This window comes from Mytilus californianus, unplaced genomic scaffold, assembly GCF_021869535.1.
Source record: "Mytilus californianus isolate M0D057914Y unplaced genomic scaffold, xbMytCali1.0.p SCAF_2, whole genome shotgun sequence".
NCBI lineage: Eukaryota > Metazoa > Mollusca > Bivalvia > Mytilida > Mytilidae > Mytilus > Mytilus californianus.
In genome coordinates this window covers 53,242,889-53,346,800 of record NW_026262668.1, presented here as the reverse complement: position 1 = coordinate 53,346,800, position 103,912 = coordinate 53,242,889, and the positions used below count along the sequence as shown (strand labels likewise).

The following is a 103,912-nucleotide window of genomic DNA, read 5'->3' as shown; positions in this document are numbered from 1 at the left end:
AGGGTCAGAGATAAAGTAACGAATGTCTTTTCTAGAGACTGAGTGATGATAGATACAGTCAGAGACAAGATGATTGATTTCTATTTATAGTAATTAAGGCTCTAGAGTTTAATCAAAATATAAATAAGGAAACAAATTAAAAGCAATAATAAAAGACAACTTGATGACAGTTAGTTTTCTCGTATGAATTGTTTTACATTTGTCATTTCGCAACATTTTATAGCTTACTATAGGGTATGATTTTTGCTCATTTTTGAAGGCCGTATTGTGACATATAGTTGTTAACCTCAGTTCTACGGTCATTTGGTCTCTGGCGGAGAGTTGTCTCATTGGCAATCATACCACGTCTTCCTTTTTTATATAAAGAAATTATACTTGTAATCGTATCAAATAATACACGTTAACCCTGGAAATTACGACGAAATATTAAAGGCACCTTTTATGTGTGTTAAATGCAGAAGTTATATGTCATATCGAAACAGTTCATAAATGAATATGCGTTTGGGTCCTTAAAATAATTCTATTGATATGAAAAGATTTACAGACACACTGAGTGATATTCTTTGTGGGATGTGACCCCCCCCCCCCCCCGCCCACACACACACACACACAAAATCAGACCGAAAACGTTGAAGTAGCAGGTGAACAACTTCATCCCACCTAAAGAAGAATCAGTGCAAGTTTCTTGGAATTCCGTAAATTTGTTTTCAAGGAGTTGAGGCAATCTATTCATATGCGAATTTAGATAATCTAGTTGATAAACCATGCATCTTTATATTACAATTATCTGATCTTATATACCAAACAGGCATTTAGGTTCACGATTGCCTTTCTTTTTTTAAAGAAAGCAACTTTTTGTTTTACTGCATAACTAATCATGTAATCGATTTTGTAAATTTATAAAATATTTGATATAAATAAAATGAAAAATTAGTTACAACCTACCAACTCCAGATTCACATTACAAATGTAATGAACAAAAGTTAAATGAAATATTCGTGAATAAGAGAGCAAATTCTAATTACAAATAAACATGCACCATTAAAATCAAGACATTAGAGAAATGACTGCTTCCATGTATGTATATACAGATTTCAGAAAATCAATATACCGAACTGATTGACTAGGATTATCAGTTTTTCCTACCGAAGGTCTGTGGTTCCCTCTGGCTTCATCCATCAATAATAAAGAGCTGCGCCATGAAATTTATAAAAAAAAATTAAAGCTAGGGAACTTATTTTAATAGATATAAACCAGTCACTAAAGTTTCATGAAAACTGGTCAAATCATTTTTGAGTTATTGTTCGAAAACTATAACCCCCCCTTCCCCTTTTCAGTATGAATAAAATCCCATAACTTAGAAACGTAAAATCTAAAATTATTAAAAATCGAAAGGGAGCTTACGTCAATAGATATATACAATTCACCAAAGTTACATGAAAATTGGTTAAGCGTTTTTGAGTTATTGTCCGACATGTTGACGACGGACGGACAACGGTATACCATAATACGTTAAACGGGCGTATAAAAACCACTAAATAGCACTATAGAGCTGAAAGTGGCGTTAAACAGCAAACAATCAATCTAAACATTTTGGGTTCTTTTCTAAACAGACCAAATAAACAAACTATTCCATTCTTTTATACTGAGTATTTTTATTATTTTATATGGTCCCGCTCCAAAGGAGGGGTATACTGTTTTAACTCTGTCTGTCCGTCCTTCCGTCCCATGAAATCCCGTCGCAATTTTCTCAGGAACTACAAATCAGATCTTCCTGAAACTTGTTTTCAGTCTTCATATGAACATGCTATACCGTGTGATGCGCACGGTTTCAGATTCATCGATCGTCAACTTTCTGTTTACCGAATACTTATATATATTGGAACATATACTGGCATGTATGAAAAGTTTCGTCGCATATTTTTATTGAACTACAAATAAGAGCTTCCTGAAACTTGCTATCAGGTTTCATGTCATCTTACTATACCGTGTAATGTGTTTTCAGATTCATTGCTCATCATAGTCACTTTCCTCAAATCAAAAGCATGTCACAAATCATTCACATAAGATCCTATATTTACCGATTATTTATCTATTCTAACACATAATCGCCATGTATGAAATTTTTGTCGCATTTTCCTAGGGAACTACAAATAAGAGTTTCCGGAAATTTTTGCCAGTCTAAATGAGATAACGTTTGACTGTCACGTGTGTCAGGAAATGTTTCAGATTCATCGCTCATCAACTTCCTGCGTACCGAATTCGTAACGGATGGAGGTATAATTAGTGAGCAGTAGCTCAAAGTTTCACTTGTTCCCTCTGCATGGCTTATTTGTAAGTAAAAAAAATAAAAATAAAAAAAATAAAAGTGCAGGTAGGAGCTAGTACTTCGTTTTTGTCTACGATGACTTTATCAATTCATACGAAGATCTTCTGAATATAGCTAACATATAAACAAGAAGATGTGGTATGAGTGCAAATGAGACAACTCTCCATCCAAGTCACAATGTATAAAAAGTAAACAATTATAGGTCAAAGTATGGCCTTCAACACGGAACCTTGGCTTACACCTAACAGCAAGCTATAAAGGGCCCAAAAATGACTAGTGTAAAACAATTCAAACAGGAAAACCAACGGTCTAATCTATATAAAAAACGAGAAACGAGAAACACTTATTATAAACCACACCAACAAACGACAACCACTGAACAACATGCTCCTGACTTAGGACAGGTGCATACAAATGCAGCGGATTTAAACGTTTTAACAGGCGCCAACCTCCATCCTAACCTGAAACAGTAGTGTAACATTAGAACATAAAAAGACACACTATAAAATATCAATAGAAATGGCTCAACTCGATCAAAAAGACATATAAACAAAAACAAGTAAACATACACTGAACGAATAAGTTTGATCTATGACACAATATAGATACAATATTAATAAAAAAAAATACGTAGGAACAGAACAATGTCAAAAAGACAACTCTCACCTGGGACAGAATGGCGTCAAATAAAACAACGTGTACACGACAGGTAAATTTATATATAATAATTTTGTTGTTAGTACGGAAGCATTTTTACCAAAATATAATTTGTCGTTCACAGTACAGAAGTGAAAACTTATCGTCATACTAAATACTTATCAAAGGTGGTACACATTAAAAATAGTGAGAAGAGATATAACACAAATTAAGTAAACATTGAATAACAGAAATGCATTAAAAATTGTGTCAACAGGTCAAATTAACAAGAAAGTGCGATTTGAGAGTACTCGCATTCATTGAAAGCTAGTTAAAAGCCAAAAACAATTAATAAGAAAAAATCATGCATCAGAGACTAAAATCAATTAAAACACATACCAGGGATTTAGTGTTTTAACGCCATGAACAGTCAAAGAAGACATGACTTGTGCAATGCCAAAATAAAAGTATCGATAGGCAGTAGGATAGTTAGGATTTAATCTTACAATAAATATCTCTAAATAGAAAATAAACGTGGATGTGTATTTATACATCCCAAAACCATTCGAAAAGAAAACACATTTAGTTTTGTTTTAATTTGTTGGTGACAAATTCCATGCCTTCTTTGTAGTTCAAAAGAATAAGAACTATGGCACTGGGGATATTTAAGATAATAAATAGAATAACTCCTGTATGTTTACATGACTTGGTAAATTAAAATACTAAAAATCTAAAATTATTTTTTTCATGTATTCAAATATATTTGATGCACCTCATGTTAAAACCCCAAGTTACGGTATGGAAAAAACCCTTAAAGAATGCGACAGCTACACTGTGGAACAGATTTTCATATAATTTCAGGAATGAAACAGCTTTTCACCTTTTAAGGGTCTTATGCAGTCCCGGAATGGCCGGATGTGTCGCTGTTCTTCGTGTGCGATTTTTTTAATGCTTTGAATTTGTTGTTTTTAATTATTTCTTTTAAATACCCAAATGTTAACTGCATAAGTATATCACTTATAAGACCAAAGACATATATATTGTAGTATATATGTCTCTGTCAAATATATAGTCGTCTCAATGTTACGTGATTTGAGTTATGTATTTCTACCTTGTATTTTTTTTTTGTTTATGTTCAGCATGCGCGCTTTTTTTTCTTTCCTCTTTTTTTTTTTTTATTTATCAGTTTAATGCATGTGTTGTCACTGTTGCTATGCTTTACATGTAATGCAAAACCGTGAGCTGCTAATCAATAATCATTGTTTTTTGGAAATTTTAGTTGTTGGCATTTGCCTGGGAACTGTATATCTAACGGGAAATGAATCTGATAGGCTTTTCAGTATAAAATTGATAAAGTGTCGGACTGCACGAGACTTGGCGAGATTTATGGATTTTGGTGACGTCTGACTGAAAAACTATTGGAACTGCTCAATAAATTAACCACATAATTTTGCATACATGTTTTAATGTGAGTTATATGTTTTAATCAACAAAATTGTGTTTTATTGTTCAATTCATTCCGAATCAAAATAAAGTATTCTTCTCTACTCTTATGACCTCTTATCTAATTTCGGAATCATTTTTGGAATCACGTGTGTGCGTTGTTGTTTAAACTTCAATTGAGTTTCACGCAATACTTTAAATGGTGCGGTCTAGTAACAATCTGACGTAAACTATTATTGATTAGAGATTATTTTCAAGATGTCTGCGCCCATGTTGAGTTTCACGGCAAGAATTTGCTCAAATTGGTTGACAAGACCGCAAATAAGACGACATGGCTTGTTGTATCAATTGGACAGAGGCAAAAATACCATTGAAAAAGGGATATCGAAATCAAAAGAAAATCGTGGTAAATTATTTACTGTATCCCCATTTTGGCAAGGACCCTTTTGACCTTTCCGCAGGTTGGAGATAAATTATCTCCCAAAAGGGTTATAATATCCCGTTTTGGATATAACATCCCAAATCGGATATGAATTAACTGTGCAAAACAGAGATTTTTGGTTTTTTTATTGAACTGTTATTGCAAAGTTCAATGATTACTCAAACGTGTTAAAAGGCAACAACTTTTTGTTATCAACTGTTCTGAATACCTGGTTGTTTTTTAGCTTGATCTCTTGGAAGATGCTGTTTTTCAGAGGAATCAATCTAGCAACTTATTCATTTGCTGGAAAAGTTGCTAAACAAAAGTTGCTACTAATAGTACTATTGACATAGCCCAAATAATTATTTATGACATCTTGAAAGGCAATTTTGCTTTTTTGCTGTGATGCCTTCCTACATTTACATGTATGAAAGTGCATGATTTTGAGCGAATTTAGAAAAATTATATCTATTAAAATTAGAAGATGTGTTATGATTGCCATTGAGACAACTCTCCACCATAGACCAAATGACATAGAAGTTAACAGCTATAGGTCACTGTACAGCCTTCAACAATGAGCAAAACCTATAATTCACAGTAAGTTACAAAAGGCCACGAAATAACAAATTTAATACAATTCAAACGAGAAGGCTAACGATTTGATTTATATATTAACCAATGAAAGAAATACAAATATGATATACAGCAACAAACGACAACCACTGAATTACAGGCTCCTGACTTGGGACAGGCACATACAGAATGTGGCGGGGTTAAACATGTTTGCTGGCACGCTAAACCCTCTTCCTAACCTTGGACAGTGGTGTAACAGTACAACATAAATACAAACTTTAAAAATCAGTTGAAAAAGGCTTAACTCATCAGACGATTCAATGCAGAAAAATAACTGACAAAAATGCGGACCAGATGTGGCAGGGAATTTATACAACCCCACTACAGAAAAGACACTAAGTGCAGATCTGAGAGTACTTGACAGCTAGTTTAAAGCCAATAACAACTAATAAAAAATCATGTATCTAAGACTGAAAAATCAATCAGTACACATCCAACATCCAATGGATTTAGTGTAATGACATCATATATTTTTTTTATCTCTAGTCATTTGAAGTTTTGTACATTAGATCTTTGAATTGCTTTCAGCAGACAAGCCGTTTTAAATAAAGATATTTTTTTATTTATGACAGATCCAGAATCTTTTGTGCATGAATCAGTACCAGATGGAGTTACAACAGAAATTACCAGCAGTTTCCAACAGGAAGAGAGATCTAAAACTGTCCCTCAGGGTGCATGTTCTACTAATATTGCAAATTAAGAAATTAATGTGTTCACAAACTTCAATTATTATTGTAAATCCCTGTAGTTTGTATTGATATTTATCTATTACACTTAAAGTAAACCAATATTGTAGCGGAAATTGAATACTGAATTTATATTAAAAGAACTTTCTATAAATATTAATCCTGCATGTCCCGTCATATATATATGTTTTACATTAATAAAATCAATTTTTTCTGAATCTACCATATCATTTTGTGAAGGATTATATACAGTCAGGGGACTTATTGAAATGAGTGATTTTTAAATCACTTATTTAAGTAGCAAATTTGAAGTTTTGTCACAAATTGTGATTTTGTAGTTTTACCAAAATTTTAAACACATAGGTTTAGATAATATCTTTTCATTAGTAAAATTGAAAAAAATGAACTTTTTGCTTCTTTTAAGCATCAAGGTTTATGCCTTTGATGCAATCATTTAGCTGCAAATTCTATTTTAGTTGAAAAATGCTATAAAAATGGCTTTACATAATGAACTGATACTTCTTAACAGATTTTTCCCAGCAGTGGGAGTATTTTTCCTGTAAAATTCAAGGTTTCATCTTATAGATTGTGTAACAAAATTCTACTGTTCGCGATCAAAATTTCACTGTTCGGGGTCGTTGAAATTAGTGGGGGTTATTAAAATAATGATACTTAAAGAAGTGATTTTTTGGAAGGAAATTGAGGTATGATACTTAAACAAGTGATTTTTATGTCATTATCCTAGATTTAGTACAAGGTCATCACCTGACATGACCCGGTCATCCTATCAACACAGATTTTGGTTCTGATAATTTTAGCAACATAATTAGTCCCTGGATCATTAGTATTCTATATTTAGTGGTACATTAAATTTAAATCACTTTGTACTACTTAAATAGGTGATTATTAAAGAAAGACAACTCTTACTTCCAACCTTTATGGACATAATGTTACTTGAATCAGTGATTTAGAAAATCACTCATTTAAGTAAGTCCCCTGACTGATATATTTTTCAGTTTCTATTTCAATATCATAAGTTATTCTTCTTACAAATGTATTTCAACATGTTCAAAGGTATGTGTAATTTTACAATACATAGATATGTACCTGTACAAATACATCATGTACATTTAGTACTTTACCTTCTATCAGTTAATAGGTAAATTTATTAAATTTTTTTAATTCCCTTTTTTACATAAATTAAAAAAAAGAACAAGAGAAGTTTTTAGTTCAGGTTTTTCCTTTTTGAACAAGTCAACATAAACCTCTGATTATCTTGATTTAAAATATTTTTTATTTACAATCTGTTAGCTGAATATTCAATTAAAATTTTGAGAATTTTTCTTCATTTCTAGTAGAGTTTTAGAAGTGAATGCATACATATAGAAATATCCCTGTAAGATCTTCTCCTTCTTGGCAAATGATTGTTGATTTATAAAAGGAGTAAGTGCGTTGGGAGCCATATTTGGTCCAAATGAAAATTCCTTTAACATTTGGAGAGATGCATTGGTAATAAATATCTGTTGGCCTAACTGTAGATGAGTAGTAGAGGAATTTAACATCATAGAACAGTCAATTTGGAGTCGGACAAAGACTTTTCCGAGCACAAAATAAATTTTTTGCAAAGAAAAAACCTTTTAAATCAAGAATACCACCTTTGAAATAATGCACAAATACATGAATAAACTGAACTATACTTTCCATTCTATCACAGATACTGAAAACAAGCTCTTATGCCTTAGAGACGTACCAATTATCAGGTTGTCTGCATGTTGATATTGAAAATATCAGCTGCGAGTCACAATATGAAGCTTTTTGTTGAGTAAGCTCAGTGAACGATTTCAAAAAGGCTTCATATTGTTTCAAGCAGCTGATATTTTACAATATAAATATGCAGACAACCAGATAATCGATTTACATGATAGAAACAAGTGTTTTCTTTGTTTCACCAGCAAACTGGAAGATGATGTGATAAGCTTGGGTCAAACTTTTACAAGGACGGTTTATTCATTATGACGTTTGTGATATGTCTGGGTCAAAGTTATTAAGGCCGGTTCAAAGTTATTAAGGCTTGGTCAACATATTTGACATCACAAAGCCATGAAAATTTTATTAAGAGCTGATACTGACAGTGGGATGACCGATAAAAGGTCTTATTACACACTTATGTTTGCACGGTACTTTTTATTATTTATTATTAAAGTTATTGAAAGCACATTTTTTGTTTGCTTTCCATGGACACTTTTACCATTGTCATGATTGTAATGAATTTACAAATATACAAATAATTCATTATTTTTTTAGCAGGCACAACTGAAGTACAGAAAGTTCTACAAATTTGGAGAGTTTTAAATAATGTTTCAAAAGAAAAATTGATGAAGATATTCCCTTTTGCAGCTGATATCCATTTTCAACCTTTAGATGTTGAAGGGAAAATGTAAGTATTTCAAATGAATTTTATTCAGTTGCTAGCGGAAAAAAAACATAAGCTTAAAGATATAAATCTTTTAGCACTCAGATTTCTCAACTCCACTTTAACGATGTTTAATCACGTTAAACTATTATCAAGTATTCGGCTGTGTGACACTTCAATGATATTCATCAGTGTTCCAGCTTGATCATTTTAACAGGGCGGTCCATCTGCCCTTTCCTGACTGACGCCCTGCCCTTTTTCGCAAGTCCATACCTTTATTGTCGTATTATTTTAATGAAAATACTATAATTCTACCTGTCTTCATGTTTCTGACAAGTTTATGACCCTCAGCTAATAAACATTTACAGCAGGTGTTATAAGTTGTGATTACAGGTAATCCCATTATCGCCATAGGATGGGTCACTAATCTGCTAATTAATAAACCTCATTATTGACCATTATAATTATTTTCCCCAGTAAAAGCAGTCAGTCGGGATTTCAATTTCAATATTTCTTAAACGACCACAATTTGCAGTTTGTTTATCCATAGATGTTTTCATGCAATGTAGTTTAATCAATTAAAAAAAAATGTTTTTTCCCCCGGACAGTTCACATTTTAATTTCAAAATTTCTCAAACTATCACTATTTGCAGATTGTTTGAATTAGTTTCATCACATTTTATATAACTTTTCATCAAAATCTTTCGACAATTTCGATTAAAAAGATAAAACTTTATTCCAAACCTTCAAAAACATTTTCAAGAGTCAAGCAGGTGCTTTCTTTATCATGTACTGAGCATGTGTGAAAGTGTTCTTATAACATGTATAAATTTGATAGACACTAAAACGTAAAATACGAAATCATTTAGTACATGTAGTATCAAAGTAAATGAGACAAATATATTTCTAACTGAGCAACTTAATTTAAAAAATGATAATTTCCTGCCTTTTTGTTAAAAACGAACCAATCCATAGATGAATCTGGATTAATTCTGAATTTATTATCCTCTTGTCACTTGCTGTTTTCATTTCGTATAAATAAAGTAAGGAAATGTGATCTATTCTTGATAAATTTAAAATATACAGTCATTATAATCATTCCAAGTTTATAAAATGAATGCCAAACATCAATTGAAACATTTTTACAGGGATAATGATTATGCAGTGAAATAGTCATTACAATTCATTTATGCTGTGATTCCTGATTTAAAAAAAAAGAGGAACCCAACTTTTTTTATCAGGAATGTCCCTTGATAATAACTGAAGTGAAATTGTGAACTAGATTTTCAGGTCCTTGTGCTAATCTTCATATTTAAGCATCACATCAGTCAAATCATGCAATAACTGCCTACATTTGTAGCATGCCTAAGGCCTTTAAAGATCCTGGTCCTTGAAGGACTTAGGCATATGTATAGCTAGTAATGTACGTCCTGGGTCCCTTGCTGTTACCCAAAATAAGGTTGATTTTCATTTCCTCAAAAGTTACTTAAGCCCTCAAAATTATAGCTGAAACCCTGCTGTTAACATAATAAAAGACAATGTTTGACATGCCATTTTTGAATTATCAATCAGCGTGCTAAAGTGCCCTTTTCATGATTGGCCCCCTGCCATTTTGAAATCCTAGCTGGAACACTGTTCATGTAGAATATTTTCATTATAAACAGTCAGGGATATAACTCTATAGGGTTATTACAGAAAAATAACATGCATTTGTTATTGTGGACTAAAAAATCAAAGAACTGCGATAACACATGTATGTTACATGTTTCAAAGGGACAATATACATCATTAGTTTAGTTAAAATGTGCACAAATTCTATTGATATTACTATTGTCTTTATGTATACTTAACTATAGAAAGATATAACAGTTCATAGTTTGTCAATTTTGCATAGTACACCTATGTTATTACAGAAAAATTTGCCTGTAATAACTAAAGGGTGTTATCACAGCTTCTCTATATCACTCCAAAGCATTTGCTCAGACATACATCATGCTTGATTACAATGTATTTTAATTTATTGTAAGAAATAATGATCAGAGCATGTAAAGAGGTTCTGCGCAAGCTTCCCAGTAATTCCCAAGTGTATCATAGTTTAAGTTAAATTCCTTTAATAACTAAGCCTTGTTATTACAGCTAAGTTTATCCCTTAAAAGCCTCGTCTCATTGATTAACCATGGTTAATAAAAATGTAATTAATTTAATTAAAGAATTAGTTATCAAGGCTATGCATTTAGTTTCTGCGCAAAGTCTCAGGAGTTCCCTAGAGCCCACTATAAATTGATTTATTTTACTAATAACAAACATATGTTATTACAGATTAAGAAAATTTAAGGAATAAAGAGTAGACAACTCATGAAAGTATCTGTAATAACACACACAAGTTATTTTCTGTAATAACCCTATAGAGTTATATCTCTGACTGATAAAGTATTGAGTAGGCCAAAAAAATTTTACTAAAAAATGAAAATCTTGGCTTAATGTACAAGTGTTAAGGTACCATTGGTTTTATACATTCACAACTGAAATTTTATCATTTTAAATGATTTTCTTGAAAGCTGTCAATTCTATGTTAATTCTATTAATAATTGTCTTAAAAAAGTTTTTTTTTTTTTTTTTTTTAAATGATCAGGGAGAGCTCAGCCAAATCTATTGTACAGTCAGATAAAGGAAGTTGTTTTACCTGAGTAAAATTTATTTCAATATGGAGCAAACATTTTATAATTCCTGGAAAACTTCAAACAGAACTGACCACTTTCAAAGAACTTATTTACCACTTGTATGAGTAATCTTAAGTTGTAAAAGAACTTTTTCTTCTTATTGATTTTTATATGACCGCAAAAAAATTTTGCGGTTGTATATTGGTATGACGTTGGCGTCGTCGTCGTGGTCGTCTGAAGACACATTGGTTTTCGCACTCTAACTTTAGTTTTAGTGAATGGATCTCTATGAAATTTAACCATAAGGTTCAATACCACAAAGTAAGGTTGGGATTGATTTTGGGGGTTATGGTACCAACAGTTAAGGAATTAGGGGCCAAAAATAAGCATTTTTGTAACTTCCAGACATAACTTGTGTGTTAGTGTATGGATCTCTCTGACATTATACCACAAGGTTCCATATTACAAAGGGAATGCTGGGATTGATTTTTTGGGTAATTGCCTCATGGAGGAATTAGGGGCTAAAAAAGGGGCAAAAAACAAGCATTTTTCTAGTTTAATGACAATAACTTGTGTGTAAGTGTATGGATCTTTCTGAAATTGTACTACAAGGTTCCATATCACAAAGGGACAGTTGGAATTGAGTTTGGGGATAATTACCCTAAACGTTTAGGAATAAGGGCCAAAAAGGGGCCAAAAAACAAGCATTTTTCTAGTTTCCAGACAATAACTTGTATTCAAGTGTATAGATCTCTCTGAAATTGTACTGTAAGGTACCATACCACAAAGGGAAGGCTGGGATTGATTTTGGGGGTAATTGCCCCAAAATTTTAGGAATTAGGGGCCAAAAAGGGCCAAAAAAAAAGCATTTTTCTAGTGTCAGGACAATAACTTGTGTGTAAGTGTATGGATCTTTCTGAAATTTTACTACAAGGTTCCATATCACAAAGGGAAAGCTGGGTTTGAGTTTAGGGGTAATTGCCATAAACGTTAAGGATTTGGGACCAAAAAGGGGCCAAAAAACAAGCATTTTTCTAGTTTCCAGACAATAACTTGTGTTCAAGTGTATGGATCTCTCTGAAATTGTACTGTAAAGTACCATACCACAAAGGGAAGGCTGGGATTGAGTTTGGGGGTGATGAATCATAAGGGGGTTCAAAAAATTTGGGGGGGGGGATTTTTTTCCTTTTTTTTTTTCTTAATTTTCCATTTTAAGTTGGTTATTTCTGATTTATATATAAAAGCAAATAATAACGATATGGTTTGAATAGGTAAATCATAAATTTTTAAGTTCTTAGACCACAATCATTCTGTGGCAGAAACCTATGCTGTGTCAAATATTTAATCACAATCCAAATTTAGAGCTGTATCAAGCTTGAATGTTGTGTCCATATTTGCCCCAACTGTTCAGGGTTTGACCTCTGCGGTCGTATCAAGCTGCGCCCAGCGGAGCATTTTATTTAATGTTACCTGTCTTCATTTTCAAAACATTTCAAATAATATTGCTTGATTTTTTAGCACGCCTGGCCCGAAGGGCGAAGTGAGCTTTTCTCATCACTTCGCGTCCGTCGTCGTTAGCTTTTTACAAAAATCTTCTCCTCTGAAACCACTGGGCCAAATTTAACCAAAATTGGCCACAATCATCATTAGGGTATCTAGTTTATAAAATGTGTCCGATGACCCCGCCAACCAACCAAGATGGCCTCCATGGCTAAACATAGAACATAGGGGTAAAATGTAGATTTTGGCTTATATCTCTGAAACCAAAGCATTTAGAGTAAATCTGACATGGGTAAAACTGATTATCAGGTCAAGATCTATCTGCCCTGAAATTTTCAGACAAATCTGACAACCTGTTGTTGGGTTGCTGCCCCTGAATTGGTAATTTTAAGGAAATTTTGCAGTTTTTATACGACCGCAAAAATTATGACGTTGGCGTCGTCGTCGTCGTCGTTGTCTGGCGTCGTCCGGCGTTGTCCGAAGACACATTGGTTTTCGCACTCTAACTTTAGTTTAAGTGAATGGATCTCTATGAAATTTTACCACAAGGTTCAATATCACAAAAGGAAGGTTTGATTTTGGGGGTTATGGTACCAACAGTAAAGGAAAAAGGGGCCAAAAATAAGCATTTTTGTAACTTCCAGACATAACTTGTGTGTTAGTGTATGGATATCTCTGACATTGTACCACAAGGTTCCATATCACAAAAGGAATGCTGGGATTGATTTTGGGGGTAATTGTCTCAAAATTTTAGGAATTAGGGGCCAAAAAAGGGGCAAAAAACAAGCATTTTCCTAGTTTCATGACAATAACTTGTGTGTAAGTGTTTGGATATTTCTGAAATTGTACTACAAGGTTCCATATCACAAAGGGAAAGCTGGAATTGAGTTTGGGGGTAATTGCCTGAAACGTTTAGGAATTGGGGGCCAAAAAGGGGCCAAAAATAAGCATTTTTCTAGTTTCCAGACAATAACTTGTGTTCAAATGTATGGATCTCTCTGAAATTGTACTGCAAGGTACCATACCACAAAGGGAAGGCTGGGATTGAGTTTGGGGGTGATGAATCATAAGGGGGTTCAAAAAATTTGGGGGGGGGATTTTTTTCTTTTTCTTTTTTTTTCTGTTTTTCCTTCTTTTTTTTCTTTTAAAATTTTCCATTTTAAGTTGGTTATTACTGATTTATATTTAAAAGCAAATAATAATGATATGGTAGGAGATACACACCAAACAGGATGTGTAAGTTATTATATAATAAGTATTGTGCAATAGCAAGAAATTTTCAATTGCACAGTATTGCACAATAGCAAGAAATCTTCAATTGCACAGTATTGCGCAATAGCAAGAATCTTCAATTGCACAGTATTGCGCAATAGCAAGAAATATCCAATAGCACAATATTGCACAATAGCAAGAAATTGTCAATTGTACAGTATGGCGCAATAGCAAGAAATATTCAATTGCACAGTATTGTGCAAAAGAAGATACTTCGTATAAATTGCTTATAACTTGATCAATTTCAATGGGGTTTTATTCTTGAATTCTTGGGGTTCTTTAATATGCTGAATCTAACCGTGTATTAAGTTTTTGGATTTTGGGCCCCGTTTTTAAATTGGTCCACATTGAGGTCCAAAGGGTCCAAAATTTAACTTTGTTTGATTTCGTCAAAAATTGAATTATTGGGGTTCTTTGATATGCCGAATCTAACCGTGTGTTTAGATTCTTAATTTTTGGTTCCGTTTTCAAATTGGTCTACATTAAGGTCCAAAGGGTCCAAAATTAAACTTAGTTTGATTTTAACAAAAATTGAAATTTTAGGGTTCTTTGATATTCTGAATCTAAACATGTATTTAGATTTTTGATTATGGGCCCAGTTTTCAAGTTGGTCCAAATCGGGGTCCAAAATTAAACTTTGTTTGATTTCAACAAAAATTGAATATAAGGGGTTCTTTGATATGCTGAATCTAACCATGTATTTAGATTTTTGATTTTTGGGCCCCGTTATCAACTTTGTCCACATTGAGGTCAAAAGGGTCCAAAATTAAACTTTGTTTGATTTCATCAAAAATTGAATTCTTAGGGTTCTTTGATATGCTGAATCTAACCATGTATTTAGATTTTGGATATTGGACCATAATAGGTGAATGTCCAATTGAAAATTTTTAAGTTCTTAGACCACATTCATTCTGTGTCAGAAACCTATGCTGTGTCAAATATTTAATCACAATCCAAATTCAGAGCTGTATCAAGCTTGAATGTTGTGTCCATACTTGCCCCAACTGTTCAGGGTTCGACCTCTGCGGTCGTATCAAGCTGCGCCCTGCGGAGCATTTTATTGGTTATTATCTTAAATATTATTATAGATAGAGATAAACTGTAAACAGCAATAATGTTCAGCAAAGTAAGATCTACAAATAAGTTGTCATGACCAAAATTGTCAGTCGACCCCTTTAGGAGTTATTGCCCTTAATAGTCAATTTTTAACAATTTTTTGTAAATTTTTGTAATCTTTTACAAAAATCTTCTTCTCTGAAACTACTGAGACAAATTTAACCATACTTAGCCATAATCATTATAAGGGTATCTAGTTTAAAAAATTTGTCCGATGACCCCGCCTTCCAACCATCATGGCCGACTTGGTTAAAAATAGAACATAGGGGTAAAATGCAGTTTTTGGTTTATATCTCTGAAACTAAAGCATTTAGAGCAAATCTGACAGGTGGCAAAAATGTTCATCAGATTTAGATTTATCTGCCCTGAAATTTTCAGACGAATCCGACAACCCGTTGTTGGGTTGCTGCCCCTGAGTTAGTAATTTTACACAAATTTTGCAGTTTTTTGTTATTATCTTAGATATCATTATAATATCTAATATCTAATACTATTAATTATGATTTTAACCTTATTTTACATGATTTCCAAAGCATCAGTAAATACAGGTGAGCGACACAGGCTCTTGAGAGCCTCTAGTTTAATGTCATTTATGGTTGATTTCTGTCTTTATTGTAATTTCAAACTAGAAGTGACCACCTGGGTGTTCTAATAGTGGCATGTGCTCACTAGAGATTTGGGGAGTCATAGACGATATCCCACTAGGTCAAACTGAAGATTTTAAAATTGATATTTGCCGCTTCTCTGTTAAACATACAACATTTAGTTAGTGCAAAGACTGGTCTGCCTAGAGTCAGTTTAATGTTAACATTTGTCCAGGTATAGTGCCATGTCTCAAAAACACTTTCACCAATTAGCAAGAAACTTTTGTGAATTGTTTACATATATTGCCATGAGCTCCCTTTCGATTTTTATAAATTTTAGATTTTACGTTTCCGAGTTATGGGGTTTTATTGTCTTGCCTTGGCAGAGTCAAAAAGCGAGACAAAGGTATGATGTTTCCGGTGTTGGCGACGGCGGCAGTGGCTGACGGCGGCAGTGGCTAACTGTGGCGTCAACAATGTATTAGTTTGTGATTAGGTCTAGTTCATGGTGAACCACTAGTGGTAGGTCAATGATATTTGGTATGCAGTTGTATTAGCATTGGCACATCTTATTACCATGGAGATTATTTGGCCCCGCCCCCTCAGTCAAGGTCTATTGACTTTGAAACTTTGCTTAGTTTACATGTATTAGTTTGTGATTAGGTCAGTTTATGGGGAACCACTAGTGGTAGGTCAATGATATTTGGTATGCAGTTGTATAAGCATTGGCATATCTCATTTCCATGGAGATTATTTGGCCCCGCTTCCTCATTCATGATCTATTGACACTAAAAACTTTTGCTTAGTTTACATGTATTAGTTTGTGATTAGGTCAGTTTAAGGGTAACTGTTAGTAGTAGGTCAATGATAATTGGTATGCAGTTGTAGAAGCATTAGCACATCTTATTTCCATGGAGAATATTTGGTCCTTACCCCTCAGTCATGGTCTATTGACTTTGAAACTTTTGCTTAGTTTACATGTATTACACAATGTATTAGTTTGTGATAAGGTCAGTTTAAGATGAACCACTAATGTTAAGTGAATGATATGCGGTCATTTGCAAGTTTCATTTCCATATAGATTATATAACCCCATCCCCTAATTATGGTTCATTGACTTTAAAACTTTTACATAGTTTACAAGTTAATGTTTGTGTTTAGGTTTTTTTAAAGTAACGACTTATGAAAGTCAATGGTATTTGGTTAACAGTTGTATTAGCATTGGCACATTTCATTTCCATGGAGATTGTTTAGCCCTGTACATTCAGTCATGGTTCATTGACTTTGAATATTTGCATAACTTACATGTTAAAGTATTGTAATTTTAATTTCAACATTTGCATTATCAAAATAACAAATAGGCGAGACATATCTCTGTGTTAACAGTTTATATATTCATTAAAAAAAGTTTTTTTTTTCCAGTTTTCGGACAATAACTCAAAAATGCTTTCAGCAGTTTTCATGAAACTTTGGTGAATTGTTTATATCTATTGACGTAAGCTCCCTTTCGATTTTTATAAATGTTAGATTTTACGTTTCGGAGTTATGTGATTGTATTCATAAATAAAGGGGGTATTTTTCAGTTTTTGGTCAATGCTTTGAGCAGTTATCATGAAACTTTGGTGACGGGTTTATATCTATTAAGATAACCTCCCTTTAAGTTTTTCATGAATTTCTGATATGACATTGAGAAGTTATTGAACTTTATTCTTTGAAAAAGCGACAGGCACATCATATTTATTTTTATATTTTAATTCATGTTTATTAATCATATCACATCTCTTTTTTTATATATTTAAACAAGTTTTCAGTTTAATACACAGAGGTCTGACCAGATAGGTGTCACTTTTAAGTTTATATTTATTTGTATCTGTAGGTTAAAAACTGCTTTTGTAAAGTTTGATACTGAATCACAATTACAAGAAGCTCAGAAGATACAAAAAAGACATGGTAAAATCACTATTAATGGTTTTCATTCCAATATGAAAATTGTAGACTTAAGCCAGCATCAAACAGAATCTCTGCTGCAAGCAGGTAGTTTATCTATTGGTAATCCTGAATTTGTCCAGACTTAATCTGTACTTTTTCCTCTCACTTCAACAGCAATACTGCCTAGTATTTCACAGCCTTGACCAAGACATTACTGGTTGAAATTTGCATTTTTTTTGTGTTTGTTTAGTTATAAAATTGAGAATGGAAATGGGGAATGTGTCAAAGAGACAACAACCCAACCAAAGATTAAAAAACATCCCAAGGCCACCAATGGGTCTTCAACACAGCGAGAAAATCCCACACCCAGAGGCGGGCTTCAGCTGGCCCCTAAACAAAAATGTGTACATGTACTAGTTCAGTGAAAAAGTATGTCACAATAACTCCGAAACATATAAATGAACTAAAATTAAAAAAACATACAAGACTAACAATGGCCAGAGGCTCCGGAATTGGGACAGGCGCAAAAATGCGGCGGGGTTAAACATGTTTTGTGAGATCTCAACCCTCCCTCTATACCTCCAGCCAATGTAGAATAAACGAACACACAGCAATACGCACAGTAAAACTCAGTTTAAAAGAAGTCCGATGTCAGAATAGGTAACAGAAGAAACTAAGTTATGACAATGATACATGAATTAACAACAGACTACTAGCAGTTACTGACATGCCAGCTCGAGACCTCAATTAAACTGATTGAAAGATTATGTCTTCATCATATGAAAATCAAGCACAATCCCTCCCGTTATGGGTTTAGTATCATACCATCTTAAAATATATGAGAAGAACATAACCCGTATCATGCCAACAACTGGTTTAAGAATATGTGTTTATTTCTGATGCAAAAAACCTATGAGTGAATCAATATTAGTACATAAATATGCCATCTTTAATGACCTGACAACAGTATGGTAACTACATGTGTATATCCCTTCTGAATAAGTCTGTTTATAGGTTTGGTTAGCTTTTGAGGTGAATAACGACATTTTTGTGCTTTGTATAGAATATTACCATAAAAGATTGGATGTGAAATACCTGAACATATAAGATGTCTGCATGTTGATTTATATTTACGAATGATGTCCTTGTACTGATGATAAAATTTAGTAAGTGTTTTGACTAGTTTCACTTCAAACTGCTCAGAGTCCGAAAAGACCAGTTTTTGTGACGACATCATACCATTATACGATCCCAAAAAATTTTTTGCGGTCGTATAAAAATTTAATAACACTTTTAGATATTTGGATGATAATATTAGATCTCAATAATGACGACTTCAGTATGTATACTAAAGAGATTTATCCTGCTGAACTGACTTTAAATAAATCTTATACTAACAATGAACACTGCCCTTTCCTGGATCTTGATATCTATATCTTTAACAGGAAGATTAATACCAAAATTTACGATAAAAGAGATGATTTTTCATTTCCTATTGTTAACTATCCATTTTTGTCGAGCCTTCGACTTTTGTCGAAAAAGCGAGACATAGCGAACCTACATTCCGTCGGCGTCGATGTCGGCGGCGGCGTCCACAAATATTCACTCTGTGGTTAAAGTTTTTGAAATTTTAATAACTTTCTTAAACTATCCTGGATTTCTACCAAACTTTGACAGAAGCTTGTTTATGATCATAAGATAATATTCAAAAGTAAATTTTGTAAAAAAAAATTCCATTTTTTCCATATTTTACTTATAAATGGACTTAGTTTTTCTGCCAAGAAACATTACATTCACTCTGTGGTTAAAGTTTTTGAAATTTTAATAACTTTCTTAAACTATCCTGGATTTCTACCAAACTTGGAAAGAAGCTTGTTTATGATCATAAGATAGTATCCAGAAGTAAATTTTGTAAAAAAAAAAAATCCATTTTTTCCGTATTTTACTTATAAATGGACTTAGTTTTTCTGCCAAGAAACATTACATTCACTCTGTGGTTGAAGTTTTTGAAATTTTAATAACTTTCTTAAACTTTCCTGGATTTCTACCAAACATGGAAAGAAGCTTGTTTATGATCATAAGATAGTATCCAGAAGTAAATTTTGTAAAAAAAAAAATCCATTTTTTCCATATTTTACTTATAAATGGAATTAGTTTTTCTGCCAGTTAACATTACATTCACTCAGTGGTTAAAGTTTTTAAAATTTTAACAACTTTCTTAAACTATCCTGGATTTGTACCAAACTTGGACAGAAGCTTGTTTATAATTAAAAACTAGTATCTAGAAGAAAATTTTGTTAAAATTTTGTTTGATTTTTTCCGTATTTTACTTATAAATGGACTTTGTTTTTCTTCCAGTTAACATTACATACAGTCTGCAGTTTAAGTTTTTAAAACATTTATTAGATTTATAAACTATCCTGGATTTTTACCAAACTTGGACAGAAGCTACTAACAATCAAAAGATAGTATAGAGAGGAATATTTTTATTTATTTTTTTCCTCATTTTTGTTGAGCCTGCGATTAACAGCAAAAGTAGGCGAGACACTGGGTTCCGCGGAACCCTTACGAATTTTTAGATGGTGACGTTCCCTTGTCACCATCTTATGGTGTTTAAATATCTCAACTTGTTCAATTGGCTCGTGTATGTAACAACGTATTTGATTTTAACGAAAGAAATCTCTGTATTACTGAAAAATTGTTTTGTGAGATACCACATTTATTTTGTGTCAGAAACCTATATTATGTCAAAAATTTGATCACAATCAAAATTCAGACAGTATCAAGCTTGAATATTATATCCAAATTTGCCCCAACTGTTCAGGATTCGACCTCTGCGATCGTATCAGGCTGCGCTCAGTGAAGCATTTTATTGTATCAGATGTTGTTTCGATGAGTCTTTGCTTATTTTAGTCATAAATTGTAACTCATAACAATAGAATACAGAAACAGGTCCGCAATAAGAGGTGCACAGTTAGTCCCCATTGGAATTCCCATATACATTTAAGAAGGCCTTAATTTAAACATCGTCATGTTACACATATTTGTGTCTGAGTGTTGCTTTACAATAAATAGTTAAATAGTAATTTTCCAGTTTTTATTTGTCAAACGTGCAAAAAAACCTATTTCAATAGGAACAATGTTGAAAATATTGTCAGAAATCAACTTTTAATCATGTTTAAATCAGTGTTTACATTGAACAGATTGAAAATATATTATTGATATTGAATAAATACAACATCACATGCAGTTTTGTGTGTTGATACATGTATTTTTATCTACTTAGAAGATAATGATTTTATCCAGGTAAATTAGCCAATCAGTGATGGATTTCTCTTAGAAGAAATTTTAAAGTCCCAGTGAATAAACTACACAGAGAACAATAGCTATTGTATTTATTCAATGGGACAATAGAACTGACAAAAGTTTAAATACCTTTACCAAGAGGAGATGACTCTATGGAAAAGTTTTATTTGGTTCGCAATAACAGTTCACCCATACTTGCTTTTCAATGACAGTTCACTGGGTGATATTCAGAAGGGCTATTTATGCTTCTTGGAGCTTCTTGTTGAATATATTCTGTCTTATGTTATTTTAATTATCCACATATTTTCTAGTGGAATTAGAGAGGAAAAAGGGAGAGAAAATCAGCAGTGAGAAAAAATATGGCAGAAAAGGGAATTTATCACTGTTTGAACAAATCCAGAAAAGCAGATCTGATGAAGCTAGCCGTTCAGTTCTAATAAAGGTCAAAGGAAAATCTGATGTCTCTTACTTGTTAGATGAGTTCAAGTCCAAAAATGTTCCAGTCAAGTGTGCATGTTACTCAGAACCAGTAAGGATTAATTTTCCTGTATATTGTTGTATATATTGAAGGATTTTTTGTTTAAATAATTCAAAGCATGTAATGATGTTTATATTATATAATTTGAATACATTTAATGATTGTATTGTTATGTGGCATGAAAATCTTGAATAATGGTTTTATAATAAAAAGAAAATATGTAGTTCTAGGCGACACAAAAATATAATAAGAAATAACTCTGACAATAGATTCATAAAACTACAAAACTTTTGATACACGCGTCCAACCCTCCCCTTAACCTGAGACAGTGGTGTAACAGCACAATTAATGAACAAAGGTCAACAAACTATAAAAATCAGTTGAAAAGGGCTTAACTCATCAGATCAATATATACAAGCACTTACCTGTCAACTGTCACTATTTGTGGGGGATTTCCCCCATGGAGTCTCAATTGGAAATTTAAAAAGAGCAATTTTGTCCACAATTTAAAACAAAACAATCAATTTTACCATGGGTATATGATTGTAAAAGTTTGAAGAAGCAAATAAACATCATTAAAATAAATTTGAAGGGCCCTTTAAAGGTTTTGTGGGACAATGAGAGCCATCTTGCATGCTAAACCCCCATGGGCATTTTGAAATGTTGGCAGGTATGAAAGCAGAAAACAATTGCAAGTAACAAAAACACAAATTGGAAGTGGCAGGTATTTATACATCCCCACAACAAAAAAAACACTAAGTACAGATCTGAGAGTAATCACAGTTACTGACAGCTAGTTCAAAGTTAATAACAACTAATAAAAAAATTATGTATCTAAGACTAAAAGCATGTGCAGGTAAAAGTCAGAATAATTTCACCATTTTACTGAATTAAATGTCATTTCATTGCTGCATCATTCATGGAAAGGGTATATTTTAACCAAAACAGTATTGTTTTATGAAAGTACATACATTCAACATTTAATTCTAATAATCTGAGATAGTTTGAAATATATATTTGATTTTTGGGCCAATTTGGTCCCAAATCATACCTTCTCCTTTCCAAGTTGATGAAAATTAATGCTACCATTTTCTTTATTCTGTTTATTTCCTCTAATGCAGAAATTTTTCAGAAAATTAACTACATGAAATCTTTTGAAATTTAAAGTTTTTTAGCTTTATTTTACTTTTTGAAACATATCATTTAATGAAAAAAAAAGATATGGACAGGTGTATCAATTCATGAGATAAAATCACTACACACATTCAAAAACATAAGCAAAGGAATAGGAATTGCTGTTCTTCATCTCAAAGTCACAGTGAGGACTTAAACATGGAGTATAATCTCTCATCTCACTGCAATGTGATTTTATATTTGTATTATGTGTGCCCAAGTCTGAGAGAATACTGTCTGAAACATGATGACATCTTTGGTATGGTCATTCGCTAAGAAAAAAAGGAAAGGAAAGAGTTCTACAAGATCAGTGGCAAACAATGAAAATAAACAGATAAAAACCATCACACAATAGTATCTTCTTATATAAACAGGACATCATGCATATCCTCTTGGGTACTCCTGCTTCCTCCCTAATAAAAAATGGCTGCCACGATAAAGAGAAGTGTGATGAAAGTGGCGTTAATCAATCAGTCAATCAATCTCTTCGGAATGTCTTAAAAACCAATGCTATAGATGATAGTCCATGATTTGCCTTGTGAGTTTCGTTGATGCATAATTTAATCAAAAAAGTTCTTAAAACTCTGATTTATGTCCATTTTAGGATCATTTGTTAGTAGAATTCAAAGATGTAGATTGTATAGAAAAGTTATTCAGAGGTGTTGGACATTTCCGTGGCAATGCATTCAGTAAAATCCCAGTTAGAGTTCGAACAAGATATTTATTCAAAGAAGATCATGGAAAAACGACATTGATGGATGAAAACAGATTAGACAGTAAATCAGTGAAAATTTTTAAACCAAACAATTTTGATTTGGGAATATTAAAACAAAATACACAGGTGAGAACTATAATTTGTTGTGAGCCCTTCACATGTTTGTGTATTCAATAACTTTTTCTCTTAAAATTAGTTTTTGATTAGTTGTTAAATGCTTTTTTTCAAATTTGAACAGCTTTCTTTAAGGGACCTATTTTTACGTAAAAAGGACAAAAAAATACAAAATGAAAAAAAAGGTACACAACTTCAGAACAATTACATTTGCAGAAAACACATCTACAGTACTAGTAGACTCTTGTTGTCTTAACCTTGATTGACTTTAAATTCCATATGTGTCGAAATTTGTCTTGGGTCCCCATGTTGAAAACCCAGTAATTTATGTTAATGTACTCTGTTTGAGTCAAATATGTGTTGAAATTTCTCATGACTCAAACTAAATCTTCAGTACGAATGTGTGCTAAACAATACAAATTTTGTTCATTAAGTTGAAATTTTCACATTTTTCAAAAAAGATATTGTCAAAAATACTGGTATTCTAGGATAATTTTCAAAGTTACCTTGTATATTTCATTGCAGCTGTCAGAGGGAATAAATTTATTATGGAATAATGTGAAATTGACAGAATTTGATATTAGGCTCCAATACTTCATTGCATCTACTTTGAAAGAAATGTTGTCCAATATGTTTCCACATTGTAATGCTTCCCTATTTGGATCTTGTGTAAATGGTTTTGGAAATACAGGCTGTGATTTGGATATTGCTTTAGACTTGAAACAGAAGTCAGCTGTAAATGTAAGTACACACTGAATATAGTTTCATTCCTTTAGAGGAATGAGAGGCTATTTGCATGAATTTTTGGTAAAGATGTGGAAATTGTCCCTGCCAAAGAAGATCCTGTTCATTAAAAAGGGTTTTAAACAATCAAACATTGATCATGACAAATCATTTGAATTTGTGTACCCTGTTTGGGTGCATTGCATTTGCGCAAATTTTTACAAAATCCAATCTTTCATTTGCGCCACAAGGTTACCCGATATATTTCATTTATGCCAAAAAATAAAAACTACATTTGCGCCATTTGACAGGTAACATATAACGGTAATATATAAATATTCATTGCTACATCGTGAATAAGAATTTTTTTTAGAGTATTCCCCCTGGGTAACTAAGTAAGTTCATACTCATTTCTAACATAAAACTGAGAGTCACTTAGGTTTAAAACTATATAGTGTTCACATGTTTGAACTAGGTGTCAAGATGGACATTGTCAATTCTGAGACAAACCGGCCGTTAGTTTTCTCAATTGAATTGTTTCATATTTTTCATGTCAGGGCTGTTTCTAGCCGACTATACGGTATAGGTTTTCCTCATTTTTGAAGGCCGTACGTTTGCCTTTAACTGCTTTCATCCACTTCATATGAACTTTGGTGGACAATTGTCTCATTGCCAGTCATACCACATCTCCTTATTTTTATATAGAGGAAATAGGTCTGTATTTTTTTATGACCACGCATATATGTTATCCAGTGTACATAGTACATCCAAGCCGTTGCTTACAAGTCTTGTGTCAGAACAAACTTTTGGTTTTACTCCAGTATATAGTGCTTTCTTTTAGGTTTTATGATCTCGTTAATTTAAAACAAAACTGTGTTTTAACATTATTATGAAAAGTCTTTTATTAAGAATGTATCAGTATATAGTGCTTTCATTATGGTTACGATGACTGATTTCGGAGGAATATGTTTTATTATGCAATCGAAAACTGTGTTTTAAAGTTATTATTAAAAGTCTATTTTGAATAAAACTGTTTTTATATTATTTACCTGTATTTACCTGTATTATTGGCGCAAATTAAATTCTTTATTTTTTGCGCAAATGAAATATGGTTTGTGGTGCAAATGAAAGATTATTTTGGCGCAAATGAAATTCCAATTGGCGCAAAAGCAAAGCACCGCACTGTTTGTTTATCTGGGATGATGATTTTAGAAATTATAACAACAATGTCCTTTTCATGATCAAATATGGAAAAGCCATATCAGCTAAACAGTGTTAGTGGTCTTCATGTTTACCTTATTTTCAATTTATGCAGGCACTGAGCTAATGCAGGGAAATCCTCATTAATTGTCATATAGAAAAACTATAGAACTTACTAAAGTGTTAATATGTAACATTACCAGTACAATTGAAGTAATATTATTCATAGGATATACGATTTTGTGTATAAGAAATTTAAGGCTTAGTGCACGTAAAAGGTGCATATTTCATAATTAAACTTGATATCAAAAAGTCTGAAATCACACATTAGAAAAAAAATACACACAAACATGATTTTTAAAGAATCATGACACAAATGACATTATCATAATTTATTTGCCGTAATTTCAGGAAGAAGCTCATGTATTAAAATTTTTAACTAACCAGCGATTTAACAGTGAACGCGAATGGCAGCAACATCTCCTAGATATAATTGGTAATATGGTATGGGTATTCATACCAGGAAGTGGAAAAATTAATAAAATACTGAATGCACGGGTTCCCATCGTAAAATTTCAGCATAACAACACCAGAAGAGAATGTGACATCTCACTTAATGGAATGTAAGTATATACACTGAAACTTGTCAAATACAACCTTTGAAATTGTGTTCGAAAACAAATAAAATTGTATTGACCAATTTGCTACACATGTAGCATAGGTCCATTGAAGACTGTCCTATTTCAGAATTTCATTATTGTTCTGTCTGTCATGCTGTATCACCATATTATCATATTATGATAATAGATCTTGTATAATAGAAATTATAGCTGTACTATTTAACAGTTTATACATTCATTGTACAAAGTAACAAGAAATATTTGGAAATTTTGAAGTCACCCATGTTTATCATGTATTTTGCATTTCATTCTAAATAAACAAGCAGGAAGTCCCCCCCAATTTAAAAGTGTGGTCCTGGATACCATGTTACAATGAATATTTTGATAGAGTCCTAAAATGGGGATAATGTGCACGGGCAAACCAGAAATGAAATGGCTATTTCACAATGAACAAATTAAAATAAAAAATAGCTTGCATATTGCTTATTCACTAATTTCCACAGGACACAATGAGCTTCAAGCAGAAAAACATGTGAAATAAAAATTGGAAACTCGTTGCACAAAACTAACCCTTACCACCCTCTTACTTCTCTTAATTTTTTTTAATGTATGGTGGCATTATTATAAATAAGATGATTTATGTACACAATATAATTGACTGCTAGGAAAAAAATTATAAATCATAGAAATGCCATATGTATTGCTGTTCTTCATCTTGAAGACAAAAGATATGTATATAATACTTTCAATTAACATTGGCCAAAAGTGCAAATGAATACATATATTGTTTTTATCCTGAAATTTACACCCAACACTTGAAACTTTAGTTGTTAAAATCTAAATCATTGTCTCTAATTTTTCAAAGAAATCCACATAGTTTAAACGCGGACCGCGAAGAGGACCCCAAAATGAACTGGTACGCAAAAAGAAATATCCACATTACCGCTTGCTCAACATGGAAGAGGGGTATCAGAAGCTTTATTTGTACAAGTACAAATAAAGCAAACATTTATTTGTGTACCTGTTATTTGTACAATAGTTGGCTGATTGCAGGATAAATTTATTTATAGGACAGTAAAAAATGAGCCCTTATGAATAGATTGGACTTGGTTTATATGCACATTCTACCTTTAAAGTTATTCTTAAATAAAATATCCAATAAAAATAAGAAGATATGGTAGGATTGCCAATGAGATAACTCTCTACCAGGGACCAAATGAGATAGAATTTTACAACTATAGATCACTGTACGGCCTTCAACAATGAGATAAACCCATACCGCATATATAGTCAGCTATAGCCCTGAAATGACAAATGTAAAACAATTCAAACGAGAAAACTTAACGGCCTGATTTATGTACAAAACAATGAATGAAAAACAAATATGGTTGTCGTTTGTTGCTGATATACAGCAACAAACGACAACCACTGAATTCAAGGCTCCTGACTTAGGACAGGCACATACAGAATGTGGCGGGGTTAAACTAGTTTGTTGGCACCAAACCCTCCTCCTAACTTGGGACGTTAGTGTAACAGTATAACATAAGAACAAACTATAAAATCAGTTGAAAAGGGCTTATCTCATCAGAGAGATACAAAGCAGAAAAATATCTAAAAAAAACACAGACCTGACGTGGCAGGGTATTTATACATCCCGCACAACAAAATAGACACTAAGTACAGATGTATGAATTGTGACGCTTTTTTTTCTAATTATAGGTCTGGTGTAAAAATGGCTGAATTGATGTTCATTTTTGGAGAATTATGTCCAGAAATTAGACAGTTAGTAACAGTGATAAAACAATGGGCTAGTGCAAAAGGTGTGACAAAAGAGACTCAACCTGGCCCTTGGATGTCAAACTTCATGCTTATCATGATGACAGCATTTTATCTGCAGAACAGAAAACTGTTGCCATCTTTTAGACAGATGCAAGAAGTAGCAGGTTTGTTATTCAAGTCTTGAAATATATAAAAGATTAAAAATTCAAAGTAATTTGGGCTTTTATGTAAGTGTTTAGTTTTTAGTGCTCTCAATGTTAATATCTGCTAAGCATTTTCATATTTTGTCTTTTTTGTTTGCAATGATAATGTATTTTAATCTTGAATCAAGGTTCTTTTATGCTGTAAAAAAGAGGCAAAAAGCATCAAATGGACAATAAAAAAATTAAAAGTTGAAGAAAAACCCAACAATGCCGTGACTAAAAAATTAAAAGCTATAAATAGAGTCCGCAAAACACTACATTGAAAACTAAAGACAGAGCAACATGAACCCCACTAAAATGGGGAGGGGGGAGAAATATGTTAAGCTTTTATGATACTATGCTTTTTCATGTTCTCAATTATGCAATATGTTAGAAAATCCTTCTAAAGTTGGATATTTAAAGTTAAAACACTCTTGGTAGTAATTTTTTTGTAGTGTATGCTTGTGATAATGTGTGATTTACTCTAAAACATTTGTTTTTGTATAAGCAGTAGTTTTTTTATTACAGGATCATAAACTAGTCTCACATATAATCACCCTGGCTATCAGTTATTCACTCAACACAAAGAAGACATGTTTTCAACATGCACACTTTGTTTGTATTTATAGATAAAGGCAACAGTAGTATACCTCTGTTTCGAAATTCATAAATCGATTGAGAAAAAAACAAATCCAGGTTACAAACTAAAACTGAGGGAAACACATCAAATATAAGAGGAGAACTACGAAACAACAGAAACACAACATTAAAATGTAACACACACAGAAACGAACTACAATATAACAATGGCCATTTTCCTGACTTGGTACAGGACATTTTAAGAAAAAAATGGTGGGTTGAACCTGGTTTTATGGCATGCCAAACCTCGCACTTTTATGGCAATGTTAAATATAACACTAAAATGACACCATTACATGACATGAATACAGTACAACATTACGGACAGAGAATAACGCAAATAAACAATACAATATAATACATGTAGTACATTTGGACAACGAAACAACAGAAACACTGAAGTGTCTAGAAAAAAGGAAAGAAGATACCAAGGGGGATAATTAAAGACAAAACATACAAGTTGGCGCCTTCAAACTAGTTTAACCCCGCCACATTCTGTATTGTTGAAGGCCGTACGGTGACCTATAGTTGTTAATTTCTGTGTCATTTGGTCTCTTGTGGAGAGTTGTCTCATTGGCAATCATACCTCATTTTCTTATTTTTATAAAAAAAAGAGACGACCAGACAACAGTTCTCAAATCACTACACAGAAAATTAAAGATTGAACAACACAATTACCACATAAAACCGGGGGTGGACTCATGTACTCTGTAGGGTTCAGGATTTCCACCAGTTGCACTCACCAGTAAGAATACTTTGAGGAGTCATTTCAGTTGGTAAGGCATCATACATATACAATAGCTGATTGGTGAACATCTGTTGTCTAAACCCAAGACATCACCATATCCATTATCCATAGGGGCATGTAAATTCTCTAACACTAAAACTTAATTGAATGTGAAAATTTGGAAATGAAAACAAGGTTTTTCAGGACAAAGGAATGAGCTTTTAAAACAAGGATCAGTTCAGAATTATAAATCACAATAATTAATAAAACCATCATAACTGTATTCTTTCTTTCTGAAAAGGAGCTGAATGACAGAGTTGTTGGTTGGAATTTGTTAAGATCCCAAAGCTTTTTTAAAAGCAACTACTCTTCTGACAGTTCTTATCATATTTGCAGGAGATGTAAATAGTTGAGAAATACAATATGTAGCTCAAATTTTGTCCTGTAATAGACGTAAATAAGTAATTTGTTTTTAAAAGATAAGAATTATTGTAATATAAATTATGAAGTGATTAAGCCTGACTGTCAAATTTGGAGACCAGAATTGCATCAAAAACAAAATTAATTTTTATTCACTTTATTCATATTGCAGTTGAGACAGAGAGATACATAGATGATGGAAATGATTATTCCTTTTCTACAAACATAGATCTTTTAAAAAAGAAATACCTATCAATATTGAGTGTAGATCAGACAAGCCCGGAAGGATCTGTTCCTGATGTTGGTAAGCTTTCTCTAATAACAGAGCTGTATTTCATCTTAAGTAACATTTTCAAAAGCTATTAAATGAATCATTTACTTCTTTTTGCAACAACTTTTTTCATAGATTATAAGCAACACTTTTTATTGTATTTTTGTGGTTTCAGTATATCAATATACATATATGTATTCTGGGTGTCCTTGTTTTTTTTCAGGCTTTTACAGATACTGTGCAAGTTTCAAAAATAAGTCCACAAAATACTTTTAAATGTTGCATTTAAAAAAAATAATAGGAATAGATAAAAATTAAAAAGTAACACAAAACCAACATATTAATGCAATAAAACAATTTCCATTCACCTATTTTGCAATTACAACAGCCTCGGGAATGTTCTGATAATGCTGCAAGGCTACAATGATTTTTTTCAGAATGGTTTGAGCTGTAAACTTAACTACATTTATTTTTATGTTTTAGACCAAAAGTGGAGAATCAAATACAGTATATAAAATATTGCACAGCAACAAAATCTGAAAAGGTCTAAACAGAACACTTTTAGGTCAACTTTTTTTCAAAGAGTAATCTGTCAATACAAATAAAAAGAAAGACATCTAGAGATTACCTTAGGGCTATTCCATTAAAATGTATGTAGGAGGGTAGGAAGGGAAGTTTAATTATTGAATGTGGGTCATGGGTCTTTTTTCATTATGCGTCTATTACCATTATGCAAAATTATTTAAATAATGGTTCTTGGTTGTAGGGATATTTTGAAAGTCCCTTCCTACCCTTCCACATACATTTTAATGGAATAGCCCTTATATCTATTTAAGTAAATAGTAAACAATAGAAATGAGAAAATGAGAAGAAGAACACCTGACATTCTAAGAAAATATTTAATACTGTGTTATATCTTTCAGGAACTTTACTCCAAGATTTCTTCAAATTCTATGCAGATTTTGACTTTGAGAAATATTCTATATCAGTCGTGGAAGGAGTTCCGGTGGAGAAGAAAACTTTCAATGCATTATTCATAGAAAATCCTCTCGATGTTGAACATAATGTTAGCAGGAATGTAAATGCTCAAAATGTCAATAAACTTGTAAAAGAAATACAAGAAGGACACAAAATTATTTGTGGTAGCTCACCAATGCTATATGATTTGTTGGAAAAGAGAATAAAAAATGTCAAATCCAATTCCTTTAACATTTCATCACTTTTTAAAGAAAATGACGTTATACAGGAAACAGTAAATCAAGATGATGTGGAAGGGATTATAGACAATATCACATCAACAAAGGTGACTTTGCCAACAGAACCAAGTTAAAAAAAAGAAAGACAATCTGAGGAAGACAAAAAGTTCATCAGCATGCATTCATAATTAAAATCATGTGTTATAATAAATTAGTGAGGTCTTTCAGTTATTCTACAAAGGATTTATTGTTTCAATAAAGCCCTCTCCAACAAATAAAAAACAAATAACACAAAAACCACTTTTTTACATGAGGAGCAATAATTTCTACAAGCCAAATGTTTTCAATTAATTTTGATGAAATTAAATATAACCAACCAATTAGCAAATGAAGATAAATACAGACATTCTCAGAATAACTAGTTACAAAATACAACCATTGAAGATGCATTGTTTTTCTCACTATGAAGATATATTTCATTAAATTTTCAGTAGAACATAGAAATAAGGAGATGTGGTATGAGTGCCAATGAGACAACTCTCCATCCAAGTCACAATGTGTAAAAAGTGAACAATTATAGGTCAAAGTACGGCCTTCAACACAGAGCCTTTGCTCACACCGAACAGTAAGCTATAAAGGGCCCCAAAAATGACTAGTGTAAAATAATTCAAACATGAAAACCAACGGTCTAATCTATATAAAAAACAAGAAACATTTAAGAACCACATCAACAAAGGACAACCACTGAAACAGGTTCCTGACTTAGGACAGGTGCAAACAAATGCTGCAGATTTAAACGTTTTAACAGGCGCCAACCTTCATTCTAACCTGAAATAGTAGTGTAACATTACAACATAGAAAGACACACTATAAAATATCATTTGAAATGGCTTAACTCAATCAAAAAGACATATTAACAAAAACAAGTAAACATACACATAAATTTGATCTACGACACAATGTCAAAAAGATAGCTATAACCTTGGACAAAATGGCGTTAAATAAAATAATGTACACAGGTAAATTTGAATATAATAATTTTGTTGTTAGGAGTACGGAGATATTTTTTACCAAATAAATACATTTTTTGTTCATAGTACGAGAACAGCAGTATACATTTATCATCATACTAAACACTTATCAAAGGTGGTACATATTAAAAATAGTGAGACGAGATATAACACAAAATAAGTAAACATTGAGTAACAAAAATGCATTACAAATTGTGTAACGTCAAATTAACTCGAAAATACGATTTGAGAGTACTTGCAGTTACTGAAAGCTAATTAAAAGCCAAAAACAATAATAAAAAATCATGCATCAGAGACTAAAACACATCCCAGGGATTTAGTGTTTTAATGCCATGGACAGTCAAAGAAGACATGACAGACAAATTCCTGATCGTTTTGCTTTCTCAGTACTACTTTGTTTGTGACTTTTTAGTTCAGGTGGCCTAAAAGGCCATGTGAGCTTTTGCCATCACTTGGCATCCATTGTCGTAAACTTCAGAAAAAAATTTCTTCTATGCAACTACAGGGCCATATGTTACCAAACTTTACCTGAATGTTACTTAGGGTATCTAGTGTAAAAATTGTATCTGGTGATTTTATCCATCAACAAACATGGGCACTGTTGCTAAAAATAGAACATAGGGATAACATGCAAATTTTGGCTTATATCTAAAAAAAACTTAAGCAGACTTGTAGTTAGAGCAAATCTGTCTGGTAAAGACGATGAGCTGATCAAGGTCTATCTCCTGCGGACATCATTTTGAAATTATTTCCCCTGAAATGTAAATGTTTTGCAAATTTCTGAGATTTTGGTTATTTCTTGAAAAGTATAACAGATATAAGGAGAAATTTTTAACCGTTAAAACGACCAGAACAATAAGATCTACAAATAAATCAACTTGGCAGAAATTGTCAAAATGATTTGATTTTTTTGATTTTTGGTGTTTTAACGCCACTTTTAAGCACCGCATTTGGGCTATTTCATGGCGGCCAGTTTTTATTGGTGGAGGAAGCTGGAGTGCCCCGAGAAAACCACCGACCTTCGATAGGAAAACTGACAATCCTAGTCAATTAAGATTGGAGTCTAGTGCACCCGCACGAGCGGGTTTCGAACTCACAACCTCAGTGTTGACTGGCTAGAGATTACAGTAGTAACTACTTAGACCACTCGCGGCCACCGAGTCCCCTTTTGTCAAAATGACCCCTCATGCGAGTTGTTGCCTTTAAGCAATGATTTTAGGTAACTATAGTTGATAGAGAGAATCTTTTAATAGTAAAAATGTTCAAAAAAATATGATCTACAAATAAGTCAAGATGGATGAATCATCAATTGACCCCATATAAGAGTTATTGTCCTTAAAAGACATATTTTTTGCCTTTTTTATTTGAAGAAACTATAATAAAGATAAATTGTAAAAAGAAGAAGTGTTCATCAAAATAAGATCTACAAATAAGTCAACTTGGATGAAATTGTCAATTGATCGCTTATAGAATTTCATAGGTTTCAACAGAGACATATAATACATTGTATTATATGTCTCTGGTTTCAAACAGGAATAGCAAAATGGTGTAAATAAATAGCATTCTGCAGCGAAAATACAAAATGACTATTCAAACTTTATCATTCGGTTCTTTTATACAGATTTCGAATATCATAAAGGCACCCAATTGTTTAATTTTTTGTTTAATTTTCTCTCTCTATTGGGTACTGGTAAAAAAAGAACAACAACCATAAGAGTAAAACACATACACTCTAAACAACTGAAACTCACGAAAAATGGAAAATCAAACAATTTTTAAATTTTAATCGCCTCAACCCGCTTCAACATATCAAAAAAACTTAGAACATGATACAATGTTTATCATGAATGATGCTTCTCTTTTCGAGCAGCATAGGACAACTCTCCAAATGTATTCCAAACACCTGCACATCGGCAAGTCAAGTTCAAAACAACTTTCTATCTGAAAGCCTCTTTTTCCCAGAGATATAATAAGAAAATCTCGAATTTTGTACACATACTTGCTTAAACTGTTTACTGTTCAGGGAAATGTTGTAAACACATGGGAGTTTTCTTTTGAGCGTTCCTGTGCAAAATGAGGCGGTTTAAACAAAAGGGGGACATTCCAAACTCATCAATCGAATAAACTGTCAACACCTTGGAAAAAAACGACAAAAAGACAAACAAGCCCACAAAACACTACGTAGAAAACTTAATAATGAGCAACATGAATCCCCCTCAGGTGATCCAGAAGGGTACAATGTATGCAGATTCTGATCCACTAAAGGCACCCCATGCGTTGTTCATGGTGAGTACTAATTCGGTGATACAAATCTAGGAGAAGATAGCGGGATTGTGGTTTGTACAACTGGAAAAAAAAGAGGCGAAAGATACTAAATAGTTTTATTCTATGAAATCTATGTTTCCTGTAAGATAGATATCAAGAGCTACCTACTGTACACCATGGTTTTTGTTGAACCTGCGACTTCTGTCGCAGAAAGCGAGACATAGGGATAGTGATCCGGCAGCGTTAACAAACTTCTTATAAGCTTAATATTTCAGATGGTAGAAGACCTGGATCATTCATACTTTGTGTATAGATGCCTTATGTTATGAAGTTTCTGTCTGTCATATGTCCATTGTCCTTGACCTCATTTTCATGGTTCAATGACTACTTGAAAAAAATGTTAAGATTTTTAGTATTCTTAATTTCTCTCTTATTATGAGTAATAGGATAACTATATTTGGTATATGCAAGGTCCTCGTGCCTGTAAGACAATTTTCACTTGACCTTGACCTCATTTCTTGGATCAGAGAACAAGGTTAAGTTTTCGTGGTCAAGTCCATATCTCAGATACTATAAGCAATATGTCTACTATATTTGGTGTATGGAATGATTGTAAGGTGTACATGTCAAACTGGCAGGTGGCATCTGACCTTGACCTCATTTTCATGGTTCAGTGGTTAAATTCAAGTTATTGTGTTTTGGTCTGTTTTTCTTATACTGTGTGCAATAGGTTAACTATAATTGGTGTATGAAAATATTTCACGAAGTACATGTCAGTCTGGCAGGTTTTATTTGATCTTGACCTCATTTTTACGGTTCATTGCTCAATGTTAAGTTTTGTGTTTTGGTCTGGTTTTTTTTTTGTCTCGCCTTGACGGAGTTAAAAAAGCGAGACATAGGTATGCTGTTTCCGGCGTCGGCGTCGTCAACAATGTATAAGTTTGTGATTAGGTCTACTTTATGGTGAACCACTAGTGGTAGGTCAATGATATTTGGTATGCAGCTGTATTAGCATTGGCACATCTCATTTTCATGGAAATTATTTGGCCCTGCCCCCTAAGTCATGGTCTATTGACCTTGAAACTTATGCTTAGTTGTCATGTATTTAGTTTGTGATTAGGTCAGTTCAAGGGGAACTACTAGTGGTAGGTCAATGATATTTGGTATGCAGTTGTATTATCATTGGCACACCTCATTGCCATGGAAATTATTTGGCCCTGCCCCCTAAGTCATGGTCTATTGACCTTGAAACTTATGCTTAGTTGTCATGTATTTAGTTTGTGATTAGGTCAGTTCAAGGGGAACTATTAGTGGTCGACTAATGTTAATTGGTATGCAGTTGTATAAGCATTCTTACATCTCATTTCCATGGAGAATATTTGGCCGCGCCCCCTCAGTCATGGTATATTAATTGACTTTGAAACTTTTGCTTAGTTTACAAGTTAATGTTTGTGTTTAGGTTTGTTTAAGGGGAAAGACTTAGGATAATTCAACGGTATTTTGGTATGCAGTTGTATTATCATTGGCACATCTCATTTCTATGGAGATTGTTTGTCCATGTATCTTCAGTCATGGTTCATTGACTTTGAATATTTGCATAACTTAAATGTTAAAGTATTGTTATGTTAATTTCAACATTTTCATTACTAAGATTACAAAAAGGCGAGATATATCTCTGTGTCAACAGCTTATTTAAACTATGAGCAATAGGTCAACTATGTTTGGTGTATGGAATGATTGTAGGATGTATATGTCTGTCTGGCAGGGTTCATTTGACCTTGATCTCATTTTTATGATTCATTGATCAAAATTAAATTTTCCTGGTTAAATCTGTTTCTTAAATACTATGTGCAAAAGGTCAACTATATTTAAAGCATATAATGATAATAAGTGTACATGTCTGTCTGACAGGGTCCATCTGACCTTGACCTTCTCTTTATGTTCAATATGAAGTTTTCATGGTTTGGTTTGTTTTCATTTTCTTTGATCATGTTAACTTTATGTGGACGTACTTGTAGTAACTTTATATTAAGGACTATCAACATAAAAGGCCTTATCAATGGCCAGTAAAGCAGGCGAGACATTTCAGCGTGTGCACTCGTGTGACTATTTCAGAAATAAAATACATTAAGAATAAATATGACTTGTCTCCCTTTAAAAACAGTTTGTGTTGTACTCAAAATTATTTGTAACTACAAATGTATTTTAACTACCTGAACGTGCATGGCCACGGTTTATTCACACAAAAATAGTATACGAACTTGAAAATGGTGCAGTTAATGGTATTTCCGTCATCCAAGTCCCATCCTAATATTTTAAATATACTGTTCCTGTCGCTACCTATACTGCAATCTAATTAAGAAATAACAGGACTATGTCGAGTTTCAAATTGCACAATTGACGGAGGCAACTATTCAAACTCAGTTATGTTTTTCATATTGTAGTTATTAAAACATTTCAACGGGAAATGAAAACAACACTGTTTAAGTATTGTGCGTCCAAAGCACTTTCTGGATAAACCTTCCGGTCATGAAAGCTCAAACCACGAAAAATGAAAGCCAAGGATGTATAGACAATTATTGAGGAGCTTAAGAGAATAATCATAATTATTTAAGGTGACATTGCCTTAAAGAGCAAGAACCGCAGTTTCTTTATAATATCTTATTCTAGCGTCGTAGAATTTGAGAAAATGAATCATCCCAGAAACGTCGACTGCGATTGCCGTACGTTGTTGACAATGACTCCGACCGACAAGCATGTAACTGACGGCAGACGTCATCCAATCCAAAATGGCGTAATATATATCGCATCATATATATTGTTTTTATCAATTCTTTTTTTTTGTATACATGTTGACTTTGTTTGTTTACCTTGTTTTCTCAATGCAATTAAAAGTACTCCATTTAAAAGGCATCTAACCTAGGTTGAGTAAAAGACGGTGAACAGGTCCAACTAATAGTATGATAATTGATGAAACCTTTTATTTGTATTTTTCACATTTATGGGTCAAGCATATACAAAACAGAATTAAATAAAACATAATGGCAGAATAAAGAATTACAACAAATACATATCAAACATGTGACTATCACGAAGGCGGTGAAACTTTGCCAGAGTAATTGCGAACCTAGGTTAGGTAAATATTACATAGTATATAACTAATACCTTGGAATAGTATACTAACCAATATATTATGTCCCAGCTAATACTTATGTGGAGGACACTTATTCTGGAATAAATTTTTTAATGCACACTCAAGTAGAAAATATTTGGAATCCATGTACAAAAATGTTCGTGTCAGATCATCAAAATCAAATTTTTCTTCTCAGTACAACCAAAACCTTCTAAAAGCAAATTTACCTGAGGGAGTTCCAAAAAGCAGCAGATCCCAAGTTGATAATCAAGCCATTAAAATACCGACAACACCATGGCAAAAAATATAAAATAAAAACGAAAAACGAAAAGACATAGAAAAAAAAGACTGACCAACACGCCCCCTACACTCCCCCCCCCCCCCTTCCAAAAAAAAAAGAAAAAAAAGGGTTGACCTTAGGTGCTCCGAAAGGGCAGTCAGATTCTGTTTTACATGTGTCAGGTGTCGTGTTGCACATGGCGAGTACAAATTCGATACAAGAGAGGCAAAAGATACCATAAAGGGACATTCAACCTTTGTTTAGTACAGTTGAAGAACGTTGTTTAACATACTATTTCTCTCTTCACTACTTCCATGACTACATACACAATAAAAAAAAAGTTCATCGTCGTTGGATTGATATATAACTTTTCCAACATGTAAAATACACGACAGGCAATTTTTCTAAAGCGTTATTTTTACAGATACGCTGTGCACTCATACAGTTATCATTTGGACATTCAGTATCACGGATAATGTTGAATATTTGTTCAGTTCAATAACAAGTAATACAAAACTATTCACACAAAAATATGACAAACCGTGTTTCAGAAATAACTCAAAAGATGAAATGTACACGACAATAAGCAAGTTATATGAATGCATATTAAACTGGGAACTAATCCATTTACTCCAGCTCTAATTTCAGACAAGGTCGGATCTATAACTACTTGTCCACCTAAAAAAAGAAAATGTATTAGCAATTAATTTAATTTTGGATGTAACGCGTCTTCCGATTGGCTGACGTTGTTTTGTTTATCAGCTCATAGACATGATTTTGTCATGTGACCTTGACGTCATCAACGTTTTTTCATGATTTACTCCGGTTTAAAATGGAATTAAGGATTAAATTATAAGAAATGACTGTAATTTTTTTTCTGTCTATTCGAAATAACATAAAAAATGTGGTGCACACTTTAAAATAACCCGCTACGCTGGTTATTCAGTGTGCACCACATTTTTGATGTTATTTCTTCATAGACAGAAAAAAATATTACAGTCATTCCTTAATTAGATAGAGGGAGAGGGGGTACACCGGGTGCACAGCCTGATAAAAAACAATGTCAACTGTTGGAACATCTTCATGTCAGAACAAAAATGACGATACTAAGAGGACAACTATTTTTTTTAACTATAGTAGGATTGACAAAACCGTTGACATGAATCATATTTTATTCATACTTGTTTCGTTAATTATAGTGTCCTGAATCATTACAGATAGCTTTATTAAAAAAATATCATATACTAGCTCAATTTTTTTGTGGAATACAGTAACCCGATTTTCATTTTCTTGATTCATTTAGAGTTATGTTTTGTCTCATATTTCTTATTATTCTGGTTTTATAATTTACATTAGCAGACCGTTTTTAGCTGCAGAAATGACCTTCCGATACAGTTCAATTTGTTAAAAAGCATTCTGTTTAAACAAGTGCTGGTATACAATACTTCTAGTGTTTCCTATGACAAGCCCATGTGTCTGTAGCATTATTAAATAGAATCACTACGCTTCCGATCTATTTGCATTCATGTCAGATATTTATAGCAATTGTGGATATCACTTTTTGTACAGTAATTTTAACAACATACTCAACTAGATGCCTTAAAAGGAACATAAAATGCCCACATGCACAAATATGCCTTATTGATATCCCTTTTCACCGTTTTATAGATTAATTTTGTTTAGTACACAAATTATTTATTTCAAAATATATTAAACAGCCTGTTTGAGTACATTGATATAAGATGAGGCGAATAATTGCTTTTAACATAAAAGTCAGAATAAAAGAAATTATATACAATCCAAGTCCACCTTAATACAGTGCTATTGGTTACTATACCGGATGCCAAAGTAGGTCAAGTAAATTGCTTTAGCAGTTTGACACAAAACAAAAATATGTAAGAACTGGGTAAAATAATCACCATATGGCTTCAGTCAAATTGAAATTTTTGCAGATCTTGTATCTTTTATCTATTAAAAAATTCATGATAAGAAGCCAAATGTAAAAATGGGTAAAGAAAATCGTATAACTGCGAAACTCCTTTGATTGGTAAATGAATGGTTGTAGTTATAACATTAACGGTACCAATTTTAATGCACCAGATGCACATTCGACAATTAATGTCTCTTCAGTGATGCTCGGAGCCGAAATATTTGAAAATTCAAAACCTAATAAAAACGTTGGAAGAGTTATATTGGCATTTAAGGATATGGTATTGCTGATAACTTTTCCTGGTCACAGTCACTGTTAATCTATAACAGTTCAAAATTAAAGAACCTTAGTGAGCGCGCTCACATACCCCACGCCCCCACATTATCACTGGGCAAACAAAATCTCACTAGATTCCTTAGTTCATAGACTCATAACTCCTACAAAAGTCAACTGATAAATATTTCTGGGTGATATGCACATAAACATATCATGTCCTTATAATCATCTACAAAGTTTCATAAAATTCTGTTGTTTGTATTCAGAGGAGTTGCGATGACGAAATGTTCAAAGGGATAACTCCTAAAAAAACTGAATCATAATTTCCTGTCGATCTGCACATCTGCATAGTATGTCATAATCATCTACAAAGTTTCATGAAATTCTGTTGTGTGGATTCATAGATGCGATTACAAACTGTTGCAGTAGTATATTTAGGCCAAAATTCTAAGTTAAAATGGACATAACTCCTAGAAAGAAATGAATATCATTTCCTGTCGATATGCACATCTACATAGTATATCCTAATTATCTACAAAGTTTCATGAAATTCTGTTGTGTGGATTCAGAGAAGTTGCAATGACAAACTGTTGCAGTAGTATATTTATACCAAAATGTTTAACGGGGCATAACTTCTAGAATAAAAATTGAAACATAATCTCCTGTCGATATGCACATCCACATAGTATGTCCTTGTTATCTACAAAATTTCAGGAAATTCTGTTGTGTGGTTTCAGAGGAGTTGCGATGACAAGAACAGGACTGACGGACTGACAGACAGACGGACGGACGGACGAATTATCTACTATTCATAGATACAAAGAACACGAAACTTGACTCACCAGCCCAGTAGTCAGCACTTCTGTGTAGACAAGAATTATCATTGGTATGGTCCTAATTATAGATAACTGTTTACAAAACTTTGAATTTTCCGAAAAACTAAGGATTTTTTACAGGAAGAATAGATTACCTTAGCTGTATTTGGCAAAACCTTTCGGAATTTTGGGTCCTCAATGTTTCTCAAACGTCGTACTTTATTAAGCCTTTTTAACTTTTTTGTTTCGAACGTCACTGTAATATTAACCTTGAATTGATTTTATACAGATAATGATTTTTACGACGAATTAAAGTTTAGTTTACTTACACAATAGCTAGTTTCCTAGAAAATAACTATAAGTATCAAAGGCTCAGATAGTTGGAAAAAATAATTGTCTCACATCTATCAACACAAAAGAAAAAAAAATACTGAAGTTAATTTTTCAAAAATCTTTATATTAATTATCATTTCGTGTTTGGATATTTCTTTTTAAATTTGTTGTCTTCTATCATGGACTATAGGATAATTAGATGTTGCGAACTGTTTTGTTTCATATCTAAATGTGATGTCTGCAAGTAAAAACGTGGACGACAACTAAAAGTTACCTAGTGTAAAATGCACAGTGTTTCCGAAGTTTCCATCACCGCCACGATTTGTAGCAGCTAGTCGTAACTGGTAAAGTTCACCTTTACCGATACCATAGATTACAGCATGCGTTTCCATGTCTGTCTTCAACTCCGTGGCTTGCGTTATGTCATCTCCTTGTAACCAATATCTTACCTTAAAATATAAGAGGGCAATAAAAACACATGTCAAAGGAGGACAGAAAATATCATGAACGAATGACAAAAACGAAAAAGGTACGTAGTGCCAATTTTCTGCTCTAAAAGCGTACAACGCTGAATTATATTTGACAGTGTATATTTATATGTTTTTGAACACAACTGTTTTTTTACCTATATTAAAAAAAATTAAATATGTTTAATATACTTGAATGGCTAAGTTTTACTATAAAACAGGTATATGTGGACTTTCTTGTAAAAAAAATCCTTTGACTTATCAAAATCTTCAGAAATGTACTGGTATTGAATTATTGTCTTCCCGTACTCTAATTGGCCGATATTTTTTCCGTATGTGGTGACCTTAACAACGAGACCTCTCGTGAGAACTTCGGCCACCACATAGCGCAATTGCGAGGAAAAGACAGTGACGAAAGAATGTAAACAAACGTGCACTGTAAGGTAAATAGCAATTATTGATTTTCAAAGAACAATCTAATACACTAGATAAATTAACAATTTAACAACCGTTATGGGAAAGATAAATTAACAAATGGGAACACATCGAAAAAAAATTAACATCGCTCTATCAATTCACTTACTTTTCACGTGCTCCACGATTCTGTTTATCAATGTCGCAATCCGGCAACAAACAGGGGCGGATCCAGCCATTTATAAAAAGGGGGGTCCTAACCCAGGATAAAAAGTGGGGGGTCCAACTTTATGTCCCCATTCAAATGCATTGATCGTCAAAAAAAAAGGGGGGTTCCAACCCCCGAGACCCTACCCCCTGGATCCGCCACTAACACACTAGAAAGTTAGTTAGCTTTCGATAAAAAAATCAATGAATGAAAGATTATTTGTTGACAATACGTTACAGATTCGTAATAATTTGTGCCAGAACGTGTATATAGGACTTAGTTTGATTTAAAAGCATGCATTGGTTCAATAATTTTCATAACATTCTAATTACAAGAAACTTGTTTTTTTTATACGACTTTAACACATTATAAACCCAATTGCATGTTCCAAGGTTTACAATACTATCTATAAATACATAATTATAAGAATGGGTTTTATACTCTTATAATATCTGACATTATATGGTACTAATCAATCCTCTTCCTATAGTATTTATGTTCAAAGAACAAGATAAAAAAAATTAAATTGTAATAACGTCAGCAATGTTAAATCATAATTGCTTTGGATAGAAAATATCCGATTAATTTAGCAACTTACTATGTATCCTGTGAGAGATTCCTCTTCGGGTCCTATCAAAATACCTCTCCACGATACCGCCACACTATCAGATCCATGTGAAGCAACAGCTACTTCCGTTGGGTATGATAATGGGGCTATAAAAAGTTTCAATTAAAAGTAAAGATAATGACTATAAATCTAAAATTGAAAAATGAAAGCTTTGTATCAGTGCTTTGCAAAGTACGCTGTTGGTAGACATTGTGACTTGGATGGAGAGTTGTCTCATTGGCACTCATACCACATCTTCTTATTTATATATACATATATCAGTCCCAGAGAATTTTATCTATCCAGTGGGCAGTTTTTTCTGGTATTGGCATGCATTGATTTATACAGTTTGATTACAAATTTTCAAGTTATAAATGTTAGAGCTGTAATAATGCTTATAATTCAATTCTTCAATGTATACATTTGTGGTTTAATTTTTAATCATTTTAAAACAGGTCGTGTGTTTCCCTTTTGAATTGTTTCACAATTTGTCGTGTCTTTTTATGGCTTACTATACGATATGAGTTTTGCTCATTGTTGAAGGCCCTATGGTAAGCTATAGATGTTTACATCCTTGTTCTTTGGTCCCTATTGGATAGTTGTCTGATTGGCAACCATACCACATCTCCATATATTTATATCATTTTAACTCTTTGGCCATGCATATGGTTCATATTGTCTCAGTTTTTTTGTATAGATATCCAAACTTTCAAGTTTGTTGTACATTTAGAAAGTAAGTTCTGTTTTTTAAGGCTTATATATTACTATTGATAGAACATGGATGGTTTCACATACGTGATGCCATTTCCTAACATTTTCATAAAACAAAATTCCCCATTTTCACCGTTTAGTGTTGTTCTTTGAAAGTATACTTCTCCTCTGGAATTAACTCCTGCTGAATTGAAAACTTGTACATCGTACTCATACCATGTGTTTGGTAACAGTCCAATACAAAGTCCATACGTGTCTAGTGTTCTCCAACTTATAGAATCAACAATTGGATCAGGATCGCTTCGTTCCCAATAATTTACCTGAAGAACACCAAAGATTTTTTCGCTTAACTATTAGGATTATGACTTTTCTAATGTTATAATACGTGCGTTATTGTTGATATGTCTCATTGCCATTAAGAAGATCTATCGCTGCTAAATATTTATAATTATGGTGCTTGGATTTGAAAAAAAAAATATTGTATGTTTTTTATGTTTTAATCTATAAATAGGTAATCAGAGGAAATATTCACATTAAACCTTTAATTTTAGTACTTGACCAATAATACTAATACAAGTTCTAAACACCATTCTTGAACTTTCAATCAAAATACTGTTTTTCTAGTTTGCTGCTAGCAGGCATTTACCGATAAATTGATCGATTCAGATTGCTTCGTTGTCATTTTTAAATTTAGCTGTCAGCAAACCAATTATATCTTTTTTTAACAGTATATTATGAATATTTGCTCTTGCTTAAGATATCTGTGTGAATGTTCATATTTTTATTTTTTCTTGTATTTCTATTTCAGCGTTAACTTGTCCTGTAGAATTTCTTCTCGCATTTTCGTACCTTTTGCGCCTCAATATAGGTTTTTATGCGAAAATACCCTTTAACTTAACGTTGTGTACTTACTTGATATCCCATGATTTTCCCTTTCATTACCTCTCGGGTGTTATTAACTGAATCCCATGTTACCAAAATTGCAGTTGCATTATATCTATAAGCGTTGATACCCGTTACTGTTACGATAGGCACTATGAAAACAAAATATTGTTTAACTTTCAATTAGACCCCTGTCGTTATCGCTTGTCTGATATTTTCCCAAATTAACCTTTTTGACATTTCTTATCATTTAATGTAATGAGAAAAATAATCAATTAAGTCTGAGGTGTCTACATATACGAAAGCTACTCCCAAGGCTCTTCATATGAGTAAAGTTTGTTTTGTGACAAATAATAGTGTACACAGGAACATTAAATTTGAAATATATGGTATAACAATAACTACCTTGTGTTATCTATTTAATATAAATTTTATAAGATGAATTTGAAGATGTCTACATAGATATAAGAAGATGTGGTATGAGTGCAAATGAGACAACTCTCCATCCAAGTCAAAATTTATAAAAGTAAACCATTATAGGTCAAAGTGCGGTCTTCAACACGGAGCCTTGGCTCACACCGAACAGCAAGCTATAAAGGACCCCAAAAATTACTGTGTAAAACCATTCAAACGGGAAAACAAACGGTCTAATCTATATAAAAAACGAGAAACGAGAAACACTTATGAACCACATCAACAAACGACAACTACTGAACATCAGATTCCTGACTTAGGACAGGTGCAAACAATTGCAGCGGGTTTAAACCTTTTAATGGTACAAAACCTTCACCCTTATCTGAAACAAATGTGAAACATCACAACATAGAAAGACACACTATAAAATATCAATTGAAATGGCTTAACTCAATCAAAAGACATATTAACACCAGTGAACATACACTGAACAAATAAATTTGATCTATGATACAATGTAGATACAAAATCAACAAAATAAGGGAAGAATTATTAAAGTAACATGTTATACCGCTGTGAAATGTTAAACAATTTAAGAAAAACAATATGCTTGAACAAAAATATCATCCATTGTCCGTTTACTTTGTTTAAGATGAAAGAAACTGTCCAATACCAAACTATGCATGAGGTTAAAACACTTAAACGAGAGATTGCCTGGTCTCTTTGAGTTTTTAAAGAGTAATGTTTGTAAGTTGCACATTTCCCCAATAAAAAATAATAATAAACGAGACGATGAAAAAAAAAACAATCTCGCCAAAAACGTTACGTTCAATTATTAAATTTGTTTGTATGTTTTAAATTTACCATTTTAAGAAGAGGTGCATGTGTCATATGAACATGATGAAACATATCACATAATCAAATGCTATAAAATTTCTATACAAATAATTCACGGCTAACAATCAATATATAGATAAATGATGAAATGAAATATACTGGATATTAAGCAACCAACAATCAATCAATCAATGAAATGAAATAAGAACATATAAAATCACTAGCTGTGTGGAACAAGAACAGCTGTTTTCGTATAAAATTATAATAGAGAATTAAAGGCTGTCCTTCGAAAATTTATACAAAATGAAAGCAAGTGACAATTACATTTTACATGAAGTACGGAAGCGATTCTTACTAAAAATAAATGATCACTTGGTTTCATTTTGTATACATTTTCTAATACACAGTTTTCAATTGTATTTGGATTTTTGAAATAACACAATATATGCTATTCACATTTTGAATCTGAAAGTGAAATTAGTTAAATTTTAAAGACAAAGCTTCGGCAAAAATTGTCCAGCGAGATAAAAGCAATTTCATTCCACGTGAAATCGATTATGATACGGCATACATGGCATATAGCTGCAACTGGTATAGGAATATGACTTTTTTTTTTAAAGTAGATAGCTCGTAAAATATTTATCAGATTTCAATCTTTATTGTACACGTATATAATAAACATTGTTATATATTTTTATGATATGAGTTGTTTTCATACGAAATGGAAGAATATGACGGATTCAAAAAGGAAAACAACACGTTATAAATTTCATGCGTCCGAAGCCCTTTTCTGGATTTACCTTCATCAGGAACGATCAAGGCCGAATATTTGAAAGCCAAGGATGTACAAGAACCTAGATGTTGAAGACCTGTATAACCAAACAGGACATAAAAAATAGCCAAATCCATCTAAGGTCAACTTTGCCTACGGGAGTTGGAACCTTAGTCCTAACAATTTCAAAATTTATTGACGGACAATTTTAGAAAGGTTTGTTACAAATCATTCAGTACCGAAGTACTGACTACTGAGCTGATGATACCCTCGGGGACTGATAGTCCACCAGCAGAGGTATCGACCCAGTGCTGTAAAAATGAAAACAACACGTTATAAATTTCATGCGTCCGAAGCGTTTTTCTGCATTTATCTTCATCAGGAACGCCCAAAGACGAATATTTGAAAGCCAAGGATGTATAAGAACCTAGATTTTGAAGAGCTATATAACCAAATAGTACCTAGAAAATAGCCAAATCCATCTGAGGTCAACTTTGCCTGAGGGAGTTGGAACCTTAGTTTCTAACGATTTTTTCAAAATTTATTGACGGACAATTTTAGAAAGGTTTATTACAAATCATGTATCTGACTACTGAGCTGATGATACCATCGGGACTGATAGTCCACCAGCAGAGGTCAAATGTGTCGTCTTTAAGCCAATAACGGTAAGCATTTGAATATTGTGAACACCTACTGTAAATATATACATATACAATGCATGCATATTGAGGATAGTATCATATAAAATGTAAATATTTACAATCTTCTGCAGAGTAAATAGTAGATATAGTTGAATTGGGTCCTCCTCCTAAATTGTTGAACGGTTGAACCTTGACATCATACTGTAGATAATAGTTGTTCACTCCAATTTGTGTAACAAACACTCCCACATTCCCATTTACAGCCTCCTGAAAACGTAATTTAATTGAACCTTATACACGTATAGAATAGAACGGCATTCAAATTCAGTATTTAAGACTACATCTGCTAATAAATATGTTTATCTTAACTCTAGATCTCTTACTATTGCAAACCGAAATAAAGAAAGCTAATGTTACTTTTATAGCTGACTATATTTTATAGATTTTGCACATTGTTGCAGTTCGTACTGAAACATATAGTTGTTGACATCCTCGTTATTTGGACTCTGTGATAGTTGTATCAGTGGCAATCATTCTTTGGTCTTCATGACCAGACTATCATTATAATTATTATTATATGAGCTGGTCGGATAGAAATCGACCTTGTTCAAGTTCACGTATACATGTACATATAAAAGACTGTATTTGATTTTGGAACATTCAAATACGAACTAAAAGATGAATTTTGGCCTGTTTTGTAGGTTCTTATATCAACAGTTACAGACTTTGCATCGAGAATTTTTCAACCCGAAATAGGTTAACAGATGTATTGATATTCATTTACATAGGTCGATTTCTATCCGACGCAGCTAAATTATTTCACCTCACTTTTTTACGTAGTTCATTAACCAGTGCAATAATTTTTAAGATTGGTAGCGTCAAATAATAAAAAATGCATTATTGTTTAGAACAGGAAGTTTATAACACCATTTTCACAAGAGCATAATAAAAAAAAATCAAACAATTATGTAATCAAACATCTTGACACTGATGCTTGTTTTGTCATGTTCCTTGATGATTGGACATTTACCATGAAATGGGACTTCGGAATTAGATGATCAACGAATAGCACAAAATGATAATTTTCTCGACGCCCTGGACTTACTTCAATTCGATTCCACTAATTATCATTCTTATCATTATTTGTTTGAAGTCCAAACTTGTTAACTTGTTCGACTTGAAATAAACATCGGTATACAACCTTTACGTTTAGTGAAATACAAATAGTTACAGGTCAAAACAGTAATATGTATTATGAATAACTTTAAATAGGTATTAAAACGTTTAAACCCGCTGCAATAGATTGCACCTGTCCTAAGTCAGGAATTTGATGTTCAGTAGTTGTCGTTTGTTGATGTGGTTCATAAGTGTTTCTCGTTTTTTATATAGATTAGACCGTTGGTTTTCCCGTTTGAATGGTTTTACACTAGTAATGTTTGGGGCCCTTTATAGCTTGCTGTTCGGTGTGAGCCAAGGCTCCGTGTTAAAGACCGTACTTTTACCTATAATGGTTTACTTTTATAAATTGTGACTTGGATGGAGAGTTGTCTCATTGGCACTCATACCACATCTTCTTATATCTAATTAATAAACAGTTATTTTTTTTCTTTTTGGTTATAAAAAGTTACCTTTGACCATGTGTCTCCTCCTTTTAATCTCCAGTAAACATAATAGCCAATTCCTGGTCCACCCTGGTGCAAAGGTGGAAGTGTATCCCAGCTTATCGTCAAGTCAGCTACCATCCCACCACCACCTCCGACATTGTCAGGTGCTTTAGGTGGCGGTGCCATCAGGGTTCGATAAATAACTAACAATAACATAAAACATTTTTTTCTATTTTAAGAGAAAAAAGAACTTAATACCATTACCAGATAGAAAAAAACAATAAATGTGATAAATAGACAGCCCGTAATTATTCGGTACATACTGATGCTATGTAATAAAGATTTTTGGAATGTTACATTGAAATTTATTTAGTTATATAAGAGGCCTTGCAAATACAAAATCATACCCCCATTTGTAATTTTTAGCAGATATGGTTAAGTCCATAGCTCGCAATTGACATTCTAAAATACCATTCAGATAAAAAAAAAAGAAATAAAACAAAAGGCGAACCACGGTTACCGAAGAATGTATGAAAGTTTAAAGTCATATTACACTTCAAATTAAAAAAAAAGTTGAATATGTTTTATATACTTGAATGGCTAAGTTTTACTATAAAACCAGTGTAAGTAAAGTTACTTGTTAAAGAAAATCCATTATATTTTCAAAATATTTATAAATGTACTGCTATTGAATCATTGTTTTCCTGTGCACTAATTTGTCAACATTTTCCCGTATGCAGCGACTTTAACGACGAGACCTCTCGTTAGAACTTCGGCCACTGCACAGCGCAAGCTCAACCCTCCCCCTATACCTCTAGTCAATGTAGAAAAGTAAACGCATAACAATACGCACATTAAAATTCAGTTCAAGAGAAGTCCGAGTCTGATGTCAGAAGATGTAACCAAAGAAAATGCATGCATTGATTCAATAATTTTGATAACATTTAATTTACAAGAAACTCGTTTTATATGACTTTAAAGAAAATCAAGTAGATAATACATTGTAACTGGTAAGTGGAACTTATGACCACAATTTCTATGATTAATATACCCTCACCACATTTAGCGAGCAGATTGGGGTGTGATAGAATTTATTTTGTACTCACTTTCACTTTAAACTACAGGCACTGAAGAGCATGTGTCGCTAACACAGGTCTATGTGCATCTGCATTAATGACCACTCTTCAACATTGCAGATTAAAATGCTATTCATGACTAAATCTCTTTTTTTTTGTTGAACTTGTATTGCTGATATTTTTTTCTGTTTACAGTTTCTATCTACCTTCTATAGTTTTTGCAAAAAACACAAAAAGTTAAAAATTATCATTAAAGAGAAAGAACTCCAATAAAGAGTCGACCGACGATTTCGCCCATTTGACTCATTTATAGATCCTTTCTTGTTGATATTTTGCTATTTAAAGTGTCCATCTATCTATTATAGTTTTCAAGATATTAAGCAAAAACACTAAACATGGGTTAACATCGTCATTAAAGAGCAATAACTCTAAAAGCAGTCATCAGACGATTATGGTTATTTGACTTATTTGAATATCTTATCTTGTTGATCATTTTTGATATTTAAAGTGTCTAACTATCTATCTATTATGGTTTTCAAGATAATAGGCAAAAAAAACCCCAACTAAAATGGATATAAACTGTCATTAAAGAGTGAACTCCAATAAGGAGTCGTCCGACAATTTCGGCCTTTTAAGTTATTTGTAGATCTTGTCTTGCTGATCAACTTTAGTATTTCAAGTTTCTCTCTATCGATTATAGGTTACAAAATAATAGGCAAACATGAAAAAAGGGTAAAATTCGCCAATAAAGGGCAATTTCACCTATAAAAATACGGTTTTAATATAATGAACAATAGGTAGATATCAACATTTTGAACATTTTTGCCCTGTAAGATTTATAGCGGTTTTCAAGATTAAAGACAAAACTTGCATTTTATCCCATATTCTATTTTTAAGTATGTTTGCCGTGCTGTTTGGCAAGCGTGGTCAGCGGACACATCTTTGAAACAAGATACCCCAATGATAATTGTGGCACAGTTTGGAATTATTTGGCTCAGTAGTTTCAGAAGTGAACCTTTTCTAAAACTTAACGGACGACAACAGACGACGGAGGCCAAGTGATTAGAAAAGCTCACATTTGTGAAATAATGACATAGCTGCATGGCAGCTTCTAAATGCTGAATAAGCCACGAACTTATATAAATAAATCGAATCCTCAGAAATTTTACATTTTATTTTTCATAATTATGGGAAATCCGTAAAAAATCAAACTGACCAGAACATGATAATATTAAGCGCCAACTATAATTGTAATGAAGATCCTATGAAAATTGATTGAGATCCATTAATTATCTTTAATGTAAGCATTTGTGCGAGTTTGGTTAACGTTGAAAACCCTCCAGAGGTTTCGGAATTCTTTACGTATTAAAAGTGTGACGTCGATATCATAGAACTCTTGACGACGGCTACAGTACATGTAACTGTTACTTCAAACACAAACATTGGTAAAGGAAAAATGAACGATTTTATTTGAAATATTTTATTTTTTTTCCATCCGGATCATATCATGACAATATTCTTTATCATCTCACTCGTTAATAGGGTCTGAGCTCGCTAGCTAGGTTATAACATGTTTTCTTTCTCTAGATTATAAATGACTGACAAGGTTAAGCTTTTCTGGAGGGATATAAAATGTTCTCTTCCTTTAGCATCTCGATGGCTGACAAGGGTTAAGCTTTTCATGATGAAATAGATTATTTCGTTCTTTTTTTCGGTATCATAAGAAAAATATGTTTAAACTAGAATAAAGTGTGACGAGCAGATAAAGCCATGTTCAATATTTTCTTTTTACTTAACTCTAACACTTAAATTCAAATCCATGATTTGGAATAAACCTTCTAAACATTTCGAAAATAAGAATACCCTTTCCTCACTCACAAACATACACTCACATAAAACATTACCCCTCAAAAAACCTACAGATATTTGGCTTTACGTTTATGAGACAAATGTTTTCTATTATTAATTGATTAATTTATATTTTGCATTGTAAATTATCACCTTGAATTGAATTTCAATTTTGTGTCAATAATCACAGTTTTTGGTAGGGTTCGTGTTGCATATTCTTTAGTTTTCTATGTTGTGTCATCTGTACTCTTATTTGTCTGTTTGCCTTTTTTTTGTTTGCCATTGCGTTGTCAGTTTGTTTTCGATCTATGAGTTTGACTGTCCCTCTGGTATCTTTCGTCCCTCTTTTAAAACAAAACATGTATGTATAATCACGTTTCACTGAGCTATTTTAAACATAAACACTATATGTTATGTTTAGATTTATAATACAAAATCATAAATACATGTCTCGTATGCCAATATAAATTTATCAAGAATGCACGCGTTGTCATGCTAAGCTTGACCACCTTGTAAATGCTAGTACCAGAAAACAGGAAGAAGGTGTCTGACAGATCCAAAAGGGTCAACTCGTTACAATTCATCACTGTTGTGTTGCTGAATTAATATGAAGTGATTATGTTCAGTCGTATTGTCGAAATATGTGACGAAAACTTTATGTTCATACAACATATTGGAAATTGAAAGTATCAGCAAACAGAAAGTAAATATCTGACGGATCCTTTAAAAGTTATCACACATTACAACTTATCACTGTCAAGCTGCTGATCAATAATTTTTAAAAGTTTCTGAGGAAAATGTGACGAAAATATTTGTTGTACGAACGAAAGGACAATGTGAGTGCAAAAGAGCTCACACTCCTATTATGGATATACTATATCAATTTATCTTAACAAATTAAACAAACACACACACACACACACATACAAAGAGAGCCAAATATTAGTTACGCATACCTGATGGTCTACTTATAGGTCCGATACCGAAAGCATTGGCGGCTCTTACTCTGAATTTATAAGGAACTCCAGGATTAAGTCCAGTCAATTGATAAAGTCTTTTGCTGTTATCTTCTATCGGAATGATTACATTAGCTTCCGGTAGATCTTAAATACATGCATATTTTCAACTTTAAGCCTATGACAGACATTTATAAATTAATTTGGCGGTACGTGTCTTTATGTGTTAATAAAAGCAGTAAATTTGAAAATGTCTACACTCACATTGATGGTTTTGTATCTATATATTTGTCGGATAATCATTTTATATTTATATATTAACAGGGTGTGCTCCTTTCACAAAAGCTGCCAACAGAGTTATGAAGAAGAACGACTGAAATCGACACTACATAAGTTTCATGGTCACCGTTAGGAATGTGTTGACCGATACGATGTGTCGGTGTCTCATCTCACTGGCAACACATTTTCACGGTCTTAGATCTTTAAAAAATAAAGGCAACAGTAGTATACCGCTGTTCGAAACTCATAAATCGATAGAGATAAAAACAAATCCAGGTTACAAACTAAAACTGAGGGAAACGCATCAAATATAAGAGGAGAACAACGACACAACAAAAACACAACATTAAAATGTAACACACACAGAAACGAACTATAATATAACAATGGCCATTTTCCTGACTTGGTACAGGACATTTTAAGAAAAAAATGGTGGGTTGAACCTGGTTTTGTGGCATGCCAAACCTCCCGCTTTAATGGCAACGTCAAACACAACACCAAAATGACAACATCACATGACTAGACCACAATACAAATAAATGGGAGAACCTATAGGACAAAGAAACACACGAATAATAGCTAACAAAAGGTACTAGGCTTAAAATTCAATACGCCAGACGTGCGTCTCGTCCACACAAGACCATCCAGTGACGCTCAGATGAAAAAAGCTTGAAAGCCAAAACAAGTACAAAGCCGAAGAGCACCGAGGACCAAAACTTCCAAAGATTGCGCCTAACACGGCCAGGGTTTTCTGCCTGGGACAAGAACATCCTTATTTTTAAGAATAATTTATAATTTTGCAAATAAAAACCAGTATAGTCGTCTGATCTGCAATTTTACCGATAATGTCATATTCCCGATTCTGACATTTTGAGTGATTGTAAATTCGTATGGCGGGTGATACATACATAGCAGGAGACACTTTCAACGATCTCGCTCCTTTTAGAATTCATACAATTCCCTCAGTTTTTGTTTGTTACCTTCATTTGTCTCTTCCTAATTTATTTGTTAAATTTGAACATCGGTAAACTACTGTCGCCTTAATATATCACAAATCCTTATCTATACATTGAAATAATTTTTATCATGCGATTATCTTGCTTTTGCATTTTAAAAATGGCAAATAATGCAGGCAAACAGAATATTACAACGATCTCAATACCTATTTTAATTTTTGGTTTTATAATGAAGGTAAATCCAGAAAAGCGCTTCGGTCACATGATATTTACAAAGTGTTATTTTCAGATGCATTAACAATATCATTGTATTATATATCTTAAGGTAGATAGGGTGTCTTCCTCCATCTTGGATTTTGAAATACCAGAAAACAATCGGACTAGATCTATAATAAAAGGTGCAAATTTTGAGAGTAGTAGGTAATTCATGTGTAAGAATTTTCATTTCAATATAGAAAATGACATATTTTATCATATTTATGGTTGTATTTTACAAAAAAACAGAATACTTTTGTTTGATTCTATATTTTCCAACTTTGCCACATAAGGGGAGGCAACTCAAATGTAAGGGCAGATAATTCACATAAAGTTACTTTTACTATAGAATGTGTTAGGAATTTACCTATTTTATTATGTAGCAAGAAAACGGGTCCGGTGACCCCATTTTTTCTTTTTCTTATCTGAAATCATACTTTTAGAGCTATCTTCTCATATTTTATCTCAAAATTCTATGGTGTAGTTTTCATTTTATGGCAGAAAATTGGGTTTTCCATGCATAATCTATATAAAATCTGTCAATTTTGCACAACCTGTAGCGTGAAAACAAGGCCCGTGACCCATTCTTTTTATTATTCTTTTTAAAAAAGCATGGTATAAACTACATTTTGGCAAATTATTAAAAAATTCTATGGATTATAATTTAGACACCCCATCTACCTTAATTACATCTTGAAATTCTTCTTTTTGAAATTTGGACATTCTGAAATAAAGAAAAAAAAAATTGAAGTGCTTACTTGGTATAAAAACTGTCCAGTTTGTATAAGGTTCGTTAGCATTCTCAACTACATAATATAATACTGGATTTTGATATCGATATCCTAGAACCCAACCAAGGCGTGCAGAAGTTGCTGTTATTGTACCAGTTTCCACATACACGTATGCAATTTCTCCAGGTGGACCTAAAATACGTACAGAGTAATAATTCTTTGCATTTATTTTTGACATTTTTGACATTTTTTTCTATTTTTTTGTATCAAACAACATTAGTCTCTAGTAACTATCTGCTCATAACAAAAAAGAGCATTTTACCGTTAATCCTTACAGGAAAATTTTCCTTGTTTAATAGATACACTTCTTTCTATACAAATTATGTTCATTTGATCACACATAATTGGAAGATACTTAGAACAACAAGAGAGGCGAAATATACCAAAGGGATTAAAGACATACAATATAAAATAAGCAGCTGCGCCAAGAGTGTTATGATACGGCTCTTATTGTGCAAACTGAAATTGGTGCAAAATAAAATGGGATATTAAGAAGTCATATAATTTGAAGCAAATAAAACGGCAAATGAAAAACCATGCATACCATTGAAGTATAATATGACTGTTAAAAGTCCGATAACTCTGATTGACAAACAAGAAAAAAATCAACACTTAAGAGTAAGTAAGGCTTTCCAACACAGGTTATCTGGTGATATAAATGCAAAAGGTAAAAACGGAACTAGGTATCAAACAGCAATTTTCTAAATGGAACCGCCAAACAAATGTAAGTCATCATTTCCTGACCTTAGTTTAGATGCATTATATGCATAACTATACCCTAAAACATGAATTATAAGAGTGAATCATTCAATCCATGCATGTACCGAAGCATCTACAATTGGACATATCGTATCATATCAGCGGTACTAATCAATGGTATTATAAACAATAAGTGCGCAAAACAGGGTATTCTCATAATAAGTTATTACAGTCTGCAGCTATTTGCTCTCGCCTTAGTCAAAAGAGGTATGGATCAAAATGGAGTTCATTTGAGCAACGCTGTGAAGTTATTATTTTTTTGAATTTATGCCAGATTTTGTTTTAATGGTGCAGCTTATTAACCAGTTAACTGTCTTAACCTGAGGTTATTCTTATCTAAATTTAAATACACAAAAGGTTCTCACCGATGACAGTCAATGTTGTGCCTGCTTTGTCTGTGTCCATTGGAGTTTTAGCTACACATTCATAGTATCCAGCATGCTTGTGTTGTGCCATTCTTACAAACAAACCTGACAGCATATATGATGTGCCCTGTTAAAATTTAACAATTTAAGATATACATAATAATCTTCGGGTGCTTTAACTTGAAATATATGTGTGGACTTGTGCAATCAAACTAGTATGAAAAGAAGGATAATGGGACTAAGTGACAACTACTCCGAACTCATACTTATACAAACACATTAGAAAAATAGCTAGTTATATTGATTTCAGACCTGAAACACAATTTCTTAAAAAATGAAAAATCCGCCGATTTTGGCAATATTTCAACAACCAGATAAATAAACAATTCTTTTCTTCCATTAGATAAGTACCGATTATCAGGTTGTCTGCATATTGATATTGTAAAATATCAGCTGCGAGTCACAATATGAAGCTTTTTGTTAAAAAAAGGCTTAATATTATGTCGAGAAGCTGATATTTTACAATATGAATATGATAAAAATCTGATAATCAATTTATCGGATTGTATTTGTGTATTTTGCATGACAGAAATGAGGGTTTTTCTTTGCTTCACCAGCAAATCAGAAGATGACTTGATATGTTTGGGTCAAACTTATCAACGTCGGTTCATTTATTATGACGTCGATGATATGTCCGGATCAAAGTTATTTAGGCCGGGTTAACGTATTTGACGTCACAAAGCAATTTTATGAAGAGCTGAGCAGAGTGATATAGACAATGGGAACAACGATAAAGTATGGTAGTGTATGTTTGAATAGAATAAAAAGAAATATTGTGCACTTTTTAGGCCTGACTATACATCTTAAACTAAACTAAAAAATACAACAAAGAAGGATTTGAACCTTGCAATACAACATTTCCTTTCTTGGACAGCGGCGTTCCTCTTGCTATATCCTATATCGTGTACATTTCACACAAATGTTAAGATTTGCTAGAATATGAAACTGACTTTACTGAACAATTCTAAATATGTACTGGTCTCTCAAAAATATGAATTCAATTACATTTTATAACATATCATGAAACCTGGTAGGAGTACTAGTTCGGATTTTTTCCCATTTAGCGGCAGTATTCAACAGCTGTAACTTATTTAGCTAGCTCCATGTAATAGCGAGCATATTTTGGTCGCGCTTTCGAAATGATGTGATTTTTTTACGAAATTTCGGTTTACCATTCAACTGTTTTGATTCGAGCACCATTAATGAGTCGTATGTAGTATGAAACGCTCGTCTGGCGTACCAAATTATACACTTGATATATTTGATTAGTATTTACATCCACTGGGTCGATGCCACTGCTGCATGACGTTTCGTATATACCTACAACTCCCTTATCAGTTACAGTTTTAAATATAAAATAAGCACATGCTTCAAGCTTGTACACACACAAAAAGGAAATAGATGTTTAACTAGTCATGGTAATTTTATGTAAAATGTATCTCCAGTACTACATACTAATGTAAAGTGAATGTCGTTATCGACATCAATTTGATGCCCATTAAAATTCCAACCATAAACAAGATCTATATTTTGTTCAACTGTTGCCTGACATCTGATAAAAGCAGTTTCATTTAGAGAAGCTGTTACAGGTTGAGGCCTTACACTAATCACTGTTCTGCCTGCATAAGAAAGAAAACAAAATCTCAAAAGGTGATAAGCATTTATTTAATTAAAATATTACACCAATCGGAATAAGAAGACACTGTTTATGGTCAATACATCGCAACATATTTTTCAAAAGCAGTAATTGTATAGACCTAAAATGAAACAAATTGCAAAAAAGTTATAATGATATTTTATTCTTCGTCGTTGGATATCTTTCAATATAAGTATACACATATCATATATGTGCCTTAATGAGTGACAAATGTGCCTATATATATATATATGCATTTGAAAGATCCAAATACCAATAACTATTCAGAAACAATGTAGATTTTTTGGATCAAGATCTGCTAACCCTTTCAGAGCACCTGATATCACCCCTTGAATTTTGTGGGGTTAGCGTTGCTGAGATTTTAGTCTTCTCTGTACTGTTTTGAGGACTTGTTTGTCTTATAGCCACTTTTCTAATTTTTTTTTTAGAAATGGCGTTGACACCTTCTCTTCGACTTATGAGTTTGGAATGTCACCTTAGATCTTCCGTCTCTTTTTTTGTAAAGTTAATAATAATGATATACCAAAATCAAAGATTTTCTTTAAAAATGGACTTACTTGTGATTACCAACTGTCCTGCGTTGCTGGCTATTCCAAAACTATTTTCAACTACGCATGTATAGTAACCTGCATCAAGAGTGTTTATTTCAGTTATCAACAGGTTTCCATTAGTTAGCATCATTATCCTGGAGGATGTGTCTCCCGGAACTAAATTTATTTCAGCACCATTTTTCAACCACTTGAATATTGGAAACGGAGCTGCCTCGGGTTGACATGTAAATGAAGCATTGCCGCCGAGAGCACCATACACCACTTCTTCTACTGGGCGTTTTATAAAAGTGGGTTTAAAACCTGTGGTTAGTAGAAATATTCATTTTGTACTCAAAAGAGTAAATCCTCGAAATCTATTATGTATCTCAGATGAAGTACTTAAAATGTCTAATTATAAACTATGTATTTGAACTTTACATCAAATTTCTACTGAGTACCTTTACAAAAATCAACAAAAATGAAAATTGGTAAAGATAACAACAATTACAATCATTGTCCTGAATTCTGTTTTGACAATTTTGAAATTTTGACATTAAAATGATTTTAAATCTTGTAAGCTAGAAATAGACAGAAAATGAAAAGAAAAAAGTCGTATCTCAAAAATAAGAATTATAAAATTCTATAGAAAGTCTTAAAGAGGGATTTTTATTACCTAGAACACGTAATTGTCCTTCTGTGTGACTTATTCCGTGTTTATTTTCTGCTCCACATTGATACATTCCATTATGACGGGCAGGATCAGCATTGTGAATAACAAGAACATTATTACTAACAGTTATATCCCCTTCAATTGTATGCAGTCTGACGCCATTTTTCAACCAGAAGTATGTTGGAGCAGGTATTCCACGTGCAGCACAGTGCCATGTTAGTTGGCTTCCTTGATCGATGTGCTGGTCTTTGAGTGAAAACAGGAAAAACGGTTCCGCTACAAATTGAAAACAAGATAGTTTAATTTTGAATTGCGCTATTAAATGTACTACATGCATCGACATACTGTACAGTAATGCGTATTCATTCGGCTACATGTATGATGATGATAAATTGACAATTTTAGTGACCGCTGCCACAACTTAGCAAAAACACGTTATAGTTTTTTCACGAGAATTGCAAAAAGTAGAAAGAACCCCACAGCTTTTTAAAATTTCCTTAAAATTGGAACACGGATTTATTATTTCACAGAACACCTTGAAAGATCTGCGCTCCATAACCAGTAAAATATATGATTGTATCATGATAATAATCATTAAAACAATCGATTAAAAACAGAGGAGAATAAAGTTAAAGATGGAATTAATCATGTAAATCTAAACACATTACCACCCAAATGTAACAAACATTCTACATGAAAAAGCCAATTGATATGGTAAAATGACAACAACACTTTAAAAATTTCATGCTTCCGGAGAACTTTTTTGTATTTATCTTCATAAGGAACGCTCAAAGTCGAATATTTAAAATCCAAGGATGTATAAGAACCGTAACAGCTGAAACGCTATATGATCAAAAAGGAGCTAAAAATCCTTTCAAGGTTAACTTTGTCTGCAGGAGTTGAAACCGTAGTTTCTTGAGTATTTATAAATTTATCAACGATCAATTAAAGAAAGGTTCGTTAAAAGTTATGTCAAGAACGAAGTACTGGCTACTGAGCTGATGATGCCCCCGCAGACTGATAGCCCAACCCAGTGCTATAAAAAACAGAACACTACTTTATAAATGTCATTCGTCCGACGCAGTTTTCTGGATTTACCTTCATCAGAACGCTCAAAGCCGAATATTTGAAAGCCAATGATATATATGAACCGAAACAGTTGAATAACGTGAAACATATACTTTCGGCTGAATAGCAAGAGATATTGAATTATACGACATTAAGCTACTACAAATAAAAATATTAATAGGTTACAATAAACCCTTTACAAGCTGTAACACATTCACCTAGTTTCCTGCTCAAACTTTTCACTTTTCGACAAGTCTAAAAATGAAAGTTACTAATTGTTCTATTCACCTTCTACAGAGAGATAAAAATGCTTGAAATCACCATGTACATTTTGCCTTGTCACGTGACATGTATAATTTCCGCTATCCTCTACCTTAGCTGTTGGTATAACTAACACCCTGTTGTGATCCTCCATGTAGGCGTCTGGTGGCATGGGTAGCCCATTGCGTGTCCAGTAATAGGATATCGGCATTCTTGGGAAGAAAATTTATAGTAGAGAGAGTTATAATGGTTAGCTCTTGAAGAAGATAAAATGCCATTGTGAAGGTTTAAAGATATTCCACAGTGAAATATCTATCAATTTTTAATCAAAATAATCTATTAACAATTGTATTCATAACAAGAATTAGTTTAAAACTACTGCAACAAAAACCGTGTGTTTTTTCTTATATAGACCCCATCTGGTTGAACGTCACGGTGCATCTTTATCACACATGACTTCGGATATGTTGCATTTTTCGTAGCCACAGTTGCGTATTCGAGCATGGCTTACATATTTCCGATGTTTACATATCCTGAATAAAACGACCGGACCGAAACTGCTTACATTTTGAGAACATCTGATTACACTAATTGTTTTAGTGAGTTTCATGTTGCTCATTCTGTAAAATTTATCTATGAAACGTTTTGTGAATTATTTTTGTCTTTTCTACTTATTTTCTTCAGGTAATGGTGCTGCTTATTCTGTTTGACTTATGATATTTGATTGTCTCTTTGCTATTTTGTTTTTTTTATGTAAGGACATTATCCACAATTATAATCTATGTAAAACTAAAAATATAGCTTGTATTGTTCCCATCTTTAAAAAGTGACATGGTTACCTACTTTTTGACATCAAAATTTTAATTTATAGAGATTTAAAATGTCTGTTTGGCAATTAAAGCAAAATCTTTAAATCTAAGTACATTATTATATTAATGGCAGTTCATACATACGATCCATACGCTAAACACTCCAGATGAACATTCTGTCCACGCTTCGGAGTAGTTGGGAACACTGCTGGAAAATCGTTAGCAATTTCTGGTCCCCAAATAGATGCAGCTAAAAGTAAAATAAAAATGAATTCAGGTTGTTTGATTGCCAATGAGACAACTATCCAAAAAGATCAAAGAACAAAGATGTAAACATTTAAATACTTTATATAACGCGAACCCACTACTGTTTGTGTAAAAGGCAACGGGATGACAAATCTGAAACAAACAGAAGAGAAACCAACGGTCTGATTAATACTACAACATAAAACGAAATGCACTTGGCAGAAAGGCAACAAACGACAACCTCTGGATTAGGGAATGGTCATTATTAATCAGCTGAGGGGGTCGGTTCAAATTTTTCACATTAAAAGGTTTTGTTGGCAACCCCCCCCATGATTCTTATGAACCACATAATGACCCCCCCTGAGAACACAGTTTCAAAAGTTTGACCCCCCACAGCCAAACAAAAATCTCTATCGATTAACAGTTGGGAGAAGATGATGACTGCAAGCTACATGTACAATGTAAAAAGTTGCAGGCATTGACTTGAAAAATAACTATGAGAAGTATGTGGACATTGACACTATCCGTAACAGAATACGGCATAAAGGGGTTTTCCTTGATTGCAGTACTCATTTTCTTTGATTTTGAACTGATATTTCATAATACATTCTACACTATAGTTTTGTTATTTTATATAACATGTATAAGTAGCTTAAACTAATTAATTTGATAAAGATAATTTACTTTGTCTGGTTAGCAGTCATTAGTAAGTGATATTCTGTAAATATTATATTGCCTTAGTTGATGTTTCATCATGACCTTCCATATTCTTTATTTTGAAGCTGATGCAACTGATTTTAGAAAACATTTTTCAGTTGTATTCTTCTTTGAGAAAAACCTGAGTATACAATAGAGTTTTTTCTTCTTGTTTTTATCTTTCTTTCGAATATGAATAGCTGACACATGCAAGAAAAAAATGGACAAAATAAGCATTTAAATGAAAACAAATATATATTGCTTTTTACTTGAACCTTTATGAACAGAATGAAGTCATACCTTAATACAGATTGTCCCTGATTTTGAAACTGCTAATTCTTAAAAAGTTAAGCTTTTAAAGGCACAATTAGCCAAATTTGTTTATATACATGAGCATGTGCTATTATAAATGAATGGAATGACGTAAAAAGAAAAAAAAACAGAAAATTCTTTGTTCCAATTTATTTGAATGCAACCTATAATTCTACAATATTATATATAACCTTTCAATAATGAATTTCCCTCTGTTATGAATAAATGTAAATTTACTGTCTGACACAGAATTATTTGTGAATGAAAAAACATTAAAAAAAAAAGAGAAAACATGGCTCAATTCTTTTAATGTCTTTATTAAAATTTTGAAGTTTTGTAAATGTTTCTTGGATTTTAATTTTCTCATCATATAGTTATTTTTTTATTTCAATCCCACTCTTGGAAGTGCAACTGAAAATAACACATTACAAATATTACTAATTGTATGGTTCTAGTCCTTCCTGGATCAAAAATGTACATGATTTATTTGAGATAAAGAAATATTTTTGTAGGTTAATAACTATATGAACATTCAATATTTTATTTCAATGTGAAAATGTTTTACGAAATCCGATGTGTATTGTTTTGTGTGTGTGAATGCCATGCTGCCCAACAAGGACCCTCGATTTGAACATTAAAAATTCTTTTTATTATTCGATATCTTTGAAATAATTTCATAAAATAATTATACATATTTACAAATGGTTTTAGAATATACACACCTATATCTATCCTAAGAAATCGCATCAAAATGATTTGAACACTTCAGAAAGTTGTAATACACATGTTCAGACACTTTTAAAACTCATTGTTTCCTGTGGTCAAAACTACAGACAAATGTTTTATACAGTTGTTAATCTTGAGATAAGTCGGATTGTAAACTTTCACATCCTACTTGTCCTATGGATAATCATGGAACTATTATATTGAATATAATAGTTTCATGGGACAATGAACCATAACAAATGACTGTGATAAGGAGTGATCAGATTCACTATCCTTAAGAAATTAGGCATCCTTCTAGTGCTCACTGTACATGACCAAAGATTTAATAATGACAGAAATTATTCAAAAGATTGCACACTCACTTCAATATCGTCAACAATTTATATGCTTGTCAGACATAAAAACTTCCATTGTGTGACCCCCCCAGTCAAATAAAATTTTTGATGGCAACCCCCCCAGCTGTATGATATTTTTGGTAGTGACCCCCCCTAAAATGAACCGACCCCCTCAGCTGATAAATAATGACTGTTCCCTTAAAGGATTATGGATTAGGACATGCGCATATTAATAATGCGCAGTTAAACATGTTTGTTTCCAAATATGTCAAAATCCCTTCCTACTGAGTTTTATAGTGTGTTTTTATGTTGTGTTGTTACACCACTATCCCAATGTACCTGTCCACTTTGGGAGCCTTTAAATTAGTGGTTGTCGTTTGTTGTTGTCTGTCATTTTTATCTATCATTAGTTATTTATCGTTAATTGTTTTGTCATAAATCATTGCATTCATACCACATCTCCTTATTTATATATTGAAATGTGTCTATACGTCAATGAGACCACGAACTAACGAGACAAATAACCAAAAGATATTCGCACGAATGAAAAAAAAACTTTAGAAATGCCAGGAATGTTCTCGAGAGGATATACTAGACATTTCGACTATATAGCCTTATTAGCGGAATAAGAAAATATTGAAACACTAAAAATTACGAAACCTTTATTGTCAATAAAGTCCAAATGATTCTTAAAATGAAAAAGACATGTCTAACTCATATTATTTTGCATCGGAAACTATTAATTTCTATTTGTGAAATACTTTTACCAAGTACCAAGTCAGGAATATAACAGTTGCTTTCCATTCGTTTGATGTGTTTGAGCTTTTGGTTTTGCCATTTGATAAAGGACTTTCCGTTTTGGATTTTCCTTGGGGTTCGGTACTTTTGTTATTTTACTTTTTAATTGATTCCTAAAGTGCCAATATACCTGCATTAAGAATCCGAAGCTGTATTGGCAGACTTATCCTGCTTGGAGGCTGATTTGTTCCAATGGCCGCTCCGTTATTAGATGACAGTTTAACAATGCATCGGTAATTTCCGGCGTCGTTGGTAGACACAACAGAAAAATACAATTTACCATTCCTTGAAATAAACATATACGCATGAAGATCTGGACGTATAAAATGGTAATTCCCCTTGTACCACTGGTAAATAACGGCTGGAAAATAAAATAGTTAAGATCCTTGTAAATGCATGACGTTTTTCATATTGAATTTCTTATTATCCCGTGACTTCCATATCAAATGAAAGACTCTGTCCAAATTCCAATATATGGGTCGGTGAATCATATCAGAGTCGAGATGGAGAACGAAAGGAAATGTCAATTTATTCTATTCTTTTCCATTGTTGGTGATGGGGATCTATAACAAATCCTATATCGGGCCTCATATTAGACATGAGGCTGATAAAAAGTTTAATCTAAAAGTTGCATATATGTTACCGTTTATTAAATCTCATATTCAATATATCTGGTGCACATGAGTTCCACTAGCCATCGCGAAGAAAACAATATATATTTGATTTAAATAATTTACTCACCTTTTTGCTTTCAAATTTCTCCCATGAGAGAGATTTGCTGTAATATGTCTTGTCTTTTTTTAAAGAATTTCGTATTATGATTTTTTTCATAAATAGATAAATATCTCATAGGTCTTATGATGAACGTTAAATTATAGACAGAAGTATAAGAAAATTGAGAAGAAGCAAAACATTTCGTCTTAGAAAATTCTTTGATATCATGCATACGCAATTGTTATACGCCCTGTCTTTATGTTAGAAATCTCATTGAAGACTGCATTGACCCATTTTCTGTGTAGGAAGAAAGATAACTTTTCAACTTATATTATAATTAACTTTTCAAGTTATATGATAATTCATTTTTCAAGTCATATTCTAATTCACTTATCAAGTTATATTCTATTCTTTTTTCAAGTATAAGGTATATTATCAAGTCGCTTGTGCGTGTTTCTCAATAAAAGGACAAATTTCTTTTTAATTTTCCGATTTTCCTTTTTTTATGGAATATGATTCATTCGGTCAAATATGTGTAAGCAAAGTGACAAACCTGGTCTATAGTTAGGAGCTGTACAGTCTATCGCTGCTCTGTCATCATTATAGGCATTTACTGGTGATGGCTCAACATTACTGAACTCTGACAAAACTATTTGATAGAAAAGAAGCTAATTCTATCTCAGCAGTGGTAGATAGTAATTAAATTGCTATTTTAAAACAGGAACAATTACATATCATATCAATTACATAAAACATTTTGTTGATAATTAATTTAAAAGTGTACTGTTTCACCAAGCAGGACATCAATAGACGAGAAAGTACATTTTGTTTTTACGCCTTTATTTATATGATAAAATGGCTGCTTGCAAAAAACAGCAAAGATGGAAAACAATAACATGGAATCTAGGGATAAATGTGAAAACAATGCAAGAGATGTAGTATGTAGATGTATCTTTATATGTGAAATCTTACATCCGAAGGACAGCACCATTGGATTTGAGACTACAAGACCAAACTCGTTTTGTGCAATGCAGAAATAAGTCCCTGAATCCAAAGCTTCGTTAGGGCTCTGAATAGTCAACTTCCCATTAGTGACAGTGTATCGAGAATCAACTAGTGTAGTCATGTCTGTAACATTGCCTTCAACATCTGTTTGAATGATTTTGTAATTTGGTTGAGGTATCCCAGTGGCTATATATTCTATTTCAGCAATCAATGTACGATCAGTTCGAACAACAACTACACTTTGTTGATGGAGAACGAACTTTGGACCTTTAGGTGCAAACGCTGGATCAGAGAAATTTGACCCAAAATCTGCAAAAAAATATTTAATAATCGTTATATTTTCACAGATATCTACATTTTATTAAACTGACTTTTTTTTTTAACTTGTTTGCTAATAAGACTCTTTTGAGTTATATAACTTATCATTAACTGATATTTTCTATCAACTATTTTAGCTTAAAGTACCTAATAAGCTAATTATAAAATATTATTCCTTCGCCTGTGATTTTGACAGCTTCGTATCAATTATTATTATTTTAAAAAGTCAGCAAATGAAAGAAAATAAATTTGTTTACTTATGTGTTGATGTATAATCGGGTATCAAATTAGCTTACCAAAATCTCTGTCTTCTTTGACTATTTTGTAGGCTTCAGTCTGGCTGATTTCGCATATATACGGCAAAGATATTAAGGAATACTCTCTACTCCAAAGATATTCATACACTAAAAAAGAGGACATATTACGATTATGCTTAGAAATGTTGCAAGAGTATAAAGTTTTTGACATGGTGAATTTTTTGTTTTCTCTTCAATTTGCCGACAAAAAATAGAAGTTATTATGAAAGCCCATTCAAACTGATTATGATGTTGTGTTGTTACACCACTATCCCCGTTTGGGTGTTTTGGTGTCGGGGTGTGGGGTATGAAGGCTCACAAATATGGCTACTCCCGCCATATTTTTTATGTACTTGTCCCTTTTAGCCATCAGGCCATTGTTACATATGAAATAGTTTGATATGAATTTTCTCCATTATTCCACCAAATTGTTTAATTGTTCTATTTACACTCTTCAAAGTGTTCTCTTGTGTTTTGTTCTGTCATTTAGAAGAACTTGAACTAATAAAACTCGCTATACTGCTACGGTTTGGAAAAATAAAAAGAAACAGAATCCCATAACCTGATTCAATATACTTATATTAATATTTTTTTTAAAGTTTTTATATAGCTTTAAGAGTTTTATTTATTTAAAAGTATTTTTTAACATCAAATGCAATTTCCAACCATTAAATTTTATACAAAGTTTTTAAGGAAACTATTTTGATGAATATTTTGATAATGACATTTCATTTTATCATTGAAATCAGAATTTATATCACCACCATAAGGATAAGCGATATGATTAGTTAAATAACATTTTACCGCCATAAGCATAGACGGTGTGATCACCGTTGATGAATCAGCACTTTCAGCCATAAGTATAAACCATATTATCACGGAAATCAGCACTTACCGCCATAAGTATAGACGATATGATCACCAGACTTATCTTTGTGTTCATTGTTTAACCAAAACTGTAAACCAGGTTCAATATCGGTACCATCACCCTCCCATCTCATTTTTAGTGTTTCTTCGTCAATAATACCACTAGAGTACCAAGTGTTTCTACAAAATGTATCAATAACGTTGCTAATGTAATGCATATTTCTAAAATGCAGTGCTGCTGTAACAACTACTCATACAATGTACCAATCAAAGCCAAAAATGTGCCAAGTGTTTCTTGAATGTATCGTAATGCTAATTCAGCAAGTATTTCTTAAATGTATCATTTGCACTGCTGATGTGCCAACTGCTCCTACAATGTATCAGCTACACCGCTAATGTATCAATTATAAGTGTTTCTTGAATGTATCAAGGACATCTATAGTGTACCAAATGTTCTTAAAATTTAACAATAACGCCGCCAATGCAGCACGTGTTTCTAAAATATGTCAATAACATCTCTAGTGTACCGAATGTTCGTAAAACCCCACTAATGCAGCAAGTGTTTCTCAAATATATCAATAACATCTGTAGTGTACCAAATTGTCTTTAAATGTACCAATAACGCCGCTAAATGAGCAAGTGTTTCTAAAATGTATCAATAACACAAATGTATCAAGTAGCAAACTTCTAACTTAAGAAGAATCGCCAGACTTAAAATATAGATTGTATCTGCTGATAGCTTTTGACAAAGGGGAAACAATATAACATCTAGGTATAGAAAACATGCATATCATATGCATATTAAACCAGATATCCATTCTTCTCAGAACTATGTAAGCGAGACGTAAAAGAGCGTATCCACATTAAACGGTACAGCTGACATAGCATTTGAAACCATACTGCTTTTAAAAATTACTATTTTTCTGTAGACATTTTTGAAATATTTTCAAGTCTCTATTTCTGGATCTACTTTATTAATGATCTGTATGTTAACCTTATTTCTTAACTAAGAAAACATAAAAAATGAACAACAACAAAGATGAAGTAAATGCAAAAATATAGAACTCTAAAAAAAAGAAATGAAAAATACAACAAAATAGCATTAAATATAAAAAAAAAACCGAACGAATGAAAATAGGAGTCATCGATATATACTTACATGGCAGGGTCGTTTGCCATTAACCACTGACTCACAAACTGATGTTCAACTAATGTGTTAACACTTACTAAGGCAGCACCATCCATCTGTTAAAAGAACGCAACGATCCTTATGCAATACAAAAATCGGAATTAAACTAGAATCTATTGCAACAAGAAAAAACACACGCCAAACTTGTGTTCTTTTATATTCATTTCCCCCTTTTGTAAACTATCCCCATTATTTTTCATATGTTTTAGTATTTCATAAGTAGGAAAAGCTAAAATATAATAATGAGAATCTTTGCAGCTTTACGACTTTATTTTAGCAATACAAACCTCATAATTGGTATAACATGAAAAAGGATTATATTTACAAAATCTTAATTAATTGACCTAATACACATGCATCAGCCATTACTATGGCCATATATTTTGTAACATTTCAAATTTCTTCCTTTCTTTCAAGTTAAAATTTATCACTGAGCGGCAAAATTATCAAAATCTCAATCAACCTGAAGGCTGCCATAACGGAAACAGTAACAGTATTTTTGTACTAACCATGCAAGTCATTTTAGCTTGTGGATAATAGTTTGTTGGATAAAAGACAAAGTTGTAACAACTGCCTCCAAAAGTAACCCAGGGATCAGGGCAATCTGCAACAATTGTAAAGTAATTAAATATGTTATGACATTCTTTTATTTTTGTATGCTCATAGATTTGAATAAATAAATTTGCGTATTTGAAATTTATCCAATATCTTTTTACATTGAGTTTGAATGTCTTTGTTTTAAGATTTTCTTTCCTTCAAATTGGTGTTATGTTGGTTTTTTTTCAAAGGCATTCCTGAAATATCAAATATGTATCCATACTCTATGAAATATTTAGATCTGTACAAACTTTTGGCATAACGAAAGAAGAATCACACCTCAAATTGTGAAAAAAATGGTTTGGAATTCGAAATTTTGATGTTTGGATTCAACTTTCGTAGATATGTACTTACATCGATAAAATGTCAAATATATAAAGCCTTTGACTCGGCTATCCAGTAAAAATGTATAGTAAGTTCGTTTCGTGTAAATATGCACATGTGTGTGTAACAATCAGAATAACAATTTAAGTGGCAAACATTTGTAAGACGCCACAAGAAACATTACCATCCTTTACAATCTATTACCTCTCCTCACTTATCCCATTTAGTGTCAATATTTTTTCTTATAAAGACAATTTCCTGAGAGTTTCTCTTCCCTGGTCTCGTGTGGTGATCAGTAATATTAATGTGGATTGTTTGGATCTATGTTTAATTTTAAGGTGTAAACATTACATGCACATCTGTACGAGAACATGTTGATTTGATATGAATATGAATCCTCCTTTGTGCTTAACCGACTCATTGAGACGGATTTTGACGTAAATTCTTTTAACTCCTAGCCAAACAGGATTTGCTCGTATTCTTACATTTCGCGTGTTAAGAGGAGAAGAAACATCAGGAGGTTTCAAGTGTCAACTGAGGGGAAAGTATGGAACACAGTCATAGTTACTACGATATTTCTGAATTCGTTTTTTCATAACGATCCAACGCCCTTTGTAAGTCTGATCATATCCCAAGATCAGAATTTTTGGGTTTAATTTTCATGTAATGTTATAGTATTTTTTGTACAACTAAAATAAAATTTGACATGATTGAAACATAGCTTATCTCTATACTTACTATAGGTTTGCTCTTTTGTGAATGATATAAAACCATGAAGTAAAAAGACCTGTAAAAACCTGGAAAGAAGACACAAATTATCATTATAGTTTTATCGATTTTATGTAAACATAAAGGGAAAATACGACATCATTATGTTTTCGGGAGTGTTAAACAGCATTGACTACAGATTGAGATTCGCACATGATAGGCTTACACTTGAATTAAAAGAAATGGGCTATAAGGCTAACTGAGGACATTTTATGACATCTGCTTCCGATACCATTTTTTATATTACCACAGCTTGAACTGTTTCACATACTGTTAAACACAACTGAACATAGCATTTTTGACAACAACAAATTAACATTTTCCAAGTACGAAAATCTTTTTCGTTCAAAATGTATCGGTTTTCTGGCAAATGTCAAAAGGTGTGTAGTGTTTCTGCATTTAACAGTGAGTTTGTCAAACAAGAACAATTGGTATATTAGGCCGTGTTTTGTCCCCATTGCTTACCATTGGTTTTTCCATGTTTAAACACTCTGAATTTGAACCCCTCGTCATAACTATATCTTAATCATACGTCTTTTTTTTTTATTTCTATGTGTTATAACCTAATCTTGCATAGAAAAATATTGTAATTCAACTTTTCAAGTTACTAGTATTAAAAATATTACTAAGCTTAAAAATATATAGTTAAACAAGAATTGAAAAGCAAGACACTTTGCTTATCATACCAATCTATTATTTTTATACTATCACCAATGCAAAGTGTTGGCGGTAGGCGTCCATTTTAGTCATAAACACGAGGATGTCTAATCACAGTAAATATATAATCAATAAATGAAGAGAATATATTAAAACACCAAAAAAAGTCCCTTTACGTGTACATACCAATCCATTTTTTTTATACTATCACCAATGCAAAGTGTTGGCGGTAGGCGTCCATTTTAGTCATAAACACGAGGATGTCTAATCACAGTAAATATATAATCAATAAATGAAGAGAGTATATTAAAACACCAAAAACGTCCCATTACATGTACATACCAATGGGAGAACATTGTTTCCAATGAACAGATAATCTATGTCGCTTCCAGTTTCTATTAATGAATAATTAATTCAAATATTCCATGATTTCATCAGGAATACGGAAATATGCGTCATTTTTGTCATCCAGTTTTTACAACTGAATTGCAGTAATAAATTTGATCGAAGTATGGGAATTTTCATTTTTATTGCTACTTGTATTATTGGGAGATTTTATAATTGAGTAATATATAAGGTCGGTCATGATATTTTTAGATAACTAATGATTATTTTATTTCTTTATTTTAGCCAACATGTTGCACAAAACGCTGTTTTCGTTAATCTTCATTTTTATTATTGTAGACTAAGTTTTTACCCCTCCCCCCTTATTCTTAGTAATTGGATATAAAAAATGAAAATGGAAGTTGACTTAGACTACTTTCTAGATGATTAGACTATAAAAGATAATTTTTTTGTTTGGTTTTTTTTTTGTCACTTTCAGATGTTATTACGTATAATTGTATGGAGTGAATAGATACTGCTTTTATCTCCTTAGACAATATCTGCCAAAGTTTTGTGTTTAAAATTTGTATCTACTTCTTATTTCAAATGCTTAAAAAGTATTTATTTTTTATCTCGAAGATCTGTAATTATAAGAAATGAATAGTGTTTCTGGGTTTGAGTGTTGGGTGCGAAGCCCCTCGAAAGCTGACAGATTTTGATGTTTAGAAACTAACAGGACACGTTTTTACAACATGGAGAGTCTTGGCAATACAAGAAAGGCACCTGGAGAAATGTTTTGTATCTTTTCTTAAAACCACTTAGCTTCTTGCTCACCGTCAACCTTCCAAACCTTTTTATAATAGCCAAAGACATCGGATGGCAAGTGATGATAATACTGTTTACAAGTGTACCAGATAAACTAAAAATATCTCCATGTACCTAAAATATACTAACTGACAAATTTTTTTACTGCAATTTGTTTGTATCACAAGTTTTATTCGTAAATCCAAAATTCTAAGATAGGGTAAAGTTAATTTTGGTGTACATATTGAAGAACGGACACAAACAATTTACCCTTTTGGAAGACTTTTGCGTGGAATCATATCGTCCTACGTACGTCCGTGGACATATTTTCTTTTTTTTTCATTGCCACTATCAATCAATTATGATTGTCAAATAAACAATGATGCAGTAATTTGACATCCAGGTTTTTTTTTAAAGAAACCGTTTAGTTTTGATCGAAATGAGGTGGTGTGGTCGGATTGTCAATGAGATAACTATCTACCAAAGATAGAGGGCAAGGTTGTAAACAACCACAGGTCAACGGTTTGACCTTCACAATGTTCATGATAGTAAGCTATAGAAGGTTCAAAAGAAATATAAAGGCCTAATTCAGACTAAAATTTAGGCACCAGCCATTCACCATTTGTGGGAACATGTTTAAATACTATGACAATCGGATTATCTTAATATTATCATTACTTTAAAACAAAACAAATAATTACGACATTTTAACGCAGCAGCGTTCATTGTATATTACTGAATACTGCTTCTTAAACCAAATTACGACACTAAAATAAAACAACTTTTCACAACTAACATTGCTGTTCAAAAGGTTAGGCACTTGCCTCAATGAGCTATTTCCCTGGAATTTGTGCAGTGAATTTACCATGAACAAAACTTCCGATTCCAATGATGGAGTCTAGCACTAGTATATTACTTATCGAATTAAAGAACCTGAGTGAGCACGCTCACATACCCGACGCCCCCACATTGTCACTTGGCAAACATAATATATTAATCTCACCAGATTCCTAAGTTAAAGGACTCATAACTCCTACAAAAGTCATCTGATAACAATTTCTTGTGAATATGCACATCTACATATTATAATGTCCTTATTGTTTACAAAGTGTCATGAAATTCTGTTGCATGATTTCAGAGGAGTTGCGATGACAAAGGGTTGCAGTTGTATATTTAGGCCAAATTTGTACGTTCAAAGGTGCAAGTGTTTCTCGTTTTTCGTTTTCTATATAGATTAGACCGTTAGTTTTCCTGTTTGAATTGTTTTACACTAGTCATTTTGGGCTCCTTTATAGCTTGCTGTTCGGTGTGAGCCAAGGCTCCGTGTTGAAAGCCGTACTTTGACCTATAACTGTTTTACCCATTGTGACTTGGATGGAGAGTTGTCTCATTGGCACAAATACCACACTTCTTATTTATATCTTAAAGGTATTTTGTGTGACGCATTTGATTTGTCTTTCTATCAATATTATGATTGACAAAATTTCATTCTACTTCACGGTGTCTTTAAAAACTAATTTGCTCATTGTTGACTGTACGGTTGACAGTATTTGTTTGCATTCTTGTTCATTGTTGACTGTACGGTTGTCAGTAGTTGATTGTATTCTTGGTCATTGTTGACTGTACGGTTGTCAGTAGTTGTTTGTATTCTTGGTCATTGTTGACTGTACGGTTGTCAGTAGTTGTTTGTATTCTTGGTCATTGTTGACTGTACGGTTGTCAGTAGTTGTTTGCATTCTTGGTCATTATTGACTGTACGGTTGTCAGTAGTCGTTTGTATTATTGTTCATTGTTGACTGTAAGGTTGTCAGTAGTTGTTTGCATTCTTGGTCATTGTTAGCTGTACGGTTGGCAGTAGTTGTTTGTATTTTTGTTCATTGTTAACTGTACGGTTGTCAGTAATTGTTTGTATTCTTGGTCATTGTTGACTGACTGTACGGTTGTCAGTAGTCGTTTGTATTCTTATTCATTGTTGACTGTACGGTTGTCAGTAGTTGTTTGTATTCTTGGTCATTGTTGACTGTACGGTTGTCAGTAGTTGTTTGTATTATTGTTCATTGTTAACTGTACGGTTGTTAGTAGTTGTTTGCATTCTTGTTCATTGTTGATTGTACGGTTGTCAGAAGTTGTTTGTATTCTTGGTCATTGTTGACTGACTGTACGGTTGTTAGTAATTGTTTGCATTCTTGTTCATTGTTGACTGTACGGTTGTCAGTAGTCATTTGCATTCTTGTTCATTGTTAACTGTACGGTTGACAGTAGTCGTTTGGATTTTTGTTCATTGTTGATTGTACGGTTGTCAGTAGTCGTTTGCATTCTTGTTCATTGTTAGCTGTACGGTTGAAAGTAGTCGTTTGGATTTTTGTTCATTGTTGACTGTACGGTTGTCAGTAGTCGTTTGCATTCTTGTTCATTGTTAGCTGTACGGTTGACAGTAGTCGTTTGGATTTTTGTTCATTGTTGACTGTACGGTTGTCAGTAGTTGTTTTCATTCTTGTTCATTGTTGACTGTACGGTTGACAGTAGTCGTTTGGATTTTTGTTCATTGTTGACTGTACGGTTGTCAGTAGTTGTTTTCATTCTTGTTCATTGTTGACTGTACGGTTGCCAGTAGTTGTTTTCATTCTTGTTCATTGTTGACTGTACGGTTGTCAGTAGTTGTTTTCATTCTTGTTCATTGTTGACTGTACGGTTGTCAGTAGTTGTTTTCATTCTTGTTCATTGTTGACTGTACGGTTGTCAGTAGTTTTTTCATTCTTGTTCATTGTTGACTGTACGGTTGTCAGTAGTTGTTTGGATTCTTGTTCATTGGTCTTTAGTGGATACATGTATTTGTCTCATTGGCAATCAAACAAGATCTCCTTTTTAAAGACTCAACTAATAAAAAGCTATATGTTTATATAATAACAAGGTTTATTAAAAGAAGGTGCACTTAAAAGAATGATGTACAAGTTAAAATAATTAATCCATTTTTTTTTCAAACGATATCAGTAAAGACAGTAGTAGTCCAATTAAAAATGTAAGATTTTATTTTTTGTATTTTGAATTCTCTGTGTTTCTTTAGTCAAAGTAAAAATCACGAAGTTATTGTCTCATACACAGATTGGTTGGTGTATAGTATAGTTTTAATTTCCTAGTAGAAAATAATAATACATGTACAGTAAATGTCAGTTCAAAGACTAAAATCCGTTGTATACATCATAATCAATTCCTTACATATCAATTATTTTGCCTTGATAAATAGTATACAAAATTATTTACATATAAATAACAAAAAGTTCAATTAATTGACGAGTTCTGAAACACAATTATGCACGTTCACATTTGCTTCTGACGGTCTGTACTGTCATCAAATTTGGTTGCTAAAAAGAGAGAAAAGTGCTTCTAAATGTGTTTTATTTTATTTCTTTTAATTTTCTAATCTATTGATCATTGTCTGATAAAAATTAGAACACGGTAGTCTGAGTAATATTAAACATTTGCCTTGTAAAATTGTGATATCTCACAAATGACTGTTTCAAATTTTCTTGATTGTTCAAAAAAGGTACCTAGCTTTTCATCCTTCAAACAGTGTAATTTGAATTTACACAAGCTTTGACGAAAGAACATTACGAAAGAATGTTTAATATGTGTTGAAGAATTTGTACAACTCCCTTGAGAAAGTTTTTTTTTCAGCATGGAAGAAACTCAAGAAGCCATTACTAAAACGATCTTAATAACTTTCGTAATAAAGGTTAAATTAATGAATGAACATGTATGTAAGTAAAGTACAAGACACCGACATTCATAGTGATATACACCACCTTGATTACACGGCTGACAAAAGGGGCCTTTTTTTATCCACGTTTACTTAAGACTCCGAAAACGTTTAGTGTCAAGGGTACCCGATGACGGTTATTTAAACAACAAGTGTCATGCGCAGTAATATCGATATCATAAGCAGCGAACATTTGATTCTGGGTTGATGGGGTGGCAGGCATTTTTGGTTGGGTCAAAATATGTACCTTCAATGTGCATGTTGCTAATTTGATTTAATATTCACTTTCGTTTCCTACCAGAAGATTTATTTTCAAATTTTAGGGCCAGAGTATCTTTTTTCCAAAAACTGCCAGACCCCCTCTTTAGAATTAAATGGTCGTTTCCTTATCACACACAATCTCTCTCGTCGGAATTCATGTCTTGTCTTGTTTGAGCAATATATGATTATGGAACTATAACCCCATTTTAAGTTTTCAAATTATTACAGTTTAGTAATCTGCTTCAACCAACATAACTGGTTGCCCCATGAAAGGATTGGTTCTACGTCCTGTTGCCGTCTGGTAGCTGGGTGGTGGAGATCGCAGGAGGTCTAACTCTCGGTTGAACTGTCTCATTGCGGTGGTTTGTAGTGTATCTGGTTGTGATGACACCACAGCTTCCATTTCAATCGGTACTGCGTCAACGCTTTGAACAATCAACGGAGACAATGGCTGAACGCTGTGACGATGGATCATTGGTGAATTTTCCATTCCAGTGGAATCCATTACATTCATTTCGTACTCGACAGGCGTGAGTCGTGAGCTTTCACTTATACTAGGTGAAGGCTGATGATTGGTAGTAAGCAACTGGTTATCAACAACATAAATCGCATTTCCCATCGTGGTAGTAGGTGGACGCTTAGAATTCTGAATCGTTGTTGATTGTCTCGAAACATTTTCTGGTGTATACTGAGATGCTACAGACAAAGCTTGTTGTCTACTTTGTCTGGATGTTTTCTCATTATACACAATTGCAGATCCTACGGCTGTTTCTGTATGATTATCTTTTGATTTCATATCGTCACTTTCTTCAGTATTAGGAGTTACTGATTCATTTAACTTTGTACTTTTGTGGGCGATATTGGCAAACGCAAAATTTGTGTAGGCAGCTGGGGCAGTTGAAAATGAGGCATCTTGTTCGTCACGAAATGCCACATTTTTGGACATATACATAAACTCGTGACGCAGAGGAGCATGACCAACTACAATACGGTCGTCTTTTTGAAACATATCATCCATTACATCGTCCACCTCGGGCATGGGCAAAGGTCTCTTCTCATCTTTAAACCTAAAAACAAACATTCCGATTATTAATCAGTACAAAAAAAATTATTCAAAAGGCATATAATTGCATCTATTCCTGGTGAAGCGCAAGTCCCTGCGGGATATCGCAGTTTTTTTTTACTAGCATTAAATATTGACAATGATACTTGGGAAATTTTAATTTGACAAATAATTTAAAATTTGCTAAATACCGTATTAAAGTTCACCATATCACGATGCACATGTGTTCCTCAGTAGGTACACATTATCTTTGTTTCATGTATAATTTTTGCTATTCAAGTTTAAATACTTCCGTCATTTCCAAATTTTTTCAATCATCGCTTACAAGACATGCATATTCTTGTAAAGGCTCTTTGTTAAATATTTTAAAATAAATACGTTTGGTTTTTAGATTTGTTTTTTGAAAAATGCATATGAGAGGTGTCTGGAGAGGCGACATAAGTTATATTAAATGAAATTTTGGCCCTATCCGACCCTTTGTAATGAGCAATTGAAAACGTTAGTGGTTATCTCGCGGCTACCAAAAAAATCTCAACTGAATAAAAAAAAACTCGAACCTGCCAATAGGTATATGTAAAATATAATGTATGTCGGTCTTCCGGACTTCTCCAATAAAATAGTCTAAAACACAGTAAATAGCACGTACAAACAATGTACTGTGTCAACAGAAGACTATACATCAGTTTTTTTTTGTGATTTTTTTTTGTTTTTGTTCCCAATAATGATGATTTTTTTTTAATTCAAACCTTTTAGATTTGTCGTCATTTGAGAAAAACCTACAAACAGTTTGCAAAATACATATTCACGGCTTTTACTTTAATCAAATATTATCAGTTTTGAATTTGTACAATCTCAGTGTAGCTAGCCTCTCGCGTACACGATATAGTTGTCTGACTGACAACTTAATTTAAATAGATATTCCAATTTACGAAAAAAATAATTCTGGAAGCTTACTCATCCTTCTTTGACCATCTACATTTCCAACAGATCACAAGAGTAATGATAACCGCCAATATAACTTCAGCACATATAATGATGAGGACGTATTCCCATCTAGGTAGGTCAGCCATTATTCATACTACAGTTTTGTCTGTAAAATAGCTAAAAAATGTATAACGAAAAGTAGTAAAAAATAACAAAAATTTAGCATGACTGCATGATACTGTAATGTTTAACTGTCTTTATTAAGTAAGGAGACAGACATGACCCGACGCTTCAGTGTGCTTTCTCGTGTTCTATTCGCCCACCAAATTCAAATGTTCGATATCATAAGAAAATGGTATTTTCCAAAATATTTTATTGTTTTCTTCTTTTCAAAGGTTGAAATTTTAATAATGATGGGAAAAAAAGGAAAAAATATGTCAGCACACATAATCCGACACACATAAAACTAATGGTGCTTTTACACGAAACACACTGAATTAATTTCGGGGTGAACAAACTTCTGACCGATATACATGTATGACATCATGTTGTTAGTTGACAATTTTCAATTATCTAACACTGTGTTACCGATTTGTTGCAGATAACGTAAGAAACCGATTTCAGTACGTGTGACACGTGTCTCAGAAATTAAGGTCATCGGGTACGAGTGTGTTAATAATTTGGAAGAACTATAACAGTTAAAATCTTCACACTCGCCAAGAGCTTAATAGAACAGTCAATTTTTACTGAGTGTCCAATTACAGGATTATCTATTTTCAGTTTATAAATTACTGTAACATTTCTTAAATTAAGTTTAAAATGTATCATTTGAATTAGTAACGAAACAATGACCGTACAGGTCGAGAAAAAGAAATTTGGCTCGTTCAGCCGTTAAATACTTTACTATATTTGCTGTTTCATATCAAAACGTTCATTTATTTTGACTACACGATTATTTCCCCATTATATAGTTCTGCTTTCAAATGTTTATATTTTTCTAAGAGGAGAATAATGTGATTAAATGCACAAATAATTAAACATTTCAAATTCGCAAATAAAGTTTGACACATTAGGACTGACACTCTATTTCATACCATTAAGAACATCACTTGTTTATCAATTGAACTATTTATTTAAGATTTATTATGAAATAACACAACACTGGAAAATAATATTTCTTACAGGTCAACGAATCGCTTTAAAACATCATAAAACGGATCTAATGACCACAGCAGACGACATCTGCTGTTGTATGTATTCTACGTAAAAACGGAAATATGAAATAAATCGAAAAGTATATGATTTCCCCTTAAACAAACTAACTTAACATTGAGGTCCGAATATTGATGATTGTTATATACAACAGTTTATAACAAACCTTTCTAAAATTGTCTGTTTATAAATTTTAAAATTATAAAGAAACTAAGGTTTCAACTCTCTCAGGCAAAGTTGACCTTAGATGAATTTGGCTATTTGTTTTAGGTATTTTTGTCTTATAGCTCTTCAACTGTTTCGGTACTTATACATCCCTCGGATTTCAAATGTTTGGCTTTGAGCGTTCCTGATGAAGGTAAATCCAGAAAAGCGCTTCGGACGCATGAAATTATTAAACGTGTTGTTTTCAATTTTTTAACCAGATGTTTGTCTTGATGTATTTGAGTTTTGAAATGTTTGACATACTATTAATTGCTTTGAAAATCTTACTGCAGCATATTTTGAGAAAAATTTAACTAAATGCACTTAAAGACAACAAATTTGATAAGTATAAACTAAATCTCATCCAATCATACTTGCAGCAATAAAATTTATAACAGAAACCCCACTACTTCATAACACTCATCAGGGAATCATTGCAGTCAATTTGGATACTTTAAGAGTTATATGAATTAAAATTGCAAATTTTCCGACCAGTGTATTAAACGTACTTTTAAAAATAGATACAATTTTTACATGTCAAGTATTTCATGACAGCAAAAATAAATTTGTCAAAGCGATAAAAGTCTAACAAAATTATACATGCAATCCAAATATAATTCAAGTAACATCTTCACAATACGTAGAAAAAGGCCGTGAAAGGTGTAGTGTATCCTAGCATTGCTGTTATTTGGTCTTGACAATTTCAAATTTCCGATCACTTTATATACCTTTTAAGAAAGTCTGAGTTGAAATGGAAAATGCTATTGAAAAAAGCATGCAACACATGACACCCGATTATATTTTTCTGTTTAAAAAGGTTTCAAAAGGACATTTTTCTTTTTCCTTTCTATTCGAAATTAACATTTAATAGTGTTTTTTTTTCTTTATTTTTTAAATGTGACCTTTACAATTTCTAATATAGCAACTTCGTGAACTTTAATTCCCCGTAGGTCAATGATTTCGGCCTTGCGTATGATTTATTACGTACTTTCCTTCAATTAACAGCTAATAGATTTTGTATTGTTCACTTCTCTCTCAAGACAAGCTGGTTATTTTTTGAAGGTTAAACCCCGAAAATCTTCAGTCCGGACTGAATTTGTATGATCTGTAACAGCTACAGTATTTTATCAACTTGTGACAGATTTAATTGCCGAACAGTTGAGGTTGTGGTTTCACATCTGATAACAGTTAACTGAGAAAAGACAATGACCTTAGTTTTGGAGGAAATAAGTTTTATTATCAAAATACATATGCACTGAATATTCACACATAATGATTTGTTTTTGTTACATCATTCCCACTGATGTCCAATATATGGAATGTCTTTAGGATTAGGGTATTTGGATCTAGCTAAATCCAAAACACATTTTGGCATAATTTCCCGTCTGTGATAAACTACCCATTCCCCTCCTCCTATATTTTTCTTTCTTTCCATCACTTGACAATATTGTAAACCATTACCAGAACAACCATCAATGGTGCCATCCAACTTCACGTTGTAAAACTGAACCTTATTATACATTATCCCGAACTATGATAAGAGATGACATTGCAGCTGGACTTCTGATAAAGGCTATACAGTTCTTGTATATGTACAAAAAGCCAGGGAAATATATACATTGTTTAAATACGCATTATATCGAAAGTTTTCATAATACATTGTTGTTATATGTTGACAAAAGGGTTCATTATGGAGATAAAACGTATGAAATCAGAACGGGCTTAGGGGTTTTGGATTGGAATGAACACGTTGATCGTCCAGTGTCATCTGAGAAAGTGTTCCGTCGTGCCGCACAAACACGTAATCGTGCACCTGAAAGGGTTCTAAAACCTAAAACATATTCATTTGTGATAACTTTATGGGATATTTATTGCAACTTTCTTTCGGGTGACATTCAACCAATTAATATCTGTGATAATATTCAGGAAAATAAGGTGAAGATGATAGCATACTTCAGGAAAGTGATGATAGTGACAATGAGGAATCGGACGACGATATTTCATTGTGATATATTCTTTTGTATGTATTTATTTTCAGAGTGCAATTATATGTATAAATTGAAGTTTTATTTTTATTATTTATATTTTCCCTACTACAACACATGTATAATATGGTCTATAAGCCAATGAAACTTTCAAAAAGCATGATGAATGTGTCCACTTCTTGAGCAAAAGTGTCCATATTTGTCTTCTAAAAATTTCTTTCATCAATGAAGCAATATACACAAATATGAAAGAAGTATTGATTAAAAGTACATTGTCATGAATTTTGACTTGCGAATTTTGATCACAAATTAATATGAACAATTGAAATGAAGTTACATGTAAAGATATGGAAACATTAAAAATTGTAAACACACTTTATATTTTGACCTTCATTATACATTCTTTACCTAATGACATTTCAAGTATTTGTAACAAAAGTATAACAAGGCTAGGCATCTGCAAGTCATCAGCTGCTTGTTGTCAAATATATGGTCATAAATTTAGAGATAAAGAGAAACCATACAGTGACTTTCCTCATCACCAAACTGATCAAAAAGCGGTGTACTTCGGGGTTTAAGCCTATTTCAAGATTCTTATAGAGAAACAGTTCTATTAAGTTGCGTCGATCCCTTTCCTGTCAATTAACAGATAATAGATTTTGTATTGTTTGCTTCTCTCTCAGGACAAGCTGATTAAGCCTTTTTCAAGATTCTTTATGGAGAAACAGTTCTTTTAAGTTGCGTCGATCCCTTTCCTGTTAACAACGTTTGGCTGTGAACGGTGTTGATGAATTATATATATTGACTATGAATGCCAGTTGGACGCGGCAAAAAAGAACATTTTAAATTAGAATTGTTATAAATAATTATTTCGCAAAAGCGTTTAATTTTGTCAGACAGAATACATGTATAACTCGTGGTGTATGCTTTTCACAATATCGAGTTTTAATCACTAAGAGATGTTTCCCTCATTTATCTACGTTAGTATCAGACTTACTGACAAAACCTCCGGTATCCGCATACCGAGCGTTGAAATTCATTGCCCGTTGATATAGATGTTTAAATGTTTGTTTAACAGTTTGCGCGTGTTTATACACGAAACACTAAACAAAAGCCGGATATTGCATCAGAATATCCAAAATGACATAATAATTGTGGAAGTTCAATTGTCAATCCATTAGGTTGAAGCAAGGAATGGAATTTAGTGCATTTGATATGTCACCTCTTTTTGAACGTAGTAATTGTGAAAAATTACAATCTAAACGCATAAAATACAAATATTTGTTTTTCCTGACCACATGTAAGTGATAAATAAAAGGTTACGTGCGTTCCCGGTAGTTCAACATCCTTCCCCTTTGAGGGTTGAAATGATTGCCAAATAATAAATTCTTTCAGTCTGATCAGAAAACTTACTTATCTTATCCAAATTAATTGTATGTTCCACTTCCTGTTCCTTGCAAAGCGCTTTCCACGTAAACTACACGTGTAGTGTAATCTCATTTTTTGTTGTCTAATACGTTATTTTGTTGAAACAAACATAATAATCTCGCCGGAGATTCACGGAAATATGTTTAATTCAGGTTAAGCTGGGACTATTATACTAACTTAGTATAATAGTCCCAGGGTTAAGGGACATAACTTCTTGAAAATCACTAGTGTGTTTGTGGCAGCCATTTTCATGCATATTTTGCAATCTTCTAAACAACACAGATTAATAAATTAAGTTTCGCAAGAATGCTTTAAAACATTTACAATATTGTCTATTACAAACGCATCACTGATTTAAAGAGTAATTTAACCTCCATTATCCCCGACATATCCCTACATCGTAATGGTCACGGTAACGTATACAAGATGGATTTGGTATTTTTATACTGTTTGCTTTTTCGGTGAAGGTAATAAGATATTTTTGGCAAATGTAGTCCGGTAGAACCCGACTGTCGAACATACTATAGCATATGTAAATCTTTACACATATTATATAAGTCATTGCTCTATTTAATAAACACATGAGTATGAATGAAAGGAGACGTGGGGTATATGCAGATGAGACAGCAACACACAACGACACAAAATACTAAAAATACTCTTGAGGTCAATATGTGGGCTACAAAAATAGACCGGTGTCCATACAATATGTCAAGCTCTAAATCGTCTCGACTCCGCCTCAGCTCTGCGTGTAAATTTATTTTCTGCGAAGGGTAAATCAGATACAAATATACTGTACAACTACGTTCAATATCTAATTGTTACTGAAATCTGTTGTATACTAGTCTAATAGTTCCAGGTCATCTTTCAAAGATAATAAAAACATTCTAATAATTAGTCCTCAAAGAATTCAAATGCTTCGGCAAACCCAAAACTTTTCGTAGGAAACGGTACTGTAGTTTTTTTTCAAAGTTCTGAGCAAAAATGAATTCACAATGCATGGTTGTTAATTCATTACAAACACGTGTTGAGGAACGCAAGACTAATTATACATGTATCGTGCGGATTTAAGTTCTATATTTTGGTCAAAGGTTTATTGTTCAATAGGAATGACAATTTGTGTTGGTGTAGTAACCGTCACAACATTTTCCCAGTATTATATAACTAAAATGTTACCTACAGGCTAATTAAGATGAGAATAAACTCGAATTGTAATATTTATAAACTTTTGACAGTTATTATCTCACAAGGTGGTAGACATGTTTGTTTAAGCCCATGATGTTGTCGAAAATTCAATTATCAAAAGAAAAATCGTCTTTGAAAGCTGAATTACCCTTGACTTTTGCTTGACTCTGAAATCAAATATAAAAGACATTTTTATTTCATTTTGTTAAAAATTATCTTAATTTATATGTTTGGATATCAAAATGTTTGTCATTCAAAGAAATCAGTTGAATATTTGTCATGGTTATCTCTTTATATTTATAAAAAAAACGCATTGTTTAAGCAAGCCTAGAAAACCGATACGTCTAAACACTGCTAATGATTCCTAAGTGCACGAGGATCTATTAATATGCCACTAAGGTCTAGAAGGGGTGCTGTTACATGTAAATTTTATTCATATTATGGTAGAGATTAATATTTAATGCATAAATTTCGTTATTTAGTTACAATAGACAAGTCGTGTGAAATAAGTCGGAGTTTGTTCATCTTGTTACTAAAAAATGTATTGTTTAATAAAGATAGCTTGTAATGATTTCAGTGAGAGTGAGTTTTTTTAAGTTTGAATCAGTTGGAATTAAGCTTTACACGTATTGAGAACGAACTTTGTTTGTTAATATCAAGGTACTTTATCTACTTTATATCCCTGAAGCATTTTTTATCCTACCTTGTTTAGCCAGTTCATTTAATTTTTTACCTGCTACATGTCTTTAAGCAACCTTTTAAAAGGAGATTTGTGATATACGCCAATGAAACCGCAACCGAATGATACACAAAGCAAAATTTATCTAGAAGTAAACCTATTGTTTTCACCAGTAACTGTAGACTATAAATACTGTGCTATACAAAACATATAAGTTCGAAATCGTTCGCACTTCGAAAAGTTAAGAATAAATTTAGCAACGCTAGTAAAGATCTGTCATTGATAACAAATGTCATGGGTACATAGATAACCAAAACACAAGATTTGTAATTGCTAGCAATAACGGATGGCACCCTCGTTCCCCCAATGCCAAGGTAACGGCAGCCATTTTGAAAAATTCAAAAGTCAAAGAGGCCATATACACATGCCAATTAACATTATTATAAAGTTTCATTGAGTGGAGCATTTTGAAATTTTTGACATTTTTGCGGTTTTCATGGTAACGGCGGCCATTTTGGAAATTCCAAAGTCAGATGGGACATCTGAATATGCCAGTCAATATTTGTGTGAAGTTTCATTAACTTTGGAGCATATTGATTTTTTGGACATTTTTGCTGTTTCCATGGAAACGGCGACCATCTTGAAAATGCCATACCCCGATTGCAAATCTGCACATGCTGGTTAACATTATGGTATCGTTCCATTAACATCGGTTCATAAAATTCCGAGATATAAGCTAAACAAAAAAAGTGGAAGAAAAATAAAAAAAGAAAAAAAGAAACGTAGAATAACAATATGTCACCCCAACTCCGTTGAGGGTGCTATATAAATCAAAACATATGCATAATCAGTGATGTGATTGTTATCAATTTTGACTTATATCTTATTCTATTTGCATGGTAGAAAAGGATATTATTTTATTTTTTTTAAATTTTGAACAAAATGATTTGATAATGAAACATATATCTTTAAACCTAAATAATAACTTGTGATTATTTCATGTAGTAATATGAAAGTCTAACGCTTTAATCATGACACCATGTACACAGGTTCGACATACGGATTACCAGTCATTAAATAAAAATTTAAAAAAAATGATAATGTGACATTTTAATAACTGAAAAAAAATGTTTAAAAAAGATGATGTATGATTGCCAATAAGACAACTATTAAGCAACGACAAAGGACATTATAGTTCACCATACAGCCTTCAACACATAGCAAACCCCATATCATGTAGCAAACTATAAAAGGCCCTGGGATGACAAAAATGTGAAATAGTTCAAAAAATGAAAACCAACTGCCTGATTACTGCTAAAACAATCATGAAAGACAGCAAACATTGTACAACAGGCTTCTGTATTGGGACAGGCAGCAGCTTAGTATATTTTTGGTAAATGGAATAAACGTAAATTGATGTGATATTAGACAAGTAGAGTCAAAGTTAAGTGTGTAACCCCCAAGTTCGAGCTTTTCTATGATATTCAAGTTCGAGCTTTTCTATGATATTCTATTATCATATTGATACATGGTCGATCTTTGACATTTTCTTCCTGATGATGGTTTTAACGTTCCCCTTTCTACCGTAGAATTTGGTTATTGATTTGGTCTGTACAATAATTAATAACGAATGAAAATCCATTAATTTGATTGAAATATTTTCAAAAAGTCTTCTAAATAATGTGAGTTAGAGCAATTTTCTTGTACATAACTCGGCAAGTTTCAGTCGTACAAAAACATCGATGTAAATGTTTACTAAAGTAAAACACTTTCAGGTACTGTTTATATCAAAGCAAACTTCATATACACTGTAATTGTAAATAGAAAAGTGCCAAAACAATGTGGTCGACTTTTTATACTACTGAAAAAAGTAAAATAAAAAAAATACCTAACTCCAAGGAAAATTCAAAACGGAAAGTCCTTTATCAAATAGCAAAATCAAAAGCTCATACACATCAAACGAATGGAAAACAACTGTTGTATTACTGACATGAAACATAATTAAGTAATTTGATAAAAAAACTTTTTTTTTAAAACAAATTAAGCCAGATGAAAAAAATAAATGAAGCGGGTTAACCCTTATCTTTAAATTGAGGTGATATCAAGCAACTGGTGTGATTCTGCAGAGCATTAGCATCAATATACATGCAACAAGTCGAAAAAGTTACTGGATAAGGCAAAGTGGAATTTTGATATAAATATACTAAACAATAATTAAGTGTTATAATGTATCTGCTGTTTAAACAATGAACATTTACCACCCAATGAACAGATGAAAAATCTTGCATAATACTGGATTGCTTTACAATTTTGTCAAACATATACTTGTATTTTGCTAATGCACAAGGCCTAACTTGCTCTTTTAGACTGATATTGACCTCTACACTAAATCCGATGGATATGTTCAGGCTTAATGATTGATATTCTATTCGTGGAAAAAATGGTTTATTTACTAGTCGAAATTGTGCTTTTAGCTAGCTTTTAGTAACTTAGAGAACTCTAAGATTGATACTTTGTGTCTGTTGTGTTTTTGTTAGTTATTTTTGTTCTTGGTACTGGTTATTTATTATTAATTATTTTACATGTAGCATGCCGGCGCCTTTTATATCTTACTAAACAGATACGATAACCTTAATTTAGTTGTTTACATGCTCGTACCTTTGGTCTCTGGTGGATTATACTCATTAGCAATCGTACCACATCTTCTTATTTCTATTTTACTTGTTTGAGAATAAAATTAAATTGCAAAAAAAACATATAACCAAAGATTAATTCAATTACAAGTCTCAATTTCGACTTAACGAATTCTAACGTAAATTAATACTAAAACAACATTTACGAACATTGCTACGGAATAGGAATGTTATGCTTTCATAGCTAAAAAGTGGAAATAAGTTAATCGCGATGACTAGCCGGTCTCATTGGCGTTTATATTCCAGTCCCTTTTACACACCATATACAAAAAAAGTCATTTGTGAACGATCGTCACTTATTCGGTTTAAGTTTGCTCCATTATAATATTTTTAAATGAAGTCTTTTTGTTTAAAATGTTGAGTGGATATCCAGTGATACAATGTAATAACAACATGTTGATGGTTTGAATGTCTAAATTCCATTAAATAATTTAAAGAAGTGTTTTTCATTGAATATAAACATATCAATACTAAAAGCCATGTAAAATTAAAAAAAAAAAACATATGAAGATACTGTGTGGAAAATCTTTAATTTCGACATGTAATATGATTCCGTTGCTCTTTTCTTCAATTGAAAGCATTCATTTTCATGGTTCTAAGATTAAACCTAATCATAGTTGTTCATGTAATTTGCATTTTTAAAATTTTACCATTAAGAAGAATTTTTGCATTTTGCGCTTTGTTTGATTAAGAAATGAAAACAACGCGTTATAAATTTCATGCGTCCGAAGCGCTTTTCTGGATTTACCTTCGTCAGTAACGTTCAAAGCCGAAAAAGATTATATATTAGATAACTTAGACAAAATCGAAAGAAATTAAAAGAGGTCTGTTTCATTGACATTTATATTATCCGTTTTAAAAGGTATTACGCATGTTTTCATACTAAAAGATTGCTTTAATAGCTAAATAAGTTATTTTTAGCATCATACAAGTTATATATCTAACTAACTAATTACCTTATATAAGCATATACTTTTCAAAACAATAAAACTTACTTTTCTTCGTGAATTCTTTTCAACAAATTTTGTTTAAGGTGAACATTGTTTTAGTTGGATTGTCTCCGCCCATTTATTTGACATTTAAATTTCACCTGCTGTTATCAGTTCTTCGTATTTACTGATTCTCAAAATACTTCAATTTATAAGTAAAAACAAACAGATTAAAATAGAAAACTTCCTCGTCACTAATCAATTTAAAGGTGTGCGAATGAATACCTTATCAGAATCCTAGGATAAACCTACGTTCTTTCGTACTTTCAAATCTATAAGACTTTTATTTTTGATAAGTCAAAATACCAAAATTAAGTCATTCAACTCACATTAAATGATTGCACTATGTATTTTCCAAGTACTGTTATAAACGATGATTCAAATAAATGAAATAAACTCAAATATTTAGTGATCCTGTATGTACAACTGCACGAAGTCCAAGTTGTTTCTAAATTGATTGATTTATTCAACGGTTGGCTGTCCTAAATTTGGCAAAAAATTGTCAAAATTACAAAACTTTATCGCAAAAATTTGCCAGCATAATCCATATTTCTACGAAAAATTGCCACCATCTTAAGTTCATTAAATCAAAACCAAATTTTTTAAAAACTATTTTGGTGTTTAAAATCAGGGTAACACAAAATAAAATTACTCAATAATTCATTCATCTTAGTTAGTTTTATTGTGATATACTGTTATAACTATAGTAAAATAATGTAAATTGTACATGTAACTCATGGCTCTGTTTATAAGAATCAGTTAAACTGATCAAAATAAGGCATAAAATATAACGAGAATTGGATAATTCTGCATGGACTTTCACGGTTGTCCGTGCATGGATTTTATTGGAAAATTCTAAATAAATAGTTGATTTAAATGAGAAAATGTAATAAGATTCAATTTGAGACTTGAATACTGATACGCTAAAACTCTTGTAATTTTGTATTGTTTACACTTGTTCGATGCCACTGCTAGTGGACTACAAGTTCATTAAGGTGTCACTAGCCAAGTTTACATAGATTTTATACTGTGACGATATTGTTTTGGTATTGACATTTAAGGAACAAACAGATGTAAAAAAAGAGAATAATTTAAAGGCTTTCTAATATGTATAAAAGTGTGTTTTTTTATTCTTGTTTTTCGATGCTATTTTGTTTTCCCCCCTTTCATCCTATGTTACTTTTTTAACTTCTAATGTAAGGTTTCGACCATCAAAGATAGAGAAATACATTTTCGAAATGCTCTTACGTTGTATTAAATTCGGTTTCATGATTTTTTTTTTATTGTATTTACAATACAGGAGTCGGGTTTCACAAAAAAACTTACGATTAAGATTGATCGTAAGTATGCTGAATTGTTCATGACTTACGATCAATCTTAGTCGTAAGTATATTTGTGAAACCGACTCCAGATCTTCATGATTTACATGGTTAAATTTAAGGAATTCGTGCATGCAATAATTAAGCGTGGTTGCTAGAAATACTAGAATGTAAGAACACATTTTTTTAATAAGTTTTCAGTAAAAAATAATGTTATAGTAGCACAACCTAATATGAATACTTTAAGATTTATACAGCATTATGGCTAATTTCTTTACTGGTAATCAAATTATAAACGCCTGCAGATTGACCAATACCGCAATGCTGAGAGATTTTGGAAAAATTGGGTATTCATCCCAACAATGTAAAAGAAAGACTTCGTCAACCAAAACCAAAATTATGTTGAACTAAAGATATGTATTGTTTTTCGGATACAAATTAATTTCTTTTGATAAGTGATGTCCTTCGATGCAAAATTTTACAAAACATACAAATATGTAATTTTTTAATCAAAATGTCTTTTACAGCAACATGTTGCTTAATGACTTTTTGATCTTATGGAAACATGTAAAAATTGTGAAGTGTATGATAAAGCCTGTTAGAATTTTATTATGTGGGTGAAACAAATACAAGCAAATTGGTCCTACTTCTTTCTGTCTACAGACTAATATAGTTTGACAAATAATTCTTCTGAGCTGTTGGAATGGATCATACCCTTTTAAAAATCCAGATTAGTATAGCCTACAACAAAACCCTTGTTCAAAATATCGTAGCAAATATTTACTAAAAATGAAAAGAAACACTTTCAGAATTAGTTCATTTAACTTGTAAAAATAATGTTAACACTTGAAATTAAGTCAGTTTAACGTTCTTCGGTATTTGTTTAAAATAGATGAAACAATCATTTAGAATTAATTTAATGTTTTTAATAATGCATAAAAACTTCCAATTATCATTCTCACAAATACTTGAAATTGTCGACTTCTGAAATATTGTTGTGCAATTTATTTATATAACTGTTTACATAACCTCTATTTTGTATTACGTCAATCTGACAAATATTGAAGTTGATCAGATACATTTGTTAACGTTTCAGGCCCACATTTGTTTTACTTACAATTAAAATATTTCTATTACAAAGTTCCTTATTTATTTGCTACTTTTTTTATTATCAAATACCCAATACACAATTGTTAAAAAAAAATGATAACTACTATACGTAGTTTTGAAATAATAAGAAGTGCCAGCAGCGGAAATTGGATAGTGTAGAAGGCATAAACTAGATATCAGTAAAATTTCCCCGCAGAAGAATTTGTAGTTACTGGATATCTTTAGTCGTATAAAAATTCCCCTTAATTTCAAAATCGGCAGAGAGCTGTCTTCCGTCGAATCAAATACAAGTTTCACTATAATTGACCAAAGCATCCTATGGCTTTTGTACAACGAATGGATGGACGGACGGGCTGACAAAGATATACCATAATACGTCACATTTAAGAAGGGAGTGCAAAAAGTTATTTTTCAAAAAAATTCTGATACAAACATTTTTGCATGCATCCTGCGGAGAAGTTCCATAAATTTCTCTTTCAAACTGGCATTATTACGTAACAAATCTAATGAGTACAAAACATTGATATTTATAATAAATGTCAATATTTGTCGTAATTTTCAAAGAATTATGAAAGAAGAAATGGTAAGTGAAAAAAGGAATGTTTTTGAATAGCCCAATGTCTGTAAATTGTATATGCTGGATCGTTCCTAGTTCGAAACCAATAGGTTTTTTCAAAAACTAATTTGTTGAAATTTATATTTCTTTTTTTATGTAAAATTAAAAATCAACGGAAAAAGGTTCAGGGTTCACCGTTGTCTTTAAACTTTGTTTTTTGTTTTGTTTCGTTTTATGAATCGAGAGAAATTCTGATTTTGGCCATAACAGATTTACACAAAATGTACTTGCTTATTTTATTAGTTGCGACTATTAGCCTTTTATGTTCAAAATGTTATTCTTATTCATGTTTTATTGTCTATCATATATATATATATATATATATATATAAGTGCCTATAAATAGCAGCACATGACATACAAATCTATGGGAGTGTGGATTAATCAGTACAGAGATTAATTCAATTACACAAATAAAATTATAGATTGCCTAACAATGTAATTTTAACACACTATTTAGTATGTAAATATAAGAATGTTTAAAATATTTACAAAATGATGAAAATAAACGCAATATTTCGCTAGACTAACTAGCTTTATCAAGCGTGCATCTATCCAGGTGAAATCGGATGTAGATGATAAGAAACTTTTGCAGCTCAATGTATATGTTGCACTTGAATTTAGCTGCCTTGAAAATAATACATAATTTGGATGAAGTTCAAGATTTTTACAAAATTGGTAGTTGAAGTTAGCAACGTCCATTGGCCAATATTACAGGATAAAAAGGACGATGCTGTGTACTAAATTATTCTTTATCTTTCCTGTATCTTTTCTCATCTTTTTCGTTAAGACCATCAGGTTCTAAAGTGTGGAGTTGGTGGATCCAAAAATTTTCTCTTCTCCTTCTCGCCGTGGTGTCCCACTCGGTGTTGACTTCTATGATTTGGAAGGTAACATTATCAAAAGAATGTTTCGTTGAACGAAGATGTCTTGTGAGAGGACAGTTTTTGTTGGTTTTGTACCATGAACGATGGTTATTGAGCCGAATATTAAATTTGTCCATTGTTTCTCCCACATACTGAATGCCACATGTGTCACATGTTAATATATAAATTGAGTTCTCCGTTTTACAGTTGGAATTTGAGTAGATGGTATAATTTTGTTTAGTAACGGAGCTGATGAAAGAACTGCTTGTATTGGCAGCTTTACAACACAAGCAGTTCCTTCGACCACATTGTTTGTAGCAACCGGGAGATGGAGTAGGCTGCTTTGCTAATACAGATGTCACTAATTTGTCACGGATGTTTTTAGGTCTTCTGAAGGCCATGACTGGTGGTGAGGAAAATACTTTTTTAAGATTTGAATCATTTTCTATAATTTTCCAATGCTTCTGAACAATGGAAGACACATTTTTAAAATCAGGATGGTAAGTGAGTACAAGGGGTGTTCTGTTAGCTGCTTTATTCTTATCTTTGTACTCTAGAAGTTCTTGGCGACTAGTTTTGTTTGCTCTTTCGAAAGCGCTATCAATGATGTTGTTATTGTATCCTCGAACAACTAGATGTTTACGTAGTTGTCCAAGTCTAGCATTTTGCGTATTTTCAGTAGAGCATATTCTCTTGATTCGCAATGCCTGGCTGAATGGGATGCCACGGGAGCAGTGTTTAGGATGGCAACTCTTGGGAGAAAGGAATTGATGTTTGTCCGTTTGTTTGGTATGAAGGTCCGTTATAATGGTTCCGTTCTTGATGTAACTCGTAGTGTCGAGGAAGTTTATTTTCTCCATAGATGATTCATATGTAAATTTTATTGAATGGTGGAAAGAGTTACAGTGTCCTAGAAATTCATTAAGATGTTCTTGTGAATCTGTCCATTTGAAATCAATATCGTCAATGAATCGGAACCATGATAAGGGCTGGTATGGAGCACTAGCCAAGAGGCGTTTTTCAGGATTTCTAGGACACTGTAACTCTTTCCACCATTCAATAAAATTTACATATGAATCATCTATGGAGAAAATAAACTTCCTCGACACTACGAGTTACATCAAGAACGGAACCATTATAACGGACCTTCATACCAAACAAACGGACAAACATCAATTCCTTTCTCCCAAGAGTTGCCATCCTAAACACTGCTCCCGTGGCATCCCATTCAGCCAGGCATTGCGAATCAAGAGAATATGCTCTACTGAAAATACGCAAAATGCTAGACTTGGACAACTACGTAAACATCTAGTTGTTCGAGGATACAATAACAACATCATTGATAGCGCTTTCGAAAGAGCAAACAAAACTAGTCGCCAAGAACTTCTAGAGTACAAAGATAAGAATAAAGCAGCTAACAGAACACCCCTTGTACTCACTTACCATCCTGATTTTAAAAATGTGTCTTCCATTGTTCAGAAGCATTGGAAAATTATGGAAAATGATTCAAATCTTAAAAAAGTATTTTCCTCACCACCAGTCATGGCCTTCAGAAGACCTAAAAACATCCGTGACAAATTAGTGACATCTGTATTAGCAAAGCAGCCTACTCCATCTCCCGGTTGCTACAAACAATGTGGTCGAAGGAACTGCTTGTGTTGTAAAGCTGCCAATACAAGCAGTTCTTTCATCAGCTCCGTTACTAAACAAAATTATACCATCTACTCAAATTCCAACTGTAAAACGGAGAACTCAATTTATATATTAACATGTGACACATGTGGCATTCAGTATGTGGGAGAAACAATGGACAAATTTAATATTCGGCTCAATAACCATCGTTCATGGTACAAAACCAACAAAAACTGTCCTCTCACAAGACATCTTCGTTCAACGAAACATTCTTTTGATAATGTTACCTTCCAAATCATAGAAGTCAACACCGAGTGGGACACCACGGCGAGAAGGAGAAGAGAAAATTTTTGGATCCACCAACTCCACACTTTAGAACCTGATGGTCTTAACGAAAAAGATGAGAAAAGATACAGGAAAGATAAAGAATAATTTAGTACACAGCATCGTCCTTTTTATCCTGTAATATTGGCCAATGGACGTTGCTAACTTCAACTACCAATTTTGTAAAAATCTTGAACTTCATCCAAATTATGTATTATTTTCAAGGCAGCTAAATTCAAGTGCAACATATACATTGAGCTGCAAAAGTTTCTTATCATCTACATCCGATTTCACCTGGATAGATGCACGCTTGATAAAGCTAGTTAGTCTAGCGAAATATTGCGTTTATTTTCATCATTTTGTAAATATTTTAAACATTCTTATATTTACATACTAAATAGTGTGTTAAAATTACATTGTTAGGCAATCTATATATATATATATATATGTACTTCTGAACCAGTGACGACTCTACAACAGATTTTATCCATCGGATCACCAGCAGTGATGGTGATACAAGGCTGAAAATACATTCTGTATATATAATTTGTCTAAACAACAGCCCAACAATGTTAGATCTGTAAATTTGCGGAAGCATATATATATCATCCGTTATTTGGTCTATGGGGGATGGTAATCATCTTCTTATTCTTATAATACATATATGTATATCTGTTTGTGTTAACAGCTATAATGCGGCCTCAGTCATGTATCTGGTTTCAAATGCAGTGACGAATATTTCAAAAGTGCAAATCAATTACAGTTTAAAGAACATTTACCACAGTAATCAATCATTACATAACAGCTGTAATTACTCATGTTGTTTATAATTGTTTAGTGGAAGATGGTGACGTATTCGTGTGAAGTTTTTGCTTTTAGCAATCGAAAGATATGAAATGTCATCTTAATTTACAAAACAATGCTTTGTCGTCGAATAACAATTCAAAATGACAAGAATGATGATTAAATTAATATTTCAAAGGATTTGAGTATCATGGCGTAACAGTCTTTTTATCTACGCAGGGGAACATGCGATGAGCAATTTGTGTTAGCAGACACAACACTATTACTTGAAGTTTTACGAATTTAAAAGTCAAAGATCGGGTATAGAATAATTTACTTTCAAATGTTCGAGTACTTCATCACGAATTCTCTATTTATCTGCCGAACCGGTTCTTGTTAAGACGGGAATTTGTACACAATTAATTTAGCAGGGACAAATTGTCTACAGAAGGGAATGTATGTTTGTACATTTTCAGAAGACCTTTTGAAAAACATTGAGTTATTAATTTGAAAACTTTATTTTATAATAAAATTGGCTTTGTATAGTAAGATTATATTTTGATTACACAATTGACTTATGTTGACCATGCTGACCTAAATTTTAACTCGTTCAAAGTGTAATCATTTTAGATAATTAGTTTATGCTTCTAACAGAGAAATACATTATCACAAATTCAAACAACATCTGAAAGTCAATTGACATTAAATTAATGTCAAAAATTGACTTTCCGATGATGTTTGAATTTGTAAACATTTTTCAAACGTTGACAAAAATTCAAAAAAATGATATTAGTTATATTTAAAAAAAAGTTGGAATAAGAAGGACATTCTTAACCAGAACAAGAATTTGGTTGGAAGTTAATCTGCGTGTTGTCTTTGAAATACAATACAATTCGTTTTTGTTTAAGAAGGTCTTTCGATGAAATTTTTACATTATTTCAAAGGAAAAAGGTTCACCAAAGGTATCAGGCTATAATTCTGTACGCCAGACGCGCGTTTCGTCTTCAAAAGACTCATCAGTGACGCGCGAATCAACTAAAGTACGAAGTTGAAGATCATTGAAGACTCATAATGATAATTGGTTGTCTTCAAAGGGGCATTAGCTGTCAAATTCATGTTCACTGATTTGATTCAAAATCTCATATTTTATTTATAACATACCAAATCGTCTATCCAATTTACAAAAAAAATCCTTAAGTAACAATTTACAATGCATGAACATGTTATAATGAGTATACATTTCGTGTGTATTTCAGAATAGACGCCATCTAATTAACCATCGAGATTATCTCCACGAATTCCGTTAAGTCATATGACCTGATGTAGACATAGATATAAAAAAAAAATACACAGGGAAGCACGTGCAGTCGTATAATGACCATTTTTCTATGTCTGTTTGATTTCATGTCATAGATTAAACAAAATATGTAAATCATCGTTTTACCTGTATTTGAAGGATTTTTTTGTGGGTAGAATCTGTCAACGTAAAGGATCTTCCCGGTGGCTGTCTTTTTTCACTGATCAATGTGGAAAATATTTTCTTTTTAATAGCTAAACATACTTAGTCCATCCCAGTTAAAGGTTAAATTGAAGGTTTCATGAATACGGATTCAAATGATTTTAATTATTGACTTGCAAGCCAATAATACATCCTCGATGTTTTTGAGCTAATTTTGACAAAATTGAACCAAAAAATGACTGCTAATAGCAAAACATTATTTCACAATTCCGCTTTTATAAATGTTTTAAACAAAAAAAAAATCAAATTTCGATATTTCGCCAACTTCGTAGTTAATACCCCTTTAACCGCGATAAGTAGCGCTAAACAGTAGTTGGATTTTAAAGATGTAAAAGCACAAATCTTTAAACTTTATTTTTAAGACATGGCCATATTCAAATCTCTATAAGTCTCAACAACAGTCCAACCTTTTTACACGTTCGTGAAACAAATAGAGGGAAAACGGGCCATATATCTTCTCATTGAAACACATAGATGGGAAACGGGCCATATTTCTTCTCATTTTATACAATATACAGAGGTTTCCAGATTTTTTTGTATTATTTGTTTGATTAAGATGTGAGTTATAGTACTTCCCTCATTTTTTTCCCAGCGAATAATTTAGTTTTTTGTATTTGTTATTTTGTGTTTTATTTGCTCACTTGTATTGCTTCATTAGTTAACAAATTTAAACATTAATCCTGGCATAAACACTTTATAGTTGGCTGGATTTTGGAAAGTTGAATTTGAAGATTAGTTCTCAAATTACAATGTAAAATCGCTTACTTAATTTCGCAATATTTCGTGTTGTTGGTATATTTTGATCTGGAAAACTCCTTATGCATTTTATTGTGTTCAAAATTGTTTTTTTTCAAGGAATATGTAATATTCATGTAGAAAAGGAAGTCAGATAAAAAGTGTAATGCCTGCTAGTATGCATCAGAATTTTACAGTTACACTCAAGTGTAAAAATTTATCAAATAAACAACTATTCATATATGAAATATTTAAAACTAAAAATGATAAACTGATAGCTTGAACAACAATAAATTAAAATTGAATATGAACCATGTTTTTTTTAAAATTTTGATGGAATTCATTAGTTTATTGTTTCATTTTAATTCTGATGAAACCAGAAGAAAGATTACATTGTCATCATCATTACTGTCCGAGAAGTACAGAAATGCATTGTAATTAATATTTTCGGGTCTATGATATATTTGAAGACCTATTTCGTTTTCGATTTCAAAATTTATCAGTTGTGTAATGGTCGATTTTAATATATGAATAACGGGTTATATTAAAGTTTTATCTCTGCAAGATACTTATCCATGTGAAAGTTTATAAAGTCAAACACAGTTAGTCAATTACATATCCATAATATGAACACGCACTTGGTGCATATAAGTATTAATTAATATTGCTTGTCATTTCTCAATATGACAAATAACATAAAAGAACTATCTGAATTTACTAATGGAATCTTGTTGTCTCAAGCACCATTATGTTTAAACAAAAATCGTACCACAATATAAGTAATTTATATCTTGTAATAGTATACTTAAGAAGTAATTTATCTCTTCTTATGATCTATTGAAAATTAGTCCACATTATTATTTCGCTACTCATCGTTGAAAAAAAGATTGTATTTTTTTTTAAATCAAAATAAAAGTGTGTTTATTGTTTAAGTAGAAATAAAAATTAAATTCTTAATGATACATGTATGCAAAAAATAAGTTTCAGACGTTATGAAAATGCTGTGATCTTCCCTTGTTTATCTTTTTCATATGATATTAAGGAAAAGCAGCAAACATTTTGCAAAGAAGATCCTTTAAGGATGTTCGCTCCTATTGTTTTTGAATTTTTGCCAGATGTTCGGACTCCTCTGGTTTTATCCATGTTTTGCCATTTAAAATTTTTATCCACTAACCCCTACTTTTCTTTTCACAATTTTATTACATATAGTTTAAACAAGCCATATTTGAAAATCTTATAAAATCCTTGTTATTTTTTAATTGTTTTTGAAAGAAAGATGGTGCCAATGTTAAGTGTATGAAAAGTCTAGAGAGAATCATTTCCCGCCAAATTTTCAATGGCTTATATCTCGAAAACAAGCACACGGACCCTTAATTTTTTTCTGCTTTTTTAATTCCTTTGTTTCTATACTTTCAATTTATGACAGTCTTTTAAAAAGCTTGTTATTTTAATACAGAGTAGCGAACTTCCTTAAACTCATTGTGTTTTTTAAACCCTAATAAAAACATGTCTTAGATTTCTGTGTAGTGTTATGAAGACTGTCGTTTTGCTATTGTGTTTTATTTTTGTTCGACATAAATGGTTTTCGGTTGCACCCGCGGTGTCTGCTTGCCTTTTTTCTCTATTTCCTGTGGTAATTCGGTCTTGCCTTTCAATAAATCGTCTGCTGTACTATTTAAAAGACGTCTTTTATGCATACTAATATATATTTTACTATCAAAACAGAGATTCAATTTTACATTTTATTTCTGGCTTGTTTTGTTCCTAGTCTTGACACTGTATATAAGGTATGCATTTGAAATCTCTTGACGGGTGATGCAATGCCTACCCTTTTGTCTCGCCTTGTCTCGCTCTAGTTACAAATCGTATGATTCTGTATGTTATATCTATTAGTTTGCACATGCCCTAACAATATATCAACGGAGATTACTGTCATATTTCATAAAAAAAAATATTATTTACCGTCTTTGATTTGATATAAGGGAAGTTCATAATGTCAACCATTCAATTATTACCGAATGGTAAAAAAAATTGAAGGAGAGCATAAATATTGCAAATTCATGTTGTTAGTAAAACATGGCATCACCAATTGTGACCTTACATGATATTTGTGAAATATCAAATTTTAGTAAATGATGTATGAGCAGACTTTCATCATATTATCATATGATAAAATGCCATTTTAAGCCTTTATAAAACCCAAACCGATTAGAATAATTTTGAATTTCTCGTTCAGAACTATCAGTAAATATGACATTCACTCTTTGTTAGTTTGATACACCTCTTCAGCACTTTCCTTAGTCAACGTAAGGATTAAAAGCAATTCAAAATGTCAAACAAAAATTCAGTTTTCACCACAATGCACTTTTTAGCGAAGGATCGTGCAGTGTTATTTGTTCAGAGATTAACTGATTAAATAATAAAATGATGGATAAGACTTTAATAAATCAAAATCTTAGGCTTATTGTATCCAATAAACAAACGTTTTGATTTGGAATCGAGGGCATAAACAGAATGCAAGTTATGACGAGATGTAAAAAAATCCCCAAAATATATGTGTATGTAGCCTCCTGTGGTCCCAGCAAGTTCCCTAAAAGATCCTACAGACCAACTGACGTCGTCTAGTATAGATGCGGATACCATGTACTACTATTGGTTGTTCATTCATTTTTAATTATGAACGATTTGAAAATTCCAAACACTCAGGAACAAAAATACAGAAATACACGCGTAAAAATGGTTGAGAAGATGATTAAATTGATTGGATGATTCCGCAAAGTAAACGGCTAATTTCTTTCACAATAATTGTCACTCTTGTCACAACTAAGTAAATATATACAAATTATTGATCCTTTAATCATCTTTGTGCAGATACATAGATAAACATAGGAACACAGTTAGAATTGACTTAACAAAAATGATTTATCAAAATGCTTGAAATGGGCCTGGCAAGAGAAGAAGGTGTTGATAGGCATATGGTTCATCTCATAACATCTCTTATAAATCAATCGTGTTAAATGCATTTTGTTTAAACTTGGTATGCTGGTGAATGATCTTTGATACTGCAATCTCGTTTATCATATATTTGGCCTGATATTAAAAGAAGTCATTTTCATTCAACTGAGTCGTCTTCGATATGCTTGATGATGCTGTAAATGATGCAATGGATGATGATTGTAGCCATTGTTAATTGTTGGTTTCCTAAAGTAAAAATTTTATGCCATATTCCATGTGTATTTCTTGTTTTTTTTCTCTTTTGGTGGTTATTTTAAAATTGATATGTCACCCAATTACAGTTAACTTTACTATTCATATCAGGATATTATCAATTCATAATTTGGTCGAGTTTTTCAAAGGACAGATGGTTGACAATGAAAACTGAATGTTAAGCTTTAAATATACATAAATCTGGTTAAACGACAAATTAATTGCAGATAACATGATCCAATGCCACACAAGCTCCAATATATTACTTAATACATGTCGAATTATTATGCATATGATACAAAATATTTTTTCCTTAACTTGTAACTAGTACCTCAAAGAAAAATATTGACATTAAAAATATAGAAGAATAAAAACAGACGGTAGGTAGACTACATACGTTCACGAGACAGCAATTCATTGATAAATTAATACCCAAAAAAAAAGACGTCTAATTTTTCAGTTACAGATTTAGATATCGCATAGATTTTAATTTTGACAATTTCATGTAAAGGCAAATAGTTATACTAAATATTAAACTTTATAGCAATCTATCTACGTAATAAACATCTTACAAAACAAATAACAACACGTATTTCAACGAAAGAAATCTCTGTATTACTGAAAAATTATTACACCAGGGTTCAAAACATTTACTAAATTTTATCATTGGTACAAGGAAATCATTCGTAAATATAAATCAACATGCAGACATCTTATACGTTCAGGTATTTCACATCCAATATTTTATGGTAATATTCTTAACAAAGCACAAAAATGTCGGCATTCACCTCAAAAGCTAAACAAACCTTTAAACAGACTTATTCGGAAAGGATATAGTTACGATACTGTTGTTAAAGATTGCATATTTTGGTATTAATATTGATTCACTCATAGGGTCTTTGCATCGGAAATAAACACATTTATTCTAAAACCAGTTGTTGGCATGATACGGGTTATGTTCTTCTCAAATATTTTATGATGGTATGATACTAAACCCCTAACGGGAGGTATTGTACTTGATTTTCATATGATGAAGACATAATCTTTGAATCAGGTTAATTGAGGTCTGGAGCTGGCATGTCAGTAACTGCTAGTAGTCCTTTGTTCATTTATGTACCATTGTCATTTTGCTTAGTTTCTTTTGTTGCCTGTTCTGACATCGGACTCGGACTTCTTTTAAACTGAGTTTTACAGTGCGTATTGCTATGTGTTTCTTTATTCTACATTGGCTAGAGGTATAGGGGGAGGGTTGAGATCTCACAAAACATGTTTAAACCCGCCGCATTTTTGCGCCTGTTCCAAGTCAGAAGCCTCTGGCCTTTGTTAGTCTAGTATGTTTTTTAATTTTAGTTCATTTATATGTTTTGGAGTTTAGTGTGACGTCCATTTTCACTGAACTAGCATGCAATCTTATTTAGGGGCCAGCTGAGGACCATCTCCGTGTGCGGGATTTTTCTCGCTGCATTGAAGACCCTTTGGTGGCCTTCGGCTGTTGTCTGCTCTTTGGTCGGGTTGTTGTCTTTTTGACATATTCCCCATTTCCATTCTCAATTTTACAATAAAGGAGTGTTTAGTCTTTAGAAATCCTAAACTGAATTTCACGGCGTCTATATAGAAAACCACACATTATAAAGCAAATATATATTTGCTGTGTTTGATCCATTTTTCAAGATTTAATTTTACCTAAAATGCTCAGAAATAAAATAATGGAATAATAAAAAAAAAAAAAAAACACAAAAAGAAAAACGGCACAAGTTTCTATGTACACACCAATTAACTTTCATTTTGGCATTCAAAGGTCCATATAGCCATACATACATTGACCATAATTAATCAAAACAAAGCATGGAACCAAATAAATATTTGCAAACAATGCATCAAATTTAAGTTATCACTTTTCTTGAGAGACTCTCTTATTTTTGCTGGTATGCTATTTTACAATGATCGTCGGGAATATTTTGTTGACAAAATTATGTAACACTTGTTCAATTCTTATGTTATACTCGAAATGAACACGTGTTCCTTAGCTCTATCAGGACTCATTTTTTTTTGTTAAGATCGTTTCAACGTTTTACTTCCAGATTTCAAATATTTGGCTTCGAGCACAACCGGCGAGGAATAAATTTTCGATATGCGCATATGAGACTTACTTAATTTTGTTATATATTTATCTTTTAATACTTTAAAATCTAAATTGGAATAATCTAAACAATGTTTCCTTCCCTAGATATAATATATGACCAGTAAGATTATGAACTAATATTAGTACGCTTCTATTAAATGCTAGTAACACTTTATTTAGTATGATGCGTCCGATGTGTTTTTCTGGATTTGTTTCCTCACTAGGACGGCTTAAAGCCCAAAATATTGAAATCCAATGATAGATAAGTACTTGATTACGCGAAGAGGTTAATAACCTAACCCTAAGGACATAAAAGAATAGCTAAATCCACCGAAGGCAAACTTTGCCTAAGGGAGTTGGAACCTTAATTTGTAGATAATTTATAAATTTATAAACGAAAAATTCAGTAAGAAAGAAAATCAAGCTATTGCAAGATTTAATTTTCTTCGGAGCTTATTGTGAATTACATTGTTACAGTAGCTTAATAAAAATGTCATTTCCTATTTTAGATTAGCAAATGAATTGCATCTTATTGATTATCTATATTTAGCAGGAGTATACAATCAAAATGTTTAGAACTTATAGAAACCTTTCTAACAGCGTTATATAATGACGACCTACGATTCACGTAAGGGATAAGTTTAGACGAAAAAAGGATTAATTTAAACGTGTTTACTGGTATCTAATATTAAATCTAACACCCAGTGGATTTGTAGCCATTTTTCACATAGTTACAAATACCTTGATGTCAAATTATAAATAATGTCATTAAATAAAAACTAAAGAACATTGGAGTATAATTAAATAGCTAAGAAAACTCTTCGAATATTTTTGCGTGTTCACAGTTTGAAACGATTTTTTTATCTGTCCATAATGGACTGTTGTATGTCGTTTTTGTTTAATCTTTACTTGAATTTGCCATACATCAAAATTTATCTTCATTTGAACAATTCTAAATAGTCCTTGCTTCTCAACTGAGAATTGATTGAGATATCTACATCATTCATAATAAGTTTATATCAAACAGACTTGTTAATGTGCCAGATTGTCCATTTAGTAACACTTCAAAGAGATTTATAAACTAATACGTGTAAAGCCGTACTCTTAAAAGAACTGCCCAGATCACTGCATTGGCAACTGTCACATCTTATTTGATTATCATTTTAATGTTGTAAACTTATGATAATGATCAAAACTTT

General features: G+C 32.3%; 3 protein-coding genes across 4 annotated transcripts; 1 reads left to right on the top strand and 2 right to left on the bottom strand.

Annotated features, from left to right (window-relative positions):
- Positions 1-4,660: 4,660 nt before the first annotated feature.
- Positions 4,661-31,408, top strand: LOC127730003 (poly(A) RNA polymerase, mitochondrial-like). Of its 2 annotated transcripts, none has more exons than XM_052238010.1 (11): positions 4,661-4,814; positions 6,035-6,133; positions 8,456-8,585; positions 17,570-17,727; positions 21,240-21,457; positions 23,184-23,420; positions 23,934-24,149; positions 25,743-25,954; positions 27,671-27,894; positions 29,871-30,002; positions 30,893-31,408. In XM_052238010.1, the coding sequence occupies exons 1-11, from the start codon at positions 4,667-4,669 to the stop codon at positions 31,297-31,299; spliced, it is 2,181 nt and encodes a 726-aa protein (XP_052093970.1). In that variant the 5' UTR covers positions 4,661-4,666; the 3' UTR covers positions 31,300-31,408. The 2 variants fall into 2 exon arrangements, with proteins under 2 accessions (XP_052093970.1, XP_052093969.1); XM_052238009.1 differs by having other exon boundaries at positions 8,453-8,585.
- A 6,580-nt stretch (positions 31,409-37,988) lies between these two features.
- On the bottom strand, positions 37,989-68,683 carry LOC127728989 (contactin-like). The gene is made up of 21 exons (XM_052236564.1): positions 68,598-68,683; positions 67,554-67,618; positions 66,572-66,679; positions 65,925-66,266; positions 65,506-65,601; positions 64,369-64,599; positions 61,270-61,375; positions 60,344-60,528; positions 58,991-59,263; positions 58,345-58,638; positions 57,586-57,749; positions 56,071-56,197; positions 54,914-55,078; positions 52,666-52,812; positions 48,810-48,988; positions 47,301-47,448; positions 44,548-44,669; positions 43,769-43,955; positions 42,916-43,031; positions 41,503-41,677; positions 37,989-38,552 (listed from the first exon to the last, which is right to left on the bottom strand). The coding sequence occupies exons 1-21, from the start codon at positions 68,681-68,683 to the stop codon at positions 38,422-38,424; spliced, it is 3,447 nt and encodes a 1,148-aa protein (XP_052092524.1). The 3' UTR covers positions 37,989-38,421.
- A 6,345-nt stretch (positions 68,684-75,028) lies between these two features.
- LOC127730018 (uncharacterized) lies at positions 75,029-78,277 on the bottom strand. The gene is made up of 3 exons (XM_052238065.1): positions 78,137-78,277; positions 76,346-77,186; positions 75,029-75,463 (listed from the first exon to the last, which is right to left on the bottom strand). Exons 1-2 carry the CDS (start codon positions 78,250-78,252, stop codon positions 76,349-76,351), a joined length of 954 nt encoding a protein of 317 aa, XP_052094025.1. The 5' UTR covers positions 78,253-78,277; the 3' UTR covers positions 75,029-75,463; positions 76,346-76,348.
- Positions 78,278-103,912: the final 25,635 nt, after the last annotated feature.

Excerpts from the sequence above, each read along its gene's own strand:
- LOC127730018 (XM_052238065.1), bottom strand. The coding sequence starts at position 78,252 with ATGGCTGACCTACCTAGATGGGAATACGTCCTCATCATTATATGTGCT. Across the intron at positions 77,187-78,136 it reads AGATGGTCAAAGAAGGATGA|GTTTAAAGATGAGAAGAGAC; the intron begins GTAAGCTTCCAG and ends GTTTGTTTTTAG.
- LOC127728989 (XM_052236564.1), bottom strand. The coding sequence starts at position 68,683 with ATGGATGGTGCTGCCTTAGTAAGTGTTAACACATTAGTTGAACATCAG. Across the intron at positions 60,529-61,269 it reads GAGTGTTTAGCGTATGGATC|AATGCCGATATCCTATTACT; the intron begins GTATGTATGAAC and ends TTTCTTCCCAAG. Across the intron at positions 41,678-42,915 it reads AATCTCTCACAGGATACATA|GTAAGATATTGGTTACAAGG; the intron begins GTAAGTTGCTAA and ends TTATATTTTAAG.
- LOC127730003 (XM_052238009.1), top strand. The coding sequence starts at position 4,667 with ATGTCTGCGCCCATGTTGAGTTTCACGGCAAGAATTTGCTCAAATTGG. Across the intron at positions 27,895-29,870 it reads ACAGATGCAAGAAGTAGCAG|TTGAGACAGAGAGATACATA; the intron begins GTTTGTTATTCA and ends TTCATATTGCAG. Across the intron at positions 30,003-30,892 it reads AGGATCTGTTCCTGATGTTG|GAACTTTACTCCAAGATTTC; the intron begins GTAAGCTTTCTC and ends TATATCTTTCAG.